We start from the raw sequence: 144,179 nt of genomic DNA, 5'->3' as shown, positions 1-144,179 counted from the left end.
GATTGTGCGGGGTGGAGAGTGTGTTACTAACCTATGGTGGAGGGTCGACGCTCCGAAATCTAGTGTGCTTCCAATTAAACCTGTTGGACTATAACCTGCTGTTGTGTGATTTTTAACTTTGTACACCCCGGTCCAAAACCGGCATCTCCAAATCATAACCTATTCTCGCTATTGTTGGAGTTCTCTAAATCTGTCCATTCATTAATCCCTGAGACTATTTTGAACTTCATTGCAATTTCTGTTATCTGTATTTGCCAATGAAAGAAACTTTTATCTTCAATTTCAATTGCAGTTTCCATTCATCTGAATTACAGACCACTCCCTTACATCTGAGAACAAAACTGTGCACAACCTCGAGATCTCTTTTTGCCCTGAACTGATTTATGTATCTTGTTCTCTCTGTCACGAACGCTGTCCACTACCAGCTCATAATATCCCCAGTCTCCATCTCTGCGTCAGTGCTGTGGCTGAACAAACCATTGTCTGCTCGTTGGTAAAATTCAGACTTTATGTTTCAAGCTCTCTTCTGGCCACTTTTCCAGTTACAAGTATTTTAATCACAAAATTGTTCTTGTCTCGGACGTTCCTTCATGATTAGGACAATGTATCAGAGTAGGAATGTCGCTGGACATAATTCAGGAGCAAAGCTTATTAAACGAAAGACATTGTTTCAAGCGATTTGTTTCAAGTCCTACCACAGCTGATGGCAGAACTTAAATAAAAATGATAAGAATTGGAATAAAAGTGAATTTCACGAAAAACAACTATAAAACCACATTTTGTCTGAGCATTTTCCTGTTTCACTGATGACCTTCGGTAAAGAAATCTAATGTTACTACCCGCTCTGGGTTAAGTGTGACTTCAGACCCATATCAATGTGCTTGACTTTCTATTGGCTAGTGGAATGTCGTCAGAGTCAGGAAATTAGTGATGATTAACAAATGCTGCCCTGGGCAGAGATGCCGACTTCCCATGGAATAACAAATTTGAAGGTTAAACAAATTTGAAAGATGCTGGAGATCTGAAATTGCATAAATAATGCAAGGAAAAGATCAGAAGTGCTGGGAAGCTTTTCTGAACTGAAAGCAGCTGGAAAATAGTGTGAACAATGCTGGTGACAGGGAAGTCTGCTTTGAAGGGCAGGAGGAGTGAGTTGAATCGATAGAGAAAGAGAGAGATAGAAGACAAAGAGCAAACAAAGGGAATGATGATCAGCTGGGATGGAAATAAAATGTGAGAATCACCTCATTTATTTTTAACTTTTCACATCTTGCTGAATATCACGCCCATGCTGCTACACGTATCCCCCACTTTTAAAAAATTCGCTTTTTGCCATTTCCCTTTCCGAAAAACCTCCATTACGTCCTGTTTTCACTAATCAAAAGAAATCCGAAGAGGATTTTCACTTTTAACAAGAAAAGTAAATTTTCCCCACATAAATTAATGATACCACACTTTACACCATATCAGCTTGCGAAAGGTTTTGTAGGAACACTCTACTTTCAGATACCAAGGGAAATCTCTATCTATCTAAGATCATGTTTAAAGCGATTTGATCCCACCTGTCTGTGTTCCCTGAGTATTGTCATGTTCTTATATTTATTAATGGGATATAGGTATCGCTGTCTGTGCCAGCATTAGTTCACTTTTTTTGATTGCCCTTGAGAAGACCTTGAGCCTCACAGGGCACTTAGACAGAGTGAGGCATACAAGGTGACAGCTGCACAGGAGCAGTGCGATTCAAGATCGAATTTAGCAAGATTAATATTATTTGAAAAGTTAGAGATGTCAATTCGCCAGTCTAATTAGGGTGGGGAAGAAGGTGTTCCTGAGCATACTGGTCCATGTTTTCAAGTCTCTGTATCTCCTCCCTTTTGGAAGAGGTTGTAGGAGATCATTACCAGTTTGGGAGAGATATTTGATGTTGCTAGACTTTCGCTGACAATGAGAAGTATAAATGGGTGGAAGGTTGTCCTCCATGATAGTCTGGGCTGTGCACAAAACCGTCTGTAGTTTCTTATGGTCCTGGGAAGAGCAGTTACCGTCACACTATTATGCACGTGAATAGAATGCTTTCAGTTGCCAGTATGCAGAGCACTGGGAGAAGGCAGTTCCAAAATATTTAGATGTAACAATTGGTTGTTAAATGGATATCTACATTCTGGTTGCTGTTTTGACAACAATTGAAATTTAACCAATAAATTTAAATTATGTTTAAGATACCAAAACATAATTGAATTTATTGGATTGCCAACATCCAACCAAAGAGCCATCACATACTTCAAAAGAATAGAGAAGCCATCACCATCACAACGAGAGAGAAAGAGATGGACACGTAGAAGGAGAGAGAGAACACAGCAAGGCAAACAGAAGGACAGTCAGTAGAACAGAGAAAGGAAACAAAATAAGAAACAATCATTCACAAGAACAGGGAGAAGGGGAGATAGTAAGTTATGGGAAAGAAACAGAAGACAGATAAAAGGAAAATACAAGGAAACAGACAGTGTGAGAGAAATAGTCAGATATAAAGCACACAGGGAGTGGAGATGGGGTCACAGTGTGCTGGGGGTGGTGAATGGGAGGTTCTGGGGCTGAGGACCAGAGACAACTGGGAGTGAGCACTGTTGTAACTGGGGAAGGGAGGTGAGGATTTACTTTGACCTTTACCAAGAAATGCAGACAAAGCATAGTAAACCATGGTGTACAGAACAATGGCTATAAAATATGTTTGAGAGCCATGCAGGTTACGATGCACAGGGCGTGTGCGAGTCGAGATCAGCAGGAACAAGATCAGCATTATCTGAGATTAGGGAGTCCACTCATCAGTCTAATAACAGTCAGGAAGAAGCTGTTCCTGAACCAGCTGCTCAGTGTTTTCAAGCTTTTGTACCTTTTAGTCTTAGGGAAGAGGTTGGAGGAGACCATTACTGGGGTCTGATGGGTCATTGCTAATCTTATAACAAAGAACATTCCAGTACAGAAACAGGCCATTCGGTGGTCCGAGCCTGCGCCGATCCAAATCCTCTATCTAAACCTGTCGCCTAATTTCTAAGGATCTGTATCGCTTTGTTCCCAGCCCATTCATGTTTCTTTCCAGAAACATCTTAAAATAAACCACTGGTCACAGTTCTCCATTTTGAGAAACTCCCTCCCTTTACTACTCTCTGCCTCCTGTTGCCCAGCCAGTTCTTTATCCACCAGCTCGTGCATCATGTGACTTCACTTTCGACATGCCCCGACCATGGGGAAACATACCAAACGCCTTCCTGAAGTCCACGTACATGACATCTACAGTGCCTCCTTCATCAATCAACTTTGTCACTTCCTCAAAGAAATCTATTGATTTGGTAAGACATGATCTTCTCTGCACAAAACCATGTTGCCTATCACTGATAAGACGATTTTCATTCAAATAAGAATAATTCCAATCTCTGGACCCTGTTTTTGTGGAGTTTTTTACAATCTCCCTGTGTCTGCATTGGGAGAATTAACTCGTTTCTCTCTTCACAGTATGTTTCTATGTTTGTTTCAGGTTTCTGCCATCTGCAGTATATTTACTTGTATTTGATGGAGAATTGCTGCTAATATGACGGGTTTATTGTAAAAGTGGCACTGGTGCTCGGGCTCCCCGAGTACATGGGAATCTTGCCCAGCTACTGATGTGAGTGCATGTCTCTGATTATCTTCTCCGTCTCTCTCGAGCCCTGAGGCCATCCGTTATTACATGCAGCCTTTCACCGAGCCATCCCGGGGTTCCCCACACCCCATCGCCTGGCACTGGATGCCCCCTACGCAAGGAGTGCACAAAGACACTGGGCACTTTCTGACACGCTAGGGATCCGGGGTAAAGCCCCAGCCATTAAAAGGAACAGAATAGCTAAAGTCCAATTGAACAGCAAAGCAGAGTAAACAGGCTGAATGACAGCCATCTGTTGTGACATTTTCAGGACTTTTGGACTAATTTCTGTTTATCCACGTCCATCTACAAATATATACTCCATATGTATACCTTGTCACACAGGTTTGGTGAAGGTGATAGATATCAGATCCTATGGTCATTGCGACTGATTCGTTGGGCTCCACTTTCATAGTTATTGAGATCACACTAAGTTTTTATTGTCAAGTCTATCCATTTCAAAGTAAAGATCGTGCCGGAGTTATGCTGAAAGGATTTTTGAATGTTGAAGAGACTAGATTATGCCACGTGCCAGTGAAGTTAGGAATAGGAAGGCAGTATAGTTAAAAACATGGCCAAAGAGCTGGTAGGGTAGGCAGTATGTGGATCATTGGGATTCCCGGATCGGTAGGATATACACAAGAAGGACTGGATGCATCTGAACTGGCAGCAATCTCCGATATGTGGGTCATTGGGACTCCTGGGTCAGTATGAAATACAGAAGAAGGACGGGATGGACGTGAACTGGCAGCAATCTCCTGGCAGGCAGGTTTGTTATTGTCACTCAGGAGGGTTTAAACTAGAGTGGTGGTGGGGTGGGGGGGGGGGGTAGGGGGGAGCCAGAGCAGTACGTCCACAAGCACATGACTGAAGAGTAGTTGGAGACTAATCCCAGAACAGCGAAGACCAACAACAAACTGGCAGAGGGGAGTGAACACAATGGGACTGGCAGTCGGAAGTGTGCTGATTTTAATGTGAGCAGTATGACAGGCAAGACAGATGAGCTTGGAGTTTGGAGTTTGAATGAGTACATATAACTATGATATAACTATTACAGAGATTTGGTTGAGAGAGGGATCAGAAAACTGTCAATCCAATGGGTCCAGAGAGAGTTGAAGCATGTGCATTGAGAGGCTGGACACTGTTGTTTGAAGCATAATAATTATCCAGCAGTTTATTGGAATTGGACAGTGTGTGATGAAATGTACATATGGAAGGGACAATGGAGGAAACAGAAATTGTCTGTTTGCAATATTTTCTGCTTTACTGACAGTCTTTTCTAATCTCCTATTACCAGAGAATAGACGAGGAGAATTTACATCAGGGAAACTCAAACCAAATATCAGGTCAGGATCTGATGGAGTTGGGCTGAAGTGTATTTATGAACTGACAGCCTGAATCCGTGCATGGGACTATGATGTTGCAGCTTTACAGAGACTTGGTTGAGAGAGGGAAAGGACAGGCCATTTAACATTCCAGGGTTTCATTGTTTTATGCGAGATGGAGAGAAAGGTAAAAGAGGTGGACGAGGTGTTTTAATAATCGGGAGAATGCTACATCTGTACTTGAAGAGGACATACAGGAGGGATTATCCACTGCAGCAATATGGTTAAAGCTCAAAAATAAGATGGCTGCAAGCACTGCGTTACTATAAACCGCCCCCCCAACAGCCACGGAGGGATTGAGGAACAGATATTTACGTCGATTAAGGAAAAGTGTATTAAAAAAAGAGTGGTCATAGTGAGTGACTTTAAGATCTCCAGTAATAACTAGGAGTCCCTTGGAGCAAGAGGCTTAGACGGGGCAGAATTTATTAAATGCAACAGTGTGTGGATTGTCCAACGAGAGGAAGAGCCATACTGGATCTCGTATTGGCTAATGATCCTGGCCAGGTGACTGGCCTTTCAGTGGGACATAATTTTAGAAACAGTGGTCACAGCTCCTTCAGATTTAAGATAGTTACGAACATGGATAAGTCAGGACCTTGTGTGAAGCTACTGAATTGGCGGAAGGCAAATTACGTGAGCATCAGGCAGAGCTAGGCCGTGTCAATTGGGAGGAGCTGCTATCAGGCAAATCCACATTTTGTATGTGGGAACTGCTTGTTGAATCCTGACAGCATAATCATCTGGTGATCGTCCTCCAGCCTGCACGAATTTTAATCTATTTTGTTTGAACAGATATTTCAAGGCCACTGCATAACAGGCAACAGGAAGAGATAAAGGATGATTCTGCACTGTGCCCTTCGCAGGACCAGCTTGTCTCTCCAGGCACCTGATGTCTTTATTGTGCTGAAGTCTTCATAGTGGTTCAGAGAGCTTCACAATTAATAGAGCACTGAACGAAGCCGTTTAGCCAATTGTACAACGATGAGCTCTCCAACATCACAATTTGAAAACAGAGAGAACTGTGTGTATGTGTGTGCGTGAGAGAGAGAAAAATTAACAGAGAAAAAGGAAGTGAAGAGAGATAAAAGGAATGGAGGGAAAATGGAGTGACAGAGTGAGTGAGATCAAGGGGTGTCAGACGAGTGTGAAGTTAGATCAGAAGACAGCATGAGGACAAACATGCAGAAATTTTATTTAGAAATTCCCACAGACTGCAAGCCCTTTGTCTGGTGCCGTACTCTGTGAGCACTATGCTGTCATCCCAGATCATTTATCGCCAATAATTTCACAGAGGCGGGTTGCTGACTGCTGAACAACTTCCAAAAAAGCAATAGATTGGTTCCAGGGAGAAGGTGAATTAATTTAAAAATTCTGGGCCAACAGGAACTTGTAGTCACTCTAGACAATGTGTGAGACAGTGCGAGAGAGTCTCAGTGAGGTGGATCACTGACTGGGGGGAAATCAGTACCTCAGCTGTGGGTCAAATAATGACCAATAAAGCTTGAATACCTCGTCCGTGGTTTTGTAATTCACATTTCAATTCATATAGCTCGACATCGTAAGTGAATTTTAACAGACTTGTCTCTTTGTATTTTTCATGTTTTGGTATGTGCTGAAACGCTTGTTTTTTGTCCCAGTATTTTGTGTTGAATAAACACATTTTATTGTTGTGGTTCTGTTCGCCGAGCTGGGAATTTGTGTTGCAGACGTTTTGTCCCCTGACTAGGTGATATCCTCAGTGCTTGGGAGCCTCCTGTGAAGAGCTTCTGTGATTTTTCCTCCGGCATTTATAGTGGTTTGAATCTGCCGCTTCCGGTTGTCAGTTCCAGCTGTCCGCTGCAGTGGTCGGTATATTGGGTCCAGGTCGATGTGCTTATTGTTTGAATCTGTGGATGAGTGCCATACCTCTAGGAATTCCCTGGCTGTTCTCTGTTTGGCTTGTCCAATAATAGTAGTGTTCTCCCAGTTGAATTCATGATGCTTGTCATCTGCGTGTGTGGCCACGAAGGATAGCTGGTCGTGTCGTTTCGTGGCGAGTTGGTGTTCATGGATGCGGATCGTTAGCTGTCTTCCTGTTTGTCTTATGTAGTGTTTTGTGCAGTCCTTGCATGGGATTTTGTACACTACATTGGTTTTGCTCATGCTGGGTATCGGGTCCTTCGTCCTGGTGAGTTATCTGAGAGTGGCTGTTGGTTTGTGTGCTGTTTTGAGTCCTAGTGGTCGCAGTAGTCTGGCTGTCAGTTCAGAATTTTTTTTTATGTATGGTATTGTGGCTAATCCTTTGGGTTGCGGAATGTCCTCGTTCCGTTGTCTTTCCCTTAGGCATCTGTTGTTGAAATTGCACAGGATCATCAACGCCACACTCACAGGAAACCGATTCACGAGAGAGTAAGAAAAGGACAACCAACTCCCATTCCTCGACGTGACGATACAAAGAACACTGAACGGAGAATTCACCACAAAGGTTTACAGGAAAGCCACACACACAGACCAAATCCTGAACTACGAAAGCAACCACCCCAACACACACAAAAGAAGTTGCATCAAGACACTATTCAAAAGGGCCACAACACACTGCAGTAAACCAGAACTGCAAAAAGAGGAAGATGAACACCTGTACAATGTATTCGCCAAAAACGGATGCCCCCGCAATTTCATCAACAGATGTCTAAGGGAAAGACAATGGAACGAGGACATGCCACGACCCAAAGGACTAGCCACACTACCATACATAAAAAAAAATTTCTGAACTGACAGCCAGACTACTGCGAACACTAGGACTCATAACAGCACACAAACCAACAGCCACTCTCAGACAACAATTCACCAGAATGAAGGACCCGATACCCAGCATGAGCAAAACCAATGTAGTGTTCAAAACCCCATGCAAGGACTGCACAAAACACTACATAGGACAAAGAGGAAGACAGCTAACGATCCGCATCCATGAACACCATCTAGCCATGAAACGACACGACCAGCTATCCTGAGTAGCCACACACGCAGATGACAAGCAACATGAATTCGACTGGGACAACACTACTATTATAGGACAAACCAAACAGAGAGCAGCCAGGGAATTCCAAGAGGCATGGCACTCATCCACAGATTCAAGCAATAAGCACATCGACCTGGACCCAATATACCGACCACTGCAACGGACAGCTGGAACTGACAACTGGAAGCGACAGATTCAAACCACTATAAATGCTGAAGGAAACATCACAGAAGCTCTTCACAGGAGGCTCCCAAGCACTGAGGATGTCACCTAGACAGGGGTCGAAACGTCTGCCACACAAATTCCCAGCTCGGCGAACAGAACCACAACAACGAGCATCCGAGCTACAAGTCTTCTCACAAACTTTAAACACATTTTATTACTGAGGAAGAAATAACTTGTTCTGATTGGACAGTCTTCGTCTGAACCGTGCTGGGACCAGAGTCCAAGTGAATCCTAACCAAGGATGTAGACAGAGCTTTAAACTGATTAGGAGTGTGTGTGTGTGTGCGCGCGGGGTAGGGGTTTCGTTATAGGGTTTAATGAGAAAAGAGGAGGTAAGAGCACAGAGCTCAAGAGAGGTTATTAAAATCTTCAGCATAGACGCAAATAGAACAGAGTGTATGGAAAGTGTAAGCAATCAAACTTCAATCACACTGAACAAACAAATGGCAATAGAAGAGGAAACGTTAACACAAGATTGAAGGGTTAAATCTGAATGCGAGCAGTATAAGGAATAGGGTAAATGAGCTTGTGGCATAGATTGAAATTGGTAGGTATGACGTAATGGGCATCACAGAGAAGTGGCTGAAAGGGGATAAGGATATTCAAGGACATATATCGTATCGAAAAGATCGAGACAGTGGATTTACATTATTAATAAGAAATGAAATTTAATCAACAATAAGAAAGGAAGTAAGGTCAGATGGTGTAGAATCTGCATGGGAGAATTGAGGAACCACAAAGGTAAGACAACCACAGTTGGAGACTTGCACAGGCCTCCAAAGAGTCGTCAGGAGCTGGGGCACAAGATACACCAGGAGATGGAAAAGATCTGGAGGAAAGGCAACGTTACAGTGATCATAGGGGGATTTCAATATGCAAGTGAAATGGGAAACCAGGTTGGTAGTGAATCGCAAGAAAAGGAATTTGAGGAATATCTACGGGATGGCTTTTTGGAGCATCATGTGGTGGAGCCCACTCGGGAACAGATGACACTGGATTTAATGACGCAGGCTAGACAAGGGAGCTTAAGGTGAAGGATAACTTCAGAAGCAGTGATCAGAACATGGTTGAATTTATTCTGAAATTTGAGAGAGAAGATAGAATCAGAGTTAAGAGTATTTCAGCTGAATAAAGACAACTGGAGAGGCATAAGGGAGAAGCTGGGTAGAATTGACCGGGACAGGCGTCTAGCCGGAAAGACAGGGTAACAGCAATGGCTGGAGATTCCATGATAATTTAAAAGACACTGCAGAGATGTGTGCTGAGTAATAGAGGTATGGTACAGGGAGGATGAGGTAACCAGGGCTGACAAGGGAAGTCAGGGATTGCATATAAACAAAAGAGTAAGCAGAGTGAAGGGCAGTGTGGAACTGGAGAATTGAGGCCAACAGAAGGCAAGAAAAAATAAATAAGGAGGGAGAACATTAAGTATGGGGGTAAGCTAACCAGTAATATAAAGGAAACTGTAAGAGATTATTTAGATAGATAAAGTGCAAAAGAGACGTAAATGTGAATATGGACCACTGGGAAATGATGCTGGAAAGACAGTAGTGGGAAGCAAAGAAATGGCTGAGGAATTTTGCATCAGTCTTCACGGTGGCATACACGAGTAATTTCCCAAGAATTGAAAAGAGTGAGAGGGCAGTCCTAAATACAGTGGCCATCACCAAGAAGAACATGTTAGAAAATGGAATGGCCTGAATGTGGATAACTCACCTGGACCAGATGGACTACACCCCAGCCTTGTAAGGGAGATCGCTGAAGAGTTAGTGAAAGCGAAAGTGGTAATCTTTCAGGATTGACTAAAATCAGGAAAGGGCCAAGTGGCTGTATAATTGCAAACATGACACCCGGTTTAATAAGGGAGTTAGGCAGAAGATGGAAAACTGCAGACTGATTCGCAGACTTGGTTGTGGGTAACATCATGGAATTCATCGTGAAGAATGGGATTTCTGAATTCTTGGAGGTCTTTGGTAAAATATGACAGAGTCAGCATGGTTTCATCAAGGGGAAGTCATGCCTGACACACCTGCTAGAATACATTGAGGGAGTAATGTGCAGATTTGATCAAGGAGAACCAATAGATGTTATCCATCTGCACATCAAGAATCCTTTGACAAGGTGCCATGCATGAGACTATTGAGAAAGATATGGGTCCATGGTGATAGAGGCGAGGTGGAAGTTGACGTTTGGCTGTCTGACAGAAAGCAGAGAGTGTGGATTAAAGTGCCTTTCTCAGGATGGCAGCCAGTGACTAGTGGTGTTCCACAAGACTGAGTTTTGGGACCACAACTTTTCACTTTGTGCATTCATTATCGATATGAAGGAACTGAGGACATTCTGGCCAAGCTTTCAAACTGTGCAAAGATAGATAGAGGGACAGGTAGCATTGAAGAGGTGGTTTTGCTGCAGGAGGGTGCTCTGGCACATCTCCTCAACTGCCCAAAACTCCGGCCTTGAGCTTCACCCTTCCAACTACAACAAGTTAGAACCTCTCTGGTGCATGCCTTCCATCCCTCCAACCTCAGGATACAACGCATCATCCTCCGCCATTTCTGCCACCAACAGTAAGACCCCACCACCAGAGATATACTTCCCTCCCTACACCTATCATCATACTGCTGGGACCATTCCCTCACAGCTTCCTCATCAGTTCCACGCAACCCCAACAAGCCACCTTCCACTCCCGGCAATTTCCCTTGCCACTACAACAGGTATGAAACGTGTGCAAACACCTCCCTCCTCACCTCCACCCAAGACCCCAAAGGATTCTTCCACATCAGGTAGATAACATCCTGTGCATCCAAACACCTCTTCTAGTCTGTCCATTGCTCCTGGCCTCCACTACATTGGCGAGACAGGACATCAACTTGCAGAACGGTTCAGGGAACACTCTCGGACACACACACCCAACAACCCCACTGCCCTGTGGCTGAATATTTCAACTCCCCCTCCGACTCCTCCAAGGCTTTGCAGGTTTGTGGCCTCATCCACTGTCAAATTCTAGCCACCTGACGTCTGAAGGAAGAACGCATCTTCTTCTGCCTTTGGACCCTTCAAACACACGGTATCAAGGACAATCTTACCAGTTTCCTCATCTCCCCTCCCTCCACCTTATCCCAGATCAAACTCTCCAACTCAGAACCACCCTATTGAACTGTTCTAGCTGTCCATCTTCCTTCCCATCTATCCAATCCACCTTCCACTCTGACCTATCACTATCACCACCCACCTTCATCTAGCTGTCACCTTCCAAGCTACCTTCCTCCCAGCACCAGCCCCTCTCATTTATCTCTCTGGCACCTTCCGCCCACTCCACATTCCTGATGAAGGCTTTATGCCTGAAACGTCGAATCTCCTGCTCCTCGGATGCTTCCTGCCAGGCTGTACTTTTCTATGACCACACGTTTTGACTCTGATCTCCAGGATCTGCGGTCCTAACTTTCAGTGCTGAAGGATTTTTACAGGTTTGGAAAGTGATCAAAGAAGTGGCAGATGGAGTACAATGTGGAAAAGTGTGGAAAAGCATTTTACCAGGATGAATAGAGGCATAGACTATTTTGTAAATAGCAAGCAAATTCAGAAATCTGAAGTGCAAAAAGACTCGGGCGTTCTAGTCCAGGAGTCTTGAAAGGTAACGTTGCAGGTTGTCAGTAGTTAAGAAGGCAAATGCAATGAGGGCATTTATTTCAAGAAGGCTTAAATATAAAAGCAGGGATGTACTTCTAAGGCTCTACAAGGCTTTGGTCAGGCTACATTTGGATTATTGCGCGCAGCTTTGGGTCTCATATCTCAGGAAGGATGTACTGGTCTTGGACCGTTTTCAGACGAGATTCACGAGAATGGTGCCAGGAATGAAAAACTTGACATATGAAGAATCTTTCAGGTCTCTGGGTCTGTATTTGATAGAGTTCAGAAAGATGCTAGGACGTCTAATTGAAACTTACAGAATGCTACATCTCCTGGGACAGAGTGGATTTTGGGAAGATGTATCCAATGGTAGGAGAGACTAGTACCAGAAGAGATAGAATAAAGAGAAGACCTTTCCAAACAGAGATAAAGAGAAACATCTCCAGCCAGAGAGCGGTGAATCGATGGAATTCACTACCACAGAGGGCTGTCGAGTCTATATCATTGAGTACATTTAAGACTGAGACAGATAGGTTCTTGACTGTAAAGGGGATCAAGGGTTACAGGTAGAAAGTGGGAGAATGCGGTTGAGAAGCTTAACAGCCATCATTGAATGGTGGAGTAGGCTCAATGGGCCTAATGGCCAAATTTCTGCTCCAATGTCTTATGGTCGTATGGTTAATATTGGCTCTCCTCATTCCTCATTGGAGCGTTATCCTGAAATTTGATCTTCAAATGATTTACAAAGAGTAACGTTTCACTACTGATGAGTGGGAAATATCATGTTTCCTCACTCCAGTCTCAGCAGCCATGTCCCCAATATCATTATCACACTGCAATTGAAATCCAATGGTACTTAATCACAGTTGATTGACATCGATAACATTAACAGCATGACCCTCACCTGCCCTCTCTGATTCTCGAATAACCATCTGAATTGTGTGTCACGTCATATTCTCTGTTAACATGTCCATGTCAGTTGTCCGTTATCACTCATGTTATCGTAGGCACATTTTCCTGTCAGATTCTGGACTAGAAAAGTTCTCTGCATATTTTACTGACATTATAATCACTGATCAGTAGATGCAGATTGTATATTTCCATTTATAAATGTAGAAACTTGTTTATCTTCTGACAATCCTTTGTCATTATTCCATATCCAAGGCAGATTGAATGATTGCACGCATTCAATCTACCATCTCCAATATTCTGTCCCTCAGTCACTCCCACATATCTCATGCCAAATGTATAAATTTTAAACGTTCTTTTGAATTTTATTAAAATCAATGTTAAATTGAAAGGGGTTAACTGGAGCTATTTGTTCAGTGACTGTGATTAATGTCAATCTCCGTGGATCCTAATTATCCCAGTGGAGAGTTTCCATCGTTGAATGATAAATGGGCTCTTTTCAGTGTGTTATCCCAAAATATGAATAGTAGCATCACTGACAGCACTAACTGGGATCATCAGCTCGAGAGAGAGGGGGAGCAGACATCAGAATCTGAGAACATTAATCTGGAACGTTACAATAATGGTTCAGAATGTGAGGACCTTCGATTGGAATGTTCTAATAGTGAATCAGAATCTAAAATCAGTAAACTGGAATGGTACAACAATGGATCAGAATCTGAGATCATTAGACTGGAATGGTTCAACAATCTATCAGAATCTGAGAATAATAGACTGGAATATTACAATAACAGATAGGAGTTTATCCTCGGGTCTTTACTATCTTTCTCGGCCTTGGATATCATTAGCATCACGGATCGAGGTTCTCCTTTGGATTATTCAAGGTGGTTACTATCCCATCCTCGCTATAGTTGGTGTTCCTGGTAAGTCATTATATTTCTCTACTAAACTGGGTTGAACTGAATTTCTGCTCATGATATCCAAAATTTGGAAAGTGCAAGACAATGTCTTCAGTTACAAACAAAACCTCCTTTCCTTATATTAATCAGTATCAACTACTATTTCTCAATTACTCACTGATATGCAAGAAGGAACCAGACTGTTCTCAGACTCCATAATCCATTTTGTCCTTCACAGATTTACATCTCCATCTCGTCCCCACTCACCAATCCTGTCCAATACCACCGTCATGATATCCCAGTCTCGTCTCAGTCTCATTGCAACTTCTGAATAAACCATAATTTGTCCCTTTATTTAATCTAGATGCAACAGTTTCAAGTTCCTTCTAACCATATATCCGTTACTAAAAAATTGCTCTTGAGGATGTGTAATTTGTTCTCTGTACAAACGGGACGACAGTTTATGGTGTTCAAGACTCATACTCGAGAGCCACAGAATAATAGTCTGTTGATATCTCATGAGGGAAATTAAAAGCAACTATTTTCATTTGCCATAAAAGCCCATCTGGTTGCCCCAAGTCCTTAAGCGAAGACAATGTGTCATTCTTTCCTAGTCAGGTTTCAGTGTGACTTCTCTGATGAACATGTGGGTGTTCTGCACCTTTAACAGAATTAAAAGCCAGCAATAACTACCTGACAGCACCAAGTCTTCCGAAAAATAGATTTTATGTAATATTTGGTCGATTAGCTTATTTTTCTCAAGACAAAAACAAATTCAGCCAAGCAGTTTAAGTTATAACCCAAAGTGCTCACCTCCAATCAAGTTTGAAGTTAGTATATTGATAATCCTAAAAGCCAATGACACATTCCAATGGTTTGGGGGGTACAAGACCGCGGGAAATTGACAGTTGAGAGGAGAACTGCCAAGTTACCAGCATGCATAGACTGCCTGAAAAATAGTTCTCCTCTCGATTCCTTTATTGATTAGTAACTGGTAAAAGCAGAATCTCAAAGAAGAAAAGAAGACAGGAATATGGAGAAGAACCGAAAGCTTCTTCATTTTGAGATTAGGAGTTTTGTTTTGTAAATCTTAATTAGGAGTCTAATCGGGCTAGTATAGTGGTGGGGGGGGGGTGCGGAGAGATAAAATATAGCTTAGACGAAGAAGCTGTAAATATTCGTTCGTCTATTATTCCCTGTTATTCTTTAAGAAATAAAGTTGTTAATTTTTACTTCAAATAGTTTTGGACTCTAGAATTATCATGGATTACTGCAGTGGATAAATCTTTTCCCTGTTGCTGGTTTTACATTAAGCAGGAGAATGTAACCTGTGTTGTAACACTACAATCCCACAGGAATGTGCTTTTCTCTTTACTGTCCTGTGGAACAGCTGAAATAAACACTCACTTCAAGCTCGGCATAACATGCTGCCCTGACCAGGGCTGCATACATCCTGTGAGAGACGAACAGAAGTAAATATAGCTCCCTTCCTCTGCCTGTTTCCCGTATTCCGAGAGCTCATTTCTATTCAGGTAGGTGATCATCCCCTCTTTAAGGTGTATTCAATCTCATTGAAATTCTCCCCGAGAGTGACGCACATCTCCATACGCATCTCTGGTGTTGGCTTTATTGATGCTGACATACAGATGTAAGGAACTTATACATTCCATGTCAGTCATAGTGCATAGAGAAGGAATGGCTTCTTGTGGCACAGGAAAGAAACGGCGATGTCTATGTGAGCGAAAATGATTATTGCGATCATCCCTGAGAGTGTTGTTGAGGCAGTATTTGGGGTACAGTGGATAGACTTTCTCTCAAGTTTCACCAGACTAATCCCTGGGATGATGGCACCATGAGCAGCGAGTGAAGCTCTGTGAGAGAATAAGAGATGATTGTATTGAACCTTAAGGGAGATGGACAGTCACTCATGATGTTCTAAACAGGGACTGATACGATGATAAATTCCATGGCTTTTATTTACTCGGGTTAAATGATTCTCAATAGGTAAGGAGCCTCTGAGGACGTTCTCCTCATCCCACCCCCACTCCACATGTTGATTGAGAGAGACAGAGGGTCAGCCATTGAATAAACTCTCCCCACATTAATACAGTGCATTTAGTGTGTGATCCTGCATTAAACGTCATGTTATCCACAATCCCGACAATAGCCACAATATCTTCATTATAAAACAGATAACTATTCCCACCAGTTTCTGATGTCCATGGAGAACATGGGTCTGTGTCTCAGAGGCGGAAGATGCCTCTCTGAGACTTCAGACAAAGCATCTGGCTACCTTCCTCACTGCCAGCAAACCACGTCAAAGTGTCAAGTGTCCCACAGGTAATGAAGCCATGAAGAACATCGTGGATCCGTCTCTGAATGTGTTCTATGCTCCATTGATTTGTCAGGTTGGAGCATCAATGGCACCCTCCTGTTCCTGTTTAAGTGTCTTGAGGTGCTGAATGGCCTCCTTCAGGTCCCATGGGTCTGACTTGGCCCTGCCTGCTCCTGTTTAACAGCTTGATTTGGTAACCAGAATCCCCTTCTTCCTGTGGAACAGGCAGGAGGATTGAATGGGCTATCCCTCTCTTTGTTCAGTAGCTTATATGGGCTGAATGGCTTCCACATATCCGTTTCTAATGTGCCTGAGATGCTGAATGAGCTCTTCATTTAACTGTGGAAATTTAGAGTGTCTGGCCTTGCTGTTACATGAATGTTACCGACACTTTAACAGCACAAGCCTGAAAGCTGTCCGGTTCTTATTGCATATGAACACAGACTGTTTCAGGAGCTGAGGTGTGACACATTGCTCTGATCATTGGGTGGTCTTCAGTGACCATCCCCATTTCTGAACTTATGATAAGGAGAGACAGTGATGAAGCAGCTGAAGGTCTTTGTTTTGAGGCAGCTACCCTGAGGATCTCCTGCTGAGATGTCCCAGGACTGAGAGGATTGTCGGTCACCGAACACAAACATCTTCCTTTGGGCTCTGAAAGACCCCAACCAGTGGGTAGGGTACACCTGATTCCCATTCAGCTCAACTAAGTACGTGGTCCTGATGCCATCCACAGTCAAATGCTACCTTGTTAGCGAGGCCATTCACTCTTTCCTGAGCCCCTGTGTTCACCTCTTGTTCATATCAATAGATGATGGTGTATGTGTTAGGAGAGTTTTCCTCTCATAGAGGGTAATCAATGCCTGGAAGTATCTGGGCGAGATAGTGAGGAGGGTTACATCACTGAAAGTATTCAAAGAGGTGGTACATGAATTTTTGGCCTGTTGGAGAGTGAAAGGGTGTGAAGAATTGGACATTAAAGACCAGTTATTGCTAACAGTAGGTCAACCATGATGATATACAATGGGTTAATCGTCCGAGTCACCTAATCTTGCTTCTTATGTTCTCATATTCTGTAATTACAAAGTTAATAATTGTAATTTTCCTGAACGTTCTGTTATTGAATGTTGCAGTCACAGAGAATAAAGTATTTTGTGAGTCATCTCAGGGTGAGGTATGGGGGCTGTATTCACAGTGAATCTGGGTCTCCAACATGACCAACAAATGAAGCACATGTTGCAGAGAGGACACGCTCTGTAAAGACACCAGAGGCTTCTTTCAAAACCAGCCTAGTTTTCCAAATAACATTTTCCAACCCACACCAAACCATGTGTGACAGTCTTGAGGGATTGAATGATATCCTGTGTTACGGTGGACCAGGTATTTGGAGCAGGTGGCCTCCATCTGCTAATATCAGGAGCTGTGAGAAGCTGAATAGAACATAGGGACATAGGACTGAGCAGCAGGAGTGGGCTATTAGACACTTTGTCACCGCTCCACCACTCACAAACTCCATGGGCGATGTGAATGTGGTCTCAGCAGCATTTTTCTGTCTGTATGCCATTTTCCGACATTCACTTGTCTGTCAAATGTCACCAAATATAACTTTGAATAAATGCAAGCATACAGGCACCACAAACTTTTGGGGAAGGGAATTTCCACTTGATCAGCCCTTTGAAAATTTCTCATTTGTGTTTCAACCAATGTTGAAAGGTTACTCCGTCCTTTTCCAGTCCCACTCCTCCACTGGTTACACCAATCTTAAATGCAACCAGTTTTGTGATGTGACCAATGATGTAGGTCTCAGAGTAGGTCATTTTCTAGAAAAGTGTGAGACACAGAAAGTTGAACTCATAACAAATGGTAAAATGATAGAGTGCCCCAAACGTTATTCTGCCTTTGAAGTTATTCTGCTCACACAAGCTACTGGTAGTGGGGTTTCACTCTGGAACAGTTGAATTTGGTTGAATTTCTTTTGTTTCAGGCAGTGGAGAGATTCCAGTGAATTCTCACCAGAAATCCTTCACAAGTGGTAATGATAACACAGGGATTTTATGGTCTAACACTTTGCTCTCGGATGGAACAACTTAAGAGAGAGAGATCAATAGGCTGCTGATTCTCAGGCAGGGGACATTTTTCTCCCTCTCTGTGTTGAAACATACAATAATGAACACCAAACTGGACCATGTGTGCTCTTCTGGAACATTCTCTGGAAAGCCCGATTATAGATTATATGCAAGTGCATTCGTTTCAAATGCAAAAAAGTCCCCACTTTATAATTTGTTGACATGCTTACAGGTGTCTGTGTAAGTTGTAAATATTGGTAGGTGTCTTCATAGTATGTCTGTTAATATCAATGCATCTTTTTCTTAAAATTTATTCTCTAGCTTTAGTCTTCCTGACAAGGGATAATATGCATCCAATTGATACACTTTTCAGAAAGTCATGGATGATTCAATACTATTTCTCAGCTAAAATCGAAACTGATAATCCCCCATAACAAAAGGCCGGCATTCCAGGAATGAGTAAAGGGAAACCTCTTTGAAAATCTTCGAAAAGAATTAAATCCTTTCATTTTAGTTTCGGGGATCAAAACAGCACACAGTGCATCAAATGTGGTCTCAGCCATGCCCTGTTCCGATGCAGTTAAACATTCCTGCCATTAAATCTGATACCTTTTGCCAAAAACAACATCATTCCGCTTACCTTCCAAATCACTTGCTGCATCTGCAGACTGACTTCATATGATTCATGTCCCAAGAGCATGGAAACCGCCTGAATCACAGAGTTCTGCAATCTCTCTGCATTTACATTGTTTACCATTGTTTTATTCTTCATGCTAAAATAGACAACCTACCCTCTGTTATTTCTGCTGAAGGTTTGCTCACTAACCTTCCCTAAACATTGCAGACTCACTACCTTCATTTGATGACACATGAAACAAATATCTTGGTTTACGAGCTAATTGAGCTCCAAGCAATACCCTCCCCTTCTTTCAGATCTTTGATCCAAATTGTTGATCATTGATGACCCCACAGTGATCTCTGAGGCACTCCATCAGTTACAGCTTTGCAGCCTGAAAATAAACATTTGTCTCTCCTCTCGATTTCCTGTTAGCGACTGATCTTTGCTGGACAGGAGAGTCAATGTTCCCTGCTCCTGGGTTGGCGTTCAGGCGTGTTGAATGGCCTCCTGCTGGGCTGTGTAATGTACTCAACGAACTGAATGACTTCATTCTATATTGCTGTGCAATTCCTTAGAGTGACAGAATGGTCTCCTCCTGTCTCATTGTATCGATCCTGTCCCCTACAATGTAATAGCCTCGAGGGTGGATTGAGGGAACAACACACGGGTAGGGGCAACAGTTGGTCATTTGGTGGCACCATTCAGAATGCTCATGGATGATCCGAGTGTGTCTGTCCATCCGTCTCCTGTCTGTTCCCAATAAACAATGACTCTCCTGTCCAACAAAGATTAGTCAAGCGCAGACTTATACACTTAATGGTAAGGTCCTAGGGAGAACAAAGAGACCTTGGAAGTGGAGTTTCATAGCTCTTTGAAAATGGAGGCGCAGGTAGATTGGATAGTGAAGAAGGTGTTTGGTATGCTTTCCTTTATTGGTCAGAGTACTGAGTACAAGAGGTGGGAGGTCCTGTTGCTGCTGTACAGGACATTGTTGAGGCCATTGTTGGAATATGCGTGCAGTTCTGTTCTCGCTCCTATGGGAAAGATGTTGTGAAGCTTGAATGAGTTCAGAAAAGATTTACAAAGATTTTACCAGGGTTAGAGGATTTGAGCTGCAGGGAGAGGCTGAACAGGCTGGGACTGTTTTAAATGGAGCATCAGAGGCTGAGGGGTGACTTTATAGAGGTTTACAAAATTATGAGGGGCATGGATAGTGTAAATAGGCAAAGTCTTTTCCCTGGTGTCTGGGAGCCCAGAGCTAGAGGGCGTAGGTTTAGGATGAGAGGGGAAAGATACAAAAGAGACCTAAGCAGCAACGTTTTTCACCCAGAGGGTGTACTTGTATGGAATGAGGAAGTAGTGGAGGCTGGTACAGTTGCAACATTTAAGAGGCGTTTTGGATGGGGGTACGAATTGGAAGGGTTTGGAAGTATATGGGCCGGTTGCCGGCAGGGGGTCTAGGTTGGGTTGAGATATCTGGTCGGCATGGACGGGTTGGACTGAAAGGTCTGTTTCCATGCTGTGCATCTCTCTGACTCTATAAACGAGTATTCACTGCTCCCTGAGGATGAGGACACCATAGGTAGCACAATGCTAAAGTGAAAGGTACGTCCTTATTTCTTTGTGGGACCTGTTATTTTAAAACTTTGTGAACTGAACATCAAATCACCACCTCTTTACAGATAAAAGGACAGAATAATTAGGAATAAATATAAACCATTCCATAGTCCAAACCTGTCCCAAATTCCTGCTGAACCTTTCCAATTAAATATGTATCAAACCCAGCCTCTGCTGCTGTCTCAGGAAGAGAATACCTGTTAGCATAGCACCACATGAAAAAAGGAGCAGAATGAGGCCATTCGGATCATCGAGTCTGATCTGCCATTCAATAATTTCTTATATGTTCCTCAACCTCATTCTCCTGCCTTCCGCCAAGAATCCTTGATTCCGTTATAAAACAAAAACTTATCAATTTGTATCTGTCTCTACGTGTGCGTATGTTTGTCCATCTGCTTGTCATCTGTGTATTTGTGCATCTCCGATTGTCTTTCTGTGTATCAGCCTGTGTGTTTCTATCTATGTTTGTGTCTATTTGTGTGTGACTCTATATGTCTGCGTGTGTTTCTACGTGTGTGTATGCCTTTTCCCTTGTATGTATTGTGTTTGTTGGTATATTGGTGTGATACCAATAATTGTGTGTATTTCTGTGTCTCCATCTCTGTGCAGTGAGGTAACTGTATTTGATCGGGGGGGTGGAGGGAGTTAAAGGACTGTCGTTCGAAATGCCAGTGTGTTTACAGTGAGAATTGTCTTTCACTGAGCACTGCTCCTTACTCGGTGAGTGGGACATGGATGTTTCAGAAATTTCATGCGAGGCATCCCAGTCCGCTTCACCTTGTACTAGGTTCCTCCCCACATGACGGGTGTAGAGGGGGGGTGAGGGAATAGATATTGGGCACTCCACCACCCGGCGTGGCCATTTCTGTCCTATTCCAGGCTGTTTCTCTTGGAAAAGAAGAAAGGGACGGAAGGAGTGAGGGCAGGAGTGGATGGCCTTGTTGCTAGTGCTGGTGGAGGTTGATCTGGGAGGAATTGTGAGTCGCCCGGAATGAGACAGTCGACAGTTTTGAATCCATATAGCATTATTAATGTGTGGGCGTATTGCGTAGGTGACAGAAAAAGTTTGGGAAGGAAGTTGCTGAATTCAATAGTGAGAGTGGTCGTGCCTGAGCCTTATTTGGAGATAGAGCATGAGGATTTTCTGGGGGTAGGTGCTATAACAGATATACAGAGAGGGTGACGGAGCAGAGAGAATTCGGTGACCATTATCCTAAGACAGCGGGGAGGATATTGATGCTTGTCCTGTATTGATGGAGATATCTTCAGATCATCTCAGCGTCGAGGTGAGCCTCCCCGAATGTCCTGTCCAAGTCTATCACTAATAATGACACAGACCTGTCCCTCAGATTCCACAAAATCAATTTATGTATAACTTACAAAGAGCAGACGCAGCAAATATTGGTGTGTTATATATCGGTTACAGAAAATCTGAGCATCATATGCTCTGGAAATTAGATATGCAAGTATCATGGATACTGCAGTTTTATTGGATGTTCTCAAATTGCATCTAAACTGCATTAACTAAGTGACTGCTTATGCTGTGCAAAATAAATTATGTACGTGTATGTGAGGCGGGTTGAAGAGTATGTTGTGAAGCAAACTATGGAGCAGTTTATTTTCGGTTTGGTGATGTGTGATCAGAAGGAAGAATTCATAACCTTGCTCTGAATCAGCTTTGAATGAATAGGGACTTTAATAAGGTGCAGTTTACACTGTGTCTGCATGAATATAGAATGCTTGAACGTTCTGGTTAAACATCATGGTAGCCTGGAGGCAAAAGGGTGAAGTTCCCTCCAGTGAATTGGGAAAGTACAATATAACATACAGTGGGAGGCAAGTAATGTTTGTTGGAGTCATAGAGTCAGGCAACACAGAGACAGGCCCTTCGGCCCAAACACGTCCATTCTGACCAAAATGTCCATTCACGCTAACTCCATTTCCCTGACATGGCCCGTATCTTTCTCATCCTTTCATGCCCGTGTATTTGTACAAATGCCTTTTAAATGTTGCGAATGTTCCCTCCTCAACCTCTTCCGCTGGCACATCATTCCATATGCGTATCACCCATGTGTGAAAAGCAGTTGGTCCTCAGGTTCCCTTTTATTGTTTCCCCTCTGACCTTAAACTGATGCCCTCTTGTCCGAGATTGCCTAACCCTGGAAAAAGGAACTGAACTGAGTGCATTCACTCTGTCCGTCATTCCCATGATCTTATACACTTCTCTCAGATTCCCCCTCAGCCTCATACATCTCTCCCTATAACTCAGACCATTGAGTGCTTTGCAACATTCTTGGGATTTCTTTTGCACTCTTTCCAGTTTAATGCCATCCTTCCCATAGCAAAGTGAACACAGCTGAACATAACGCTCCCAGTATGGCCTCACCACCATCCTGTATAATTGCAGTAACTCCCGAATTTACATACTCAGTGATATACACTGATGAAAGCCAGTGTGCCACACGCTTTCTTCACTGCCCTGTCTACCTCTGAATCAAATTTCAGAGAACCATGCACCTGAATCCCAAGGTCCCTCTGTTCCACTACACTCCTTAGGACCCATCCATTCACATGATACTCGAACCTTGACTCGACTTTCTAAAATGCAAGAACTTACACTGATCTATATTAAAATCCATTTGCCATTTCTCAGCCACTTCTCCAGGTGATCAAGGTACTGCTGTATTTTCTGAAATTTCTGATAACCTTCCTCACTCTCCATGATGCTGCCTATTTTACTGTTGTAATCAAACTTACAAATCATGTCTGTTCATTCTCATCTAAACCATAGATATATGTAAAATATAGTGGACCCAGCACTAACCCGTGAGGATTTCCATTAATCACAGGCCTCCAGGCTGATAAGCATCCTTCCACTATTACCCTCTGCTTCCCACCATCAAGACAATTTTGTATCTAATTTGGCAGCTCCTCCTCAATTTCATTCGATCTAACCTTCCAGATCAGCGTACCATGTGGAACCTTATTGAAGGCCTTAATGGAACCAACAAAGCATACATACACCATCCTTCCCTCCTCAACGTTGCTCGTCACTTAATCAAAGAATTCGAACAAATGTGTGAGCCATGATCTCCCATGCACAAAGCTGTGCTGAGTTTGATGATGGGCTTTTCCCCAAAACGTTGATTTTCCTGTTCCTCGGATTCTGCTTGACCTACTGTGCTTTTCTAGCACCACTCTAATCTTGCTCCTAATCACACCCTGACTTTCCACATGCATTTATATCTGATCTCTCAGAACCTGTTCAAGTAAATTAACTACAACAAATTTTACGTTTACTGGTCGATTGCTCCCACGTTTTTCTTTGTAGACCTTCTTGAATAAGGACAAAGCATTCGCTGTCCTCCAGTCCTTCGTGACTTCACCCGTTGGCCAGCGATGGTGCAAAAATATCAGTTAGGGCTCAGGAAATTCCTTCTATGTCCTCCTGCAGTGTACCTTAATATATCTGGTCAGGACCACGAAATTTATAGAAATATTGCAAAGTCTTTTTATTTCAGGTACCAACACCAAAGAAAGGGAAAGTGACACAATGATGTTTAACATAACAAATTCGAAAATGTATTAATCATAGGAAGAAGAATTTCAGTCATTGTAGAAACCCGAGAACTCTCAGAAATTCACGATCCAGAAACTAGGGCCATGAAACTGATAAGGAAATCAAAAATAGGACATGAATGCTAACAAACAGGAACAAAAACACTGCATATTTAGAAATTAATAGGATCAATAGAGAGAATCCACATGTATTTCTGGCAGATGTCTAACTCGATGTGATATTAGTTGGTAGACCCCATCTACCACCCCCTGAGAAAATGAACAGAAAGTGACTTCGCCACAGGAAATGGCATCAACAATCCAAAGAAACCCTTTAAAAGAAAGCAGGAATGTGCAGCATCGCTTTGCAAGAGGTCCACTGAAGATGTTACCGAGTAAGGTAAGGAAACGTCCGGAAATGAACCTGCCAGCTCAGCAAGCAAACCTGCATCCATTGTGTACAGTGTTGGTGACCCAATCTGAGAAAGAATATACTGACCACAATAAAATTGCAATGGACGTTCTCCAGATTAATCCCACAGATGGCGAGATTGTCTGATGAGGAAACCCGGCCTATGTTCTCGAGTGTTTCAAAGAATGAGAGGTGGGTCACAGTGAAATTTTAAAAATTCAAAAAACATATGACAAATTAGAAATTAACAGGACGCTTCTCTGGCTGCCTAATCCAAATTCAAGGCAAATAATGGCAAGATAAGGGATTGGCCACTTAAGACCGTAATTTTGAGGAAATGCATCACTCGGTGAGAACTGCCTATAACAGGGTCATAGAAACCTGCTAGCAGGGTATGATTAAGGAAAATCTCCAGATATTCTGCAAGTGTGTCAAGCAGAAATGAATAACAAGGGAACAGGTACGAGTCATTAATGCCTTGTCAAGTTGCATCCAAATCAACTTAGTGTGAGCAGACAGAGGGTAGTTATTGAAGGCTGTTAGTGTGACTCGAGACCGATGGCCAATGGTGTATCACAGGGATCAGTGCTGTGATTCGGTGGTGCTGGTGTTGGACTGGTGTGAACAAACCTAAAAATCACATAACACCAAATTATAGTCCAGCAGGATTATTCAGAGGCACGAGCTTTCAAAGCGCACAACCACCTAATGAAGAAGCAGCGCTTCGAAGTTAGTGCATCCGAATAAACCGGTTGGACTTTAACCTGGTATTGTGTGATCGTTAACCTTATTATTTGTGGTATTCATAAATGATGCAGCTGTGACTATAGGCGAGGATGGTGGGAGTGAGCCAACTAAGTTTGTGTTTGATACAAAGATTGGCCGGGTGGTTGGCAGTGAGGAGGAAGGTCTAATGTTATAGGAAGATACAGATGGAATGGTCAGATGAGCAGAGCAATGGCAGATGTAATGTAACATTGATAAACATGATGTGATACACTCTGGATGAAGGAACTGGACAGGGAGTACTCAATGAATGGCAGCACACGAGGAAGCTCAGAGGGTGTTTCTCCACACTTCCCTGAATGTGACTAAATACGTTAATGCACAATTGTGAGAAAGCATAAGGGACCATAAGCATAATCTTCATTCATCAAGGCATAAATTATAAGAGCTATGCGGAACTTTGGTTTGGCCAAGATGGAATACTCTGTGTAGTTCTGTGAACCATACTACGGGAAGGATCTGATTGTAGTGGAGGGGGCTCAGAGGAGATTCACCAGGATGATCCCAGGAATGGAGCATATCAGCTATGGAGAGAAGCCGAATAAGGTCGGATTGGTTAGTTTGGAGCAGAGAAGGCTGAGGGAGATGTGATTCAGAAGGATAGGATTCCGAGGGGCATGGACAGGGTGGATAGGCAGCAGCTGTTCCTTTTAGTCAAAGGGCCAAGAACAATGCAGCACATTTTAAAGTGAAGGGTTTGAGATTTGGAGGGAATTGAGGTTTATTATTTCACCCAGAGGGTGTTGTGATCAGGAATGCCCTTCTTGAGAGAGGAGTTGTCATGATAATTTCACAACCATTAGAAAATACACGTCTGTGCACTTGAAATGCCATAGGATTCACGGCTACGGGTCTTGTGTCGGAAAATGGGACGAATGTAGACCGTGCTGTATTGCTGATGGGACAAAGTCTGAGCTTTTGTGTTTGGATGGCTGTGGAAAGTCAATCATTGACTAGCTTAAGACAGGAATTGATGAGTTTTGAAGAGTATATTAACAAAGGTTTTAAGATTGAACTTGTAATATCTTCTGAAAATATGTCAATGGCAAAATTAAGTGGAAAAAGGTGCAGCTTTCTTACAGTCTGATACCAGAGAATTGAGGACAGGCAAAAGGCAGAACTATGGAGCAAATACTTTAGTTATGTCTTCACAGAAGAAAACAAACCAAAAAAGAAAACTTCCCAATAATACTAGTGAACATTTGTCTGTTGAGAAAAAGGGAATAGAATGAAATTAGTAACCAGACAGTTTTAGAGGAAGTATTGGAACTGAAAGTAATGAGCACAGACAAAGTCAACAGAGATTGATCAGATGGGAATCATGTTTGAGAAAGTGACGTTTATCATAATTATGGAGAAGCGATCAATGCAATATGATTGCATTTTCAGAAAGACTTTTGATAAAGCCCAAGACTATTATGCAAATTCAAATCCTCTGGGACTGGGACTAATGTGGTTTTAGAATGGGACAGCTGGCTGGAAGCAGTGAGTAGAAATAAAATAATATGTTTTTTTGAAAGTAAGGCTTGGAGGATATAGCAAGGATCGGGGTTTGGGCTCCAGCTATTCCGAATGCACATCATATATTTTGTTGAGTGGATCAAATTCAATAATTCCAAGTTTGCTGATGGCACTAAACAATATCGGATTGTGAGTGGGTGAGCAGGATGTCAAAAAACTGCAAAGTGATTGCGACAAGTCCAGTGTCTGGGTAAATACACGGCAGATGGCCAGCAATGGGGGGGGGAGTGGAGGGTATGGTCTATGGGGGATATGTGATATTGTGACCTTTGATGGTAAAAACAGAACGGGAGCCTATCATTTGAAAAGGGATTGTTTGAAAAATGTTGATCTATACAGGGACTTCAGCTGCATTTTTGTTTCCTTCTGTGCAGCCCTCCGAGGTCAGTGAAGGGCAATGAGATCTGAATCCAGAAGTCAACACTGGGAATGGCATTGGGACGCTGACAAGTGTACACAGACCCAACAAGTGGGGAGCTGTAACATTGAAAAGGATCCGGATCTCCCTGTGCACCGGTCACTGAAAGCAATTTTGCAGGAGCAGAAAACATATTGGCACATAAATCGTGTATTCACCTTCATATCAGGGGGATTTGAATCCAGGGGTAAGGGTGTTTTACTGCAGCTGAGCAGGGCCTTGGTGAGACCTCATCTCGAACATTGTGCAGTATTGTGTGCAGCTTTGGTCTCCTTACCTAATAAAGGAGAAACCTGACATTGAGGGAGAGCAGTAAAGGATAACCAGACTGATCTCTGGGATGACAGGCTTGTTGTGGGAGCAGAGTTTGGGGCGACTGGGCCTGTATTCCATGGGCTTTAGGAAAATGAGTGGAGATCTCAGTGAAATATATAAAACTCTGTCAGGACGAGACAGATTAGAAACAGGGGTGAAAATTCCCCTGGCTGGGACATCAAAACAAGGGGCCACAGCATTAGGTACAGACAGGCCACTCTGCATTGAGATGAGAATAAATGTTTGCACTCAGGGATTGGTGAATCTGGGGTACTATCTCCCAGATCAAGCTGTGGAAACCAAGGCACTGAATATAAATATTGATTTCTGAAAAACTAAAGGGATAGGGAGACAGCAGGGTATCGAATGAAGATAGAGGATCAGATACGATTACAGGTTGTTCTCCAATAACGTGGTAGCTGTGTTCCTGTGCATCACTGTGTTTCAGAAAATCATGCAATATTAATGATGTGGTCTATGGGGAAAAGAGGATAATGGGCGAACTGCAAAATATCAGTAAAAAACAAAAATTAAAGTTCGTCTAACACACACGAGCACAGTCTAATTAAACCGATAAATCATATATTGTAATGAAATAGTGCTAATAATGACAATGCAGTCACTGGCTGCATCCCTATGCCTTTCACCAAACTCTTCACCAGAAAGCGTGCAGGACTGACTGACCATGTGATGCCAACGTGGAATTCCAGTTCTCCTGAAGGTTCTCCCCCGGTTTGAAATAAAGCTCCTTCTAACTGGAGAGAGCAATTCCCTATTTCAAGCTCAGGTTCAAAGCTTGCAGAGCGGATTACATTCCTGTTTTAGCTGAACACTCACAGGGTGCATTTGGCTGACAGAGGATCCTGACGCTGGGTTTTGTTGTTCAGCTGGTGCCTGGCAAGGAGTCGCGTCACAGTGAACGGGAGCTCACTTTATAGAAAAAAGGTGTGCAATTCACGAGTCGCATTGCAGTCAAATCAGTTTAATAAACCCGCGTTATCAGAGAACTGCTTGTATATTGAATCGAGGAGCAAGGTTGATGGATTGAAGGCACTAGAACAGTTCTTATTTTATATTTCACAATGTTTAAACGTCTTAATAGATATGAACACTGTGTCGGGAAAACTGCATTGAGGAGATTTTCTCGATGAACTGGAATGTGGAAGACTCAATGTGTTGTATGACCTTTCCCGATGTTTCTGTGCAGTCTGTGGGAAAGCACTGTAAATGTTGTCAAAAGCTCTCAGATGTTAGGAAGGAGGTCTCTGCATGATCAGCAGGGCTGTGATTCCCGTTCTCTTTTCTGATATCGAGGCTGGTGCCGGGTATTCTGTCTGTTTTTTTTCATTTAGACCTCGGAGCAGTGTGATACAATAGAGTGTCTTGCTTGGCCGTTTCAGGGACCATTGAAGACTTTATCACATGTCTGTGTGTCTGGAGTCACTTTTAGACCATAAAAGGAAAGCACGGGAGATTCACTTCCTGAAAGTACGTTGGGGAAGGAGATCGAAGTTTACAATCAACATTGGATACAAGGTCACTGTTACAATCACCAGATTCTAGATCTTGATATTTTATTAATTGTTTTTAACTTCCACCAGCTGCCAGAGCATTATCCTGTATTGGATTAGTAATCCAGTGACATTTCCACATAGGAACCTATCGGAAACCACACTGAGCGGGTTATTTCTGGACTGCTTGACAGCTGTGTCAAATAGAACTCCAAACAATTTGATTACCGTAAAGGGACTGAGGGGGTGTTAAATGGTCAGATTGTAATTATTCTCCTCTTCGGGGGCTGGACATAGCTGAGTAATTTTCCACATTGCCAGGGAGTTGTCAGAGTTGGAGCTGGAATGAAACAGCTTCCCCAGGGACACGGCTTGTTGTGCAGCACAAGTCTTCAGTCCTATTGCAGGAATGGTGTCAGGGCTCATTGCCTTTGTCGTATCTACTGTGTTCAGCGGTTTCTTCATGTCACCTTCAGCGAATCGTATTGATTGAACATTGCCATCTGTGATTCTGTGGATATCATGGCGAGGATGAGGTGCATCATCCATTCAACACCTCTGGCTGAGGATGGTGCAGATACTACATCCTTGTCATTTTCACTGATGTACAAGGCTGTTCCATTATTTAGGATGGGGATATTTCTGGAGTCCTCTCCTCCAGTAAGTAGTTTAATAGTACACCGACGTTTATGTCTGGATGTGGCAGGACTGCAGAGCGTAGATCTGATCTGTTGGTCTTGGGATCATTTCGTCCTCTCTATCAGATGTTAGTTCTGCTGTTTGGAATAAAACCACTCAAATGGCGTAGCTGTAATGGTTTGTCATCAGCTTTAGGTACACGTGGTCCTGACCTTGGCATGTTCACCCACACTCGTCACTGAACCATCACTCGGTTTGATGGTAATGGTAGATTGATGGAATATCCTGGGAAAATGTTACAGATTATGTTTGAATACAATCCTGCTTCTGTTGCTGCTGTTGTCGACAGCATCACGTGATAGCCCAGTTTGACCTGCAATATCTGCAATTCAATTCTACTGACTGTGCCCCAGGTAACATCGAGACCCATTCACCCATCAGTGTACTCAGCGACCTCACCTGGTTTCTGATGCAGTAATACTTCCATTTTCATATTCTCATTCTGCTTATTGTTCTCCTTGGTGTCATGCTTCCAATTTGTTACATTACTCAAATCCTTTAACATATTCTTCTGAACCTTTTCCTTTCACGTAATGCCATCTTCGGCGTTTGAATTGAATGTGTTTCCCTCTGGTTTTCTCCCTGACCATGATCAAGAGCTCTGTGGTGTCAGTGATGCCAGCCTTATGCCGTGTCTGAGCGAATGAATGTGTGCACTTTGCGTTATCGTTCAGTTCCCAGTCTAGGGCGCTCCATGTTGGACAGGGCGTTTGAGCAGCTTTCACAAACGTCATTGGAACTTGTTCAAAAACAGAAATTGCTGAAGAAACCAGGTCTGGCGGCATCTTCTGTAGTGAATGCAGAGTTAATCTTTCGGGTCCAGTGACACTCTACAAAGCTCGCAGTTTCTCCAGCAATTTTTGTATTTATTTCCAGTATTCATAGTTATTTATTTAATTGAAAATTTTTGCGGTGCCTATTCGTTTCTGGAGAAACTCAGCAGGACTGGCAGAATCTGTAGAGACAGAGAAACAGAGTTGGCGTAAAAAGCCCAGTGTGACTTGTTCAGAACTGAAAAAGTTTGGAAACTGGGCTTTTTAATCCCTTACCGGAGATGGGGGATGGGTGACTTGAAAAAGAGAGCGTGGCAAAAGATAAACAGGCTATTAGCAGTGGTGAACGAGAAGATAATGCAAAATGGGTTTCAATTAAGGTGTGAATGGGGGAAAGGGGTTCTCTCTAACTGAGTGTAAGATAAAGAAGACACAACCACACAAGGCCATAAGGAGAACAGGAGAGAGAATGTTGACCATGTGGTATTAAATAGATCTGGATCTATACGTTTTGATAGTATACATCATCACTGCCTTCACACTATGGAATTCAGGTGCTTGACCTCTTATTAGCACGAGTAAGAGTTTCATGCTGCCTTAGTTTTGTAACATAGAACAAAACTAACAGTATGAAGTTTGGGTTGTTTTCTTTACCTGTCATTTTTAATATTCTTCCCAATTTGCAGTGCTTATCGTTAAACGTTTGATCTTGAAGTTAGTATCAGACGGAGTGTACGAGTTTGACGGGTGGCATTCTAGACGTTTATAATATCATGAGAGGCATGGATAGAGAGAATAGCGAAGGTCTTTTCTGCAGGTTCGGGGAGTTCAAACACAAATGCATAGCATTAAGGTGGAAGGGGGAAACCTGACAGGGACAAAGTGACAACATTTTTTACACAGAGGGCGATGTATGTATGTTATGAGCTGCCAGAGAAACAGTGGTAGATGCTTGTACAGCTGGAATATTTCAAAGACATTTGGACCAACATATGAATGGGAAACGTTTTAAGGCATATAGGCCAAGTGCAAGCAGATGGGATTAGTTCAGTTAAGAAAACCTGGTCAGCATGAACAAGTTTGAGCAAATGGTCTTTTGTGCACGATATGACTGTATGAATCTAGAAAGTGAGGAAAATGTACGAAAATATATGATGTAATAAATTAGAAAGAAATATAAAAACATGCATCATGAGCTTTCGCATCTACATAAAAAAGCTTGAAGATGTGTGTGTGAGCTGAAGCAGAAGTGAAGTGAGGAAAGTACATTGAGTCCAATAGGAGGGTGTGACTGGAGAACTGGCCACAGGGAACAGGCAGATAATTAACACTAGTATTTTTAATCACTCCTCATGGGGAAAGTACTGTAAGCATGTCAATGGTAACAGGAGCGAAGTTCTTGAACTGTCTCTAACAAAAGGAACAAGGTTTTTAACTCACAGATAAGAATAAGGGTAGGCAGGTCAGCAGTAATTCATAGTTAATTTTAAAAGAGGTTGTCACAGAGTGACAAGCGGCATTGTGTAAAATATTCCATAACTCTTTGGATTACAGGAGTGTTCCAGTGAAACTGGAGAACCTCCAATGTGGCGCCTGTCTTCAAGAAAGTAATGAGACAGAAAAGGCAGGAACAATTTATCCTAACCATTATTGCTGGGAATATGCATGAGCCTGTTATTAAGGAAGGAATTGCAGTGCACTTAGAAAAGCTTAATGCAGAGTTGGCATGGTTTTATGAAGTGGAAACTATTTTTGTCCTGTGAAATCATACAAATTATGTTTTAGAGATCCCTGAGAATGTCAAGATTAGAGTCATGCTGGAAAAGCATAGCATGTCAGGCAACATTCAAGGAGCAGGAAAATAAATGTTTCGGGCAGGAGCCCTTCATCAGGAACCCCTGAGAAAGTGACTGGCAGATTTAATAAAGAGAACTGGTCAACATGAGGCTTTCCAGAGATTTTTCATAAGGTATCACAAAATAAACGCTCTGTCACAAGACAGAGGCTCGTAGTATGATGAATAATATATTAGCATGGGATGACAGTTGCTTAATACATAGAAATTGGAGAGTCAGGATTAATGGATCTTTATGATAAAAACATATCTACTGGATCACCACATAATATCAGTCCGATGGCATCAGTTATTTACAATCTATACTGATAGCCTGAAGGTGGAAGCTGAGTGCAATATACATCCGGGTTTGTAGATGACGCTGAGAACCAAAATGCAGGCTGTTATTTAATGAAGAGGACGCCCAAAAAGTAGCAGTGCAAAGTGATTGGTGTTTCCTGTGTTTGAATCATAACATCAGCATGCTGATGCAGCAAGTAACTAGGTTGGTTCATGAGACAGCTTCCTGGGATGAAAGGGTTGAATTATTGAACAAATCTAAAATGGTGAAATGAATTGCGGTTGAAATGAATGAGGGTGATATTACTGAAATGTACAAGATACAGAGGGAGCTTGACTAGGTAGATGCTGAGATGGTGTTTCCCCGAGTCTCGATCTCGAGGTCGTAGATACCGAATAAGGAACATCGATTTCAATCTGAGGTAAAAAATGATGTCCTCTCTCATAAGGTAGTGAATGTCTGGAATTCCCTAACACAGGGAGTTGTGGAGGGATTCAGGGAATTGGGTAGGAAAGTGGATTTGAGTCCGGAAGTACATCAACCATTTTCTTATTGAATGAGAGTTCAGGCTTCAGGGGCCGAATAGCCGACTCATGTTCCTACTTCTTAAATTCTTATGTAATGATTTTGGAAAGTAATTAGTTTAATCCTGGAAGTCGTGTTGTACAATGTTGCATTCGTGAAATGAGAAAATTTGTCTGAGTTAACCCTGGATGGGATATGGGGGCAATCTTCAGAGCAATTCCAGAGCAGAAGCTACAGAGTGGGGAAGCCTGGAAAAAGGGATTGCGGCTGGGGGTCACTTCCTGACGAAGCCTGGAATTTCCAAGTGCATTTCCAAAACTAAACGTAACCATCGGTGTGGCCTCGATCTGCCCCTGAGCAGCAGATCCGAAGGGCTGAGTGGAACATCAGAACATAGGGCTGAGGGACACGAATGGGCCATTCGGCCCTTTGACACTACTCCACTAGTAAATAAGGTCATGGCTCCTCTCATTGTGTTCCCGTCTGCACTTTTCTCTCCATGCACCATTATCCCTGATTCATCTGTCTACAGAAAATCAGACAAATCCATAAAAAGTTAATATAATATTAGATAATATTAATATAAAGTTTCAGCCATCCCAAACTTCTGGGAATGTGAATTCCCACTCGAATGAAATCCCACTGTGTGAATTTCTCCTCACTCCGGTTCTGACTATGGTTGCAGGTTGTCACTGTTTCCTTTTCTAGTACCGTCCTCCACTGCTCACAACAAATTTTAAATGTAACCAGGTTGGTGATATGACCGATGATAAAGGTCTCAGACTGGGTCAGGTTCAGTGATAGGAACAAGTCAGGCAGATTTCTTTCGTCAGCCGCAGGTAACAAATAGGGCTAATGGAGCAGCATGGTAGATTTTTGGTTAGTACTGCTGCCTCATATCAACAAGGAGCTGAACTCAATTCCAACCTCGTCCAACCATCTATGTGAAGTTTGAACATTCTTCCCATTTCTTCCCAGTTCTCCAATTTCCTCCCACAGTTCAAAGATATACAGCTTAGTTTGATTGGCCATGCTAAATTACCCAGTGTGACGAGGGATGTGTAGGTTAAGTGGGTTAGTCATGGGAAATGCAGGGTTACATGGATAGAGTAGGGGGACAGGTCTGGATAGGATAATGTCTGGTTGGTTGGTGTGGACTCCATGGGTCGAATGTCCTGATGCCACACTGTAGGGGTTCAATGACAACGGCATCAACATTGGGATATACAACCTCCCAGTCGGAATATACCTGATGCACTCGCCTCAAGGCTTTGCGTATTTCAATAAGATCAGCTCTCATTCCAAAGGTAGCCTGTTAAAGTCGCCATAATGTCAGCCCTTCATGCATGGAATAAATGAAGTAAAACATCAGTGAACTGCTTCCAGTGTTATTATATCCTTGCTCAGATAAGAATGCAAAAATAAAGCTAATCTCACACACCGATGAGTCTGTTTATTTTTGTTTTCTCATAGTGCAGTGAGTCTAATGACACTCTTCCCCACAGAACATGGGAGGCAGAGATACTGGGTACTTTTGAGTCAAGGTTCACGAATCACGAAGGAGTCAAGGATTATCGAACAGCAATGTACAGTGTTGGGGAAACTGTAGACAGTGGTTCCGAATGACACGGCTCCAGGAAATCCAGGAATTAAACAAAATGGATAAGATCGATAAAGTTTTAAAGGGGAAACAAGATTGCAGCGATCTGAAAGGTCTGCTTTGCTGAGCTCTGCATCACAGTAATGCTCTATCCCACCACACCACAGTCATTTACTTAAAGGTCAACACTAAAAGAGCTACAGAATACTGAATAATGCCAATTTGTCAAGTGGAATGACAAAACATGGGAAAGGATCGACTAAGTCCCAAGACGCAGCGCACCCGTCCGAAGCTGTCTGCATGCCTGTGGCCGCACCTGCAACCCCCTCTGCTCGTTCGATGGACCCAGTTACTCACCAGGCCTTGGTCACCGATTGAAGGCATGATTGAAGAAAAGTTCAGCAGGAGGCTAGAACCACTCTCAGCCATGCTCCAAAAAATATGAGCAGCAAATTGAAAGTCTTGGAAACAGAACGAATGAGGTAGAGCGTCAAACTACAGGGGCAGAGTCAGTGATCGATTCCTCTAAGGAGCGGATCCTCACCCTTGGAAAACAGCTCCGTACCTTAACTGAAGAAGGTGACGACCTCGAAAACAGGGGCAGAATGAAGAATGTTCATATCATCGGTCTGCTGGAGACATAAGGTGATCAGCCAGTGAGTTTTTTTTTCGAGAACTGCCTGCTGTGTTCCTTCACTTCGAAGCTGAAGAGGGACGGGTGAAGAGTGAGGCAGTTCATCGGGTTATGGAGCGCAGGTCAGACTCAGACCAGCGCCCTCACCCTGTCCTTTTGCGATTACATAGTTGCAGGGACAAACAAAGACTTATGGAAGCTTCCAGAACACAGGGAAAAGATCCGAAGAGGGCTCCAGGATTATGTTCTTCCAGGTCTTTTCAGCGGTAGTGATTCATGAAAGAAAATCGTTTGATGATATCAAGAGAAGATTAAGGGAACTTGAGATTCAGTATTCCTTCATGAACGCAGCGGTGCTCCATATGCTTTCAATAGATCGATGCACTGATGGATCTTTCAATAGATCCATTGACGCTCCAGAGGACGCGAAAACTTTGTGGACACTATAAAGCAGGCTGGATGCTTTAATAGATGTCGATAATCATGTTTCTCTCGTTTTAAAGAACGTTTGTTGAATCTTTCTGGTATTACGTAATGTTAAATTACAGACAGGGATGGGTAGAGTACACACTTTTAACTTGATTAATATTACTATTCGTTTTTCTCGTGCTTAGTTTGTGTGTCGGGTTCTGCTCAAGCTGGAGGCAGTTATGAAGCTGATCATGAAGACTGAATGCCTACCTAAGGACAATTCAATCCCGATTTTTGTGATTAATTGCCCGGGTTGTAGCATTGATAATGCTGCAGAAGATAAAGATTTGTGACGTGCAAATGCACCCCGTGGGGATGGGTGTAAATGCCTCTCCTGAGTGCCATTGGCACTTCGTAGCCTGTTTTTGTTTGTTTTTATACGTATTTAGTTGTAGAACGTTTTGAAAGCTTGTTAGTTGTAGTAGTTTTAGTTAGTATGTTTTTTTAGGTTCGATGAGTCTTTTTACATTGATGCTCAGCGATTTGTAAATCGAGTTCTTCCTCTCTGGATTTCAAATGTTGTTCCAGTGTGTTATGGTTAATGTCATGATTAAATAGTGCATCTGGAGCATTAAGGGGAGGCAGTTAATAGGAAAAATGTACTTTCTAGCCTTAACAAGGAGAGGGTGGATCTTGTCCTATTGGAGGAGATGCACCTTGATGACAAGGAACATTTGACATTACAGCAAGGTGGGTTTGATCGGGTTTATTTCTTGTCTTTTAATACTAGGAGTAGGGGAGAAGCCATACTGGAGAGGAAGAATCTTTCATTTAAATTACGAGATTGTCTTAGGCACCCACGGGAGGATCATAATCCTCAAACATATATGGGGAAGAAATGGTATTTTGAATGCTTATTGCCCCCTGGTGCACAGCCTTAAATCCCTGAGAGATGCATTTTCCAAATTAAGTCATCTTTCTTCGCAGCACAATTTTGTAGGAGGAGACTTTAATTGTATTTTGCACCCACGGTGGACAGAATGCCCAAAATCCCCAGGGCCATCTTTCCAATCTAAGCAGTTAGTGGATTTTTGTGTGGAACTGGGGCTGGTGGATGTATGGAGGCAGATCCACCTCATAAATAGGGATGTTACTTTTATCTTCAACACGCAGAAATGCCACACTAGGGTTGATGTCTTCCACACCTTGCAGCAATCTTCAATTCGGTGGTGTTCTGTGCAATTGGGAATATTACCATTTCTGACCATGCAACAGTATACTTATTGGTTAAGATTAAGGGCAATATAGTAGGTTCGAGACACTGGTGAATGGATCCCTTCATTCTTAAGGATACAAAGTACATTGAGTATTTCTGTAATGAATTCAGATCTTTCTGAGCCATTAATTCAGATTCAACCACTAACCCATCCATTCTATGGGAAATTGCTAAGGTTTATGCCAAAGGAATAATTATTCCTTAAGATATGGCAGAAGCTGGAGCAGGAACGTTTGCTCCAGGCACGTTTGAAGGCAGCCGAGAGGACATACTGTGATCGACCCTCGGTGGCTGGGCTGCAGAAGATCGCAACGCTTCGGTCTGCAGAGAATTCCACGCTCACACAAACAGCCAAGAAGGAACTTACTTTTGCAAAACAAAGGCTGTTTGAGTATCGTGATAAGCTGAGCAAGTATTTAGCCTATCTTGTGAGGAAAGAGAGAGCCCCAAAGCCATTACCTCAATTAGGGAAGGCACTGAGACCCTTACCTGCGATCCCATAAAGATTAAAGCAGCATTTCGGAGATTTTACTCCGAATTATATCAGACTGAGCATTATGAGGATAGGCGGACTACGATGGAGTCTTTCTTCAAGAACTTGGATCTTCCAGGGGTAACCCCCAAATAAGTGTCTTGCCTTAATGGATCATTGTCAGTGCTGGAGGGTGTAGAGCAGCTTCAGGGCGGAAAGGCGCCCGGTCCTGGCGGATTTCTAAGTGAATTTTATGTGAACTTTATAAACCTATTGTAGGGGCCGATGCTTACCATGTTAGTCACTCACACAGTCACGACTGCCTCCCACCATCCTTAAGAGAGGTTCATGTCTCTCTTATTCTTAACAAAACGAAGAAACCGGAAGATTTTGCTTCTTATAGGCCCATCTCACTTTTAAATATTGATTTCAAAATCCTGTCTGAGATCCTTACATTACGACTGGAAAATGTGTATCCTTCCATTGTCAAACTGGACCACACCAGCTTATAAAGGGCTGCAGATACACTAACAATATTTGGAGATTACTCAATATGGTCCCAGCGTGTCCAAAACAAATTACAGGTATCAGTGATCCCTTTAGACGCAGAGGAGGAATTTCATTGGGTTGAGTGGCTGTATCTCTTCTATATGTTAGAATGATTTGCTCGAGGCAAAGTTTTTATCAAGTGGGTGAGGGTCCTTGAAAGTGATCCTCTGGCTACGTTTCTCACCAATGTTGTGCGATCCTATAACATTAATATTGCTAGAGGCAGTCCAAGGCCGACCCCTTTCGCCAGTGTTGTTAATGTTGGTGATTGAGACATTGGTGAAGGCCATCTGCAGGGACCCCAACATCTCTGCCCCAGAAGTGGGAGAGAAGTCATGTAAGATTTCATTGTCTGCAGATAATGGTTTAATATTTTTGTTAAAACCCACAATTTTGGTACCTCACCTCATGTAATGCATCAGTTCGAATGGTGACTTTTCTGGCTATACCAGTTATTTAACAAAGTGGCAGGTCATGTCTATGGGCGATCTTGGGGAAATACCTGATGTTGATGAAGAATCCTGGTTTTCTTTTCAATGGTCCTGGGGTATGGGGATATTCCCTATTTAGTTATATTCATTAATCCTATCTTTGAACTTATATTCAACTTGGAATTCATCAATTTGTTTGACAAAATTAAACAAAACCTTCGAAGATAGGAGGCACTTCCAGTGTCCTGGCTAGGTCGGATAGCTCTTATTAAAATGAATTCCCTCCCATGTTTGCTATACCCCGTGTGAATTTTTTTTTCATGTTTCCCAGGCAGACATTTAGGAGACTTAATGGATGATTTACCTTTTTGATTTGTCACCATAAGCTACCCAATATCATGTTAACCAAATTACAACGTCCACACAGTTTTTAGGGAGGGGTTCTCCCGGATATTAAAAGTTATTAATTAAGCTCTTCTTTACCCAATGTTAGTGAGGCCTCGACATCAATATGATTACATATTGAAGCTTCTCAGGCAAAGTGCTCCCTTATTAATCTGCTATTCATAGACAAAATGAGGACATGTACGAATTAGTGCCATTTCCCAATGAGTATCAATAATTTTCAAGTCGGGAGGGCAATGTGTCCAATCGAGGCCAATATAGCTAAACCTAATGTCTTATCCCGAAATGTGGTGTACCGTGTTTCCGACGGGGAATACTGGATTCCATGTTTAAACTATGCGCAACTCGGGGGTGTATCTTGCTATGATGATTTACCTGAGGGAGAAACAAGGATCAAATAAGTCGTAACTATATACTACCGAGTCGAGATCTCTTCATTTTTCTTTTCATCAGATCAGAGATGTTATTCAAAAAAGAACCACGCTTTTAACAGACCTATACAGATCCGATACAGAGAAGAGGGAACTTAGTGCTAAGAACACACTATCTGTCAGTACCCTTTTTCATTTGTTGGAGAGTGGCCTCTCAGACGAGACTTTGTGCCTTTCCGAGGTCTGCAAAGAGATTTGGACGTCCAGAGCTCTTCGAACACAGGGGAGGATATTTGTGAAAATGCAAGAAGGATTTCGATCTGTAAGAAGACTCTTGCCATGTAGTTGAAGCTTCTTCATAGAGTCTATCTGGCCCTAGATCCTCTCTCAAAATTCAAGATGGGAGTATGTCTTAAATGCAGAATGACTATGGACATTCTTACCCGTTGCTTGTTGACCTTCCACCGGCGCAACAGGAGCAGGGTGTTCGATGGGATGGAGAGGATCTTGGAGACCGAATTGGAGATGGATCAGGTTTCCCTTTTCCTGGGCCTGCCGAGTCTACCTTACTCAGATGTGCAGATGAAAAGAATACTTCGATAGCATCACTCTCTGTGTTCAGAAAAAAAAATTCTGTTGTGTTGGGTGTCTGAGAACCCCCTCAGTCTATTGGGTTGTCGTAACCTCGTCATGAAGCATAGCCCTTTGGACTTTTGTAAAGGTATGCTGCACCATAAAATAGAGGATTTTTATAAGACATGGCAGCCCTTTTTGAATTACCAAGATACAGGCTGATCTGCCACTCTAATAAGGAATTTATATAGCTATGACGAACCTAACTACTGAATCTAATGTCCACAGAGGAAGAATTACGAACAAATGAATGTGTATTAGTTAATGCTCTTGAAGGTTGAGAGCTATAGTTTTGTTACACTGAGTTCTACTATTTGTTTTTTTTAATTTTTAAACTTTTTTTGGTCGTTGATTTACCTTGTTCTCTTTTATGTACATGCACATGGGTGTAACTGTGTTCAAATTGCATTGTTTTTTGAGTTGGGTACTTATTGGTTCATTGAAGCATTAAAAACATTTTCTCTGAATAAAAAATATTTTTGGAAAAATGAAAATGTTAACATGGATAGAATTGAGTCCCAAAGGAACACTTTCTCATGAGTGAGACCACAAATTATGATTTATCTTAAGGGTCATCACACCTCAGGTGACAGGATGATGTTGAGATGGTGTGCCCTTCGTGGCAACCTCTGTCTGTGTGGGGAATTGAACCTGCGCTGTTAGCTTTCCTCTGCATCACAAGCCAGCCATCCAGCCAACAGATTGCGAGACTGTGTAACTGCTATAGATAGCAATAGCCAAAGTCAAAGTAAAATATAAACTTTGATAAGAAGGAAAAAAAGGTACAATTCGGATAACAGTCAAGATAACGGCTGAGGAAAAAAAAAATCTCCGCTGGAATTTGTACTTTATAACGAGACAGTTGATTGGATGCTATCTTTGGTTGAATAAGTTGACCCAAGCGAAATAACCAGAATTACTAATTGTAAGTAAATGTCGATAACTATAAAATATGAGTACATTTTTGATTGGTCTGTGTGAAGCATACTAACCATTGTATGAAAGTAAAAAGCTGATGGAACATATTTTTTGGAGGGTTGGTCCCCATGGGAAATGCCTCCCAAACACATGCTTGAAGAAACCCAGGGTAGAAAGTGCGTGAGTGTTGTCTGGTTTGTGACAGGAAACCAGGGGGCTGAATGATTGAAAATTCCTGCAACGTGAAGCTCAGGAGACAGTCAGATCACCCCCGATCTTACTAAATGGTACAGCACATTTGAATGGCTAAATTGCCTCATTATGGATCTTAATTGCATATGATGTTTTAAAAAAATACTCTGTTCCTTCACCTAATGTTTTACACAGGGGGCACTGCCATTTTCCTGAAACTGGGAATTATTTGGAATATTATCTGGGACATTCCATAATCAACATTCTCCGGAGCATTCTACAATCTGTGGAGATATTACAAGGAGGGTGGGGGGGGGGGTGGTTGCTGCATGCAAGAGCAAGTGGTGGAGCACGAGCCTTGTTCGGGTATCGGTGCTGGAACAGACATACATTGAGTGTGAGTGACCAGACAGCATACGATGACCCTCATCCTCACAGAGTTGGGAATGTTATCAATGTGTGTCCTGTATTGCTGTACATTGCTACTGATTGCAGATACTGCACTGAGCTGGGTGGTGAGCTCTGATCATGCTCGGTGGGTCTGGTGGTGTGGCCCACACTGGGAAGAGATGTACTAACCCATCTGCCAAGATATCTGTGACCCTGTTGACAAACCGTGGTGTAATTGATCCTTATCTGCTATGCTCTGTGTAAACTGTACATGGCAGCTCGACACTGAGGATAGCTCAATCGAGTGCCTATTGTCCTTTTAAACATGGCACCAGTGCCAGGGATAATGGAATATCCAGCGGCATCTGGGCGATGGTGGGTACCTCCAGCCAAAGTGGGTGGGAGTATCGGGTTAACATTGAATGAGAGTGACACCATGGGTTAGGGTGGGTAGTTAATGAGGTGAGTTCGATAAGATAGCACCAGGAAACTAGCTCGGCCTCGTGCAGAGAATCCCCCTGTCACACTCAATGAAAATTACTCCAAGATAGATTATTGTTAGATTCACACGGATGAGTTGAAGACTCTGTTGACCCCATTCACTGTTACAGAGCTGCAGAACAAATCCTCATCCACAACTCTCCATCATCTGAACTCACACCTATATTCTGTTCACCATCATTCCTGGTAATACTGGCATATTTTGCCTGATGCTATCGACATGTCTGTATCTCAGCATTCTGAAACCTGTGAGCACATCCTTCCATGATATTGTTGCTCAATCTCACCCACTCTGTCTATACCCCAAACCACTTTCATTTGCTGTCATGCACGGAAACAGGCCCTTCAGTCAAAACTGGTCCATACTAACCAAAATGTCCATCCACATTAACCCCAATTCCCTGCACTTGGCCCGTATCCTTCTCTGTCTTTCCAATTAATATTTTGTTTGAACAAAGTGCAGCGAGGTTTTGTGACATCAAGGAAGACCTCAGGAAAGATCTCACTGAATCTACCATTCATCTCATCCTAGCAATCAGATTACACAGAAACAATTTGACTGGAGGTTATAAACAAGAAGTACAAGCAATCACTGGTGGGAGATGTGTATGGCAGTCAATACTGCAGGGAAAAAATGTGTACCTTCTAAACAGGAAATTAGATATAAAAGCGTTTGCAGGCAAAACCCGACGGGTCTGGTACCATTTGAAGGAAGAAAGTCGAAAGTTTGGCCCTCGAATAGCACAGCAGGTTAGAGCACATCCAAGGAGCAGGAAAGTTTATGTTTCGGTCATAAGCCCTTCATCAGGAATTCATTTCAGAATTCACTTTTTCCTAATCCTCTGTAGGAAGAGAGCGAGTCAAAAATTTTTAATTTCGGAATTCTTCATCAGAACAGCTTTTGTTTTTGATCTCTAGTATATGCAGATCTTTGTTTTATTTTAGATCAGCAACTATCTTGCATGCTGCAGTATTAATGGGAAACTTGATCTGGGAAGAGGGGGAGGAGTGAGGGCAAAGAGCAGGCAATGTGTCAGTCACAGCTTAAGGCCCTGTGGAGGTAAAGGAAGGCTAGTTGGAAGCACTGCACTGGAATTCGGCATCATTTGAACAGATGTGACAGATCCAGAGAAAGTGGGTGGATGCAGTTTCTCTCGCAGTGATCATTGAGTGTCACAGTGGCGAGCAATACTGCCTTACAGCATCAATTACCTGGGTTCGATTCCACCCTTTGGTGACATTCTGTGCGGCGTTGGCACGCTCTCCTCATGTGTGCGTGAGTTTCCTCTGGGTGTTTGATTTTCCTCTCAAGCCAAAAATGTCCAGGTTAGGTTCAGTGACCTCACTAAATTGTTTCGCAGTATCCAGGGATGTGCAGGTTCATTGGATTGTCTATGGGAAATTTAGAGTTACCAGGTTCACGTTTGGGTTTGTTGGTCGGGATGTTACCTGGAGGGTCAGTGTGGACTCGGTGGGCCAAATGACCTGGTTCCAAACTGCAGTGCTTCTATAATTTCTATGTAGCTGTCTGTGTTTGAAAATACTTCCCAGGATCCTACCTATAAGTGCTAACACAATTTGCTTCAACAAAATGTTACACTCTCCGTTTGTCTAACATGAATTCCATCAGCCACTCCTCGGCCCTTTAGCCTATCTGATCAGCGTCCCGTTTTACTCTGAGTTAACTATGTTCACTGTCCACTACCTCACCAATTTTGGTGTTATCTGGAAACTCACTAACAATTCCGATTGTATTCACATCCAAATCATTTATATAACATGACAAAATCCATTCGATTCTTGTGGTGCACTGCTGGTCATAGGCCTCCAGTCCAAAAGAAACATAACAGCTCACAAACATTTACTTTGTCTATTACATTCGAGCCAATTACCTCCAACTCTCCCTGTATTCCATGTGATCTCACCATGCTAACCAGTTTACCATGCAGAACCTTTCTGAATGCTTTTCTTAAGTCTATATTCTATTTCACAGTTCTATTTCTGTGCCTTCGTCAATCTTATTCGTCACTTCTTCAAAATGCTAAATCAAATTAGTGGGACACGATTTCCCACACACAAAGTCATGTTGACTATCGCTAATCGGAATTTGCATTTCTAAACAAAAGTAAATGTTGTCCCTCAGAATCCCCTCCAACAAACTACCCACAAATAACATCAGTCCCACTTGTCTACAGTTTCCTGCCTTTTCCATACCAACTGTCCTTAAACAATGACACAACCTTACCTGTGACTGTCCATGATAAAAATATCTCAGCCAGAGACCGAACAATTACTTCTCTAGCTTCCCAACAGATCTGGGGTACACCTGATTAGTTCATGGATCATAGAACAGTGCAGCACAGTACGGGACCTTGAGCTGTTGATGTTGTGCCGGCAGTTTGTCCTACTCTAAGGTCAGACTAACCTTCATGCCCTTCATTGTACTAAAATCCATGTGCCTAAACAAGAGTGACTTAAAAGGTCGGAGCAGGTTATCCAACTTGATGCATTTAAAAATATCCACCTCCTCATCATCTGTAACATGGACACTTTTCAAGATATCACTATTCATTTCCCCAAGTTCTCCACCTTCCATATCCTACTCCACAGTAAATACTGATGCAAAATATTTATTTAGTATCTCACCGATCTGGTGTAGTTCCACCCATTGGTCACTTTTCTGATCTTTAAGGGGTCCCGTTCTCTCCCTATTTATTCTTTTGTACTTAATGCATTTGTAGAATCACTTTGGAATGTCCCTTACCCTATTTTCGAAAGATATCTTATGTCCCAATTTTGCCCTCCTGATTTCCCTCTTGAGTATTAGCCTACATCCCTGGTACTCCACAGTGGATTCACTTGATCCCTACTGTCTGTACCTATCATATGCTTCCGCCATTTCTTGAACAGAGCCACAATTCTGCTCGCCATTCAGCATTCCCTACACCGACCAGCCTTTCCCTGCTCATGGACAGTAACATGCTGTCGCTAGTCTCTGTAAATCATTTGTGAAGGCCTCCCAAGTTCCCGCCAATAGCTTCTCCAAAGCGGCTTTTCAAAGTGCCAACATAAAACGTTCAAAGTTGGCCAGACTCAACTTAAAACTTTATAATTTATATTAGAAGTATTCTTCTCCGTAAGTATTTTACAACTGATAGTTCCTGCATAACAGGGTCAAGAAGCAGAATGACCTCCTCCTGTCCCTCTGTAACAATTTTGAGAGGCTGTATGGCCTCCCCGGTCCCTTTGTAACACGTGCGTGTGGAGAGAATTACTTCCTCCTGTCCCTGCGCAGCAGTCTCGATGCTCTGAATGATGTCCCAAGGTTATGGAAGAATTTGACAACAGTGCACATAAAACCAGGAGCAACATTACACAAAGTAAATGGACAATACATATATACACTGATTTATTGGATCTGGAAAGTACCCCACCAGTCACCTTATTCAACGGGTCTGTTAATTTTTCACTGTCACCCTTTATAAACAGTATGTAATATACACAGTCCTGCATCGTTCTGGCTCTACTCCCACATACAAAAGAAGCAATAAGAATATTGACAGATTTATGGTCCATCCCTAAGCAATGCCCATCCATTCCACCCACACCGAGTAAATGTTCCCTTTTATTGGGATAAGAAAAGTGATGTCAGGAAGGGGTTAACTGGATCTGTTTGTTCAGTGACTGTGATTAATGTTAGTCGCCATGGGTTGCAACTACCCCAGTGGACGGTTTCCATCTTTTGATGATAAGTTGGCTCCGTTCAATGTGTTATCCCACAGTATGGTGGGAGCATCACCAACAGTATTAACAGGAATCAGCATCTCCAGAGAGACAGGGGGGAGAGATCAGAGTCTGAGAACAAGAGACTGGAATGTTTCAACAATGAATCAGAATCTGAGAACATTAGACTGGAATGTTACAGCAATGGATCACAATCTGAGAACATTAGACTGGAACGTCACATGAATGAGCAGGAGATTAAACTGGGATGTTTGGTTTCTTTCTACATATTATGATCGAAGTTCATTATCGTGGCGGATCAAATATGCACTTTACATTATACAATATTTGTATTATCCAATCCTCGCTTTTTTTAACGTATTTGGTTTTTCTCACTGTTCAGTCATTAATTATTTAAATCATGTTTGACAGTATGCTGTCCTTTCATTCACTCCACCCTCCTTGCCACTGTTATTGTTCCTGTTAAGATTCTAAATCCACATATTCACTTGACAAACCACTACTAAATTATTAAATCACTCTCTCCCTCCTTGCTTTTGGCAGTGTTACTCATGGGTTGGTATGTTGACTTGCTCAGTTTCAGCTGTGAACCATGATTCCTTGTATCACTGCACTTGCTATCTAAATATTGAAAGCATTGAGGTCACTATCTTCTGTTCTGGTTACAAACTGCATTTTCTATCTCTGACTCCATCTCATCCCCGGCCAATATCTGAAGCTGAAAAAGACAAATTACAACAGTGGTGATCCTTTGTACATGAACCAATTCCTGACACTATACCCTGACCATTCCTAATTATAACTACTGATAAATCCAGTATATACTTCACTGGCTCATCCCATCTGCTATTGGAACCATGAACTGTGAAATACAGTCTTAAAGATGGTATTCGTCTGTTGCTGACACTCACAGCTGCAAACCTGCAGAAACAACTCAGAGTCAATACTCCACAGCTCATATCTGTTATCACACAGAACTCCCCATCCATCCACCATTCCTGTGCGCACTGATCTATAATGCCATTGGGTCCGGCAATGCCTTTGTTTAATACTCTCAAGAACGTCATTAACAGCTGCCCATGAACTATCTCTCTCTGTCCATTATACCAAGTCCTAACATTTTGTTCACATTTAAACTGATTTCCTCCAGGTGTGCTCTCTCTTCGACAATGATTTTCACATCTAACACTGCCCCAGAACCACACACACATGCACACATAAAACTCCTTGTCTTGAACTGATGCATGAAGATACAGAGACATTAAATTGTGGGAGCTCATTTACTGTCATTCGCAGTATGGGCGGCAAATTGTCCCGTGTTAGTCAGTTACGCAGAGCAAATGTAGCAGCAATATACAGGCAAAGCTTTGCAATACTGCCATGCTGGGCAGCTGGTCCAGCTTACTGAGCAATACACTAGCATAGTCTGTACAGTTTCCCATGCTGGGCAGATATTCCACCGAACCGAACAATACACGAGTACAGTCTGCACAGCTCTCCATGCTGGGCAGATAGACCAGTTTACTGAGCAATACACTGGCACAGTCTGCATAGCTCTCCACGCTGGGTTGTCTACTTGTCCCAGTGTATAGTTTCTGCGTTTGTTCTGTGAGGCAAATTCAGAATGTAGTAGAACAAATTTGGTCAGCCGATCTGACAATGCCTTTATTCAATGTTTTCATTCTTGTGACCTGACCCGCCAAGGTCTCACTGCTCCAGATAGACTCACTCCCTTGTTTTTTTTTATCACTGTTTTTGTCTTAATTGTCCGTTTCTATCTTTAATGTGAATGTCTCTGTCCATCTGTATCTTTCTCTGGCCTTGGTTTTTGGTTGTGTATTGTATCGAATGCTGGCATCATGAAGTTCAGAGATAATATAATGGTGTGTGTCAGGCTATTATTCACTTCCCGCTGTTTCCCATGCGTTACTCCATGGAGAGGGGAGTGTGTGCTGGGCTGTTGTTCATTTCCTGGTGTGTCCCTCGAGGTGCTTCATGAAGAGGTGTGTGTGTGTGCAGGGCAGCCGTTCACTTCCCGGTGTGTCCCACGTCGTCCTCCATGTTGGACAGCGGTGTGTGCTGGGCTGTTGTTCACTTGCTGGTGTATCCCATGTGGTGCTTCATGGACAGGGGGTTGTGTTTCGGGTTATTGCTCACTTCCCGGTGTGTCCCAAGTTGTGCTTCATGTTGGAGAGGGAGTCTCAGCATCTTTGACTCATGTATTTAAAACTAGGTCTGTGCCTGTCCACTGAAAGCCTGTGTTTGTCCCTCTCAACTGATCACGTGGACAGAAACACTAGTTGGATCCTGAAGTATAATTACAAAGGAGTAGATATCCCACTTTCAGTGGAGGGAAGTCTGATTGTCTCCTGTTATTGAAAAGTTAGTGGAGGGATTGGGGATCGTTTGCTGGAGGTTGTGCTGTGTGCTACCGCAGACATTCAGGGAGACCAGACCATTTGGTGACCGAACTCTGCATGGAGCATGGGGACTGTAGTTCAGCATCAGTGTCTGTAACATGAACAACAAATGGAGCAGAGGCTGCAGAGCATGGACGCTCTGAAACCACGGACTGGGTGTGTGTGGGGAAAGGGATCTGCCAAATCTGTCTGTGTCTTAACGTGGGCACAGGCTTTCACTCTCATCCATAAACATACACGCACACACACACACCCTCTTTTGCTAACACACATGGAAACAAACATACACATCATCTCTCTCTCACTCGTACGCCTCCCCCACCGCCCCACCCCCCGCCCGCTCCCCCCCGCCCCCCCCCCCCACACACACACACATACACTGAGCATCTTTCGCACAGACACACCAATAAATCTGGGGGGGGGGGTGTAATTTGCGTTTGCAGATTTATATTTGTGGATAGATTGTATTTTGTTCAAAACACATTCAATCTGTACGCACCCAATCATTTTATAAAGTCCTGCTTTGGAAATAAAACCAGTATGACTCCAGGGTAAAACACGTCGGACTCCACACAAGACCTTCCATGGTTTATGCAGGGAAGGTCACATCTTAGCAAATGTAATAGAATTCTCTGAGGAATGACAAAGTTGATAGTGTGGAAAGGGATGTAGATGTCATATACATGGACTTCTTAAAGGCGTTTGATGAGATAGACTGATGGCGAAGGTGAAGTCGCAGGTGTCCATGGTGTACTAGCTAGATGGATTAGAGAACTGGCTGGGCAATAGGAGACAGAGAGTAGTCATGGAAGGGAGTTTCTCAAAATGCAGAACTCATCTGTGTGGTGTTTCACAGGGATCCGTGCTGGGGCCACTGTTTGTTGAGATATATTTACATGATCTGAAGGCAGGTACAGGTGGTCTGATTAGCAAGTTTGCAGATGACACTAAGATTGGTAGAGTAACAGAAAGTTGAGGGGACTGTCAGAGAACACAGCTGAATGTAGATAGATTGGAGAGTTGGGTGGAGAAAGGGCAGATGTGAGGTGATGCATTTTGGAAGATCCAATTCCAGAACGAATTATACAGTCACCGGAAAAAGCCCTGGGGAAAATTGATGCACAGAGATATCTGGGTGTTCAGGTCCATTGTTCGCTGAAAGTGACAGGTCCATAGAATGATCAAGAAGGCATACAGCATAGTTCCTTCCTGCATTCTAACAATTTTAGAAGTGGAGAATCACAGTGGTTAACTCGTCACCAGCAGGAGGGGATCTGTCAGAATCTATTGCGTACAAGAGTAGGCAGGCCGTATTACAGTTGTATAGGACTTTGGTTCAGTCACATTCGGAATACTGCGGACAGTTCTGGTTACCACATTACTGAAAGGTTCTGAATGCTTTGGAAAGATGGCAGAGGATTTTCACCAGAATGTTGCCCAGTATGGAGATAACGACATATAAAGATAGGTTTGGTAGATTAGGATTATTTTAATTAGAAAGATGGAGGTTGAGGGTGGACTTGATTGAAGTTTACAAAATCTTGAGAGATGTAAACAGGGTGGATAGCAAAAATCTTATTCCCAGAGTGGGGGACTCAGTTGCTGCGGGTCAAGAATTCAAGATGAAAGGGGAAAACATTATTGGAGATATGCTCAAAATGTTCTTTGTGCAGAGGGTGGTGGGTGGCTGGAATGCGTTGCCAGCTGAGGTAGTTGAGGCGGGGAACGATAGTGTCATTTAATATGAGGAAGCAGAGGTATACAGATCCTTAGAAAATAAGCAACAGATTTAGATAGAGGATCTGGATCGACACAGGCTTGGAGGGCTGAAGGGCCTGTTCCTGCGCTGTGATTTTCTTTGTTAATTGTAAATACTGGCGAAAAGCGTCTGTTGATACTTGAAAGGAAAATGAAATCAAGATCAAATGTGGCACAGCGAATGTGTGGATACGATAATTTATTGTAGAGAACAGAAAAATGACAAGGAGACGAAACAGTTACATTGCACCTGTCTTCAAAGAGGAAGATCTACAAAATCTCCCAGAAATACCAAGTCACCACGGGACCTTTGTAACTAAAGACTAAAATAATTCACCTACAGTTACGAGGTAGTATTTGGAAACAGAACTGGGATGAGGATTGATCAGTCTGACAGACCGGATATAATTCAAAGTGAAATTTCAGAGAAAACAGCAATACACATGTTGATTGCAAAATGGACCACTGTAGTTCTCTGTATTCACTTCGGAAGGTTATAAATACATTCAAATGTTTTACGATGGGAAGAAATGGGAAGTTACAATTTACAAAATTTTTCTTGAAGATATCTCTTGCATTTGTAAATAATGTAGAAACAGTGAATAGTACAGTCAGATATTCAGGAGGAGTTTTGATCAGCACACACTGTAAGTTAGCAGAAAACATTAAAGCAAAGTGTATTGGGAGGAACATATGCAAACAGGGGAAGGTAAGCACTGGAGAAACTATTGGAGAACATAGGTGGTGGTAGAAGGCTGTTTGTGTGACTGCAGACCGGTGTATGCTGGTTTGCCACAGGTTTCAGTGCTGTGTCCGTTTAAAGGGAATCCGAATACAGATGAAGAATCAACTAGACTCAAAGTGTTAGCTTGCTCTCTCTTTACCGTTGCTGTCTGACTCACTGTGATCTCTAGCACGTGTTTGTTTCAGTACAGATTCTGCTTCTGCAGTGATTTGCTCCTATTAGAAGTAAAGACATTCTGCAGAGTAACACAGAGAGTTGGGGAGACTGTACCTGTACAATTTTTATGTCGAGATCTAAGTAAAATATACTGATCACATATACTGAATGGGCTTTATCCAGATTAATCCCTCAGATGGCACGATGGTCTGCTGAGGAGACTTGGTCGAGGATCAAGGCAGAAATTTGTGCATGAAACTGGAGACGCGGATTTATTGTTATATGAAAACTTCACGTCTGTTTTACTTGGGAAAAGGAGGAGGCAGGTACAGAATTCAAGAAGATGGACTCAGAAGCTCTTGAACAGATTGATGTAAGATGTGGGCATGGATTGATATATTGGATGTTAGAAAATTGGACCAATGCCCATGTCCAGATCAGTTACATCACAATTGCTGTTGGAGACAAGGGATGAAAGGCACTGATGCAAATGTTTAAATAGAATCTGATGGAATGCAACTCTGATAACTGAGGTGATGCGCTTTGAAAGAAGGAATTAAATGGGGAATACGCAATGAATTGTAGCACACAAGAAAGCTCATAGGGAGCTTTTCCACATATTCTTGAATGTGACGCACAAGGATAAAAGGTTACGTAAGAAGTCAATGGAAGCAGTAGGCATAACCTTCACTCATCGAGGCATAGATTACAAGCTCTATGTAGCACTTTGGTGAGGCCAATATGGAATACTGTGTGGAGGTCTGGGAGCCACATTACAGGAAGGATGTGATTATTCTGGAGGGAGTGCAGAGATTCACCTGGATGTTTCCAATCATGGAGAATATCAGCTATGGAGAGAGGCTGGATCAGCTCGGATTGTTTAGTTTGAATGAGAGATGGCTGAGGGGGACATGATTCAGAAGTATAAGATTACGAGGGACATGGACAGGGTAGATAGACAGCAGCTGTTCCTTTTAGTCAAATGGCCAAGAACAAAGGAGAACACTTTTAAAGGGAAGGATTTGAGGTTTAGAGATGATTCAGGGATTGTTTTTCAACCTTTTATCCTCCTGCGTCACATTCAAGAATATGTGGAAAAGCTCCCTATGAGCTTTCTTGTGTGCTGCAATTCATGGGATCTGGATTGCACTTCCTAAGGGGAGCAGTTATCACGGGTAATCTCACAACCATTAAAAATTATTTGGACGAGCACTTGAAGTGTCATACCATTCATGGCTACGGGACTGATGTAGAAATTTGGAATAATATAGATCGTGCTATATTTTTGATGGTACAGAGTCTATATTTCTCTGATTGTATGGCTGTGGAAGGACAATCATTGAACAGCTTAAGACAGGAGTGCAATGGGTTTTGGAAGAGTACATTAACAAGCATGAAATGTAAAATGTTCTCAACGGACAAAATACCAAGGTGAAATGTTGGAGAAGATAATTGTAGCTTCCTTACAATCCAAAACCAACGAATGGAGAACAGGAAAATGACAGACTATGAAGCATCGACTTCAGTTCTGCCTTCATGAAAGGGTTTAAAAAAAGGTGCTTCCAAACAATTCTAGGTCTACTGAGAAAGAAAGGAAATACAATCAAATCAGCAAATAAACAGTTTTGGAGAAATTATTTGTATTGAAATCTGATAAATCCCCATGGAATGATAATCTATATCTCTGAATCCTAAAGGAGGTGGCCATGGGAATAATGGATACTTTACTTGCCGTCTTCCAAATTCCAGGTGATTGAATTGACAGATTTGAGAGCAGCAAATGTAACCCCAATATTTCTAAAGGAGGCAGGGAGAAAGCAGGGAATTACAATCTGCTTAGCACCAAAGAAGCAGTCAGGACAATACAAGAGTCTATTAGAAAGAATGCTTTGCCAGAGAACTTTGAGAATTAAGTAAATTTGAAAGTAACGTACATGGATCAAGTCAACATCAAATTATTAATGACGAATCATATTTAAGAATCCGACTGCGAAATAAATTATGGAGAAGCAATATATGCAGTGAATTTGGATTTTCAGAAACATTTTTGATGACGTCCCAAGTTTAGTGTTGTGACAATGCTACACCTTTAACAAGGTCATGCTGTCCTTGTTTTTCTTTCATAGCAGTCTGAAAAGCAGCGATACCGAAAAGTCTGGGTTTGGCAACTTGGGAATGCTTTCAAGTCTAAAATTAAAACACGTACAAGGAGGAGCGAGCTATGCTAGATCCGGTCCTGTGTAATGAGACAGGAATAATTAATGACCCCATAGTTAGGAATCAACTTGGCAGAAATGATCACAGTATTGTTGAATTTAAAACACAGATGGAGAGTGTGAATATAAAATCCAATACCAGTATCCTGTGCTTAAACGAGGCAGACGACAACAGAAGGAGGGAGAACTTGGCAAAAGTCACTGGAAACAAATACTTTATGGTGAGAGTTGACAAGCAGTGGAGGATTTTCAAGAGATCTTATCAAACTCCGAAGCAGAAGTATATTCAGAGAAAAGGAAAGACTCGAAGAAAAGGGGAAATCTGCCGTGGGTGTCTAAGCAAATAAGCAAGGCTATCAAATTGAAAGAGATGGAATGCAAAGTGGCCAAGAACAGCAGGAACCTAGAAGATTGGGAAAAGATTAAATGTCAATAGAAAGCCAGGAAAAGAGTTGTAAAGAAAAGTAGGATAGAACACGAGAAAAAAAAAACTAAAACCGTATATGAAGACAGATAGCAGATGATTCCCTAAATATATAAAATGAAAATGAGTAGCTAACTTAAATGTCGGTCCTTGAGAGGATAAGAAGGAGCATTTAGTTACAGGATATGATGAAATGGCTGAGGCATTGAACAGGTATTTGTATCAGTCTTCAAAGTGAACGACACTAATAACATGCCTGTGATCGACGAAGAGATGAAGATTCTAGATTAGAGTGGTGTTGGTAAGGCACAGCAGTTCAGGCAGCATCTGAGGAGCAGAAAAATCGACGTTTTGAGCAAAGGCTTTTCATCAGGAATGCTCTGAACTGCTGTGCTTTATCAGCACCACTCTAACCTAGAATCTGGTTTCCAGCATCTGCAGTCCTTGTTTTTACCAAAGAGATGAGGGTAGGTGAGGACTTGTGAACAATCATTATTACAGAGGAGGTTGTGTTGGGCAAGCTAATGGAGCTAAGGTTAGACGAATTCCCTGGCCCTAATGGAATGTATCCCAGAGTACAAAAAAGTAGCGGGAGAAATAACAAGTGCACTTGTGGCAATTTTCTAAAATTTGCTGAACTCTGGGGCTGTCTCAGCAGATTGAAAAACAGCAAATGGCACGCCACTGTTTAAAAAGGCAGATAGACAAAAGTTGGGGAATTATAAAACAGTTAGCTTAATCTGAGTAGTGGAGAAGATGCTTTGAATGTATTATCAAGGAAGAAATAGCAAGGCATTTTGATACATATCGGCCCATTGCACAGATGCAGCAAGGATGCATGAAGCGCAGATCATGCTTAACTAGTCTTTTGGAAATCTACGAAGACATCACAAGCAAGATAGACAACGAGGCCGCAGTGGATGTGGTGTGTCTAGGTTTCAAAAAGGCTTTGACAGGGTGCCACACAATAGGCTGCTGCATAAGATAAAGTTGGATGGCGTTACGGCTGAAGTATTAGCATGGATAAAAGATTGGTTGACTAACGGGAAGCAAAGAGTGGGTATAAACGAGTACTATCCTGGCTGGCGATCAGTGCTGAGTGGTGTGCCTCAGGGATCAGTGTTGGGGTTGCAATTATTCACAATTTATATCGATGATGTGGAATTGGGAGCATGCGTAGTAGGTCAAAATTTGCAGATGGCACGAAGATGAGCGGCAGAGCAAAGTGTGCAGAGTACTGTGAAACTTTGCAGAGGAAAATAGTTACATTGCATGAATAGGTAAAGGTCTGGCAGATGGAATACCATGTTAATAAATATGAAGTAATCCATTTTGTTAGGAGTACCAGTAAAAAAGGATTATTACTTGAATTGTAAAAAGATGCAGCATGCTGCTGTGCAGAGGGACCTGGGTGTCCTTGTTCATGAACCACGGAAGGTTGATGTGCAGCTACATCAAGTAATTAGGAAGGTAAATGGTATTTCGTTCTTCATTGCAAAAGGGGTTGAATTTAAAAGCAGGAAGGTTATGTTACAGCAATACAGGGTGCTGGTGAAGTCATACCTGGGGTATTGTGAGCAGTTTTGGCCTCCTTCCTTGCAATGCGATGTACTGGCAGTGGAGGTGGTGCAGGGGAGATTCACTCTGGTGAATCTGGAGTTGAGGGGGTTGTCTTATGAGCAGAGACAGAGTAGATCAGCATTATATTCATTGGAATTTAGAAGAATGAGTGGAGGATCTTATAGAAACATAAAAAATATTATGAAGGGAACAGGTAAGAAAAAAGTAGAGAGGATGGTTCCACTGGCAGGTGAAGCTAGGACAAGATGGAATAACCTCAGTATTAGAGGGAGCAGATTTAGGATTGAATTGAGAAAGAACCTCTTCACCAGAGGCTTGTAATTCTATGGAACTCCCTGCCCAGTGACGTAGTTGACGCTACTTCAGTAAATGTTTTTCCAGCTGAGATAGATATGTTTTGAACAATGAAGTAAATTACGGATACAGTGAGAGTGCGGGTACGTGGATTTGGGTCCACGAGTCGTTCAGCTTTGATGTTACAGAATGGCTGAGCAGGTTAGAAGGACCAGGTGACCTACTCCTGCTCCTAGTCCTTCTGTTGTCATGAAAGGGAAGTGGCCAGTTCTCCCAGCGCAGACCCTCTGCTTTGATTTGTTTGGACTGATCTTTCACAGACTGGCTGTATACTGAAAGCAGGCAGCCAGTTGTGAAGCTATCAGGCCAAAGAAGAAGGTCCATGCTGATCCCCAGCCCCCACCCCTCTCTGATATCTCTCCTGGAAGAACCTGGGTTTGATGTTTCCTTTCGAATTTTCCATGGGGTGTTTATGGGGATTGTTTCAAGTACTTCGAACAACACCTTAGATTAATTAGATACAGATTACTTACAGTGTGGAAATATGCCCATTGGCTCAACAAGTCCACACCAACCCCCCAAAGAACAACAGATCCAGATCCATTTGCCTACATTTACCCCTTCACCGAACACTACGCGCAATTTAGCATGGCCAATTCAGCTAACCGGCGCATTTTTGGACTGTGTAAGGAAACTGGAGCGCCCGGAGTAAACCCGCACAGACACGGGGAGAATGTGCAAACTCCACACAGACAGTTGCTTGAGGCGGGAATTGAACCCGGGTTCCTGGCGCTGTGAGGCAGCAGTGCTAACCACTGTGCCACGGTACCACCCAAGGGCTTTCAACCATTTTCAGATTCTCAGTTGAGAAGTGGAGTGCTACTGACGACCAGAAAGCTTCACCTGGAAGATTAGTTGAGTAGCCAACTTTTAATATTTTTTAAATATTTATTTACAAAACTTTAAAATGACAAAAGCTGGGAATAGTCACTTTAGTTCTGCTTACTGTGGAACTCGTAACATGGATATGGCTTCTAATTGGCTGCTTCTTCGTATTGTCATCCTAATCACGTTACACAGTAATGCCCTACATTTTTGTCGGCTGGATTGAAAGTCAGTTCTTGGTCTTCCCATGTACCCACTCCTTATGAATTTAATTTGCTAACATCATTAAGTTAGGATAATGTGTTGGGTTTTCGGATAGGTTGTTATTCTGCATGCTATTCTCTTCTGTTTGTGTTTCATTCCGTTACCTTGAAAATAATTTCTGTTTTATTTAAAACTAAGTGGCTTGACCAGCTGCGTCACTCCTGGAATATCTGCCTTTCAACTGCTTAAGGCAACAAGCAAAGTTTGAGTCTGTACTACTTCCTTGAAATGACTCGAGGTGCTCTGTCCTGGCCCATAACAGTGTGCAACAGTGAGATCTAATATACTAGCATGGGTTGAGAATGGGAGAGAGTTGAAAGAAAAAGTGAGTCAGAATAAACAGCTCCTTTTTTGGGATGCAAAGCAATTACGAACAGGATGATCCCGGAATTGATGTTTGGCACCCATCTATTCAGGAAGCAGATTAAACATCTGCGCGAGTGTACTAAATGTAATCTTTCAAAATCTGCTGATGGCACCAAACTGAGAATTGATTGGTTGAGGCGGATGTAAAGAAGTTCAAGGTAATTGAGACACGTGGATGGAATGGGCAAATACGTGGCAGATGAACAGCAATGTGGATGGACGTAACATTGAACATTTTGGTTGGAAAAATATGATATCAGGCCAGTATTTCAAAAGGAATTGAAGTGAAAATGTTGATCTGTGAAGATACTAACGTGCATAATTTTGTTGACTTCTACACCGAACTCTGAGTCCATTCACAGCAGTGAACTCTGAAGCCAGATGTCAATACTGGGATTGGAATTGGCACGCTGCCCCGTGTACATAGACCCACCAAGTGAGTATATGTAAAATTGAAAAGGATCTGGATCTCCCTGTACACCAGTCACTCAAAGCATTATTGGAGCAACTGAAAGCCGTTAGGAAGGTAAATGATGTGTTGACCTTCATTTCCGGGGAATTTGAGTCCAGGCATAAGGGTATCTTATTACAGCTCTACTTGACCTTGGTGAGACCCCATCTCGAACATTGTGCAGTATTGTGTGCAGTTTTTGTCTCCTTACCTAATAAAGGACAAACCTGACATTGAGGGAGAGCAGCAAAGAATGACCAGACTGATCTCTAGGATGACAAACTTGTTGTGGGAGCAGAGTTTGGGGCGACTGAGTCTGTATTCCATGTGGTTTAGGAAAATGAGTGGAGATCTCAGTGAGATATATAATACTCTGACAGGGCGAGATAGATTGGAAAAAGGGATGATAATTCACCTGGCTGGGACGTCTAAAACAGCCGGCACAGTATTAGGAACAGTCAGGGCATACTGCATTGAGATGAGAATAAATGTCTGAACTCACAGACTGGTGAATCTGGGAATTCTATGCTACACAAGCCTGTGGAAGGCAAGGCACTGAATTTCGTTAAGTATTTCTTGACACTAAAGGGACGAGGTTGCAGCAGAGGTTTGGTGTGGGGAGAAAGGAGCAACCATCGTTATATTGAATGGGAAAGCAAAATTGATGGACTGAAGTTCCTAATTCATATTGTTCCAATAATTAGTCACTTCAAAGGATATACAGTATGCAGTGTTTGTGAAAAAAAATTGAAGATATGTTAGACCAAAAACTAGAATGGGGGAGGCTCAATGTGTTGAATGACCTACTCCTTTCCTACTGTTTCTGTGCAGTCTGTGGGAAAACCGCTGTATTTGTGTCACAAGCTCTCAGCTGTTAGGAAGGAGGCATCTGCTGGATTAACAGGACTGTGTTTCCCATTCCCTTTTCTGATACCGAGACTGGTGCTGGGTGTTCTGTCCAATTTTATTTATTAAGGGCTCGGAACAGTTTGATACAATAGAATATCTTGCTTGGCATTTAGAGACCTTTGAAGAGTTTGCTACATGTCTGTTGTCTGGAGGCACTTTTCGGCCAAAACAGGAAAGCAGGGGAGATTCACTCCCTGAAAGTACATTGGGAAGGCAATTGGTGTTTGTAATCGACATTGGCTTCAAGGTCACTGTTACTGACAGCAGATTTTAGATTTCGATATCTTATTAGTTGATGTTAACTTCCACCAGCTGCCAGAGCATTAGCCTGATCGGGATTGGTAATCTAGTGACATTTCCACAACAGCACCATCTCCACATGGGGACCAATTGGAAACCACACTGAGCAGATAATTTCTGTGCTGCTTGACAGCTCTGTCAAAAATAACTCACACCATTTTGTCTATCGTGATGGGACTGAGGGGATGGTAAATGGTCAGATTGTAATTATTCTTCACTTAAGGGACTGGACATAGTTGAGGAATTTTCCACGTTGTCAGGGAGATGTCAGAATTGGAGCTAGAATGAAACAGTTTCCCCAGGGACACGGCTTGTTATGCAGCACGAGTCTTCAGTCCTATTGCAGAAATGGTGTCAGGGCCCATTGCCTTTTTCTTACCTACTGTGTTTCTTCATGTGAGGTGCAGCGAATCGAATTGGTTGGAGACTGGCATCTGTGATTCTGTGGGCATCATCTAAGGAACACTTCTGGCTGAGGATGGTGCAGACATTGCATACTGTCTTTTACACTGATGTGCAGCAAAGTTCCATTCTTTCGGGGAATGGCAAAGTAATGACCTAGTGGTATTGAGCTGTTAGTCTAGCGACTCAGGCAATGCTCATGTGACCTGAGTTCAAATACTGCCACAGCAAAATGGTGGAATTCAAATCCAATAAATATTTGGAATTAAGAGTCAAATGATGATCATGAAACAGTTGCTGATTGTGTAGGAAACCCATCTTGTTCGCAGATGCCCTTTCGGGAAAGAAACTGCCATTCATTCCTGCTCTGGCCTACTTGTACCTCCAGACCCACAGCAATGTGTTTGACTCTTAACTACCCTCCGGGCAATAAATGATGACCTACCCAGCGACACAATCCGCTTCTTTCGTCAGTTGTTTCATAGTTCAACTCCATTTCTAACTGGCTGTGGCAGGACTGCAGAGCTTCGATCTGATCTGTTTGCTTTGTAATCATTTCGTCCTCTCTATCAGATGTTAGTCCTGCTGTTACAAATTTATGTGAGTATTCAAGTGTGGTAGCTTTAAATGGGTTGTCATCAGTTTTAGGTCCACACGGCTCTGACCCTGGTATGTTCACCTACACTCGTGACTGAAACATCATTCAGCTTAATGGAAATAATGGACCGAGAGATTATATTGGGCAAAAAGTTACAGATTGTAACTCAGTACAATTCTTCTTCTGTCCAACTGTGATCTACACTATTACATGAATTCCCGGGTTTGAGCTGCAACTTCTGCAATGCAATTCTGCTGTCTGTTGCCCAATTGATACCGAGACCCATTGACCTGTACCCAGTGAGCTACTCTGGTTTCTGATCTGGTAGCACTTCCATTTTCATATTCTCATTCCTCTGAGAGTTTGTTTATTGTGTCACACCTCTTACTTGTCATGTTTTTCAAAACTCCAAACATATTCCGTGAGGTATCACCATGGCTCAGTGTTTAGTGCTGCTGCCTCACAGCGCCAGGGACCCAGGTTCGATTCCATCGTCTAGCGACTGTCTTTATGGAGCTGGCACATTCTCCCTGTGGGATTCTTCTGAGTGCTTTGGTTCCCTCCCACAAACCAAAAATTTCCAGGTTAGGTTCATTAGTCAGGGGTAAATATAGGATAAGAAAATGGGTGTGCTTGGTTTACTCTTCAGAGGATCAGTGTGGACTTATTTGGCTGAAGGACCTGTTCCACAGTGTAGCGATTCTAATTCTAACATTCACCTGAATGTTTTCCCTTGCAGTTATGCCACTTTCGGTGTTTAACTTGAATGTGCTTCACTCTGCTTCTCTCCATGACTTTCATTAAGAACTCTGTCGTGTCAATGATTCCAGTCGTTTGTAGTTTCAGAACCAAGATATTTGTGCATCTTTTGTTATTTTACACTTCCCAGTGTACGGCTATCCAAGTGGGTCAGGACATTTGAGCAGCTTTGACATGTACCGTTGAACATGTTCAAAACCAGAAATTTCAGGAGAGACTCAGCAGGTCTGGCAGCATCTGTCCAGACAGAGAAACAGAGATAGCATTTCAAGTCCAGCGTGGCCCATGTTCAGAACTTATAAGGGCTGCTTAATGCCTTGGCAAAAGTGGATGAGGGATGATAGGAAACAGAGCTTGTGGAGACGCAATCGCACAGAGGAATGGGCTTTTAATTGTGCTGAAAAAGAAACAGATATAAAATTGGCGTAAATTAAAGTGTAGATGGCAGACATGGGTTGTCTCTCTTGAGTGCAGGATAAACAAGACACAGATGGGATCATTGGGAGGCCAGGAAGTAGAATATATGAAAAATGGAGGACGACCATAATGGAGACAGGCTGTAAATTTGGAATTGTGTATTAACTCCTGCAGGCTGTAATACATCAAAGTGTATAGTGAGGTGTTACTCGAGCTTGGGTGGTGTTTCATTGGAACATTGCAGCAGCTCAGGACCGAAATCTTCGGATGAGCGCAAGGTCAGTTATTGAAATGGGAAGCAATGAGAGGCTCAGGGTCATTCCTACAGAGTGAAAATGGTCCTCGAACAAGTCTCTGTTTGGTCTCCCCAATGTAAAGGAGACAGCATTGTGAGCAGCAATGACAGGAGACCGGATTGAAAGAGTAAAAGTGAAATGCTACTTCACCTGGAAGGTGTGTTTGGGGTCTTGGACAGTGGGGATGGAAGAGGTGAATGGGCATGTGTTGCAGCTTCTGTAAATGCATGGGAAGGTGTCATGGGGAGTTGGGAAGTGTTCGGGATGATGGAGGGTGTTACAGAAGAAATGGTCTCTGTGAAATGCTGTCAGTGGTCGCGAGAGGAAGATGTGTTTGATAGTGCTGTCCCATTGGAGATGGTGGAATAGTGAAAGATGATTCTGTGAATGTGGATTCTAGTACAGTAGAAGTGAGGACGAGGGGAGATGTATCATTGTTCTGGGAAGGAGGGGACGGAGTGAGGACAGAAGCGTGGGAGATGGGATAGTCACAGCTGAAGGCCCTGTTCAACGGAATTAGTGGATTTCTGATTTGATGAAAAAGGAGGTCACATCACAGGCAGTTCACTGGAATGTGGTGTCATCAAACGGAATCAACAGATACGGAGAAACTGGGAGAATGGAGTCAGCCTCCGCTGATCAGGTTTACAACTACATGCAGAAGTCCCCCCTGAATGATTGAAAAGAACCAGACATCTAAATTGATGCTTTCTGTCTCACATCTGATCTGAAGCGGGATGTGGATGTAGACCCAGAGGAAGGTCAGTGGGTATACCTGGGCAGACATTCAAGCAGATATCTAATAACGCTCAGAAATTGTTGTTTCTGTTCAAAAAGAAGGAATCGATTAGAAGATGTCCCATCCATGGTGGACAAGGATACTATGGTGAGTATTAGTGTCGGGCCAGATTTAGGATGTTTATTTCAGGGATCATAAGCAGATGCTGGGCATGACTTTCAACTGTGCTTCCTGAATGCCCCCTCAGAAACCCCTGTCATTGCTGTTCCATCCTTTTCCCTGCTCCTCTCCCCTTCCTGATTCCAGGCTCTCAATCTCAAATTACAGAGCACTGGCATCAATCTGCGTTTTGTGCTGCCACCTTGCCTCTGGTCTAAGTGTGGCCTGGCCTCTTCATTCATGCTGTCTTAGACCTCCCACTCACATCTCACTCTGGAAAGTTTCATTCTTGGAGTAAACCGTATTGAAAACACTATTCTCCCTTTGCACTGAATTCACATTGTGATTGCAAATCCACAAAGTACACCCAGCCTTCATCTCCCTCTGCTAAAGGTGCATGCTGACTGTATGGGATAAGAATTCTTTTTTTTTAACATAGAACTGGCCAAAGATACGTTTTCCCTTTAGAGATCATCACCCCCTTTAAACAAAGGAATTTGTTTGCTTGACGTCTTATTAGCACTAGTAAGAGTTGCAAGCTGCCTTAGTATTGTAACATGGAGAAAAACAAATCACATTATGAAGTTTGGGCTGAGTGTTGTTTTCCTGTCATTTTTAATACTCTTACAAATTTGCAGTGCTTATCTTTAAATGCTTGCTCTTGAAGCTAGAATCAGATGGAGTGTTGAGGTGTGACATTCTAGAAGTTTTAATATCATGGGAGGCATGGATAGGGTGAATAGCCAAGGTCTTTTTGAGAGGATAGGAGAGTCCAAACATAGATGACGTCGCTTTATGGTTAAAAGGAGGAAATTTAAAAGGGACAAATGGACAACATTTTCACACAGAGGGTAATTTGCTTATGGAATGAGCTGCCAGATGAAGATACAAGAACAGCTACAACATTCAAAATACACTTGGATAAACATATAAATGGAAAATGTTCAGAAGCATATGGGCCAAATGCAAGCAGATGAGACTAGTTTAGTTTGGAAAGCTTGGTCAGCATGGATGAGTTGGACCAAAGGGTTTGGTTGTGCGCGATATGACTTTATGAATCTAGAAAGCAAGGAAAAAGGGGAAGAAAGGATATGATGTAAGAAAACTGGCAAGAAATATAAAATCAAGCAGCGCAAGCTTTTCTGTGTATAGAAAGAAAGTTCAAGATGAATGTATGCCCTTTGGTAGAAATGAAGTCAGGAGGACGTTTGGAGTGTACGCCTAGACGGAACAGACAGATAATTAACACCAGAATTTTATATCATTCCTCACATTAGAAGGCACTGTAAGTATTTCAATGATATAATCAAAATAGCAATAGGAGGGAAGTTCTTGAACTGCCTCTAACAAAAGGAACAAGGCTTTTTAATAAACAGATTAGAGTAAGGGTACGCAGGTCAGCAGTAATTTACGGTTGGTTTTAAAAGCGGTGGTTACAGAGTGACTGGTGTTCCTGTGAGAAATATTTCATAACTCCTTGGATTGCAGGAATGTTCCAGTGAAACTGGAGACCCTACAATGTGACTCCTCTTTTCAAGAAAACAGCGAGACTGAAAGCAGTAACCATTTAGCCTCAACATTATTGTTGGGAATCTGCTCGAGTCTATTATTAAGGAAGGAATTGCAGGGCATTTAGGAAGCCTCACGCACAGTCAACATGGTTTTGTGAAAGGCGATCAATATTTTGCCTGTTAAATCATGCAAAGTTTTTTTTCTGGAGACCCCTGAGAATGTAACAAGCGGACATGATAAAGGGAATCTCGTAAATACGAGGCTTTCTCGAGATTTTTCATAAGGTTTCACGAAATAAAACTTGCTACACAAGACAGAAGCTCATAATTTGACAGCTAATATATTAACATGGGACTAGGTTGGTTCATTAGGCGGGTTCCTGGAATGAAAGGGTTGAATTATTGAGTACATCTAAAATGGTGAGGCGTTTATTCATTGTAGTTGAAATGAATGTGGATGATATTACTGAAACAGACAAGATGCAGAGGGGGCTTGACAAGTTAGCTTTCGAGAATGTGGATCAATTCCAGGGCAGAGAGTCGAACTTAGGGTTGTAGATACAGAATAAGGGTTATCCATTTCAAACTGAGATGCAAAGAAACGTCTTCTTTCAGAAGGTAGTGAATGCCTGGAATTCCCTAACCCAGAGATTGTGGAGACTGCGTCACTGAATGTATTTACAGATTGGCTGGATTGGGTTTTGACATATCAGCGAGTTGAGGGATACAAGGGGTTAGCAGGAAAGTGGAGTTGAGCCCTGAAGTAGATCAGCCATGTTCTTATTAAATGACAGTGCAGGCTTGAGGGGCCGAATAGTCTCCTCCTGTTTCTATTTCTTACATTCTTATGTTATTCTTCTGGAAAGTGACTGGTTATTTTCCTGAAAATGGTGATGGAAAATGTTGCATTCTGGGAGAGAAGAGATTTATTTGAGTTAACGCTGGATGCGGGTACAGGGCTGTATTCACAGTGAATCTGGGTCTGTAACATGACCCACATCTGGAGCAGAAGATACAGAGACGGGAAACCTGAAAAGAGAGATTGGGGTGCGGGTCAAAACCTGGCTCAGCCTGGATTTTCCAATTGCATTTCCCAAACTACATCGAACCATTGGAGTGGCCTCAATCTGCCTCTGTGTAGCAGGTCCGAAGGTCTGAATGGAACATCAGAACATAGGGCCGAGGGACACGAGTGGGACATTCGGCCCTTTGACACTATTCCACCAGTTAATAAGGTCGTGGCTCATCTCATTGTGGCCCCAGCTGCACTTTTCTCTCCATGCACCATTATCCCTGATTCACCTGTCTATGGAAAATCAGATGAAGCCAGCCTTGATATAATATAAAGCTTCAGCGATCCCATACTTCTGGGAAGGAGAATTCCTACGTGAATAAATTTCCACTTTGTGAATTTCTCCTCACTCCGGTTCTGATGAGGTTGGAGGGTGTCACTGTTTCCTTTTCTAGTCCCACTCCTTCACGACCCACATCACATTTTAAATGTGACCAGATTGGTGATATGGCCGATGATAAAAGTCTTAGACTAGGTCTGGTTCAGTGATAAGAACAAGTCAAGCAGATTTCTTTACTCCGACACAAGTAATGTGTATAACTAATGGAGGAGCATGGTTGATCTGTGTTTCACACTGCTGACACACATCTCCAAGGAGCTGGGTTCAATTCCAACCTCGAGCGTCCTGTATGTGGAGTTTGAACATTATCACTGTGTCTGTGTGGGTTTCCTCCCAGTGTGCCAGTTTCCTTCCACAGTCCAAAAATGTGCAGATAGAGTGGATTGTCCATGCTTATTTGTCCATAGTGCCCAGGGATGTGTATGTTTGGTAAGTTAGTCTTGCGAAATGCAGGGTTACATGGATAGGATGGGGGGCAGGTCTAGGTGGGATGCTGTTCGGTGGGTCAGTGTGGATTTTATGGGTAGAATGCCCACGGTTGAGGTCCTAGAACAATGGCAAGAAGTTTGGACTATACAAATACACAGTCGATATCTACCTGATACACTCTGCTGAAGGTTTTGTATGTTTCAGTAAGATCACCTCTCTTTCTATGAGTAACCATAATATAAGGCCTTCATCCTGGAATACATGAAGTGAAACATCGCTGAACTGCTTCAAATATAATTATATCCAACCTCAGGGAAATAGACAAAAATTAACCTCACACCCCAGGTGAGGCATTTTTTTTTTTGTTTTCTGTGCTATGAGTTTTTGGAACTCTCTTCCCCGCAGACCATTCGAGGCAGAGATATTGAATATCGTTGAGGCACAGACGGAAGATACATAAGTAACAACAGAGTCAAGGATTTTCAGGGAATGGGCTGGAATATGCAGCATGGGGAAATATTGACAATCGTACAAAATGACACTGTTTCACAACATCCGGCAAAACGAGATGGTAATCCAGAAAACATTTTAAAATGCTAACAGTGATAGAACAGAGTTCCAAGGGACCATAAGACTGCTCTGTCATTAGAGAGAGACCACTTGTGGTCGTTTAAGCTGAGGGTCACCACGCCTCGGGTGATGGGTTGAGGGTGAGACAGCGTCCGCATCATGGTAACCTCTGTCAGTGTAGTGAATTGAACCGGCGCTGTTGGCCTCCATCTTCATCGCAAACCAGCCGTCCAGCTAACTGAGTGGGAGACAGTGTAACTTTTACAGACAGAAACAGTCACAGACAAAGGACAAGAGAAACTTTCATAACAAGGAAAAAGGTACAATTCAGATAACACTCAAAATAACAACTGAGGGTAAAAATGTCATCTGCTAGAAATTGTATTTTATAATGAGACAAGTATTTCAAATCTGTCTTTGGCTGAATACGGTAAGGTGAGAAACTGAAATAACCAGAATTCTGAAGTGTGATTGGATATCGATAACCATAAAATGAGTGTATATTTTTGATCGCTCTGTGTGAAATGTGTTTACCATTACATTGATGGAGAAAGCTGATGGAATATATTGTTGGGAGAGTGCGTCCCCTGGGGAAATGTCCTCGAGCAGGCGCTTGAAGAAAACCGGGGTAAAAGTGCCTGAGTGTTGTCTGCTCAGTGAGAGGAACCCAGGGGGTTGAATGACTGGAAGTTCAAGTAACATGGAACTGAGAAAAGCATCAGATCAGCCACAATCTTCTTAAATGCTAGAATGCGTCTGAAGGGCTGAATGGCCTCATTGTTGATTTGAATTGCATGTGATTTGAAAACTGTACAACTTTGTTCCTTCCCCTTCTGTGTTACATGCTGGGGCATGGTCGTTTTCCTGAAAATGGGAATTATTTGGAACACTAACTTGAACATTGCAAAATCAGCATTCTTCAGAATATTCTATCAACATGTGGGAATATTGATAAGGCGAGAGAGAGAGAGAGAGAGAGTGTGTGTGTGTAAGAGAGAAGGCTTTGCATGCAATAGTGAGAGTAGTGGACCATGAATCGTGTTCGGCTGTCGGTGCTATAACAAATATACAGTGAGTGTGAGGAAGCAGGGAGAATACAGTGACTCTTATCCTGACAGAGTGGGGAAGGTTATTGAAGCTTGTCCTGTATTGCTGAACATTTCTTCAGACCGCAGATACTGCACTGAGCTGGTTGGTGAGCTCAGACCATGCTTGGTGGGTCTGGTGGTGTGGCCCATCTGGGAAGAGAATGGTCCCCCTCTGTACTAGCCCATCCACCAGGAGTTCCGTGTCCCTGTCGACAAACCGTGGTGTAATTGCCCCATATCTGCCATGCTCGGGGTAAACTGTGCACGGCAGCTTCAAACTGAGAGAGCTCAATCGTGTGTCCATTAGCTTTTAAAGATGGCACCAGTGCCAGGGATCATGGAATATCGGGGGATCCGGGCGATCGTGAGTAACTCCAGCCATGATGGGTGGGATCGGGCTGGCATTGAATGACAGGGACTCCATGGGGTGGCTGGGTAGTTAATGAGGTGAGTTCGACACGATAGTACCAGGAAACTAGCTCAGCCTCGTGCAGACAAACCATCTGTCACACTCATTGAAAATCACACAAAGATAAATTATTGTTATATTCAGCCCAATGAGTCATAGACTCTGCTGTGCCCACTTTCAGCTACAGAGCTGTAGAACAAATGCTCATTCAAAACTGTCCATCATCTGAACTCACACCAATATCCGGTTCACCCATCAATCCTGGGAATACTGGCTCATGTTGCAGGGTACTGTCAAAATAACTTCATATCAGCATGCTGAAACGTGCGATCCTCAATGAAATATTCTCAATCTCCCTCTCTCTTTTTTTCCAAAATTCTTTTGTTTGTTGTTATTTAAACTGATTTCCCCACCGTCTCTCTCTCTGTCAGTGATTTTCATACCCACAGCACCCGTTGTCATGGCACAATGGAGATATGGAGCTGCACATCCTTTCACTTCTATTATGGGCTGCAAATTTCCCCACGCTGGTCAGTGATCTGACACAGTATTACTGAACAATGCCCTGGGGTGGTGTGCACTGCTCTACATGATGGGAGGGTAACTGCTCCCGGTTTACAGACCAATTCACTGCTTGTCACTGTACAGCTACCCATACTGAACAGAACCCTGTTTATAAAGCAAGACACTGGTGTGGGCTGCATATCACCCCATGCTGGACAGACCGTTTCATCTGAGTTACTGAATCCATGTACCTGTGTGGTCCGTGCTGGTCCCCATGTTGGACAGATAGCCAGTGACCTAGTGAGACTTATGCAGTTTTCTATCCTGGAGAGATTGCTGGGTTGTACTAGGCCTCGTCTGCACAGTGCTCCATCCTAGACAAATTGCTGTGTGGTCCTGAGCCGGGTCTGTACAATGCTCTACCCTGGACAGATTGCTGTGTTGTTCTGAGCCTGGTCTGCACGATGCTCTGTGCTGAGCAGGTATCTTATCTAGGTTTATACGTGTCTGGGCTGGATCTGTGAAGTGGATTGAGTATCCGGTATAATTCTTTATCGAGCTATCACTCCTTCAGCTCGGTGCAGTCCGCTGTTAAACCCCGTATTTCTGCAACATGTTGTCCATTAAGTAATTATCAAATTAAAACATGAATATCTGTCCTTCTTGCGATGCACATGAGCTGACATACCTAAAAATATATGAGGAAGGTTGTCTCAACCCGAACGTTTTCTTATTTTAAAGGTAAGTATGAGATGCTCTGTTTCAGATGCAAATCGCTTGGTCAACATATTCGACATTCATCAAAATACAATATATTCAAACACCCTCGATAAAATACAACAAAAGCAGGAGCAACTTGTAATAACTTTATTCTATTGGAAAACATAACAGAATAATACATTATTTAACTACTATAAAGTAACTACTCCAAAATGGCAGCATCCAATAAACACCCACTTTTCACAAAACTAATTCAGGAAACAGATTGTCTCACATGCGGTTCTCCAATCCAGGAGGAACGAACATCAAAAGACAATTCTAAGAGAAATCTCAGAGCGAGAGTGCAGCAATCGGGCGAGATTTCCTGCCTTCCAACCCTACTGAGACCCCAGAAATAACTGGCAAAATGTAAAACTATAAATCCTGCTTCTATGAGAGCTTGGCCATCACTCCACAGGACCAGGCTGCAGCTTCAAGGACCACAAGGAATGGAGTGTATCTATGCCATCTATGGCACTGCAGGAGCCTCTCAAAAATGCCTAATCCCACCGAAGCCCTTAAATGATCGTAAGATAAATGTCAAAGTTAAACATGAATAAATAAAACGAAAGCTTGCAGCAGGCCTGGTGATCAGTCATAGACGGTCTGGGGAACCCAGCAATTCCTACCCTGCCAAAACACAGTAGATTCATCGACATTGTGAAGAGAAAGCATCATCTACTCCGTCACCTCGAACTTTACAATTGGAGATGTGCCTTTCACCAATAGTCAGCGATCTCAATACACCACCCAGACTAAGTATTATTGGATCTATAAGGGATGCAGTCAAATGGGTTAACTGGAGCTGTTTGTTCAGTGACTATGATTGATGTCAGTCTCCATGGACCCTAACTGTGTCACTGGAGAGTTTCCCTCTTCCATAATTAAGAGGCTTCTTTGAACCTGTTGTCCCGTAGTATCAGGGGCAGCGTGATCCTCAACATGATAGGGATCAGCAGCTCCAGACAGAGGGAGAGGAAGTGAATCAGAACAATAGACTGAAATGTTCCAGCAATGGATCAGAATCTGAGAATATTACATTGGAATATCACTACAATGAACAGGAGTGTATCTTTGGGTCTTTCCTGGCTTTCTCAGGATTGGCCATCGTTAGAGTTGCGGATCGAAGCTGTACTGAGGATTATTCAAGCTGGTTACTACCCCATACTCGCTATTCTTGGTGTTCCTGGTAAGTCTATCCCTGTCAATTGTATAAACTATGGTGAAAATCATTGCTAATTCTGTTATTTATATTTCGCAAAGACGTAGAGTATTTTATTCAGTTTCAGTCACAAACTCCACTTCCTTTAACTTAATTTCAGACTCTTCACTCATAAACATCTCAGAAGGAACATCACTGTTCACAACCTCAACCTGACTTTTGCCCTGAACTGTTTTAGGTCTCGGTATTCCCTCTGTCATTGAATCTGCCCACACCCAACTCGATAATATCCCTAGTCTCGATCTCTGCCTCAATGCTGGTGCTGAATTAAACATCATCTAGCCCTTTGTTAACTTCAGAATTTATGGTTCCCGTTGTATTCTGACCCCGCTACCCATGACAAATATTTTGACCACAAACTTGTTGCCGTCACTGTAGGTTCTTCACAACAGGTACTCTGTATGAGATTCATAATGTCACTGCACGTGTAATTCAGATGCAAAGGTGATGACTCTAAAGGCATTGTTTGAAATCCTACCATAGCAGATGATTGAACTTAAAGTCGAATGACAAAACTTGGAATGAAATTTCACTGATGGAAAAAATAAACAATCAGGATCTCTTTTAATATTTCACTGATAGCCTTTGGTAAAGAAACTTAACATTATTGCCCTTTCTGGACTAAGGGCGACTTCAGTTCCACAATAAAATAGTTGGCTCCATGTTGTCTTGACAAATGACCTCACAGTCAAGGGCAATTAGGATGGACAACACAATGCTGCCCTTGCCAGTGGTGCTGACATACCATGAAACAACAACATTAAAGGTGAAATAAACCAAGGAATTGTGGATAATGGAGATCTGAAATAAAATTCTCTAGTGTCCAGAGAGGGAGAGACAAAGGAAAAGAAAACAAAAGGATTGCTGATGATGGACTTGAAGGAAAATAGAATGGGAAGCTATTTTAACATTCCTGACTTTCCCATATTCCCAAATATCACGTCCATTTAAGTATGTACCTGATTAAAGTGAGTTATGTTCCCTCTGTCTCTCTTCTCTGAGTGTGATGATCTATTCCATTGGCAATACTGGTGCTGTATTGACAGTTGCTGAAATACAGAAAAAGGTAATGTTAAAGTGTCAAATGCTTCTTTGGAGAGAGGAACTGTTACTGTGGGGCTTTACAGAGATGCAACAGCCTTCTCAGCCAGGAAGAGAAACTAAGGAGAGGGAGCCATTTTCAACACTGAATGGGTGCACCATGTGTGTGGGGCATTGACTTGGTGCTGTCATTAGAAAATCAGTGGGGTTTCTGTGGATGGTGTTCTCAGGTTTGTTTTGTCAGCTGCTGAGTTCATTCAGGGAGACCCGAGGGTCTGGTGAACGCACTCTGGACACTGCATTTACAGAGTGTCTGTGTCCATGGTAAACAAATGGAGCGAAGACTACACAGAAGGGAAGTTCTGGAAACAAGGAGGAGCAAAGCACTGCACTTTCCTTCCTGGGATTTCCAGGAACATTTGTCTAAGCTGGACCCATTGAGGCGTAAAGTGTGAAAACAGTTTGTTTCAAAAATGAGGTGTTGACTGAGATGTGTCCCTCCTTCAGTATAACCTATAGCCTCACACCAGGGACAGGACTGTGCTGACTCTCACTATGAATTTACCTGTTTTAATTCTGGAACTTTCCAGGCAGGAGTGGGTAATGTATCCACCATCTCTGACGTGTAGTCCTCCGATATATAACGAGCTGACAGAAGCCACCTGCCTGCTGAGAGGAATGCATTGGTTCCATCTCCACAGGGGAAGGTACAGAAACCAACTTCCAGATATACTGGAGAGAAGGGGGACTGGTGAAAATGAGGAAATGCAGGAAATTAGAATTAATGCAGGGTATGCTTTTGGAAATCTAATTGAACTGAAGTTTCATAAGTTGCTGCATCTGATGAGTTACATCCCAGAGTATTGAGGAGATGAAAACAGAGCTAGTGAAAAAATTACTGATTATTCTTCAAGTCTAGTTAGATTCTGGAAAGGATCCTGCAGACTGGAAAACAACTATTGGAAACATAAATATTTAAAACAGGACAGAGAGGGAAAACATAAAACGAAATAGCTTGATGTTAGCTGTGAGAAAATAAAAAATCATTGGAACCTTTTATAAGGAACGTGACAACTAGACACTTGGAAAATAATGATATGATTTGGTAGAATCGGCCTAGATTCAGGAAAGGGAAATGGTCGTCGATAAACCTTTTTATGGAGATTGTGCATTGTGCCATCGACAATTGACAACCAATGGGAGTGGACTATTTGAGTTTTTAGAAGACGCTTGACCTGATTGAATACAGGTGAGTGGGGAATGTGAGAGTCCATGGGTATGTCGGGGAGGAATATATACCATATGGATTAAACATTGGTAATGGAAATATGAGAAGAATACTGTTTTTCTCTGGACTGAAGGATTGATGGGTGGCAGCAGGATCAGTGTTTGGGCAATAGCTGTTTACAAGGTATAAAAATGATTCAGATGTGAACAACAAATATCATCATGTACATTTATATTTATTAAATGGTGAGAGATTGGGAAGTGCTATTGTTGAAAAGGGCCTGGACGTCCTTGGTCACAATTCGCAAACAGAATTCTTATGGGGCAGGAAGTAAGTGATATGTGGCTGTTCATGCAAAATAATTGAAACACCAGAGTTAGAACATCTTTCCCATTGGTCGTGTTTTGTTGAGAGAGTATTTGTTTAGTCTGCTATATAGATAATGATCTCCTTGTCACCGAGACAGCACCAAGGAGTTTTACCAGCTTAAACCCTGGCATGATGAGTGAGTGACCACGCAGAGTGAGTGCAGTCACTATGTGCTTAATGTGAAGGGCTCTGAGAAAATAAAAAGCTGAAACTTGATGATTATGGACGGACATTCATTCTGTCCCAAACAGCTGAATAGTGTGAAAATTCCATCCTTTTCATTGGATGATTGATTCCCGATAGTTTACATGCATCTGCAGGGCCCCATGTCGATTGACAGAGAGCTACAGGCTCTGAATGAACTCGGGACACTTGAATGTACAGTTAGTGTTTGACACTGCATTGAATGTCACTTTGTGCACAATCCTGTCAGCAGCTACTATAACTTCATTTTGAAAGAGTTAGTTATTCCCCACCAGCTTCTGACCCCCATGGAGACATGGGTCTGCCTTCTTGGAGATTGAAAGCAATTATTTGGAAAATACTTTTAAAAGGTTGGCTTCATTTCGAATGCCAGAAAACCATGTTGAAGTAACACTTATGTACTATGAGTAATTAAGTCATGTGGATCAATTTGGAGCAGTCTATCTGTGCAGCCCCTGCCACATTTGTTTGCAGCGTTAAAACATCTCTGACCCTTTCCTGTTCCTGTGTTAGTGGCTTGAGAAGCTGAATGACCTCTTCCTGTTATTTTTTAATGACACTGGGAGTAAAATGGTCTCTTTCTGGTCCTTTGTAAGTGGGTGTGGGAGTGAGCAGATTCCTTCTTTTCCTGTTTTATAGGCAGGAGGGACTGAATGGGCTATCCCTCTTTTTGCTCAGTAGTTTTGATGGGCTGAATGGCTTTCTCATATTCTTGTGAAACCAGATTGAAGTGCTCAATGTGCTCCTCGTTTTACTGTAGAAATGTAAAGAGCTGTAACATGAATGTTACCCAGATTTTAATAGCACAACCTTGAATGTTGTCCAGGTCTACTTGCACATGGACACAGACTGCTTCAAGAGCTGAAGAGGGACAACGTGTTCTAAACATTATGTAAACTTCAGTGAATATCCCCACTTCTGCTCAGTTTTGACTCAATGGGCTGAACGGCCTCCTTCCGAACTGCAGGATTCCCCGCTGACAAACAGAAGATGCCTGGGCTGAGGGAGCGATCTTGTGGATCTCCTGCAGAGATGCACCATGGCTGAGATGATTGATGCCCACCAATGGTAATCATCTTCCCTTGTGCCGTGAATGACTCCAAACAGTGGCGAGGTCACAATCAATTCTCATTAAGTGTGATTTTCCTCAGGTTCCTTGATCTCATCCTCAGTCAAATACTGCCTTGAGTTCAGGGCCAGTCTCTCTTACCTGACCCCCTGTGTTCCCTCTAATGCTCATATCAATAGGTCATGATGTAGAAGCAGAGAATGTTTTCTTCAAACAGAGGGTTTTGAATGTCAGGAATCCTCTTACACAGAGAGTTTGGGGAGCTAGATCACTGAAAGGGACCGGTGGTGTTCCGCAGGGAGCGGCTCTCGGACCCCTACTCTTTATTATTTCTATAAATGACTTGGATGGGGGTGTGGAATAGTGGGTTAGCAAGTTTGCCAATGACACAAAGGTTGTTAGAGTGGTACAGAATGTGGAGGGCTTTTGTCGGTTGCAACGGGACATTGATAGGATGCAGAGCTGGGCTGAGAAGTGGCAGATGGAATTCAAACTGGAAAAGTGTGAAGGGAATCCCACTGCAAGCACGAATGTGAATACATGGTTAAAGACAGAATTCTTTGCAGTGTGGAGAAACAGCGCGACCTTGAGGTCCGTGTCCACAGATACCTTAAATATGCTCCCCAAGTTGATGGTGTGGTTAAGAAGGCATATGGTGTGTTGGCTTTCTTTAGCAGGGGGTTTGAGATTAAGAGCCGTGAGGTTATGCTGAATCTCTATAGAACCCTGGATAGACCACACTTGGAATATTGTGTTCAGTTATGCTCACCCCATTATAGGATGGATGGGGAAGCTTTAGCCCAGAAATTTACCAAGATGCTGCCTGGACTGGAGGGCAAGTTTTATGAAGAAAGCTTGAGGGAGCAAGGGCTTTTCTCATTGGAGGAAAGAAAGATGACAGGTGACTTGATAGAGGTGTGCAAGATGATGAGAGGCATAGACAGAGTGAACAGCTAGCGACTAGGGCAGAAATATCTATCATAAGGGGTCATAATTATAAGGTAATTGGAGGAAGGTTTATGGGAGATATCAGAGGTAGGTTCTTTAGACAGAGAGTGGTGGGTGTGTGGAATGCACTGCCAACAGTGGAAGTAGAGTCAATTACGTAAGGGAAACTTAAGAGAATCTTGGATAGGCATATGGAAGAACGTGAACGGAAGCATGTAGGAGAGTCTGATCATAGAGTAGGATAAACGGGTGGTACAACATCGAGAGTCAAATGTTCTGTACTATACTCTAATGTTCTTTGTTCTGTGTTCGATGGAAATGCTCATAGAGGTTGGAGACGGATTTTGATGTATCAGAGAGGTGAGGGCTATGAAGCCATGCTCTTAGTGAAAGGCAAGGCAGGCTTGGGAGGTGAACGACCTGCCATTGTTTCTGATATTCTCACAGTCTGTTATTGGAAAATTTGATTAGATTAGATTAGATTAGATTAGATTAGAATAGATTAGATTAGATTAGATTAGATTAGATAAAATGAGATTACTTACAGGAAGCTAACTTGAAGGTCTGTTATGGGATGTTGCAGTCAAGGAGCCCAGAGAACTTTGTGAGCCATCTCTGGGTGAGGAATGGGGGCTGTATTCACAGTGAATCTGGGTCTACAAACAATTGGAGCACAAGTCGCAGAGAGGGGAAGCTCTGTAAAGAGAAATGACGGACCGCTTTCATATCCAGCCTGGGATTTCCATTTCCATTTTCCAAATCTCCCAAACCGTGTGTGACAGTCATGAGGGAGTGAATGTTCTCCTCTGTTTCTGTACACCAGGTGATAGCAGTAAGTGGCCTCCAGCTGCCCCGATACAGCAGGTTTGAGGGTCTGAATGGAACACAGAAACAGGGGACTGAGGAGTAGGAGTGGGTCATGAGATACTTTCAGCCTTCTCCACCAGGCACTAAGATTGTGGCTGATCAGGTTTGGTCTCAGCCCCACTTTTCTGTCTGTATCCCATTAGCCATGACGCAGTCTCTGTGAAATCTTTAACTCACTCAGCTGTGAATACTTGCAATCAGAGAGGCACCACAAACTTTTGGGGAAGAGAATTCCCATTCAAAAGCCCTTTTAGCATTTTCCCTCATCACTGTGATAGAATAGGAGAGTCATACAGCATGGAAACACATCCTTTTCCCAATGCCTGAATTTGGTCTGTATCCCTCTGAACCATTTCTATTTATGTATCTATCCAGATATATATTAAACATGTAATTGTATCCGCTTTCACCACAGCACTTTCCGTGCACCCACCAGACTCTGCATGAAAACGTTTCCCCTCAGGTTCCATCTAAATCTTTCCCCTACCATCTTCAACCTCTGCCGTCTAGTTTCGGAAGTCCCTACATTGAAAAAAAAGATGTTGGCCATTGAGACTATAAATGGCCCTCAGGAGTTTATAAGCCTCTGTCATGTCACTATTCAGACTCCAACACTCCAGGGGGAAAAGCCCCAACCTGTTCATCCTCTCCAGCAGCTCAATTCCTCAGGTTCCAGAATATCCTTGTAAATTTTTTCTGCACCCTCTCAAGCTTAGCAACATCCATCCTTTAGCAGTGCCAACTGAATTGTACGCAGTATTATCAACGTGGCCTCACCAACGTCCTGTAGAAGCGTAATATGCTACTCCATCTCCTATACTCAATGTTCTGACTGAACGTTAAAACTCTGTCTACCTGCTACTCCACTTTCAAGGAACTATGATCCTGCATCCGTAAGTCTCTTTGTTTAGCAACATTCCCCAGGCTACCACCCTGCTTTAACTTTCCAAAATGCAAAACCTCACAAATGTCTGCATTAAATTCTATCTGCCAGTCCTTGGCCCTTTGTTTGTCAAGGGTGCCGTTGTGCCCTGAAAGAATCATCACTGTCCACTGCCCCTTTTTTTTATCTTACCTGTAAACCTACTAACCATACCTCCGATAATCACATACAATTTTTGTATATATATATGATAAAAAGCGCTGAGCTCAGCACTGATTCTTTCAGCACACCCCGGCCCACAGGCCTACAGTCTGGAAAACAATGCATTATCTTCAATCCAATTTTGTATACAATTGGTTAGCCTTTCCTGAATTTCATATGACCTGACCTTAGTATTCTGTCTACGATGAGGAACCTTATTAAATGCCTTGCTGAAGTCTGTGTGAACAATGTATACCACAGTGCCTTCCTCAATCTTCTTCGTCACTTTTTCAAAATACCAATCACATTAATGAGACATGATTTCCATCGTACAAAGCCATGTTGACTATCCCTCAGAATTCCCTCCAACAATCTCCTCCACACTGGCATTAGGCTGACTGAGTCGATAATTTCTTGAGTTTTGAATCGATGTTCCCTTTTCTAGTCCCACTCGTCCACTAGCCACAAAAAAAAAATATAACTAGATTGGTGACATGACCAATGATATAGTTCTCAGAGTGTGTCAGGGTCAGTGTTAGGAACAAGTCAGACAGTTTTCTTTAATCTGTTAAAACAACACGTATATGACCAAAGCAAAGTTGCTCAAACTATGATGGAAAGAAGAATGACGAGTGGATATTGCAAATATGTACATTGGTATTTCCCTTTGAAAAATACTACAGAACACACACACACACACACTGATGGATATCAACCTGAAAAGGAAAAGCTCTGCAAAGTTATCTTGAAAGAACGTTGTCCAAGTATGATTCGAACTCATGACGGAAGGAACAATGAGAGTTTGACCCAAATGCTATTCTACTTGTGGAGTCATCAAATCCTACAGCATGGAGAGAGGCCCTTTGGCCCAAACTGGTCCGTGCTGACACAAATATCCATCCACATTAACCTTTTTTCCGAGCATATGTCACTTGTTGTCCTTTCCTGTCCATGTAATTGTCCAAATACCGTTTAAATAATGTTAATACAAATACTTCAACCACTTCCGCTGGCAGCTCATTCCCTTTGTGTACCACTCTCTGTGTAAAACAGTTTCCATCAGTTTCCCTTTTATTCCTTCCCATCTCATCTTAAACTGGTGCTCTCTAGTCCTCCATTCCCCAACTCTGGGAAAAAAGGTTCAGTCCATTCACCCTATCCATGCCTCTCATAATCTTGTACACTTCTATAAAATCCCCTTCAATCTCCTACGGTCTAAAGAAAAAAAAGTTCTCACTTGTCCAACCTCTTCCTATAATTCATACAATTGAGTCCTGGCAACATCTTTGTAAATTCCGTCTGCACACATTTCAATTTAAAAACATCCTTCTGATCGCAACGTGACCAAAACTGAACACAACACTACAAGTGCAGTCGCACCGACATCCTGTATAACTGCAACATAACTTACCAACTTCTCTCCTCCATGTCCGGACCGTTGACTGCCTGTGAGCCAAAAGCCTTCTTCACTGCCCATGTCTCCCTGGGACTCCCCTTTCAGAGAACGGTGGACCTGAACTTCATGGTCCCTCTGCTCAACGACACTGCTTAAGGCCTTACCATTCACCATGAAACGCCTACATTGATTTAAGTTTGCAAAAAATATTCCTCAGCCCATTTCTCCAGTTGATCAAGATCCTGCTGCAATTTCTGATAAGCTTCCTCACTGTCCACAATACCACCAATTTTAGTGCCACCTTCAATTTTACTAATCATGCCTTGTACATTCTGAAGAATATCATTGAAATAGATAATAAAAAACAATAGGCCCAGCACTGATCACTGAGGCATTTCATGTGTTACAGGCCTCCAGTCGGAGAGCATCCTTCCACTATAACCCTCTGTTTACTACCATCAAGCCAATTGTGCAGACAATTGTGTCAGCTCCCTCTGGATTCCATGTGATTCTAACCTTCCAGACCAACCTATCAAGAGTAATCTTGTCCAAGGCCTTACTGAAAACCATACAGACTATGTCTACTGCGCTACCCTCATCAACATTCCTGGTCGCTTCATCAAAGAACTCAAACAAATTTGTGAGGCATCATCTCCCACTCACAAAGTCATGCAATCGTTCCAGTCTAAAAACAACTATTAATAATAATTATTAAAATAAATAACAACAAGCAATAATAAATAATAGTAAGATGACATTTTCAATGGACAATAAATTATCAATGGTTTGTGGCATTGGAACCTGTATCATTGGTGAAGGGCAGAATAGATTTTGTGGAGAAAGTGAGGACTGCAGATGCTGGAGTTCAGAGCTGAAAACGTGTTGCTGGAAAAGCGCAGCAGGTCAGGCATCATCCAAGGAACAGGCGAATCGACCTTTCGGCATGTGCCCTTCTTCAGGGAGGGCTTCAGGATGATTCCTGAAGAAGGGCTCATGCCCGAAAAGTCGATTCTCCTGCTCCTTGGATGCTGCCTGACCTGCTGCGCTTTTCCAGCAACACAGAATAGATTTTGTACCTGTGTCATTGAACTGCGTTGAAAAAAAGCAAGGGTGGCATGGTGGCTCAGTGGTTAGCACTGCTTCCTCATAGTGTCACGGATCCGGGTTTGATTTCAGCCTCGGGTGACTCTCTTTTGGAGTTTGCCCATTCTCCCTGTGTTTGCATGGCTTTCCTCTGGGAGCTTCATTTTCCTTATACAATCCAAAGATGGAGAAAGTGAGGACTGCAGATGCTGGAGATCAGAGTTGAAAATGTGTTGCTGGAAAAGCACAGCAGGTCAAGCAGCATCCAAGGAACAGGAGAATCGACATTTCGGGCATCAGTCCTTCTGATGTCCGAAACGTCGATTCTCCTGTTCCTTGGATGCTGCCTGACCTGCTGCGCTTTTCCAGCAACACAATCCAAAGATGTACAGGTTAGGTGAATTGGCCACCGCCTTATGTGCATTAGTTCGGGGTAAATACAGATTATGGGCATGGGACTGGGTGGGTTGCTTTTCAGAGGGTCGGTGTGGCCTGGTTGGGCCAAATGGCCTGTTTCTATACTGTAGGAAATTGAAATAAAATAAACTATTTCGAATCAAACCCTGTCTTTCCAAACGTGTGCATATCTTATCCCTCAGAATCTTCTCAAGTAACCTACCTACTACAGATGTTAGGATTCCTGGTCTATATTTCCCAGATTGTTCTTTGCTTCCCTTCCTGAATAATGGCACAACATTTGCTACACTTCAATATTCTGGAACCTAACCTGCGACTAACGATGATACAAAAATATCACGCAGGTCCCCATAGTTTCTTCTGTAGCCTCTTGCAGCATTCTTGGATGCATCTGTTTAGGACCAGGAGATTTATCCACCTTCATACATTCTAATACATCCAACAGGTCCTCTCCTGTGATATTGACTAACCCCAAGATATCACCACGACCTTTGTTAACCTCTCAATTCTTCATGTATTTCTCCACAGTAAAGACAGAGGAGAAATATTCATTGAGAATCTCACACATTTCCTATGGTTCTAGACATGCATGTCCACTTTGGACCTTGAGGGGTCATATTCTCATGTAGTTATTCATTTAACTTTAATATACTTAAAGAACCTCTTTGGATTCACCCTAATCTTCTCAGACAATGCTATCGTGTGCGCCCTTTTCGCCCTTCTGATTTCCTTCTTCAGTAAACTCCTGTATTCCCTGTACACCACCAGGGATTCCCATGATCAAAGCTGTTTGGATCTCATCCACACCTCCTTTTTGCCTGTCAAAGGCTCAATATCTCCTGACATCCAGGGTTCTCTCTTCCTGCTAACCTTGCCTTTTACGCTCACAGGGACATATAGACCTTGAACTCCAGCCATTTCACTTTTCAAGGTCCCTTCGCCTGCAAACAAACTCCTCCAACCAACCCATACAAACTCCTCTCTAATTCCATCAAAATTCGCTTTCCCCCAATTTAGAAATTGAACATGCGGGCCAGTTTTGTCTTTCTCCATAAGTATTTTAAATCTATGGTCACTGGTCCCAGCGTGCTCCCCCACTGTCACCTCAGTCACCTGTCCTGCCCTATTTCTTAGAGTAGGTCAAGTTTTACCCCTTCCTGAATTGCACCCTCTACATCCTGCTTGAGGAAACGTTTCTGAACACACTTAATAGATACACCCTATCTCAGTCCTTAATTCTATGTAATTCTCAGTCAATGTTAGGAAAATTAAAATCTACGACTATGGCAATCCTATTGGCCCTGCAAGTCTCCCCAATCTCTCGACATATTTTAATTATTTTAATTCCCTTTTACTATTAGGGGGCCTATAGTACCACCCAAATAATATCATCAACCCTTTTTTATTTCTTAGCTTCCCCAACAAATCCTCACTGGATGATCCATCAGTTATTTTATCTCTGATTACTGCTGTGGTACTCGCCTGAATCAAAAATGAAACCCCCACACCTCCTTCCTCCAACTCTGTCTCGCATAAAGCACCTGTACCTTGGTACATTAAGCTGCCAGTCCTGTCCCTCCCTTAGCCATGTTTCTGTAATGGCTGTAATATCGCAGTCCCACGTACCTCTCCACGCACTGAGTTCATCGGTCTTACCTGTCAGCCATCTTGCATTGAGATAGATGCAATTTGATCCAACAGGCATTCCTTGCTCCATGTCGTGTTCCTGCCTAACCTTTCTCTGCACTTTACTGTTTGTGATAACGGTATCTCCTTCCAGCCTCGCACTTGCAACCCTGCTGTTGAGGATCCCACGCTGTCCCCCACGCCAGCCAATCTAGTTGAAACCCTCCATTGTAGCTCTTGCAAACCTGCCAGCCAGGATATTAGTACCCTTCCAATTCAGGTACAACCCGTCCTTCCTGAACATGTCACCTCTGCCCCACAAAAGATCCGAATGATCTAAAACTCTGAATCCCTCCTCCTGGACCAATTATTTAGCCACGCATTCCTCTGCCATGTCCGCCTGTTCTTACCCTCACTAGCATGGAACACTGGAAGTAAACCGGATATTACCACTGTCGTGGTTCTGACTTTTACCCTTTTTCCTCGCTCTCTATAATCACTCTGCATGACCTCATCACTACTTCTACCTGTGTCATTTGTACCAATGTGCACAATGACTTCTGTCTGCTCCCCCATCCCGGTGAGAACGTTCTGCAGCCGCTCTGAGACATCCTGGACTCTGGCACGGAGAAGACTATACATCATCTTGGATTCCCATTTGCAGCCATAGAATCTCTTGTCTGATCGCCTCACATATCGAGTCTGAATAATTACTTCTGAAGTTATTCGTCACGCATAACCTTCTGACAATGGGATTTCTTCATGAAACAGTTGGATTTGGCTGAATTACTTTAGGGAGATTCCAATGAATCATCATCAGGAATCTTCCATGAGTGGAAAAGACGACGAGGCTTTTTTTCACTCCCACACATTGCTGTGTTGAGCGGCAGGGAAACAGAAAAGGAGCAATAGGGTGTTCGTTCACAGATAGGCTACATTTTTCTATCTGTAAGTTAAATCAGTAACGTTATCAGGCCCCAAACGGGACCATGTGAGCTCTCCTTGAATATTGTCCGAACTATATGACTCCATCACATTCTCGACTCCAGGTCAGTGCATTATTGCTGTTGTCATACACCGAATCAATTCATTAACAATAAATGGCCCTACTTGTTTTGAAGATGTGTTAATATGTGCCTGCATAATGCAAACATAAGCGTTTGATGACTTCACAATATTTGTGTTAAGATGAATATGTTTTATTCTTAAACAAATACAGAAATTGACGGAAAGGCTCAGCCTGTCTGGCATCAGATATGAAGAGAAATCAGAGTTCAATTTTTCGTTCCAATGACTTTTCCTTTGATCCTGACTTTTTCTTAAATTATTTCCCCAATTTTATTCTCCCACATAAGAAGATATATCCATCCGGTATTCACCAACTACACTCTTCTCAAGATGTTATATGGTCAATAAAACATCTCTGATTCTCATGTTGAACTGTTCCTTCTTCGTAACATAATGCCTTAATCCCAAGAATGAGTAAAGAGAAAAATCTTTGAAAGGTTTCGAAAGCAATTTTGTTTTTATTAGTTAAGGCAATTAAATCAACACATAATACATCAGATGTGATCTCAGCAATGCCCTGTACTGATGCAAAAAACATCGCTAAGATCAAACACAACACCCCTTACATGAAACAGAATAATTCCATTTACTTCCAAATCACCAGCTGAATCTTCAGAGTAATTTGTTGTGATTCATGTACTAAGACACACAGATCCCTCTGTACCACTCTGTTCTGCATTCTCCTTGCATTTAAATAATTTTCTGCTGTTTTGTCTTTTCCCCAAAACAGAAAATTCCCATCACAGAAATGTTGTACTTTTTTTCTGCTGAAGGTTTGCTCAAAACTGTCCTCTGTCTGTGTGCCATTGCTTGATGCTCTGCCCTCCCCTGTCTCTATCCCATTGCAGACGCTCTGCCCTTCCCCTGTCTGTATCCCATTTCAGATGCTCTTCCCTCCCCCCTGTCTCTATCCCCTTGCAGACGCTCTGTCCTCCCCCTGTCTGTATCATATTGTAGACGGTCTGCCCTCCCCCTGTCTGTATCCCATTGCAGACGCTCTGTCCTTCCTCTGTCTGTATCTCATTGGAGACGCTCTGTCTCCATTTGACATCTTATTGATTTACTATCCTGATGTATGAGCAAACTGAGCTCCATCCTCTTCATCCAATTCATTGGTATGGATTGTAATTTGTTGATGACCCCACACAGATCCCTGAAGAGTTCCACTAGTTACAGCTTTCCAAACACAAAATGAATAATGATCTCTACTCTGTATTTCCTGACGCTGCCCAAGGCGCCCCTGCTCCTGCGTAACAGCCTGGGATGGTTATATGGCATCCTCCTGTGCTGTGTAATTTACTGAAATGATTTGAATACTTCATTCTATTCCTGCCTAACCCCGTGGAGGTGCATTATGGCCTGATCCTGCTGTATTATCACGATGCCAACTGGCTGAATGGTATCTTTCTCTCCCTCTGTAACAGCCTTGGGGGTGATTTGACAGAGCAACGGATGAGGTAGGAGCAGCAGTTGGCCATTCGCCCCCTCCAACTTGCTGCTCAGTTTAGAAACATCATGGCTAGTCTGATTGTAACTGAATACCGCTTTCCTGTCAGTTCCCAAAAACATTGACCCTCCTGTCCATCAATAGTCAGTCAAGATCAACCTTGAATATCCTCAATGACCTTCACTGTTCCCGGGGGATGAGAACGCCACAGATCGCATAATCCAAAGGAGAAAGGAGCAACGTTATCTCAAATGGAAATGGGAGAACCCTTTCATTTTAAAATGTGTTAACCTCACCGCAAGTCACCTTTTCAGGAACAAGGGCACAGCAAATAGGAACAAACATATACTATTCAGCCCCTCAAACGTATCCCATAGTCCCATTGACTGTTCAGTCAAGTATTTATCAAACTTAGCTTCTACTGCACCCTTGGAAAATAATCATGACACCTTAAGGCCACAAAGCATAAGAAATTGGATATAGGCATTTGGCCCATCAAGTCTACTTTGCTATTTGATTCTGTCAGGTGTGTTTCTCAACACATCTTTCCCGCCTTCTCACTGTAACTCTCGATCGTTGTTTTAATCTAACCTTTGTCTTAAAGACATAGTTGCGTTGGTGTCTCTGTATGTGTGTGTGATTGCGTGTGTGTTTCTGCGTATATCTGTTTAATGGCAGGAGACAGGCGAGTGGTGGATGATTGGTTTTTGAAATGGAAGCCTGTGAGCAGCGATGATCCAGAGGCAAAATTGTTGGGTCCTCTTTTGTTTGTCATTTACATAAATGATTTAGATGAGAGTTGTAGAAGGCATATTTCAAAAATTTGCGGATGACATCAAGTTTTAGTGTACAGTGGACAGAATTTGTATATTGGCGAACAACTAAAGATTACAAAGAGACCTTCATTAATTAAAGCAATGATTCATAGAGATGTACAATAGGGAAACAGACCCTTCAACTCTTTCATGCCATCCGATTATTCAAAATTAATCCACTCCCATTTGCCAGCATTTGGCCCATATCTCAATAATCATAAAGCCTTTTAAATGTTGTAATTGTTCCAGCCTCCACCAGTTTCTCTGACAGTTTATTCCATAGAAGCACCATCCTCTGCAGGAAAAAAAGTTGTTTTTCATGTCTTTCAAATATTTCTCTTCCCACCTTCAACCTATGCCTTCTAGTTTTCGACTCTCCTACCTTGGGGGGAAGGAACCTTGACCACTCACCCTATCCATGCCCTTCATAATTTTATAAACCTCTAGAAAGTGTAAATGTGACTCCAATCAAGAGGGTTGGCTGCGCTTTCACTCATCCTTGATCTGTAGTTTCAAATTCAGTAGTCGTACCTCTTCCTTCTCCATCAAGGCACGATTCCAAAAAAGTTTAATCAACTTGTTCAGACATATTATGGAACAGCTCTGTGGGATTTGGAACTAGAATTTGCGGTGCAGTGATAGGGACACTGCCATTATTCAGCATTAGCCCCTAAAGCTGCAACATGATGCGACTGTGTGTTTGTTGATCAGCCGGTTGTAACATGCTGTGACACAACTCCACAGGACATGAATGCACTCCACCTTCTCCAGAGATAGGGGCACTATCAGACATTCATGGACTGGAATCGAATCCAGAGCTCCGGCGCAGAAACTTGGGCACCATCCATTAAACAAGGCCTAAATCATGACCAGATTTCGGGTCATATATGAAGTGTATGGATTTATTATATTCTGGTTAACATTACCAAATTATACAGGGGACATTTCGAACTGAAAAAAAGTACAATTTATTAGCCTCAACTAAAGGATGTTGAATGCATTCGCTATGCCATTGAGATAATCAATGAACATCTTCAATTGCCTTGGCTATGATTTCCGGTTTAAATGTCTTTTACCAGTAGTCTGCTGTATTAGGGAAAGGAATCCTGCAGACACACTCTGCACTATGAAGGATCTCGAGTAGATATCAATACTGAACACCAGAGAGGAGAAAGGAGCACAATTCTGGGCCCAAAACACCAGTCACTATTTCAAATCTCTATCATGTGGCTTCCCTCCTTCTAAAATCATTCATTGATACAAGGCAACTGTTTCCTTTCCAGCTTTTGGTTATGGACTCCTCGCTCTGCCTGCACAAGGAAAACCAAGCTCTGGGTCTTTGGGAAACTCAAGGCTGGTGTTTGTAGGCCTTCTGGAGAGGGGATTGTCGTTTTAATCCGAAGGGGGAGTGTGAGGGGGCAGTAATATCATTCACTGGGCTGGGGTGTGGCAGATGGAGTTTACCATGGATGCATGTGAGGCATTGCATTCTGAAAAAACAAACAAGGGGAGGGCTTATACAATTAATGGTGGGCTTTGGCAGTTATATAGATAAGAGGGACCCAGGGGCGCAGGTATAATTCTTTGAAGTTTGTGACGTAGGGTGTTTAAGATTACTTCATTGCTCATATATTTGTGGTTAGAAGTTGGGAAGTCATGCTGAGATTGTGCAGGATATTGATTCAGCCACTTCTGAAGTACTGTGTGCACTTCTGTTATAGGAAGGAGATTATTAACCTGTAGATGGTTGAGAAGAGATAACCAGGATGTTACCAGTAACACCTCATCCTCTGCCTCGGAAGCTACAAACACACGGCATGAACATTGGATTCACTGGTTTACAAATCTCCCCTGGCCAACCCAGATCCCAGATCCAACCCCCGGACTCACATCTGCCCTGTTGAGGAGACTTAATGTCCATCTTCCTTCCCACCATCTGCTCCACACTCCCCACCGATCTATCACTATCACCTCCTACCTTCACTCACCTCTCACTGATCTTTCCCCCAGCATCACCCCATCGCCCATTTTCTCTTAGCCCCTTCTCCCTCCCCAGTCCTGAAGCAAGGTCCTGCCTGAAACGTCGACTCTCTTGCTCCTCGGGTGTTGCCTGGCTTACTGTGCATTTTCCACCGCCATGCTTTACCTGCACTGAATCATCCAATATCTGCAGTCTCAATTATTTCTTAGGTACAATTCTCTTTTAACATAGCCATGTCACAGTCTGCTATAACCGCACGTAGTCTTACGGATATTATCTTCTCAGATCATGGACGATAAAAGTTCTCTCAATGTCTTCCTGATATTGCAGTGCCTGATCAGTAGATAGAGAACGTATGTTTCAATTTATAAACGGAGAAGCATGCTTATATTCTGATAAATCTCTGGCATTGCTCCCATATCCAAGGCAGATTGAATGCTTACACATGATTGATCTACCAGACCCAACATTTGTTCCCTCAGTCACCCCCACATATCCCATCCAGAATATGTAAATTTCAATAATAAGTATTGAATTGAAATGGGTTAACGGGAGGTATTTGTTCAGCGACTGTGATTGATGTCAGTCTCCGTGCATCCTAAATGTGTCACTGGAGGGCTTTCCTCTTCTATTAATGAGGGACTCGGTTCAATGTGTTATCCCATAGTATCAGTGGGAGCATCACCGACAGCACTAACAGGGATCAGCAGACCCAGAGAGAGGGGGAGGAGAGATCAGAATCTGAGAACATTAGACTGGAATGTTCCAAAAATGGATCAGAATCTGAGAACATTAGACTGAAATGTTCCAGCAATGGACATGAGTTTATCCGAGGGTCTTTACCGTCTCTCTCGGCCTTGGATCTCATTTGCTTTGTGGATCTATGATGTACTGATGGTTATTCAAGTTGGTTACTATCCCAACCTCGCTGATTTGGTGTTCCTGGTAATTCATTCTATCTGTTCATTAAGCCAGGTTGTACTGAATTGCTGCACATATTATTTAAAATTTAGAAAGGTGGATGTCAACATTTTCAATTCCAATAAAATATTACATTCCTCACAAATAGTATCGATCAAATTACTCATGACAAATTGCTCACCAAATTGTGAGGAGAAACAGACTATTCTGAAACTCCATAATCCTTCTAGCCCTGCACAGATCTACATTTCTATATCCTCCCACTCACTAATCCTGTCCAATACCACCATCATGATATCCACGACTCCTCCTCTGCCTCAGTGCATCTTCTGAATGAACCATCAATTGTACCTTCGTTAAATCTGGATACAATTTATCAAGTCCCTTGTAACCACATGTCAATTACAGAATAATTGCTCTTGAGTATGTTGAACTTGTTTACTGCACAGATTCTGTCAGACGGGTAGACACTGCATGCTGCTTAAATCATTGACACATAATCGAGAGGCACAGAATAATAATCTGGTGATATCTCATGAACGAAATTGATGTAATTGATCAGAAACTATAATCATTTGTGAGAAAAGGCCCATCTGCTTGCTCCATGTCCTTCAGAGAAGTCAAGTCGTTGTCCATTCCCAGTCATGTCTGGGAAAACCCACAGCAATATGTTTTACTCTTGACTGTCCTGTGGAACAGCTGAACCAGTCACTTAGTTCAAGCTCAGCATAACATGCTGGCCTTGTCAGGACTGCACACATCCCGTGACTGAAGAACAAAAGTAAAGTTAGCTCCCTTCCTCTGCCTGTTTTCCTTATTCCTACACTTCATTTCCATTCAAGTGGGTGTCCATTCCCTATTTCAAGTGCAATCTTTCTGACTGAGTCTCTCCCAAGAGTGATGTTCATTTTCACGGGCAACTCTGGTGCTGGCTTTACTGATGCTGACATGCAGATGTAAGGAACTTTTAAATTCCACAACAGTGGCAGTGCATCGAGAAGGAATGGGTTTTTATGTCATAATAAAGATACGAAGACCAATAAGTGAGGGAAATGAATTATTGTGATCATCACTGAGAGTGTAGTTGAGGCAGTAATTAGGGTATTATGGACAAATTTTTCCCCATTAAAAGGAATTATCTCATTGCAATAGAGGCTGTGTAAAGGAATATGACCAGACTCGTCCCTGGGCTGATGGTAAAAGAGGAGTGAGTGAAGGTTAATCTGTAACACTGCCAGACAATAAGAGGTCATTGCATTGAAACTTGATGGTGATGGACAATCACTCCTTATATTCTACACAGACACTGAGAAGGTGATAATTTCCATGGTTTGTATTTTTTTATTTTACTCGGGATGCATGATTCCGGATATTGAAGTGCCTCTGAGGAGAAAATCTTCAGTCAAATCCTGCCTTGATATCAGGGTCAATCCCTCTTACCTAAGCAGGTCAGTTAAACACTTTTGTTAATGTTAATACATGATGGTATCTGTGTGGAAAGCGTTTTCCTCTCATAGAGGGTAGTGAATGTTAGGAATTCTCAGGTCTAGAAAGTTAGGGGAGCAATAGCAGTCCAAGTATTTAAAAAGGAGGTAGATGGATTTTTGACCTGTCATAGAGCTGAGGGGTGTGACGAATTGCGCATTAAAGAAGAGTTAATGTCAACAGTAGTTCAGCCATGATAGCATACAATGGTGTGAGCATCCAAGTTACTACTCCTGTTTTTATTTTCTCATATTATTTCTTTGGAAAGTTAATGGTTTTAATTTTCCTGGAAATGTTGTTATTGAATGTTGAGGACAATGAGAGAAAAGAATTTTGGGAGCCATCTCTGGGAGAGGTATGGGCTGGATATTCACATGAATCTGGGTCTACAACATGACCAACAAATGAAACACCATTTGCAGAGAGGAGACACTCTTTAAAGAGGTGGGAGACCACTTTCATACACAGCTTGGATTTCCCATCACATTTTCCAACCCACAGCAAACCACACAGTGTTGAGGGACTGAATGATATCCTGTAATACTGCGAACCAGGTATTTGGAACAAGTGGTCTCCATCTGCTCCTATACAAGTTGTTTGAAGGACTGATGCTAACATCGGAACAGAGAACTGAAGAGCAGGAGTGGGTCATTAGGCACTTTGTCATTGCTTGACTAGATAATAAGATCATGGCTGATCTGATTATGGTCTGCGCAGCACTTTTCAGTCTGTCCACAATTTTCCTCCCTTTACATGTCTGTCAAATGTTGCAAAACACAACTTTGAATAAATGCAAGCATCCAGGCACAATACTAGGAAACTGCACAAAGTCAAAGTACACAGGCAGAACAATTCTGAAAGGCAACAGGCATTTATCTATCAGTCTTGTTCCCATCCAATTAATTCTGCAGTTTATCATTTTAGATTTGTTCATGTAATGTGGGTGTTGTTGATCGGCCAACATTTATGGACCATGTCTAATTACGCTAAAAGTGGTGGTGTTGAGCTGCCATCTTGAGCTGAAACATCTGGGGAAGAGAATTCCCATTTGAACAGCCCGTGTGAATTTCTCATTTCTGCTCCGACAAATGTTGGAGGGTCACTGTGTCCTTTTCCAGCCCCACTTCTCCACTGGTTAGAACAGGTTTGACGTGTTGCCTAGCCCAGTCTCTCGAAAAATGTGAATACACAGAGTCACACACGTACAGACACATACACAATCGCACATGTCTGAAGAGGAAAAAGAATAGGAAAAGGTTTCCAGAGTTTCATAGTAGTTGAACTCATTTCAAATGGAAAAGAGATAATGCATCCCAACTGATACTGTGTCTCCGAGTTATTCTACTCAAACAAGCTGCTGGGTATGGGACTGCTTCCTGGAACAGTTGGATTTAGCAGAATTTCCTTTTCTTCAATCAGTGGAGCGATTCCCATGAATCCTCAACAGGAATCTCCAAGTTTGTTGAAGATGACTCACATTGTATATAGGAACAAAATTAGGCCATTCAGCCCATCGAGTCTGATCCACTATTCAATTATGGCTGACAAGTTTCTCAAAATCATTGTCCTGCATTCTCCCTGTAATCCTTGATCCCTTTGATACTCAAGAAGCTAACTACCTCTATCTTAAATATACACAATGACCTGACCTCCACTGCATTCTGTGAAAATGAATTCCATAGATTCTCCACTCTCTGGCTGAAGACATTTCTCCTTACCTCCATTGTTAAAGGATCTCCCGTTACTGTAAGGTTCTATCCTTGGGTCCTAGAGTCTCCTAACAATGGAAGTCTTCTCAACATCCGTACTGTCCAGGCCATTTAGTATTCTGTATGTTTCAATTAGATTCCCCCACATCCCTCTGAACTCCATCAAGAACAGACCCAGAGTCCTCAAACGTTCTCATATGTTAACCTTTCCAATCATGAGACCATTCCCGCGTACCTCCTGTGAAGCCATTCCAAGGTCAGCACATCCTTGTTAAGATATGAGGCTCAGAACAGCGCATACTACTCCAAATATAGTCTGACAAGAGCCTTACAGAGCCTCAGAAGTACGTCCCTGCTTTTATATTCAAATCCTTTCTAAATAAATTCCATCACTGCATTTGCTTTCCTAACTACTGACTCAACCTGCAAGTTTACATTGAGAGAATCCTGGAGTAGAACTCCCAAGTCCCTTTGCACTTCAGACATCTGAATTTTCTCGATAGTCCATGTTTTTATTCTTCCTAACAAAGTGCATGTTGCCACAATTTCCCACTTTGACTCCATCTGCCATTTCTTTGCTCATTATCCTAACCTATCCAAATCCTTCGTGAGCCTCCCTGCCTCTTCGGCGTTACCTGTCCCTATACCTATCTTTGTATCATGTTCAAACGTAGATAGAAAGCCTTCAGATCCTTCATCTGGATCGTTAATGTATAAAGTGAAAAGTTGTGGACCCAACACTGAGCCTTATGGAACACCACTTGTCACCGACTGTCAACCTGAGAGGGACATGTTTATCGACACTGTTTGCTTCCTGCCAGACAGCCAAACTTCTCTCTCTGCTAGCACCTTGCCTCTAACGCCATGGACCCATGCCTTATTCAGTAGCCTCCTGTCGGCACATTGTCAAAGATCTTCTGGAAGTCCTGGTGGATGACATCCATTGGCTCTCCTTGTTCTAAGCTGATTGTTACATCCTCAAGGTTTTCTAGCAGATTTTTCAGGCATGACCTCCCCTTGATGAAACCATGGTAACTTTGTCCTACTTTACCATCCACATCCAAGTATTCAGAAATCTCATCCTTCACAATGGATTCCAGGATCTTACGTACAGCCAAGTTTAGATTAGTCAGTCTGTAATTTTCAGTTTTTTGCTTTAATTTTAAACAGGGGTATCACGTTAGCAATTTTTCAGTCCTCTGGGAATCTCCCTGATTCGAGAGATTCCTGAAAGATCACCACCAACGCCTCCACTGTCTCATCAGCTATCTGCCTTAGAAATCTGGAGTGGAGTCCATCTGGTCCAGGTGATTTACTTACCTTCAGGCCATTCAGTTTTCCCAACACCTTCTCCTAGGTGATGGCCACCCTACTCAGGTCTGTCCACTAAGTCTTTTCAATGTTTGGGATATTACTTATGTTTTCAACCGTGAAGACTGACACGAAATAATTTTCCAGCTCCTCAGCCATTTCCTTGTTCCACATTACTATCTCTCCTGTGACAATTTCTAGCGATCAGATGCCCATTTTTGCCTCTCGTTTGCCCTTTATTTATCGAAAGAAGCTCTTACAGTCTTTCTGTACATGACTGGCTTATTTACCTCATATTTAACTTTCTCACTCATTTTTTAGGTAGTGGAGTCAAGGGGTATGGGGATAAGGCTGGAACAGGATACTGATTAGGAATGATCAGCCATGATCATATTGAATGGCGGTGCAGGCTCGAAGGGCAGAATGGCCTACTCCTGCATCTATTGTCTATTGTCTATTGTCTATTGTCAAAGTAGAGAGCAGGTTATTTCGGGTGTGGTGTTGTGTGGTCAGAAGGACTAATTACTTACCGTGCTTTGAGGCAGCTATTGGGCAATCATGACATTAATATGTTGTATTTTACATGGCGCCTGCAAGCAATATAGAATATTTGAACGTTACAATCAAATATCATGGAACCCCGAAGGGTAGAGGGTCAAGTGAATTGGAAAAATACAATATGACATTTAGTGTGAGACAAACATTGGCTGTTAGTGATAGAAATACTGTAAAGTCTGAAAAATACGTACATATCACTAAGTTACAAACACCAGCGAATGGGAAGGTGACTCATTAATGGTTTACGTAGGAAATTAATGATTGCATTAAATCTAAGGAAGCAGCTTCAGAAGAATTACAGATATTGTGGAAACCTGAACATTCTGAGAGATTTACTTTTCTGAAAATAAGGAAGGAGAAAGTGTTAAGGAAATCAAAAAGAACATGAATACAAACAAACAGGCAACACAAAGTCTGCTTACATCTACGATTCATGTACTAAAGGTTATGGATTGGTGTATAATCCAAAGTAAGGCCAAATGTGGAAATTTTTAAGGTATAGGAGAATTTAGTGTGGGGAACAAGGAAATGGCAGAGAAAAAACCAGCTACTTTGCATCTGTCTTCATGGAGAAAGCGCCAGGAAACCTCTGTGTAAAGCAAGTGATCACATGGGACTTGTGGAACTCAAGACATAAAGTCCATTCATATCAGCAACAGGGTAGTACTTGAAAATTGAGCTAGATTGATCATTGCTAAGTCTGATGGGCCAGATGTACTTCATATCAAATTGTCAGAAATAAAATAGCATACTAATTGAACTGTCGGTGACTGTATTTTATTTTCTTGCAAATCATGCAAAGGCCATAGCCATTGTAGATAGCTGAAAGGTAGTAAACATGATCCATCTATGTACACAGGGAAGAAGAGATAATGTGGAGGACTGCAGACCAATTGATTTGACATATGTATGGAAAGAGTTGGAATCCATTATATAAGAATTGATATTGGGTACTTAGAAATGAACAGCAAAATTTCAGAGAATAACAATGCATTTCTGTCAGAGAAATCGTGCCTGAGAAAATTCGGAATGATTTGAAGTTGTTTCTTGCAGCATAGAACACGGACAACAAGTGAAAGTAGTGTATTTGGATTTTCAGAAGTCTGGGCGGGAAAAATTTCTGGTTGTAACAGCTGCTCCTTTTTTGAGGTATTTTAGGTGTTGGAGGTGATTTCCTCGAATTCCAGGAGCAGCAATTACTGTTTTGTATGCTCTTGCATTGTTTTGGAACTTTGGGAAAAAAGGTCAAACAAACAGCAGTTTTAAGAGGGAACAGAACGGACAAAGGAAGCACATGGTGAGGGGAAGAAACTGACAGGACAGCGTACCTGCACAGTTACTGCCTTTGCTGTTTGAATTCATGTATCGCTGGATATCGGAGTGTGTCTAGGAAAATTAGCAAATTGTGAAATTTACAACTAGTTTGGAGGAACTGTTTGAGCAAAGTTCCCAGCCAGATAGTGAATTGTTTTATCTGAGTCCTACAGAAAGTCTGCAGAAGTGAGTAGAGTGGGCTATTCCTTAATTATATGTTTTTGAGATATGTCTCTTGATTAATCTTAAAATATAAGCCATAAATATTAATATAGCCTTGGGCAGTGTTTTGTAGAGGAATGAGACAGTTTTCTTCTTCTGGGTCTGTAGATTGTGAAGGAGCACAAATGGCCTTAGTAGAATCATATGTGCTTGTTGTCAGATGTGGGAGTTTAAGGAGGATTTAAGGGTTACTGCGGATAATATCTGCAATAAATGCTTCTGCTTGTGAATCCTATCAGATCGAATGGATCGGATGGAGAGACAGTTTAAGACAATGAAGAATTGGTAACAGCAACAGTATGTGATGGATGGCAGTTATAGGAAGGAGGGATACAGTTTCAGATACAGTTACATAGATGGGTTAACTCCAAGAAAGACAAGAGAGTTAAGTAGCTAGTGCAGGAGTCATCTGTGGCTGTCCCCATTACAAACAAATATGCTGTTTTGGAAAATGTAGCAGGTGATGGATTCACACGGAACGTAGCACAGACAAGTTTGTGGTATGGAGACTGGCTATAATGCAACAAGGGATACGTCGGATTCCACGAGGTCAATTGTGTTAGGGGACTTGCTAGTCTGAGGTACAGACTGACGGTTCTGTGGCCAGCAGAGAAATCAGCAGATTGGTGTGCTGTTTCCCTGGTACGAGGATCAAGGTTGTCTCAGAAAGGGTGCAGAATGTTCTCACGGGTGAGAGGGGCCAGCAAGAGGTCATTGTCCAAATTGGAACCAACAACATAGGAAGGGAAAAGTTTGAGATTATGGACGGAGATTGCATGGTGATAGGCAGAAATTTTAAAAAGAGGTTCTCAAGAGTAATAATATCTTGATTACTCCTGGCGCTACGAGCTCGTAAGGGCACGAATAGAGGGATAGAGCAGATGAATTTATGGCTGTGGAGCTGGTGTATGGGAGAAGGATTCACATTTTTGGATCACTGGAATCACTTTTGGGGTAGAAGGAACCTGTACCAGAAGAACGGATTGTATCTAAATTGGAAGGGGACGAATATACTGGCAGGGAGATTTGCTAGAGCTGCTCGGGAGGATTTAAACTAGGAAAGGGGGGGGGGAGTCTGGGGACAGGGAGTTAGTGAGGAAATAAATCAATCTGAGATTGGTACAACTGAGAACAGAAATGAGTCAAACAGTCAGGGCGGGCAGGGACAAGGTAGGACTAATAAATTAAACTGCATTTATTTCAATGCAAAGTGGCCGAACAGGGAAGGCAGATGAACTCAGGCATGGTTAGGAACATGGGATTGGGATATCATAGCAGTTACAGAAACATGGCTCAGGGATGGGCAGGACCGGCAGCTAAATGTTCCAGGATACAAATGCTTCAGGAAAGATAGAAAGGAAGGGAGGACAGGAGAGGGAATGACGTTTATGATTAGGGATAGCATTACAGCTGTACTGAGGGAGGATATTCCTGGAAATACATCCAGGGAAGTTATTTGGGTAGAACTGAGAAATAAGAACGGGATGATCGTCTTATTGGGATTGTATTATGGAAACCCGAATAGTCAGAGGGAAATTGAGAAACAAATTTGTAAGGAGAGTTCAACTATCTGTAAGAAAGTAGGGTGATTATGTTAGGATATTTTAACTTTCCAAACATAGACTGGGACTGCCGTAGTGTTAAGAATCTAGATGGAGAGGAATTTATTCAGTGTGTACAAGAAAATTTTCTGATTCAGTATGTGGATGAACCTACTCGAGAAGGTCCAAAACCTGACCCACTCTGGGGAAATAAGGCAGGGCAGGTGACTGAGGTGTCAGTGGAGGTGCACTTAGGGGCCAGCGACCATAATACTATTAGATTTAAGATAATTATGGAAAAGGATAGACCAGATCTTAAAGTTGAAGTTCTATGTTGGAGAAATGCCAATTTTGACAGTATTTGGCAAGAACTTTCAAAATCTGATTGGGGGCAGATGTTCACAGGTAAACGGACGGCTGGAAAATGGGAAGCCTTCAGAAATGAGATAACAAGTATCCAGAGAAAGTATATTCCTGTTAGGATGAAAAGAAATGCTGGTAGTATCGGGATTGCTGACTAACTAAAGGGCTTGATTAATACAAAGAAGGAAGCATATGTCAGGTATAGACAGGATAGATCGAGTGAATCCTTCGAAGAGTGTAAAGGCAGTCGGAGTGTACTTAAGAGGGAATTCAGGAGGGCAAAATGGGGACATGAGATAGCTTTAGCAAGTAGAATTATGGAGACTGCAAAGGGTTTTTACAAATACATTAAGGACAAAATCATAACTCGGGAGAGAATAGAACCCCTCAAAGATCAGCAAGGCAGCCCTTGTGTGGAGCTGCAGGAAATGGGGGAGATACTAAACGAGTATTTTGCATCAGTATTAACTGTGGAAACGGATATGGAAGATATAGAATGTCAGGAAATAGCTGGTTGCACGTTGAAAAATGTCCATATTACAGAGGAGGAAGTACTGGATGTCTTGAAACGTGTAAAAGTGGATAAATCCCCAGGACCCGAACAGGTGTACCATAGAACTCTGTGGGAAGCCAGAGGAGTGATTGCTGGGCTTCTTGCTGAGACATTTGTACCATTGATAGTCACAGGAGAGGTGCCAGAAAACTGGAGCTTGGCAAACGCGTTGCCACTGTTTAAGAAGTGTGGTACAGACAAACCATGGAACTATAGGCCAGTGATCCTGACGTCGGTGGTGAGCAAGTTGTTGAAGGGAATCCTGAAGGACAGGATGTACATGGAGTTGGAAAGACAAGGACTGATTAGGGATAGTCAACATGGCTTTGTGCGTGGGAAATCATGTATCACGATCTTGATTGAGTTTTTTTAAGAAGTCTCGAAGAGGGCAGAGCAATAGATGTGTTCTATATGGACTTCAGTAACGCGTTCGACAAGATTCTCCATGGAAGACTGGTTAGCAAGTTTACTTCTCACGGAACACAGGGACAACTAGCCACTTGGATACAGAACTGGCTCAAAGGTTGAAGACAGAGGGTGGAGGTGGAGGGTTATTTTTCAGACTGGAGGCCTGTGACCAGTGGAGTACCACAAGGATCAGTGCTGGTTCCTCAATTTTTTATCATTTACGTAAATGATTTGGATGTGAGCGTAAGAGGTCTTGTTAGTAAGTTTGGAGATGACAACAAAATTGGAGGTGTAGTGGACAGCGAAGAGGGTTACCTCAGAGTACAACAGGATCTTTATCAGATGGGCCAATGGGCTGAGAAGTGGCAGATGGAGTTTAATTGAAATAAATGCGAGGTGCTGCATTTTGGGAAAGCAAATTTTAGCATGACTTATACACTTAATGCCAATGTCCTGGGTGTGTTGCTGAACAAAGAGACCTTGGAGTGCACGTTCATGGCTCCTTGAAAGTGGAGTCGCAGGTAGGTAGGATAGTTAAGGTGGTGTTTGGTATGCTTTCCTTTATTGGTTAGAGTATTAAGTATTGGAGTTGGGAGGTCATGTTGTGGTTGTACAGGACACTGGTTAGGCCACTGGTGGAATATTGCATGGAAGTCTGGTCTCCTTCCTATTGGAAATATGTTGTGAAAATTGAAAGGGTTCAGGAAAGATTTACAAGGATGTTGACAGGGTTGGAGAATTTGCGTTGTAAGGAGAGGCTGTACAGGCCGGGGCTGTTTTCCCTTGAGCGTTGGAGGCTGAGGGGTGACCTACTAGAGATGGACAAAATTGTGAAGGGCATGGAGAGGATAAATGGAGAAAGTCTTTTCCCTGGCGTCGGGGAGTCCAGAACTAAAGGGCATAGGTTTAGGCTAAGAAGTGAAGGATGTTGGGTGGCACAGTGGTTAGCAATGCTACCTCCCAACGCCACAAGACTCGGGTTCAATTCCCGCCTCAGGCTGTGTGGACATTGCACATTCCCCCTGTGTCTGCATGGGTTTCCTCCCACAATCCAAAAATGTGTAGGCTAGGTGAATGGGCTATGCTAAATTCCCTGCACTGTTAGGTTAAGGGGTAAATGTAGGGGGATGGATCTGGGTGGGTTGCGCTTTGGCGGGTCGGTGTGGACTTGTTTCCACACTTTAAAAAATCTAAACGTGAAAGAGACCTAAGGGGCAACTTTTTCACACATACGGTGGCACGTGTATGTAATGAGCTGCCAGAGGATGTGGTGGAGGCTGGTACAATTGCAGCATTTAAAAGATATTTGGATGGTTATATGAATAGGAAGGGTTTAGAAGGATATGGGTCGGGTGCGGGCAGGTGGGACTAGATTGGGTTGGGATATCTGCTAGACATGGACGAATTGGAATGAAGGGTCTGTTTCCATACTGTACATCACTATGCCTCGATAACTCACAGAGTGAGTTCATAAATGCAATTAGTGTGAATGGTATTTGGAGCAATACATGTAATTGGAAAGTTAAAGTTAGGTTGGAGTTTGTTTAAAGGGATTGGAATATAGAGGTAAAGACATCATGAAGCAGTTGCATAGAGTGTTGGTGAGAGTGTACCTGAGGTATTGAGTGCATTGTCAGTGACCTTATCGAAGAAAGAGTACACTGATCACAGAGGACATGCAATGGACATTCTCCAGATTAATTCCTGAGATGACAAGATTTTCTGATGGGGAGATTTGTCATGCGACCTCTCCAGTTTCAAAGCATGAGAGGTGATCGCAGTGAAATTTCAAAAATCTATGATACATGTGATGTGGTGGAAATAAATAGGATGTTTCTCGAGCTGTCTACTCTACATTTAAGGCAAATAATGACAGGATAAGGGATATGCCATTTAAGACCATAATAAGGAGGAAAGTCTTCCCTCGGAGGGGACTGACTAACACAGGGGCATGGAAGCCTGTTGGCAGGGCATGATTAAGGAGAATCCCCAGATATTCTTCACGTATATTAAGTGGAACAGAACAACCAGGGAACATGTAGGGCCTGTTAGTGACTTGGCAAGTTGTATCCCAACTCAATTTCATGGTAGAAGGCTGTTTGTGTGACAGGAGCCCAATTTCCCCGGTGTACCGCAGAGATCAATGTTGTGTCCCTTATTATTTGTGGTATTCATAAGTGATGTGAATGTGAAGCGGGTGGGGACTGTGATAAGTAAGTTTGTGTTTGACACAAAGATTTGCCGGTGGTTGGCAGTGAGGGGGAAGGTCTTATGTTACAGGAAGATACAGATGGAATGTTCAGATGGTCAGATCAATGGCAGATGGACTGTAACCCTGATAAATATGAGGTGATACAGTTTGGAATAAGGAACCAGACAGGGAAGTACTCAAAGAATGGCATCACACTAGGAAGCTCAGAGCGTGCTTCTCCACACATCCCTGAATGTGACTGGATATGATAATTGATGAGTTCAGCATGACTGTAGATAAAGCTTTTATTCATTGACCCAAAGATTATACAAGTTTTATATAGCACTTTGGTAAGGCCAAATGAAATATTGCGTGCAGTTCTTGGAGCCACATTACAAGAAGGATGTGATTGTACTGGATGAGGTGCAGAAGAGATTTACCAGGATGTTCCCTGGGATGGACCACATGAGCTGTGGAGAGAGGCTGGGTAAGCTCGAGTAATTTATTTTGAAGCAGAGGAAGTTGGGTGGGTAAGTAATTCAAGTTTAAGATTACAAGAGGCATGGACAGGGTGAATAGACAACAGCTGTTCTTTTTAGTCAAAGTTTCAGCTTCCTTACAGAGTGAAACCAGGGAATGGAGAATGGAGAACAGAGAAACATGACACAGCTACTTCACTTCTGGCTTCACAGAAAAAGACATAAACAAAGCCTTCCCAGCAATAGGAGAAAACCTGAGTCTGAGGAGAAAATGATGTAGAATTAAATTAGTAAATAAACTAATTTTGAGTAATTATTGGAGCTGAAAATAATGGGCATAGCAAAAAGTTAACGCACATTGATAAAATGGGAAAAATATTTGATAAACTGACTGGTAGATTAATTACAGTAAAAAACAGTAGAGGCACTGAACTTGGATTTTCAGCAAGAATTTTAATACAGTCCCAAGCCTAGTTTGCAAATTAAAAGCACATGGGATAGGGGGTAATATATGGACATGGTGTGAAAATGGGAGTGTTGACAGGAAACAATGAGTAGGAAAAAATCGATGGTTTTCAGTGTGGAAAGCTCATGGGGCATCGCAATGATTGGTGATGGGGCGCCAGATATTCACAATACATCTCAAACATCTCGTTGAGGGAATCAAGTGCAAAGTTTCCAAGTCTGCTGACAGAACTAGGATTTTGAAAAGTGAGGAGGATGTGAAAAAAACTTAAAGGTACTTGAAACAAACGGAGTGAATGAGTAAACATGTGGCAGATGAAGAGCAGTGTGGATAGGTATGATGTTGTCTACTTTGTTGGGAAACACTTAAATTCCAGCCAACCATTGGAAAAGGGAGTGGATGAGAAATGTCGATCTATGAAGGGAACTGCACTTTTCTTCTGTTATTGTTTGGACAGACATCTGAGTTCCATGCAATGCAGTGAGTTCTAAAGACAGAGGCCAATACAGGGAATACATTGGCACACAGATCAGTTTACGCAGACCCACCAAGTGGGGAGCTGTAACATCAAAAAGGATCTGGGATTCCCCTGTACACCAGTCACTGAAAGCAAAATTGCAGGACCAGAAAGCAGTCAGGAAGATAAATGGGGTGTTGACCTTCATTTCAGGGGGACTTTTGTCCAGGAGTACGGGTGTCTCAGTGCAGCTGTACAGGCCCTTGGTGAGACCTCAACTCGAACATTGTGCAATGTTCTGTGCAGTTTTGGTCTCCGACCCTAATAAAGGACAAACCTGACATTGAGGGAGAGCAGTGAAGGATGACCAGACTGATCTCTGGGATGACAGACTTTTTGTGGAGCAGAGTTTGGGGCGACTGGACCTGTATTCCTTGGGGTTTAGGAAAATGAGTGGCGATCTCAGTGAGATATATAAAACACTGACAGGGTTAGATAGATTGGAAGCAGTGATGATAATTCCCCTGGCTGGGACGTCTAAAACAAGGGGCCACGCTATTAGGTACAGACAGGTCACATTGCATTTAGATACGAATAAATGTCTGCACTCAGAGACTGGTGAACCTGGGAATTCTCTCTCACATAAGGCTGTGGAAGACATGGCACTGAAGACTAATAAGGATATCTCGATACTGAAAGGATGGGGGAGAGAGCAGGAGTATGGTGTAGAAATAAAGGGTCAGCCATCATTATATTGAATTGGATAGCAAACTCGACAGACCAAAGGGACGACCGCAGTTCCTATTTTATAGCTTCACAAGGTTAATCACATTAAGGGATGTGTACAGTGTGTGGGGAAAGTGAATTGAGGAGATGTTCAGACATTAACTAGAATGGGGCAGGCTCAATGTGCTGTATGGCCGATTACATTCCCGATGTTTCTGTGCGGTTTGTGGGAAAGCTCTGTAAATGTTGTCACAAGTTCACAGATGTTAGGAAGGAGGTCTCCGCAGGGTCAACAGGACTGTGTTTCCCGTTCCCTTTTCCATACTGAGGCTGGGGCTGGGTGTTCTGTCAGGTTTTATCCTTTAAGACGTTGGAGCAGTTTGATCCAATAGAGTGTCTTGCTTGGCCTTTTCAGAGACCATTGAAGAGTTTATCACATGTCTGTGTGTCTGGAGTCAGATTTAGGCCAAACCAGGAAAGCACGGGAGATTCACTTCCTGAAAGTTCATTGGAAAAACAAATTGGTGTTTACAATCAACGTTGACTTCAAGGCCGCTGTTACTGACACCAGATTTGAGATCTCGATATTTTATTAATTGTTTTTAACTTCCACCAGCTGCCAGAGCATTAGCCTGGTCTGGATTATTCATCAAGTGAGTTTTCCAAAACAGCACCATCTCCACATGGGGACCTATCAGAAACCACACTGAGCAAGTTTATGTCTGTGCTGCTTGACAGCTCTATCAAAACGAACTCCCAATTTGACTATCGTAATGAGACTGAGAGGGTTGTAATTGGTCAGATTGTAATTATTCCCAGACACTGAGTAATTTTCCATAATGCCACGGAGATGTCAGAGTGGAGCTGGAAGGAAACCGCTTCCCCAGGGACACGGCTTGTTGTACAGCACAGGTCTTCAGTCGTATTACAGGAATGGGGTCAGGGCTCATTGCCTTTGCTGTCTCTACTGTGTTCAGCTGTTTCTTCATGTCACGTGCAGCGAATCGAATTGGTTGAAGACTGATCTGTGATTCTGTGGGCATGATGATGATGGTGAGTTGAATCATCGACTCAACACCCCCGACTAGGATGGTACAGATACTATTTCCTTGTTTTTTACACTGATGTGCAGAGCTGATCCATTGATAGAATGGGAATAATTGTGGAGCCCTCTCCATCAGTCAGTTGTTTAACCGTCTATCACGATTTTTGGCCGGATGTGGCAGACTGCAGAGTTCGATCTGGGTGTATTGACCTTGTGACAATTTCTCTCTCTCTATCATTAGATTTGGTTTCATTTGATTTGATAGGAGTCATTGCCGTATGTATCTAAGTGGAGTGAAACTCTTTGTTTATACACGGTTCTGGCAGATAATAGTGAGAATTGGAGCTGCCTTTTTTTTAGAGACATGGAGTGGCCAAAATATAAAAGTCTACTTCAACTGTCTGTTTTTGAAGAGCCACAAAATAGCCAGAAATTAAAATAGATTGCTTCAGCATTAGTGAAAAAAGGGCCTTTGAAAAGGGAATTATTCCAAAGCAAAATAAATGATAATCTGATTCGTAAGATTCTGAAACATGCCAACAGAGTGATAAAGAAAGTTCTTTTTAAAAGAATCGATGATTTTTAACAGAACACAGAAGAAATAATGAAATTGTAGCACAAAAACTTTGAAGAATCATGACAAAAGGTAACTTATTCTGATCTCAGTAAGGATTCTTTTCATCCACAAAAACAGCAACTCAAGTTATCTTTCAGAAGCTCGCTGTGCCTTTGAAACTATTTACAATTGTAATAAGTCCGAGTTAAATATTTGGTAAATCATCATGGACACAGATTTCAACGGAATTCTAAAAGCTTAAAGAGATGCCTGGCATGTCTTGTCTAATTCACTAAGAAAAAGTTTAACAGTAGAAATAATAATAACAATATGAATTTTGTAACTTAATCAACTTTTTAATGTAAAACGTGATCTCGGAATTTGATAAGAGATAGCCTGCCCATTGGAGAATAGAATTTATGCAATCCTTCAAGATAAACAATGAGGGATATGATTAAAAAGAGCACAGCCACGAACTTTGGAATGCATTATAGAAAGATCCCAAGGACTAGAGATAACAACAATTGTTAAACTTCCGAAACAAATAAGAACCTCGGTCTGTCCCTGGGAGTGTCCATCATTGATCAGTTTCTTTGCAAGATTGGTTCTGCAGAAGGGGAGTGGAGTGTACACTAACAAAATTGTGTTCGATCATTGCAACACAAACGTATAAAAATACTGTCATTTTACTGTAAACTCGAAGTGTGTCATTGATTTGCCTTCTGATCTGAGCTAAAGATTAAGGAAAGGATTGTCTTCTCGTGTCAAAACCAGATTCGAGGAGGATCCTTTGGTATTCTCCCAGCATTAACCAGGTTTTGCTTGAATTAAAGTCCACTCCGTGCCTGTGCCCTGTCTGCCTCCAGAGTCTTTGTCCCTGGCTGGGGAATCTCGCTCCTACAATAAGCAAGGACATACAGAGCATAGGGTAAAGGAAAAACTTAGACTGAGGCATACAGGCTACACCAGAAAGGACATGCAATAAGGCAACATCAATGTGAGCAAGATCAGCATTATTTGAAGTTAGAGAGTCCATTCATTAGTTGAATAATGGCTGGGAAGAGGCTGTCCAGGAGCTGCTGGTTTGTGTGTTCAAGCTTCTGTATTGTCTGCATGATGTAAGAGATTGCAGGAGATCCAGGGTGCGATGGGTCTTTGATAATGTTATCAGCCTTTCCACGGCAGTGAGCTGTGTAAATGGAGACAATGGGTAGGACGTTGGTTTCCGTGATGGCATGGGCTGTGCACACAACCTTCTGTCATTTCACGTACTGTCCTGGGCAGGGCTGTGGCCACACCAGGTCATTATGCACACAGATAGTTTGCTGTCAGTGGTGCACTTGTAGACATTGGTGAGGGTCCTTGTGGACATGTCAAATGTCCTGAGCTGCCAGAGAAAGAAGACGCGTTGTTGTGCCATCTCGGCAGTCATATCTACATGGGAGGTCGGTTATCGTCACTCCAAGCAACTTAATGCTTTCCACTCTTACAACTTCAGTTCCATTGATGCAGATGGGGGCATGTTCTCCTCCTTTCTTTCTGAAGTCATTGATCACTTGGTTAGTTCTGCCGACGTTGAAAGAGAGGATGGTCTCAGTGCAGCACATCACCAAGTCCTCTATTTCCGTTCTGTATTTTGACTTGCCATCATTACATACCTGTCCTACTATGATGATGTCATCATTGAACACGTAGATGGCATTTGTTCAAAATTTGGCAATACAGTCGTGGGTGAAAAGGGAGTATACTAGGGGGCTGAGGACACATCCTTTGGGATTTCAGTATAGAATGTTATCATGGAAGATACACACTTACTTATTTTCACTCACTGTGTACTGTAGGTCAGAAAGCTGAGGATCCAAATTCAGAGGGCGGAGCCAAGACTAAGGTCAGGGAGTTTGGTGATCAGTCTGAAGGGAATAATGGTGTTGAAGGTGTACCTATAGTCAATGAGCAGGAATCTGACGTGGGTGTCCTTGTTGTCCAGATGTTCCAGGGATATGGCACCGCTATGGACCCATTCCACTGGTAGGAAAATTGTAGGGGATCGAGGCAGGCTGGGAGACTGGAACTGATGTGGATCATGACGAGCTTCTCGAAGCACTTCACTCCCCTCAGTCTCCTGCGCTCTAAAGAGATATGTCCCAGCTTATCCATCCTTTCCCTATGACTCAGACCCTTGAGTCCTGGCAACATCCTTGTAAAGTTTCAGTTTAATACCATCCTTCCTATAGCAAGGTGACCAAAACTGAACACAATGCTGAACTGGGAAATATTTGTAACTATATGTTTCACTCTGCTGCCAATTATTATGCCGCTGTGATATTGCTTTATTTTTTGTGTTATTCTGAAACCTTATTATTCATTGAATCCTCTGATGGTAATCCCCTCGGGTGAACGTCCTCCTGACTGCTTGAATGTGAATCAATCTATTTTGTTTGGACTGATATTTTGAGGCCGCTGTATATCAGAGAACAGGAAGAGATGATGGATGATTGTGCAGTGTGTGTCCTTTATTGGACCAGCTTGTCTCTCCAGGCACCTAAAGCTTTTATTGTGGGCCAGAGTACCTCAGAATCGTTACATCACAGAAGAAAGCTACTTAGCCCATTGTAGGTCCATGCACACAGAACATTACTGCTCAGTACCTACAACATCCTTCAGCACTGCCGACAGATCCACCGACCTTACTGTCAACCGTAAATTTACGAACTCATCCTTCTATTCCCTCATTAAGGTCATTTTCAAAAGGACAAACAACAGTCACTCTAAAGCAGATCCTTGCAGTATACCACTAGCAACTAAACTCCAGGATAAACATTCCCCATCAACTACCATCTTCTGTCTGCTTTCAGCTAGCCGATTTGTGATCCAAATGCTAAATCACCCACAATTCCACGTCTCCATATTTTCTGGGAGAAAGTAAAGACTGCAGATATTTGAGATCAGAGCCGAGAGTGTGGTGCTGGAAAAGCACAGCGGGTCAGGCAATATCGGAGGAGCGAGGAGAAAATGAAGACTGCAGATGCTGCAGACCAGAAAACTGATTCCTGATGAAAGGCTTACAAGAGAAACATCAACGTGCATGCATCTTGGACGCTGCCTCATCTGTTCGGCTTTTCCAACACCACGCTCTCCATATTTTCTTCAATAGCTTACCATGAGGGACCTTATCAAACGCTTCACTGAAATCCACATACCTCACTTTACCCTCACCCACCTGTTTGGTCACCTTCTCAATGAACTCGGTGAGATTTCTGAGGCATGACATACCTTTCACAAAACCTTGTTGACTATTCCTAATCAAATGATTCCTTTCTCGACGATAGTAAATCCTATCTCTTATAATCCTTTCCAACACCTTACCCACAACCAAAGTAAGCCTGGTATCTAATTTACAAGGTTGTCCCTTCTCCATTTCTTGAGCAAGGGGACAACGTTTGCTGTCCTCCAGTCTTCTGGCACTATTCCTGTAGACAATGGCGATGTAAAAATCCGAACAGATGTTTGTATAAACTCCTCCCTAGCTTCTCAGAGAATCCTAGGATAAATCCCATCTGGCCCAGGGGACTTAACTATTTTCACACTCTCCAGAACTGCTAACATCTCCACGTTACAAACTTCAATCCCGTCTACTCTAATACCCTGTATCTCAGTATTGGCCTCGAGAGCATTTTCTTTTTCCATTGTGAATACTGATTCAAATATTAATTTACAGCCTGTCCTATCTCCTCAGACTCCACACACAACTTAACACTACTGTCCTTGATTGCCATTAATCTTCATTTGTTCATTCTATTATTCATGACGTACTGATAGAAAGCTTGAGGGTTTTCCGCGATCCTACTTGCCAAAGACTTCTCATGCTCTCTCCTGGCTATTCTTAGCTCTTTCTTTAAGACCTTCCAGACTAACTTGTAACTCTCAAGCATCTGAACTGAGCCTTCACGTTTCATCTTAAAATAAGCCTCCTTCTTCCTCTTGACAAGCGATTCAACTGCTTCAGTAAACCACAGCAGCCTCACTCTACCACTTCCTCCTTTCCTGACAGGAATAAACTTATCAAGGACACACAGTAGCTGTTATTTGAAAAAGCTCCACTCTTAAATTGTACCCATCCTCTGCAGATTCCTTCCCCATCCTATGTATCCTAAAACCTTTCCTAATCGCATCATAATTGCCTTTTCCCCAGCTATAACACTTGCCCTGCGGTATACACCTGTCCCTTTCCATCGCTAAGGTAAACATAACGGAATTGTGGTCACTATCAGCAAAGTGTTCACCTACCTCCAAATCTAACACCTGGTCTGGTTCATTACTCAGTACCAAATCCAATTTGGCCTCGGCCCTTGTTGGCCTATCTACATACTGTGTCAGGAAACCATTCTGCGCACATTGGACAAAAACTGACCCATATAAAGTAATTGAGCTGCAGCATTTCGAATCAATATTTGGAAAGTTAAACTCTTACACAACAACTACTCTGTTACTTTTGCTCCTATCCAGTATCATCTTTGTAATCCTTTCCTCTCCATCGCTGGAACTTTTCAGACGGCAATAGAGAACTTTCAGCAGAGACCTCTCCGTGTTTGTATCTAACCTCTTCCCATACGACCTCACGAGACAAGTCCTTATCAAGCATCCTTTCTACCAACGTAATGCTGTCTTTGATTTTCAATGACACCTAACCCTCCCCCACCCCAACCCCACTCCCGCCCCACTGTTAGTACCTTCCTTGTTCTTATTAAAGCATTTAAACCGCGGACCCTACAAAAATCAGTCCTGTCCCTGCTCTATCCATTTCCCCAAAATGGCCAAAACATCAAGTTGTACAACTGCACAATTTGGAAACAGGGAGTGATTGGAGGGATGTTAAAAGAGGGTGAGTTGGATAGATCAGAAGACAGCATGAGGGGTGATAGACAGGAACAGACAGAAAATGGAAGTTTTATTTAGAAATTCTCACGGATGGCAAGGTCTTTATCTATTGCCATACCGTTTGAGCACTGTGCGGATACTGGCTGTGGTCCCAGAGCATTTATCACCAATAATATCACAGAGCTGAGTTGCTGACAGTTAAACAGAGTCTAAAAGCCCGAGTGATTTTTTTTCTCTACAGTGAGAAGGTGGTTTAATTTAAATAGACTGGATGAACAGCAGGAGGAACTGTGAATCGTGCTCGATACTGAGATACTGCACCAGAGAATCTCAATGAGGTGGATCACTGACAGAGGGGAAATCAGCATCTCAGCTGTGGGCCAAATAATGATTGACAAAGATTACACACCACTTCCGTGGCTTTGTAATACACATTTCAATTTATGAAACTCAATATCATGAGTATATCTTATTTCTTTGTACTTCCCATAGTTTAGTACGGACAGAAAATTATTTTGTCACCGTATTCTGTGTTCAATAAACAAATTTTACTCCTCATTCCTCACTTTAGATGTATCCTTGAATCTGTTCTTCATATGAGTTATAAAGAGTAACATTCCAATACTGATGACTGAGGAATATTATTGTCCCTCCCTCCAGTCTGAACTGCCATGTCCCACAATTATCTGTTTTCTGTCTCCTCCACAATACCATAATCACACTGTAATTGAAGTCCAGTAAATAACATTTCATCACAGTTCACTAACATCGATAACATCAATCGCACAGGCCTCATCTGCATCTCCCTAAACCTGGAATAACAATCTGAATTGTATTTGCCACGTTCAATTCTCTGTTAACATATCCATGCCATTTGTCTGTTCCAACCCCACGTTTCTCAGACACGCATTCGCCTCAGATCATGAATTATAAAAATTGTTTCAATGTTTATTGAAATTATGATGCTTGATCAATAGTTCCAGGATGTATGTTTCCATTTATAATCAGAGAAGCAGGTTTACGTTCTGATAAACTTATGGCATTACTCCTGCATCCAAGGCAGATTGAATGGTTACACTCAATTGATCTACCGGCCTCAAGATTTGTTCCATCAGTCACCCTCACATAGCCCATCCAGAAAATGACAGTTTGAATCATTGTTTTGAATTTGAATAAAACAATATTGAATTGAAAGGTGTTGGCTGGAGCTATTTGTTCAGTGACTGTGATTGATGTCAATCTCCGTGGATCCGATATGTGTCACTGGAGGGTTTGCCTCTTCTATTTATTAAGGACTTGGTTCAATGTGTTATCGCAGTATGGGCGGGAGCATCAATGACTGGACTAACAGGGATCAGCAGCTTGAGAGACAGGGGGAGGAGAGATCAGAATCTGAAACATTAGACTGGGATGTTCCATTAATGGATCAGAATCTGAGAAAATTAGACTGGAATATTACAACAGACAGGAGTTTATCCGAGGGCCTTTTCTACCTTTCTCAGCCTTGGATATCATTAGCATCACGGATCGAAGATATCCTTTGGATTATTCAAGGTGGTTACTATCCCATCCTCGCTATAGTTGGTGTTCCTGGTAAGTCATTCCATCAGACCATTAAGCTGAGTTGAACTGAATTGCTGTTCATTTTCAAATTTTAAAATTTGGAAGTCATCATTTTCAGATCCAGTCAAAAATTTTATTCCTTACTGATTATAACTAGCAAATTACTATTCACAACTTACTCAACGATACGCAAGGAGAAACCAGACTGTTCCTAATCTCCATGATCATTTTTCTTCATTCATATTTACATTTCTACATATTCTCCCCACTCACTAATCCTGCCCAAGACCACTATCAGGATATTTCAGTCACCTTCTCATCCTCAATGCAACTGCTGAATAATCCATCGTTTGTGCCTTTGGTAGATCCAGATATACCCGTTTCAAGTCCCTTCTAACTATGCTTACGTCACAAAATATTTGCACTTGAGATGGTTAATTTGTCCTTTCCACAGAATCTGTCAGATGGACAGACAGTGCATGGTGGTCAAGTCATTGACTCATAATCAAATGGCACAGAATAATAATCATTTGGTATCTCCTGAAGGAAGTTGATGGAATGCAACTGAAATCATCACCACTAGTTTTCCACAGAAGTACATCTGTTTGCCTCATGTCCTTTAGAGAAGACAATGGGTTATCCTTTCATGTTCAGGTCTCTGTGTGACTGCAAACCCACAGCAATGTGGTTTACACTTTATTATCCTGTGCAACAGCTGAATCAGCCACTCAGTTCAAGATCAGCATAACATGCTGGCCTGACCAGGGTTGCACACATCCCGTGAGAACAGAACAAAAGGAAAGATAACTCCATTTCTCTGCCTGATTTCCATTCTCCTGTAAGGCATTTCCATTCAGGTAGGTGACCATTCCCTGTTTCAAATGAATTCTTTCTGGTTGACACTCCCTCTGAACGTGATATGCATCTCCATCGATACCTCTGGTGATTACTGACGCACTGATGTAAGAAACTTCAAAATTCCACATCATTCGCAGTGCAGAGAGAAGGAATGGCTTTTTATACCACAGGAAAGAAGCTGAGACAGTTAAGTGACGGAACAGAATTATTGTGATCAACCCTGAGAGTGTTGTTGAGATAGTATTTGGGGTATTGTGCACAGATTTTCTCTCCTTTATAAGGAACAATCCTCTTGGCAGAAAGAGTATAAAGGAGTTTCGCCTGACTAATTGTTGGGATGATTGTACCATCGGGAGTGCATGAGGATTAATCTGTTGCGCTTTGAAGAATAAGAGGTGATTGCATTGAACTCAAGGTGATGGACAGTCACTCATTATATTCCAAACAGAACTAAAACGGTGATAAATTCCATGTTTTTTTTTAACTTGGTTTACATGATTCTCGATGGCTTAAAAGACTCTGAGAACGTTCCTCTCACTCCACACCGCTCCCCATTTCGATTGAGAGAGAGAGCCAGTCTTTAATTGAATTCTTCCAACATTAATACAGTGCATTTGGTGTGTGATCATACATATAACTTCACGTTATCCACCATCGCAACAGGAGCCACAATACCTTCATTCTGTAACAATTTAACAATCCCCACCAGCTTCTGACCCCCACGGAGAACATGGATCTGTCTTCTTGGAGATGGAAGATGCCTCCTTGAGGCTTGCCACAAAACATTTGGCTTCCTCCCTCACTGCCCGCAAAATACGTTAAAGTATCATTTGTTCCACAGGCAATGGAGCCACGAGGAACATTGTGAGCAGTCTATGAGTGCAGTCTCTGCTCCATTCGTTTTCCAGGTTGGAGCATCAATGACACCGTCCTATTCCTGTGTAAGTGTCTCGAGAGCTGAATGGTCTCCTCCTGGTTCCATAGAACAGGTTAAGGGGTCTTACTGGACTCTGCCTGTTCCTGTGTAACAGCTCAATGTACTGATCAGACACCTCCTCTTCTGTGGAACACGCAGGAGGATTGAATGTGCTGTCCCTCTTCTTGTTCAGTCATTTCGATGGGCTGAATAGTTTCTACATATCCGGGTGTAACCAGCTTGAGGTGCTGAATGAGCTCCTCTTTTAACTGTGGAAATATGCAGTGCCTGGCCGTTCTGTTACATGAATGTTACCGACACTTTAACAGCACAAACGTGAATGTTGTTTGGGTCTTGCTGAATATGGACACAGACCCGTTCAGGAGCTGAGTGCGGACAAAATGTTCTGAATATTGTGTGATCTTCAGTGATCACTCCACTTCTGATCTTGGGATAGATGGGGGGCGACGGGAATGGGGACACATAGACGTTGACGAAGGAGCTGAAGATGTTTGTGCTGAGGAAGTTAATCTGAGGATCTCGTGAAGCGATGTCCCGGGACTGAGAGGATTGTCGGCTACCAACCACAAACATCTTCCTTTGTGCTCTGACAGACCCCAACCAGTGAGGAGGTTAGACCTGATTCTGATTAAGCTCAAATAAGTAGGTGGTCTCGATAACATCCGCAGTCATCTACTGCCTTGATCTCAAGGCCATTCACTCTTTCCTGAGCCCCTGTGTTCACCTCTTGTTCATATCAATAGGTGACAGTGTACGTGTAGAGAGTGTTTTCCTCTCACAGAGGGTAATCAATGTCTGGAATTACCTGAACTAGAGAGTTAGGGGAGCTACATCACTAAAAGTATTTAAAGAGGTGGTACATGAATCTTTGACCTGCCAGAGAGCTGAGGAGTGTGAAGAACTGGGCATTAAGGAGGAGTTAATGCTAACAGTAGATCAGCCATGATCAAATAAAATGGCTTGACCGTCCGAATTACATATTCCTGTTCCTTATGTTTTCATTTTCTGTAATTTCAAAGTAAACGGCTGTAATTTTCCTGGATGTACTGTTAATGTATGCTGTAATCAGAGAGAACAAAGCATTTTTGCATCATCTCTGAGTGAGGTATGGAGCTTTATTCATAACGAATCCTGGTCTAGACCAAGACCAACAAATGAAGCACAAGTTGCAGAGAGAGGACACTCTGTAAACAGACCAGTGGCATCTTTCAAAACCAGCCTGGATTTCCAAATAATATTTTCCAATCCATACCAATCTGAGTGTGACAGTTGTGAGTGATTAAATGAATTCCTGTGTTACTGTGGACCAGGTATTTGGAGCAAGTGGCCTCCATCTGCACCTTGCAGGAGCTGTATGAGGCGGAATGCACCATAGTAACACGGGACTGTGGAGCAAGAGTGGGTCATCAGACACTTTGTCACTGCTCTTCCATGAACTATGATCTGATTAAGGTCTCAGCAGCACTTTTCTGTCAGTACCATTTCCCTACATTCATTTTTCTTTCAAATGTCGTACATAGACAACTTTGAACAAATGGAAATATCCAAACATCACAATCGTCTGTGGAAGGGAATTCACACCTTAAAAACCCTTTGAGAATCTCTTGTTTGTGTTCTGACCAATGTTGGAGGGTCACTCATGTCTTTTCAACACTCCTCTATTGGTGAAAGCAAATTTTAAATGTAACCAGTTGAGTGCTGTGCCCAATGATATAGGTATCGGACTGGGTAATTTTCTGGAAAAATCTGAGACACAGAAAGTTGAAGTGTGAAAAAATGGTAAAATCATAGAGTGTCCCAAATATGTTTCTGACTTTGAACTTATTCTGCTCACACAAATGTCTGGGAATGCGGATTTCTTCCTGGAACAGTTGGATTTGTCTGAATTCCCTTTGTTTCGAGCTGTGCAGAGATTCCTATGAATCCTCATCTGGAATCCTCAACGACTGGTAAAGATGACTCAGGATTTTTCTGTTCTTACACCTTGTTTTCAGGCAGAACAAAGTAACGTAGAGAGACCAATTGGCTGCTGCTTCTGAAGCAAGTAATATTTTTTCTCCGTCTCTGTGTGGAGAAATACAAGAATGTCAACTGAACACCAAACTGGACCATGTGCACTCTCCATGTGCATTCTCTGGAATGGATGATAATAGACTGTATGCTGTATGCAGCATCATTGCTGTTGTTGTGTACAGTGCATTTCATTAGAAAAAGAAAATAATGTGCCCGTTTTATGATTTGATGAGGTCTTTATATGCATCAGCGTAATTTTTAAAAATGGGTTGATATCTTCATAATATTTGTGTTAATACCAAATCTCATTCAAAAAATTATTATCTAGCTTTAGTCTTCTTACAAGAGAAAATATGTATCCAGCTGAAAGACTTCTCTGAAAATCATGGTTCAGTAAGATTTCTCATCTCAGATCTAAACAGATAATCCCCGATAACAAAAGGCCTTCATTTCAGGAATGAGTAAAGGGAAGCATCTTTGAACATCTTTGAAAGGAATTGTATCCTTTTTTTTAGTTTAGAGGATCAGAACTGCACCCAGTGTATCTGATGTGGTCTCAGCAATCCTTGCACAGATACAGTGAAATATTCCTAATTAAACCCAATACCCGTTGCCACAAACATTATCATTCCACTTACTTTCCGAATCACTTGCTGCATCTGCAGACAGACTTCATATGATTCATGTACCAAGAATATGAAAAACATCCGCATCACAGAGTTCTGCAATCTCTCTCCATTTAAATTGTTCCTGACTGCAATAGACAACTCACAATATATTATTTCTGCTGAGGGTACGCTCACTAACCTTCCCTGTCTACATCATAATGCAGATTCGCTACCTCCATTTGAAGATCAATTGAATGATCATTTTGGTGTCCGAGGTAGTTCAGCTTTGATCCATTCTGTCCCTTCATCCAGATATTTTACATAGATTATTGATCAGTGATGACCCTACAGTGATCTCTGAGTCAAAACTAGTTACAGTTTTGTTTTAAAAAGTCATATATCACTACTGTCTATTTCCTGTTAGCGACAGCTTCCCTGTTCCTGTGCAGCAGTTCAGGCGGGTTGAATGACCTCATCCTGGGCTGTGTAATGTACTCAACGAGCTGAATTACTTCATCCTATATTTCTGTGTAATTCTTTGGAGGGGCAGAATGGTCTCCTCCCGTCTCATTGTAACGATCCAGTCAGGCTGAATGGGATAGTCCTCTACCCTGTAATCGCACTCAGTGGTGGATTGAGGGATCAACACATGGGGTAGGGACAGCAGTATATCTCTGTAACGGCCGGGAGCGTGGATTGAGGGAACAACAGATTGGAAAGTGGCAGCAGTTGGCCATTTAGCGGCACCATTCAGAATGCTCATGGCTGATCCGAGTGTGTCTGACCATCCGTCTCCCGTCTGTTCCCAATAAACATTGGCTCTCCTGTCCGGCAAAGATCAGTCAAACTCAAACTAAAATACCTAAATTAACCGAGTCTTCACTGCTCCCTGAGGATGAGGACACCACAGATAGCATAACATTAAAGGGAAAGGGACATCCTTCTTTCATTGTGGGACACAGTTTTTTAAAAACTGTGTTGACCTCATATCAAATCACTGCCCTTTTTCGGATATAGTGGTACAATAACTAGGAATAGACATTAACCATTCTGCCCTCCAATCTTTTCCCACATTACCACTGACTGTTTCCAATCAAATATGTTGCTGCTGCTGTCTCAGGAAGAGAATACCTGATAGCATAACACCACACAAACATTAAAAAAAGGACCAGAATTAGACCATTTGGCCCATCGAGTCTGATATACTTTAAAGTCATTTCTATAATGTTCCTCAACATCATTCTCTTACCTTCTCCCAGAATCCTTGATCTCCTTATAAATCATAAACTTATTTATTTGTGTCCTAATGGCACTCACGTCTGTGACTTAATATGTACTTAAGTGTGTGTTTGTCCGTGTACTTGTTACTTTTGTATTTGTGTGACTATGTCTGTCTGTCTTTGTATCAGCCTGTGTGTTTCTATCTGTGTTTGTGTCTATTTGTGTGTGACTGTTTATGTCTTTGTGTGCTTCTCCGTGTGTGCATGCTTATCTCCTTGTATACATTGTGCATGTTAGTATATTCGGGTGTTTACCAATACATCTGTGTATTTCAATGCCTGCATCTCTGTGCAATGGGGTATCTGTTCATCTGCGAGTGAGAGAGATGAGGTTGGAACTGACAGTAGGTTTGAATTGAGAATTGCTCTTTACTAAACACTGCTCCTTATTCGGTTGGTGGGACGTGGATGTTTCCGAATCTCCACACAAGGCCTCCTGGTCCTCTCCGGCTCTCTCCAGGATCCTCCCCACATATCAGGGTAGGGTTATGAGGGAACGGATATCGGGCACTCCATCACCCGGCGTGGCCTTTTCTGTCCCATTCCAGGCTGTTTCTCCTGGAATGGGAGAAAGGGAAGTAATGAGTGTGGGTGGAAGTGGATGGTCCTGCTGTTAGTGCTGGACTAGGTGAGGTGTGATGTGGTGAGGTGGCCGGAGGGAGTCTGTTCATAGTGTTGTATCCATGTCGTGCTATTAGTGTGTGGGACGATTGCATCAGGGGCAGAAAATGTGAGGGAGGGAAGGTGCTGAATTCAACAGTGAGAGTGGTCGTGCTTGAACCTTATTGGAGTTAGAGTGTGAGCCTTGGTCGAGGGTAGGTGCTATAAGAGACATACAGTGAGTGTGAGGGAGCAGTGAGAATATACGGTGATACTTATCCCGACAGAGCGGAATGGATATGGATGCTTGTCCTATATTGCTGGACATGTCTTCAGAGCATCTCAGCATCGAGGTGAGCCTCCCCGAATGTCTTATCCAAGTCTATCATTAATAACGACACAGGCTCTGTCCCTCAGATTCCATAGAATGAGTTTGGGTGGGTCTTACAAATAGCAAGGAGAACCAAACTTGTTGTGTTATATATCTGAACCAAAACTGTCGCGCAAATATTTTGCATCATATGCTCTGGAAATTATATATGCAACAATACTCAAAGGGAAGCAATGACATAGTGATATTATCGCTGGGCTCTAAACCCAGAGACCCAGGTAATGTTCTGGGGGCATGGTTTCAAATCCTGCCATGGCAGATTGTGTAATTTGAATTCAATATGCATCCGGAATCAAGGATTTATGATGATCAGCAATCCATTCCTGATTGTTGGAAAAACTCATCTGGTTCACTAATGTCCTTTAGGGAAGGAAACGGCTGTTCTTATCTGATGTGGCCTGCATGTCACTCCAGATCCAAGGCAACGCTGTTGACTCTTAACTGCCGTCTGGAATGGCCAGTAAATGCTGGTTATCCAGCTAATCCCCCCATCCTGTGAATGAGTAACAAATACTCGTGGGTTCTGCAGTAATAATGAATGGTGTCAAGTTGCATCGAAACTGAGTTAACTAAGTGCAAAGAAGATAGACCACCTATCCATTCCACCCTCACCTCCTTGACCTATCACCTTCATTCCCTCCCCCACTCACCCATTGTACTCTATGCTACTTTTTCCCCACCCCCACCCTCCTCTAGCTTATCTCTCCATGCTTCAGGCTAACTGCCTTTATTCCTGATGAAGGGCGTTTGCCCGAAACGTCGATTTCGAAGCTCCTTGGATGCTGCCTGAACTGCTGTGCTCTTCCAGCAACACTAATCCAGAATCTGGTTTCCTGCATCTGCACTCATAGTTTTTACCTCATGGAAACCTGCTGCCAGGGCAAGATTAGGGAGAATTCCCAGATATTCCACAAGTGTGTCCAGCGGAACAGAATGACCAGGGAACAGGTAGGACTCATTAGTGACTTGCCAAATTGCATCCAAATGAAGTTTAGTGGTAGGAGACACAAGGTGGTGGTTGACTCCTTGTGTGACCGGAGGCTAGTGTCCAATGGTATAGCACAGGTATCAGTGCTGTGTCCCTTATTATTTGTGATTCGGAGGTGTTGGTGTTGGATTGGGTGGACAATGCTAAAAAGCACATAACACCAGATTATAGTCCAACAGGTTTATTCGGCGGCATTACCTTTCAAAGTGCTGCTTCTTCATCAAAGCGCACAATCACCTGACGAAGAAGGAGCGCTTCAAAAGTTAGTGCCTCCGAACAAACTTGTTGAACTGTAACCTGATATTGTGTGATTTTCCACTTGAATATTTGTGGTAATCATAAATGATGTCGCTGTGAATATGGACGAGGGGTGAGGAGTGTGATAAGTAAGTTTGTGTTTGATACGCAGATTCGCCGGCTGGTTGGCAGTGAGGAGGAAGGCCTTAAATTACGGAAGATACAGATGGAATGGTCAGCTGGGAAGATCAATGCCAGATGGAATGTAACCCTGATAAATATGAGGTGATGCACTTTGGAAGAAGGAACCAGACAGGGGAGGACGCAATGAATGGCAGCACACGGGGAAGGTCAGATGGTGCTTCTCCACACATCTCTGAATGTGATGGACAGGTTACTACACAGTTTGGGAAAGCATAGGGGACTGTAAACATAACCTTGACTCATTGAGGCACAGATGATAAGAGCTATGTGGAACTTTGGTGATGCGAAGATGGAATATTGTGTGTAGTTCTGGGAATCACAATACAGGAAGGATGTGACTGCACTGGAGGTGCAAAGGAGATTCACCAGGATGTTCCCTGGGATGGAGCACATCAGCTCTGGAGAGAGGCTGGATAAGCTTGGGTTGTTTAGTTTGGAGGAGAGGAGGCTGAGGGGTACGTGATTCTGAAGGATAGCACTACGAGGAGCATGGACAGTGTGGATGGACAGCAGCTGTTCCTTTTAGTCAAAGGGCCACACTTTTAAAGTGAAGGGTTTGCGGTTTAGTGAGGATTTGAGGATTGCTTTTCACCCAGAGTGTGTTGGGGTCTGAAATGTTTTTCTTGAGAGGCGAGTTGTCATGGTAACCTCAAAACCATGAGAAAATACACGGTAGTGCCCTTGAAATGCCTTAAGATTCACGGCTACGGGTATTGTGTCGCGAACTGGGTCTAATGTAGACCGTGCTGTATTTCTGATAGTACAGAGTCTTTGCTTCAGTTATTGTATGGCTGTAGAAGGCCAATCATTGAGTACCTTAAAATAGGAATTGGTAGGATTCTGAAGAATATCGTAACAAAGTTTTTACGCAAAACTTATAATATTTTCTGAAAGTATGTCAATGGCAAAATTAGGGGAAATATGTGCAGCTTTCCGACAGTTTGATACCAGATAATTGAGGACCGGGAAATAGCAGAACTATGGAGCAAATACTTCAGTCATGCATTCACAGAAGAAAGCAGAACAAAAAAGAAAACTTCCTAGCAATATGAGGGAACTTTAGTCTGGTGAGAAAAAGGGAATAGAATTAAATTATCAACTAAACAGTTTAGAGAAAGCATCAGACTGAAATTAATGGGCATAGACAAGGTCAACAGAGATTCATCAAATAGGAATCATATTTGAGAAAGTGGCTTTTAGCAAAATTATATAGAAGCTATCAATGCAATACGAATGGAATCTCAGAAAGAGTTTTGATAAAGCCCCAAGCCTATTGTGCAAATTCGAATCCTGTGGGACTGGGGCTAATACATGGACATGGTTCTCGATAAACAGAGCTGGCAGGAAACAGTGAGTAGGAATAAAACAACGTTTTTATTAATGGAAGGTTAGGAGTATACAGCAAGGATCGTGGCTTCGGCGCCAGCTATTGCCAATACACATCATATATTTGGTTGAGTGTCTCAAATGCAATATTCCCAAGTTCGCTGACAGCACAAAACAATGTCAGCTTGTGAGTGGGTGAGGAGGATGTAAAAAAGCTCCAAGGTGACTGAGATAAGTGAAATGACTGGGCAAATATGTGGCGGATGGAGAGCAATGGGAGAGATGAGATGTTGTGTACTTTGATGGGAACAATAGAATAGCAGCCTATCATTTGGAAAGGGAGTGGTTGAAAAATATTGCACGAAATAAAAAAACTTAAGGTGTATTTTTATTTATTTCTGTGCAGCCCTCAGAGTCCATGTCAGGCAGTGAGTTCTGAATCCAGGAGTCAATATTGGGAATAGCATTGGCACGCTTACCAGTGTACATAGACCCAGCAAGTGGGGAGCTGTAACATTGAAAGGAATCTGGATCTCCCTGTACACCAGTCACTGAAAGGAATACTTCAGGAGCAGCAAGTAGGGAAGAAGATAAATGCTGTATTCACCTTCATTTCAGGGGGATTTGAGTACAGGAGTAAGAGTATCTTACTGCAGCTGTACAGGGACTTGGTGAGACACCATCTCGAACATTGTGTGCATTGTGTGCAGTTTTGGTCTCTGTTCCTAATAGAGGACATACCTGACATTGAGAGAGAGCAGTAAAGGATGACCAGAATGATCTCTGGGATGACAGACTTGTTATGGGATCTGAGTTTGGGGGGACTGGACTTGTGTTCCATGCGGTTTAGGAAAATGAGTGGAAATCTCAGTAAAATATATAACACTCTGATTGGGTGAGACAGATTGGAAGCAGGGTTGGTAATTCCCATGGCTCGGATGTCTAAAGCAAGGGGCCACAGTATCAGGTACAGACAGGCCGCTTTGCATTGAGGTGAGCATAAATGTCTGCACTCTGAGACTGGCGAACCAGGGGTACTCTCTCCAAGATCAGGCTGTGGAAGTCATGGCGCTGAATATAAATAAGGATTTCTGGAAACTAAAGGGATAGGGATAGAGCAGGAGTACAGTGTGAAGATAGATCAGATATCAGTCCAGGTTGTTCTCCAATAACACGGTAACTGTGTTTCCGAGCAACACTGCGCTGTCGAAAATCGTTCAATATTAATAATGGGGTCTATGGAAAAAAAGAGGGTAAGGGGCGAACCCCAAAAAATATCAGTAAAAACCAAAACTTAAGTTCTGTCTAACACACACTAGTTCAGTCTAAATAAATCTTTAAATCACATGTTGTGATGGAAGAGTGCCGTAAATGTAACACTTTCACACTACAGTCACTCACTGGAGCACTGTACCTTTCACCAGAAAGCATGTGGGGGCTGAGTAACCATGTGATACCGATGGGGAATTCCAGGTCTCCTCAAAATTCTCTCCACAGTTTGAAATAAAGTTCTTTCTAAGTGTAGTCTACAATTTCCAGTTTCAGCCTCAGTTTCAAGGCTTCCTGAGCGCATTGCATTCCTGTTTTAGCTGACCACATTGTTTGTACATTTTGCAGAGACAGGATCCTGAGGCAGCGTTTTACTGTTCAGCTGGTTCCGACAAAGAATCGCGTCACAGTCACTTTATAGAAAAAAGATTCACGAATCACATTGCAGTCAAATTATATTTAATCAACACGTATTATCGGAGAACTGCCTGTATATTGAATGGGCTGAAGGCACTACAGCAGTTCTCATTTTATATTTCACAATGTTTTAAACATATTAAGGGATATGATTATTGTTTGGGGAAAACTGCACTGTGGAGATGTTCGGCCATTAACTAGCACAGGGAAAGCTCAATGTGTTGTATGACCTGCTCCTGTCACAATGTTTCTGTGCAGTGTGTGGGAAAGCTCTGTAAATATTGTCACACGCTCTCAACCGTCAGGAAAGAGGTCTCTGCAGAGTCAACAGGATTGTGTTTCCCATTCCCTTTTCTACTAACGAGGCTGGGGCCTGGTGTTCGGTACGGGTTTATCATTTAAGACCTTAGTGAAGTTTGATATAATTAAGTGTCTTGTATGGCCGATTCAGAGATCATTGAAGAGTTGATCACATGTCTCTGTGTCTGGAGTCACTTTTAGGCCCGACCAGGAAAGCACGGGAGATTCACTTCCTGAAAGTCCATTGGGGAAGGAAATTGAAGTTTACAACTGATATTGAACACAAGATCACTATTACTGACACCAGATTTTAGATCTTGATATTATTTTTTTAATTGTTTTTAATTTGCACCAGCTGCCAGAACATTAGACTGGTCTAGGTTAGTAATCCAGTGACATTTCCAGAACAGCACCATCTCCACATGGGGACCTATCGGAAACCACACTAAGCAGATTATTAATGTGTTGCTTGGCATCTCTGTCATATAGAATTCCCACCAATTTATCTGTCGTGATGGGACTGAAGGACTAGTAAAGAGTCAGATTGCAGTAATCCTCCTCTTAGCGGATTGGATGTAGTTGAGTAATTTTCCACCTTGCCAGGGAGATGGCAGAGTTGGAGCTGGAATGAAACAGCTTCCCGAGGGGCACGGCTTGTTCTGCAGCACAAGTCTTCAGTCCTATTGCAGGAATGGGGTCAGGGCCCACTGTCTTATCTGCAGTGTCCAGCAGTTTTTTCATGTCACGTGCAGAGAATTGAATTGGTTGAAGACTGCCATCTGTGATTCTGTGGGGATCATGGTGAAGGTGAGGTGGATAATCGACTCAACACTTCTGGCTAAGGATGGTGCGGATACTGCCTCTTTTACACTGACGTACAGGGCTGTTCCATTATTTAGGATGCGGATATTTGTGGAGTCCTCTCTTCCAGTAAGCTGTTTAATGGTCCATCGACCTTTATGCATGGATTTGACAGGCCAACAGAGCTGAAATCTGATTTGTTAGTCTTGGGATCATTTCTCCCTCTGTATCAGATGTTAGTCCTGCTGTTTCGTGTGTAACCAGTCAAGTGTGGCCGCATTAATGGGTTATCATCAGGCTTAGGTACACGTGATTCCGACCTGACCATGTTCACCAACACTCATCACTGATCCATGGATCGGCTCGATGGTAACGGTAGACTGATGAAGTATCGTCAGGAAAATGTTACAGATTGTCATTGAAAACAATTCTGCTTCTTCTGTTGCTGTAATCTACAGCATCAGATGATAACCCAGTTTTGGCCGCAATATTTACAATTCAATTCTACTGACTGTTCCCCATTTCACACAGAGACCCATTCACCCATAAGCCCTGTACTCAGTGACCTACTCTGGTTTCTGATGCGGAAATACTTCCATTTTCATATTCTCATTCTGCTGGAGTCTTTCCTTGGTACCTCGCCTCCAAATTGTTTCATAAACTCAATCCATTTAAGGTACAAAACTGAATCTTCTCCTTTCCATAATGCCATCTTCTGTATTTGAAGTGAACGTGTTTCCCTGTTTTTCTCCCAGACCATGATTCAGAGCTCTGTAGTGTCAGTGATGCCAACCTTATGCAATTTCAGAGTCAACGAACTTCTGCACCATGCATTATTGTTCAGTTCCCAGTGTACGGCGCTCCATGTTGGACAAGATGTTTGAGCATCTTTGACATACGTCATTGGAAATTGTTCAAAAACAGAAATTGCTGAAGAAATTGCTGAAGATGTTGCAGCATTTTCTGGAGTGAATGCAGAGTTAAACTTTCAGGTCCAGTGAATCTTCTATAAAGCTCCCAATATCTCCAGTGTTTTTCGTACTCTCGTTTCCAGTATCCCTAGTTAATTGTTTAATTGAAATTTCTTTCTGTGCCTATTCATTTCTGGTGAAACTCAGCAGGTCTGTCAGCATCTGCAGAGACAGAGAAACAGTGTTAGCGTTTCCAGTGTGACACTTCTTCAAAACTGAATACAATTGCAAAATTGTCTTTTCATCCCTTGCCAGAAGTGGGGGATGGGTAGCAGGGATAGGAGGGTGTGGCAAAACATCAACGGTCTTTTAGCAGTGGTGAATGAGAAGATTCTGTAAAAGGGGTTTGAATTAAGGTGTAAATGGGGGAAAGGGGTTCTCTCTACTGATTGCAAGATAAAGATGACACAACCACACACAGTCACAGGGAGGCCAGGAGGGAGAATGTTGACCATATGGTATTATATAGATATGGCCACAGATACGTTTTCACTGTAGTGATCATCATCCCCTATAGACAAAGGAATTCAGATGCTTAACTTCTTATTGGCACTAGTAAGCGTTTCATGTTGCCTTAGTTTTGTAACATGGAGTAAAACAAATAACAGTATGAAGATTGGGCTGAGTATTGGTTACCTGTGATGTTTAATATCGCTTAAAATTTGCAGTGCTTATCTTTAAATACTTGTTCTTGAAGTTAGTAGCAGATGGAGTGTCGAAGGTTGTGGGGCTGACATTGTAGAAGCTTATAAAATCATGAGAGGAATGGATAGGGTTAATAGCCAAGATTTTTCCACGGGCTGGGGGAGTTCAAGCATAGAGAGGTGTTAGAGGGAATATTTAAAAGGGACGAAGGGACAACGTTTCTACGCAGTGTGTGGTGTGGGTATGGAATGGGCTGCCAGATGAAGAGTGGTAGATTGCGTGTACAGCTGCAACATTTAACATCATTTGCACAAATATATGACTGGGAAACACTTAGAGGCATATGGGTCAAAGAAATGCAGATGGGACTAGTATAGCTTGGAAAACTTGCCCAGCGTGGACATTTAGAAAAGCTTCACGTAGAGCCAGTGTGGGTCTGTAAAAGGGAAATTATATTTTACCCTGTAAAATCATGCAAAGTACTTCTGGAGATGCCTGAAAATGTAACAAGCGGACTTGATAAATGGGATCTGGTAGACACCAAACTTTCCAGAGATTTTCCACAAGGTATTACAAAATGAAAGTTCTTACAGAAAACAGAAACTCTAGGATGTCGGATACTGTATTAACATGGGATGATAATTGGTTAACACAGAAATCGGAGAGTCAGGATTAATGGATCTTTATGGTAAAGGTTTATCTGCTGGAGTACCACAAATATCAGTCTGATGGCATCAGTTATTTACAATCTATACTGATAGCCTTAAGGAGGGATCTGAGTGCAATATGCATCCGAGTTTGAGGATAACACTGAGAATCAAAAGGTAGGCTGTTATTTATTGCAGAGGACTTCCAGAAAAGGAACAGTACAAATGGATTGGAGTGTTCCTGTGTATGAAACATAAAGTCAGCATGCTGATGCAGCAAGTAACTATGTTGGTACATTTGGAATTTTCCTGCGATGAAAGGGTTTAGTTATAGAGAATCTCTAAAAAGGTGACGCGATCATTCATTTGGTTTAAATGAATGATGAGTGATACTGCAGAAACACACAAGACACGGCAGGAGCTTGAGAAATTAGATGTTGAGAAGTTGTTTTCCATTCTTGGGCAAAGTGTCGAACTCGAGGATATAGATTTCGAATAAGGAACATCGATTTCAATCTGACATGCAAACGGATGTCTTCTCTCCGAAGGTAGTGAATGTCTGAAATTCCCTAACTCGGAGAGGTGTGGAGGGATACAAGGAGTCAGCAAGAAAGTGGAGTTGAGCCCTGGAGTAGATCAGCCATGTTCTTATTAAATGACAGGGTTAGCTTGAGGGGCCGATTGACCTACTCCTGTTCCTAGTTATTCATTTCACATGCTATGCTTTTGGAAAGTAACGGGTTATTTTCCTGGAAATCGTGTAGTAAAATGTTGCATTTAGGGAGGGCAGAGGATTTGTTGCTTTAAAACTGCGTGGGGGGTATGGGGTTGTATTCCCAGCATATCTGCGGCTGCAATATGTTCCTCATCTGGAGCAGAATTTACAGAGAGGGGAAGCCTGGAAGCAGTGATTGTAGTGGAGGGGTGGGGGGGGGGGTGTGAGTGGCGGAAGCACTTTCTGGCCCAGCCTGCATTTTCCAAGTATATTTCAGCAACTGCACCTTACCATCGGGGTGGCCTCGATCTGCCCTGGGTTGCAGAACCGAAGGTCTAAATGGAACATCGGAACACAGGGCTGAAAAACACGAGGGGGCCATTCGGCCCTTTGACACCAATTCACCAGTAAATAAGTTCGTGGCTTGTCTTATTGTGGTCCCAGTTGCACTTTCCTCTCCATGCACCATTATCTCTGATTCACCTGTCTATAGACAAAGCCAGCCTCGGTTTAATATAAATATCTGGCCATCCCAAATTCTGGGAAAGAGAATTCCCACTGGAATGAAATACCACTTTGTGATTTTTTTCTCACTCCAGTTGTGACTGAGGATGGAGGGTGTCACTCTTTCCTTTTCTAGTCCCACTCTTCCACTGCTCACAACAAATTTTAAATGTAACCAGGTTGGTAATATTGCCGACGATAAAGGTCTCAGACTGGGTGAGGTTCGGTGACAGGAACAAGTCAGGCATATTTCTTAAGTCAGCCACAATTAACTAATAGAACTAACGGATGCACATAGTGGATCTGTGGTTAGTACTGCTACCTCCCATCGCCAAGGAGCTGTGTTCAATTCCAACCTCTGGCAACCCTTTCTTTGAATTTTGAACATTCTCCCCATGTCTGTGTGGGTTTCCTACCAGTGTTTCAGTTTCCTCCCTCAGTCCAAAGATATGCATCTTAAAGTGGATTAGCCATGCTAAATTGCCCATAGTGCCCAGGGATGTGTAGGTTAGATAGGTCAGTGATGGGAAATGCAGGGTTACATGGATAGAGTAGGGGGGCAGGTCCGGCGGGGGATACTATTCCGAGGGTCAATGTGGGCAATAATGGATGGATTGTCCTGCTTCCACACAGGATGGATTCTATAAAAATGACAAGAAGTTTGGACTATACAAACACCCAGTGGGTATCTATCTGATCCACTCTCCTTTAGGATTTGTATGTTTCAATAAAATCACCTCTCATTCCAAGAGTTACCTGTTAAAGCCTTCATAATATAAGACCTTCATTACTGTAATACATGAAATGAAATATCTCCGAACTGCTTTCAAATTAATTATATCCTTTCTCAAGTAAGGAGACAAAAATGATCTCACACACAGTTGAGCTTAACTTTTGTTTTCTCAGTGGTGAGAGTATTTGGAACACTCTTCCCCTCAGAGCTTTGGAGGAAGAGATATTGAATATTTTTGAGTCACAGACAGAGGTTCATAAGTAACAACAGAGTCAAGGATTATCGAGGAATGGGCAGCAATTTGCAGTGTAGGGGAAAATGTAGACAGTGATACAAAATCACTCTGCTCCAGAACATCCAGGAATATAATGCAAACCAAAATGATGATATCGATAAAATGTAAAGGGGGAATCCAAGATGGCGGCGATCCGAAAGGATTGCTTTGTTGGGCTCTGCATCACACCAAGGGCAAAGTGGTTCCCTAACCCACTCCATCCCAGCAACTTACTTAAAATTCAACCCTAAAAGAGTGATAGAATCTGTACTGATCGCGGTTTGTCAAGTGGTAATGACAAAACATGGGAAAGGATTGAGTAAGTCCCAACACACGGTGCACCCGTCAGAAGCATCGAGTATGCCTGAGGCTGTAGCTGCAACACACTCTGCCCGTTCTATGGACTCAGTTACTCACCAGGCCTTGGTCACTGAGTTCACCAAGTTATGTGAAATGATTGAAGCCATGATGAACGAAAAGTTCAGCCGTGGCTAGAACCACTACTACTCTCAGACGCGCTCCAAAAACATGAGCAGCAACTTGACAGCCTTGGAAACAAAATGTACGATGTCAAGCGCCGAACTGAATGACAGAGTCTGCGATAAATTCCTCACAAGAGAGGATCGTCACCGTTGAGAAACAAGTCCGTATCTTAATTGAACATGATGACGACCTTGAGAACAGGGGCAGGATGAAGAATGTTCACATCGTTGGTCTGCTGGCCCAGACAGCACGTGGTCAGCCAGTGAGTATTTTTTGAGAACTAGCTGCAGTGATTCCTTCACTTCGAAACTGAAGAGGGTCGGGTGAAGACTAAGACAGTTCATTGGGTTACGGTGCACAGGTCAGGCTCAGACCAGCGCTCTCGCCTTGTCCGCGTGCGGTTACATAGTTATGGGGATAAACAAAGACTAATGGAAGCTTACAGAACTCAGGGGAAATATCCAATGGCTTTAAATCACGGGCTCCATGATTATGTCCTTTCGGAACGTTTCGGCGGCGGTGATTCAGAAAAAAATACTTTGATGATATAGAACATAGAACATTACAGCGCAGTACAGGCCCTTCAGCCCTCGAAGTTGCGCCGACCTGTCATACCAATCTGAAACCCACCTAACCTACACTATTCCATGTACATCCATATGCTTGTCCAAAGACGACTTAAATGTACTTAAAGTTGGCGAATCTACTACCGTTGCAGGCAAAGCATTCCATACCTTTACTACTCTCTGAGTAAAGAAACTACCTCTGACATCTGTCCCATACCTATTACCCCTCAATTTAAAGCTATTCCCCTCATCTTCACCGTCACCATTCTTGGGTAAAGGCTCACCCTATCAAACCCTCTGATTATCTTATATGTCTCTATAAAGTCACCTCCCAAGCTTCTGCTCTCTAATGAAAACAGCCTCAAGTCCTTCAGCCTTTCCTCGAAAAACCTTCCCACCATACCAGGCAACATCCTAGTAAATCTCCTCGGCACCCTTTCCAAAGCTTCCACGTCCTTCTTATAATGCGGTGACCAGAACTGTACACAATACTCCAAGTGCAGCCACGCTTGAGGTTTGTACAGCTATAGCATAGCTTCATGGTTCCTGAACTTGATCCCTCTATTAATAAAAGCTAAAACACTGTATGCCTACTTAACAACCCTGTCAACCTGAGTGGCAACTTTCAAGCATCTGTGTGCCTGGACATTGAGATCTCTCTGCTCATCTACACTACCAAGAATCTTGCCATTAGGCCAGTACTTTGCATTACGGTTACTCTGACCAAAGTGAATCACCACACACTTGTCCGCATTAAACTCCATTTGCTACCTCTCAGCCCAGCTCTGCAGCTTATCTATGTCTCTCTGTAACCTATAACATCCTTCCTCACTATCCACAACTCCACCGACTTTCGTGCCATCTGCAAATTTACTAACCCACCCTTCTACACACATCCAGGTCGTTTATGAAAATGATGAACAGCAGTGGACCCAACACCGACCCACTTCTAACTTGACTCCAGGATGAACATTTCTCATCAACCACGACCCTCTGTCTTCACTCAGCAAGCCAATTACTGATCCGAACTGCTATATCTCCCATAATCCCATTACTTCGCATTTTGTACAATAGACTACTATGGGGATCCTTAACGAACGAATCGCTGAAACCACATTAACCGGATTACACTCATCTACCTTGTTTGGTCACCTTCTCAAAGAACTCAGTAAGGTTCGTGAGGCACGACCTACTCTTCACAAAACCGTGCTGACTATCCCTAATCAAATTGTTCTTTCCTAGATAATTATAAATCCTATATCTTATAATCTTTTCCAACACTTTACCAACAACTAAAGTAAGGCTCACTGGTCTACAATTACCAGGGTTGTCTCTACTCCCCTTCTTGAACAGGGGAACCACATTTGCTATCCTCCAGTCTTTTGGCACTAGTCCAGTAGACAATGACGATTTGAAGATCAATGCCAAAGGCACAGCAGTCTCCTCCCTGGCTTCCCAGAGGCTGCTAGGATAAATCCCATCCGGCCAGGGGACTTACGGACTTTCACACTCTGCAGGATTTCTAATACCTCCTCCTTGTGAACCTCAATCCCAACTAGTCGAATAGCCTGTATGTCAGTAATCTCCTTGACAACATTGTCATTTTCTAGAGTGAATATTGTTGGAAAATATTCATTTAGTGCTTCCCTATCCCCTCTGACTCCACACACAACTTCCCACTACTATTCTTGATTGGCCCTAATCTTACTCTGGTCATTCTTTTATTCATTAAATACCTATCGAAAGCCTTAGGGTTTATCCTGATTCTATCCGCCAACAACTTCTCATGTCTTCTCCTGGCTCTTCTAAGCTCTCCCTTTGGGTCTTTCCTGGCTACCTTGTAACCCTCAAGCGCCCTAACTGAGCCTTCACATCTCATCCTCAAATAAGCCTTCTTCTTCCTCTTGACCAAAGATTCAATTTCCTTCATAAACTATGGCTCCCGCGCTCTACAGCTTCCTCCCTGCCTGACAGGTACATACCTATCTTGGACACACGGTAGCTTTTCCTTGATTAAGCTTCACATTTCTTATGTGCCTATCCCCTTCAGTTTCCTTCTCCCTCCTATGCTTCCTAAATCGTGCCTAATCGCATCGTAATTGCCTTTCCCCCAGCTGTAATCTTGCCCAGTGGAATACACCTATCCCTTGATATCACTAAAGTAAACATAACAGAATTGTGATCGCTATCACCAAAGTGCTCACCTGCTTCCAAGTCTAACACCTATCAAGAGAAGAGTAAGGGAACTCGGGAATCAGTATTCCCTCTGGTACCCAACGATTCTCCGTGTTGCATTTAATGGATCCATGAATTCGTCTGACTCTGCAGAGAAAGCGAAAACTTTGTGGAAATTTTAAATTCCCCTATCGATTTTTTTAGTTTTTTGGGTTTTTTTTATATGATTAGTTTTGGAAAGTTTTGAGAGCTTGTCAGTTGTAATAGTTTTAGATTGTGTAGTTTTTCAGCTCTATGAGACTTTGTTTATTAATGATCAGTCATTCGTGTTCTCCCTCTCTCGAGTTCAAATGTTGCTACAGTGTGTTCTGGAAAATGATATGCTTAGCAGTGGTTAGCACTGCTGCCTCATAGCGCCTGAGACCCGGGTTCAATTCCCGCCTCAGGCGACTGACTGTGTGGAGTTTGCACGTTCTCCCCGTGTCTGCGTGGGTTTCCTCCGGGTGCTCTGGTTTCCTCCCACACTCCAAAGATGTGCAGGCCAGGTGAATTGGCCACGCTAAATTGCCCGTAGTGTTAGGTAAGGGGTAGATGTAGATGTAGGGGTAAGGGTGTGTTACGCTTCGGCGGGGCGGTGTGGACTTGTTGGGCCGAAGGGCCTGTTTCCACACTGTAAGTAATCTAATCTAATCTAATCTAATCTAAATGATGCACCTGGAACATTAAGGGGAGCCATTGCCCAGTCAAGAGGAAAACTTACTTTTTAGTCTTAAAAAAGTGAGGGTGGATTTTGTCCTATTGCAGAAGATGCACCTCGATGACAAGGAACATTTGACGTTATAGCAGGGCGGGTTTGAACGGGTTTTTATTTTCGTTTTTAAATACTAGGAGTAGGGGAGAAGCAGTACTAGATAAGAAGAATCTTGCATTTAAATTTCGAGATTTTATTTGATACTTATGGAAGGATCATAATCCCCCAAGCCTTAAAGTTTGGTAAATAATCCAATATTTTGAATAGTAATTGCGACCCTCCACCCCCACCCCGGCGCACCTTCTTAAAATCCTGGGAGATGCATCTTCCAAATTCAGTTATCTTGCATCATGGCACATTATCGTAGAAGGAGATTTCAACTCTCTTATGGAACCCACGGTGGACAGAATGTCCGAAGGTCCCTCAATACCCTCGTTATAATGTAAGCAATTGGTGGATTTGTGTGCAGAGCTAGAGCTGGTGGATGTCTGGAGGCATATCTACCTCACAAATAGGGCTTTTAATATCTTCTTTAACCCGCAGAAATGCCACACCAGGTTTGATTTCTTCCCCATCCCTGGAACAATCTTAGATTCGGAGGCATCTGCACAATGACCATTTCTGAACATACTTATTGAGAAAGATTCAGGGAAATATAACAGATTCGAGACACTGGCGAATGTATCCCTTTATTGTTAATTCTAGTTCGTTCATTGAGTATTTCTGTAATGAATTCAGATCTTTCTTAGCAATTAATTCAGATTCAACCAGTAACCCATCCATTCTATGGGAAATTGCTAAGGCTTATGCTAAGGGAATAATTATCCCTTAGGATGCAGCAGAAGGGGGCGCAGGAACGCTGGTTTGAGGAACAGCTGAAGGCAGCCGAGAGGGCATACTGTGATTGTCCCTCAGTGGCTAAGCTGCAGAGGATCACAATGCTTCGGTCTACAGTGAATTCCACGTTCACACAGACAGCCAAGAAGGAACTTACTTTTGTAAAACAAAGGCTGTTTGAACATGGTGATAAGCCAGGCAGGTATTTATTCTATCTTGCCAGGAAAACGATCGCCCCTCTTAAGCCATTACCTCAATTAGGGAAGGTACTGGACTCCTTACCTTCAATTTCAAAAAGATTAATGCCTCCTGTCCGAGATTTTTCTCCGAATTATTTCAGACTGAGCATTATGTGCATAGATGGATTAAGATGGAGTCATTTTTCATTTCACAGGAGTAACCCCTGAATAAGTGTTGTGCCTTAACGCACAATTGTCAGCGCAGGAGGGTGTGAAGCAGCTTCAGAATGTAAAGGTGCACGTAACAGACAGATTTCCTCGTGACTTTTCTAAATAATTTATAAACCTATTGTCACGGCTGATGTTTAACATGTTCTGTCACTCAGACAGTCAGTAACCCCTCCCTCCATCCTTAAGAGAGGCTCATATCTCTCTAATGCTGCAGAAAGGAAGACCCTGGAGGATTGTGCTTCTTACACGCCAATCTCACTTATAAATGTTGGTTTCAAAATCTTGTCTGAGACCCGTGCATTTAGGCTGGAAACTTTGCTGCCTACCGTTGCCAAAGAGGACCAAACAGGCTTTATAAAGGGCCGCAGATCGTCCTACAATGTGAAGAGTTTACTCAATATGATCCAAAGTGTCAACAACAATCTGACCAGGGATTATTGATCTCTTTAGATGAGAGACGGCATTTGATTGGGTTGAGTGGCCGGATCTCTTCTGATCAATAGAAAGGTGTGGTATACGCAAAATTTTTATCAAGTGGGTGAGGGTCATTTACCGCGATTCTCTGGCTGCGGTTCTCACCAATGGTGTGGCCAATCAGTAATATTAATATATCTCTAGGCAGCCGACAAGGTTGATACCTTTCACCATTGTTGTTTCAGTTGGAGGCCATCCATACGGATGACAACATATCTGACGCAGCAGTGGGATAGAAGTCTCGTAAGATTACATTGTATGCAGATTAGGGTCTTATAATTTTTGTCAAATCCCGCAATTTCGGTAGTTCATGTGATGCAATGCATTAATTCGCTTGTTGCCTTTCTGAGTGATAAGATTAATTTTACGAAGTTGGAGGCCATGCCTCTGGGAGGTCTTAGGGAAATACCTGATACTGAGGGCAAATCCTGGTTTCCTTTTAAATGGTCACTGGGGTGGTTCCCTGTTTTTGTATATTCACTACATCTGTCTTTGATCATTTATTTAACGTGAACTGCGTCCATTTGTTTGACAAAATTAAACAAGACCTTCAAAGATGGGAGGCATTTCAAATATCCTGGCTAGATCGGATAGCTGTTATTAAAATGAATGTACTTCCTTATTTCCTAGACACCATGCGAATGCTTCCTTTGATATTTCCCAGACAGATATTTCGGAAACATAATGGCTGGTTTAGCTCTTTTATTTGGCACCATAAGTGATTCTTTATCAAGCTAACAAAATTGCAACTGCCCCACAGATTGTGGGGGGTAAATCTCCCAGATTAAAAGCAATCAATTAAGCTCTTTTATCATCCTATGTTCGTGCCTGGGCCGCTGAGGACTCGGCATCAATACGGCTAGACATTGAGCCCTCTCAGACAAAGTGAACCCTTCTTAGTCTGTTGTTCTTAGATAAAATGACAACTTTTATGGAGTATTGTCAAACACTAATGATTATCCAAACTGTTAAAACTTGAAGAACTTGCCCTAAGATCGAGGGCAATACAGCCAAAACCATGTTTCTTACCCCTTTAATTGCTATACCACGTTGTCAACCGGGGATAATGGATTCCAGGTTTAAACAATAGGCATCCGGGGCGGGGGTGGGGGGGGTTACCTTGCTTGGGTGATTTAGAATTAGTAGAATCCCTAAAGTGTGGATACAAGCCCTTGGGCCCAGCATGTCCACTTCGAATCTCTGAAGAGTAACCCACCCAGACCCATTCCCTACCATTCTATATTTATCCTGACTAATGTCTGAACTTCCAGATCCTGGAACACTTTGAGTTATTTTGAATTGGCCAATTCATCTAACCTGCACATCTTTGTGACCGTAGGAGGAAACCTACGCTGTCACAGTTGAGAACATACTAACTCCACATAGCCAATCATCGAAGACTGGAACCAAACCCGTGACCCTGGTGCGCTGAGTCAGCAGTGTAAACGACTGACCAGCACATGTTACTTGAGGGAGAAACAATGATATCATTTGATCAAATAACTCGTAAGTATGGACTATCTAGTAGAGACCACTTCTGTTTTTGTTCCAGATTAGAGATTTGATTAAAAAAGACATTTTTCACAGACATTTATAGATCCGATACAGAGAAGCAGGTGATTATTGTAAAGAATACACTCTCGGTCAGTTCCCTGCATCATTTGTTGGTCAGTGTCCCCTCAGAGAAGACTGTGCAGCTTTGTGATGTCTGTGCGAGAGAGTTGGGGGGTTTAGATCTCTTTGGAGACATGGGAGGATATTTGTGAAAATGCTCGAAGGATTTTGATCTGTAATAGGACCCATTCCATGTAGTTGCAAATTCTTCATAGGTTCTATCTGACATGAGATGTTCTCTCAAAATTCAGTTTGGGATTATCTTCAGCATGTCCTAAATGCAGAATGACGACAGGCACTCTGACTCATTGCATGTGGTCCTGCTGCAGGCTTTGTACATATTGGAGCACTGTGTTAGGTGTGGTAGAGTTGGTCTTGGGGACCGAATTGGAGATGGACATGGTTTCTCTTTTTCTGCGCCTGCGCAGAGTATCTTACGCAGATGCATATGGGAAAAAATATATCCTTACTTTCTGTGCTAGGAAATAATATTCTGTGGTATTGGATGTCTGAAACTCCCAGGATGTGTTGGGTAAGCTGATCATGGAGAATATCACTTCGGACTTTCTCACCAGCATGGTGCACCAATAAACAGAGATCAATATAAGTCATAGAATCATAGAGATGTACAGCATGGAAACAGACCCTTCGGCCCAACCCATCCATGCCTGAACTCATATCTTAATACAATCTAGTCCCACCTGCCAGCACCTGGCCCATAACCCTCCAAACCCTTCCTATTCAATATACTCATCGAAATGCCTCTTAAATGTTGCACTTGTTCCAGCCTCCCCCACTTCACCTGGCAGCTCATTACATACACGTACCACCTTCTGTGTGAGATAGTTGCCGTGTAGGCCTCTTTTATATCTTACCCCTCTCACCTTAAAATTATGCCCTCCATTCTGGACTCCCTGAACCCAGGGAAAAGACTTTCCCTATCTACCCTATCCATGTCCCTTATACTTTTGAAAACCTCTATAATGTCATACCTTAGCATCCGAAGCTCCAGTGAAAACAGCACCAGCCTATTCAGCCTCTCTCTATAGGTCAAATCCTCCAATCCTTATAAATCTTTTCTGAACCCTTTCAGTTTTCTCAACATTTTTCAGACAGGAAGGAGAGCAGAATTGCACGCAATATTCCAACAGTGGTCTAACCAATATCCTGTACAGCTGCAACATGACCTCCCAACTCCTGTACTCAATACTCTGACCAAGAAAGGGAAGCATACCAAACGCCTTCTTCACTATCCTATCTACTTGCGACTCCACTTTCAAGGAGCTATGAATCTGCATTCCAAGTTCTCTTTGTTCAGCATAACTCCCTGGGACCTTACCATTAAGTGTACACGTCCTGCTATGATTTGCTTTCCCAAAATGCAGCACCTCGCATTTATCTGAATTAAACTCCAGCCATCTTGTCAAGATCCTGTTGTAATCTGAGGTGACATCTTCGCTGTTGACTGTACATCCAATTTTGTTGTCATCTACAAACCTACTTACTGTACCTCTTATGCTCACATCCAAGTCATTTATGTCAATGACAAAAAGTAGTGAATCCAGCACCGATCCTTGTGGCATTCCACTGGTCAGAGGCCTCCAGTCTAAAAAACAACCGCCCACCACCACCCTCTGTCTTCTTCCTTTGATCCAGTTCTGTATCCAAGTGGCTAGTTCTCCCTGTATTCCATGAGATCTAACCTTGCTAATCACTCTCCCATGGGGAACTTTGTTGAACGCCTTACTGAAGTCCATATGGATCACATCTATCCCTCTGCCCTCATCAATCCTCTTTGATACTTCCTCAAGAAACTTAATCAAGTTTGTGAGACATGATTTCCCACACACAAAGCCATGTTGACTATCCCTAATCAGTCCTTGCCTTTCCAAATACATGCACATCCTATCCCTCAGGATTCCCTCCAACAACTTGACCACCACCAACGTCAGGCTCATTCGTCTATAGTTCCCTTGCTTGTCCTTACCACCCTTCTTAAGCAGGGGCACCACGTTAGCCACCTCCTGTCTTCCGGCACCTCACCAGTGACTATCCATATTACAACTATCTCAGCAAGAAGCCCAGCAAACACTTCTCTAGCTTCCCACAGAGTTCTAGGGTACACCTAATCAGGTCCTGGGTATTTATCCAAGTTTACCCGATTTAAGACACCCAGCACTTCCTCTTCTGTAATATGGAGATTTTGCAAGGTGTCATCATTTATTTCCCTACATGTTATATCTTCCATATAATTTTTCACAGTAAATACTGATGCAAAATACTCGTTTAGTATCTCGCCCACACTTCTTTTTTTAGGAAAAATATTCTGTTGCGTTGGATGTCTGAAGCACCAAACCCCCCAACCCCCCCCCCCCCCTCCCCCCCCGCCCCCCCGGGTCTGTTGGCTCATCGTAAGCTCATCATGGAGAATATCCCTTTGTACGTTTTCACCTGTATGATGCGCCAGAAAGCAGAGATTTATGTAAGATATAGCAACCTTTTTTGGATTATCACGATTAGGCTTATCTGCCATTCTAAAAAGGGCTTTTATATAGCAATGGCGATATTTTCGACTGAATCTAGTATGAAGAATTGTGAACGTATGAATGTGTATCAGTTAATGCTCTTGAAAAACAAGAGCTATCGTTTTGTTATTCTGAGCCTTTTTTTATTATTTATTGTTTATTTTTGTTTTTCTTCTTTCCGTTTATAGACTTGAACTTGTTTTGTATGTACATGCACATGGGTTAAATATTATTCAGTGATTTGAGTTGTTTTGTTATTGGTTGAATATAATAATAAAAATCCATTTTTCAGTTTAAAAAAATAGTTAAAAAAAATAAAATGCTAACATTGATAGAATAGAGTCCCAAAGAGCTCTCATTAGATAGACCACTCATGGTGGTTTATCCTGAGGGTCACCACACCTCGGGTGATGGGGTGAGGTTGAGAGAGCATCCCCTTCATGGTAACCTCAGTCAGTGTGGGGAATTGAACCTGCGCTGGTGGCCTCCCTCTGCATCACAAACCAACCATCCAGCCAACTGAGTGGGAGACTGTGTAACTGTTACACACAGAATCCGTCACAGACAAAGGGCAAGAGAAACATTCATGACAAGATAAAATGTATATTTGAGATAATCGTCATAATAACGGCTGAGGATAAAAACGTTCTCTGCTTGAAATTGTATTTTACATTGAGACAAGTGTTTGGAAGTTTTCTTTGGCTGAATACAATAAGGTGAGACAAGTGAAATAACCAGAATTACTAATTGTGATTGGATGTCAATAACCATAAAATAAGTGCATGTTTTTGATTGGTCTGTGGAAAGCATGCTGACTATTGTATGATTGTATAAAGCAGATGAAATATATTGTTAGGAGAGTCTGTCCCCATGGGAAGTGCCTTCGGAACACAAGCTAGAAGAAACACGGTGTAAAAAGTTTCTGAGAATCGTCTGCTCGGTAACAGGAAGCTGGGGGTTGAATGACTGAAAGTTCCTGTAACATGGAGCTGAGAAAACCATCAGATCACCCCCAAACGTATTGAATTTTGGAGCATATGTGAAGTACTGAATGGCCTCATGATGGATTTTAATTGTGTGTGATTTGAAAAACGTACATGTCTACTCCATCCTCTTACATGTCACACACTGGGGCACTGCCGCTTTACTGAAACTGGGAATAAGTTGGAACATGATCTGGAAAATCCCATAATTGGCGTTCTCCAGAATATTCTATAACTGTGTCGGGGTGGTGGGGGGGGGGGGGGGGGGCATTAGAGATGCAAGAGAGAAAGAGAGGGAAGGTGCTGTATGCAGTCGTGAGAGTGGTAGAGCATGAGACTTGTTCGGGAACCGGTGCTATAACAGACATACAGTGAGTGTGAGGGAGCAGAGAGAATATGGTGACCCTTATCCTAACAGAGTGGGGAAGTTTATTGAAGCTTGTCCTGTTTTGCTGGACATTTCTTCAGACTGCAGATACTACACTGAGGTGGGTGGTGAGCTCAGACCATGCTCGGTGTGTCTGGTGGAGTGATCCCTCTGGGAAGAGAATGGTTCCCCTCTGTACTAGCTCATCCATCAGGACCTCCGTGCCCCTGTCGACAAACCGTGATGTAATCTCCACTTATATGCCATGCTCCAGGTAAACTGTGCGGGGCAGCTCCAAACTGAGAAAGCTTAACCGTGTGCCCCTTGGCCTTTTAAAGGTGGCCCCAGTATCAGGGGTCATGGAATATCCAGGGGCATCTGGGCGATTATGAGTACCTCCAGTCATGATGGGTGGGAGAATCAGGCTAGCATTGTATGAGAGGGACACCATGGAGTGGGGTGGGTAGTTAATGAGATGAGTTTGGTTAGATAGCACCAGGAAACTAGCTCGGCCTCGTGCAGACAACCCCTCTGTCACACTTAAAGAAAATGTCACTGAGACAGATCTTTGTTAGATTCAGCCCAGTGAGGCGAAGACTCTGCTGTCCTCACTCCTAGTTACAAAGCTGCAGAACAAATGCTCATCCAAAACTCTCCATCGCCTGAACTCACAACAATATCCCATTCACTCATAATTCTTCATAATACTGATCCATGTTGCATGATACTATCGAAATGTCTTCATATCAGCATTCTGAAACCTGTGAACATATCCTTCCATGACATCTTATTTTAGTCTCCCCCACTCTGCCTCCACTCATTTACAGTCATACTGCACGAGACTGCCAGTATGACTGGCCATTTGGCCTAGCTGGTCCATACCAACCAAAATGTCCATCCACACTCACCCCATTTCCCTGCCCTTGCTCTGTATCCCTCTAATCCTTTCCTATCTGTGTATGTGTCCTAATGCCTTTTCAATGTTGTTATTGTACCCACCTCAATCACTTCCACTGGCAGCTCAGTCTCTATGCATACCACACTTTGTGGAAAGATGTTGCCCCTCAGGTTCCTTTTAATATACTTTTTTCCTTTCCAAACATTAATGGATGTCCTCTAGTCCTCGATTCCCCAACCTTAGGGAAAAAAATTGAAGTATTCACCCCATGCACACCTCTCATGATTTTAAAAGAGCTACACTTCTATAAGAACCCTCTCAGTTTCCTACGCTGTAAAGAAATAATTTCGAACCTTTCCAACCTCTGCCTATAACTTAGAGCCTTTAGCCCAGGAAACATCGTTGTAAATTTGTTCTACACTCTTTCTCGTTCAATAATATCCTTTCTAAAGCAATATGAACAAAACTTAAAACAATACTCCAACTGCAGCTTTACCAACATCCTGTGCAACTGCAACATAACGTCCCAATGTCTATACTCAATGTGCTGATGGAGGCCAATGTGCCAACAGCCTTCTTCACTGTCCTATGTATCTGTGACTCAAATTTCAGACAACCGTGCACCTGATCTCCAACGTCCTTTTGTTCCACTACACTCCTTAAGGCCCTCTCACTCATCATTTAACTCCTACCTGGATTTAACTTTCCAAAATGCAAGACGTCATACTTATCTGTATTAAACTTAAATTGCTATTTCTGAGCCCACTTCCTCAGCTGACCAAGGTACTGCTGCAATTTCTGATAATGTTTCTCACTGTAAATGATGCCTCCTAATTTAGAGTCATGTGCAAACTTACTAACCTTGCGTTGTGCATTCTGGTCTAAATCATTGGTCTAAGATAACGAACAGCAATGGGCCCAGGACCGACCACTGAGGCACTCCACTAGTCACAGGCCTCCAGTCCGACAGGCTAAACTCAACCATAGCCATTTGCTTCATAACGTCAGGACAATTGTGTCACCAATTTGCCAGTTTACATTGGAGTCCATGTAATCTAACCTTCCAGATCGACCTACCATGTGGAACCTTATCAAAGGCCTTACTTAAATCCATATAGACTATGTCCACCACCCTGCCCTTGTCAACCTTTCTGGTCACTTCCTCAAAAACTCTAACAAAAATTCTAAGGCACGATCTGTTACGCACAAAGCTATGCTGACTGCTCCAAGTCAAACTCTGTTTTTCCAAATACATGCATCTCTTATATCTCAGAACCTTTCCAAACGGTTTAGCGAAAACAGATGTGAAGTTTACTGGTCTATATTTCCCAGGCTTTTCTTTACAACCCTTCTTGAATAAGGGCACATTTGTTACCGCACAGTCTTCCGGGTCCTTGTCCCCTGAACTGTCTTCTCTCGCCACCTGCAGTGCTCTTGGAAATATCTGGTCAGGACCAAGAGATTTATCTGACTTTATGCATTCTAATATGTCCATCAGCACCTCTACTGTGATATGGACTGTACCAAGATATCACAACTAACCTCCCAAAGGTCACAGGTCTTCATGTCTTTCTTCATGATAAACACAGACGGGGAAGTGAGGAATTCACCCATCTCTTGAGGTTTTACACGTGCATACCCATTTTGGATTTGAAGACGTACTATTCTCTCTCTGGTTGTTCTTTTTCTTTACTATTCTGAATTTGGATTCACACTAATCTGCTCAGCCAAAACTATCACATACTCCCTTTTCGTCCTGCTGATTTCCTTCTTCAGTAAACTCCTGTATCCCCTGTGTACCTCTAGGGATTCCCTTGATACGAACTGCCTGTACCTGAGCCATGCCTCATTTGTTTCTGGTCAGTGCCTCAATATTTCTTGTTATCCAGGGTACTCTCTTCCAGCCTCTCTTTCCCATCATCCTCACAGGAACATATGGAACTTGAACTCGAACTATCTCACTTTTGAAGCCCTCCCACTTGCCCGGGATCATTTTACCTCGAAACAAACTGCTCCAATCATCCCCTGCAATCCTCTGTCAATTCCAACAAATTAGGCCTTGCCCCAATTTAGAACTTGTATCTGTGGACCAATTTTGTCCCTACCATAACTATTTTAAAACTAACACAGCTCTAGTCACTATTCCCAAAATGCTCGCCCACTTTACCTCCGTCACCTATCCAACCTTATTTTTCAACAGTAGGTCGAGTTTGTCCCTTTCCCAATAGGAACCTCTCTATATTGCTTGTGGAAGCTTTCCTGAACACACTTAGCAAATTACGTTCCATCTAAGTTCTGAACCATCTGGAAGTCCTAGTCTATGTTAGAAAAAATTAAAATCACCTATTATGACAACCCTATTGCTCCTGCAAGTCTCGCCAGTCTCTCTGAATATTTGTTCCTCTAATTCCCATTGATTATTTGGAGGCTTATAGTGCAACCACTATAACATCACCACCCCCCTCTTAATTCTTTGCACTGTTCACAAAACCTTATTGGATATTATCTCAGTTATTTCAACTTTAAATACTAGAGAGATATGCACCTTAATCAGAACGATTGGTATTTAAATTGTTTCCATTTATATGTCTTCCTCACATTGATTTTCACATTCGCAGCACCCCTTGTCAAGGTACAGTGCAGATATGGAGCTGTAAATGGATGGGAACTGCACATTCTGTCACTTCCACCATTGGTTACATTTTTCACCACACTGGGCAGTGATCTAACACAGTGTTACCGAACAATGCAACAGCCTGGGTTTATATATGAATGATCCAGTGCGGACTGCACATCTCCCCACACTGAACATTTAGTCCAGGTTTATAGATCCAGCATTGATGTGGGCTGCACAGAGTTTAACTCTGCACATAGCTGGGTTGCATACAGCTGTACACTAGCCGGATCTACACAGTGCTCCATCCTGAATATGTAATGGTTGGGCTGGTTATGTGAGTTGGATTGTGAATGTGAGAGTACGAAACATCTGACAATACCTTTATTTTGTGTTTTCATTCTTGTCATTGGACCCCTCAAATCCTGACTCATCCTGTTAGACCCATCCTTCTGGATGAGTCATGGTGAGTGTTGTTGCAGCATCTGAGTCTGCAACATGACCAAGAAACGGAGCAGAGGCTGCAGAGGGGGAGTCTCCATAAAATGAAATGAGGGAATCACCATTAGATCAGACGTGGTCTTAATGAATGTTGGGGCAGGATTGAATGGACCACTAATACAACATATTCATATATTTCTGTTTGTTCCAAGCAAACTCCCCTTCTCTCCCAGTGTCCCATACTGGTGGGGAGTGAGTCACCTCTTGCTGTCCTTGCATAACAGGATGCTGGGGCCTCACAACCTCCAGGTTTCCCAGTGCCCCAGTTCCGAGCTCTGAGTGACTCCCTCCTGTCCCTGTGTCACAGTCTCAAGCAGTTGAATGACTGCGTCCTGTTCCTGTGTCCCAATCTTGTGCAGCTGTGTGACTGCCTCCTGATCCAAGGTTTGTGAAAGTAGATGTCTCCCTCCTGCTACTGACTGACAGGTTCCAATAGCTCTGTGCTCACCTGCTGCTCCTGTGGAATGGAGTTGAGGGACTGAATGGCCTCTTCGCATTCCTTACAGCTTCTCTTGACTAAAAGCCTTTCCCCTGTTTCTGTAAAACACCATCAAACACTGAATGATGTATTTTTGTATTTTACTCTCAGTAATTGAACAAACAAGCCGACTGACAGAATTCAGAAGCTGAATTGCCTCTTCCTGTTCCTGTGTCATACATTCAAGAGGGAATAGGGTTTCAGAAATGTTCAGCATGGAAAAATACCTTTCGGTCTGATCGTCCATACCGACCAAACATCCTAAATAAATCTCGTCCCCCTTTGCCAGCACTTGGCCCATCTCCCTCTAAACACTTTCCATGCATGTATCCATCCAAATGCTTTTGAAATGGTGTAACTGTACCTGCCTCCACCGCCTCTTTTGGCTGTTCAATCCATAAACACAGCAGTCTCTGTGTGAAAATGTTGTCCCTCATGTCCCTTTTTAAATCTTTCTCCTCTCACCTGAAACCTTTGTCTTCTAATTTTGGACTCGCCTGTCCTGGGTAAAAGACGTTGACTGTTTACCTTATCTATGCCCCTCATGATTTTATGAACTCCTTTAAGGTCACCCCTCAGCCTCAACACTTGAAAATAGTCCCAGCCTGTTCAAACTCTCCCTGTGACTCTAACCATCCAACATCTGCAACATTATTTTAAGTCTCTTCTACACCCTTTCAAGTTTGACAATGTCTTTCCGACAGCAGGGAGAACAGAATTAAAGGCAATATTACAAAAGTGGCCAAACCAATGTCCTGGACAGATGCATCATGTCATGAAAATGTTTAGACTTAAAGCACGGACCAATAAAGGGGAGATCACCAAGTGCCTTCTTCACTGCGCTGTCTACCTGTGATGGCATTTTCAAGGAACAGAGAACCTGCACCACCAGGTGACACAGTAGCTCAGTGACGAGAATTGCTGCTTCAGAGTGCAGCGATCTGGGTTTAACTCCATCCTTGAATGACGGCCTGTGTGGAGTTTGCACATTCTCCCTGTGTCTGCATGAGTTTCCTCCGGATGTTATGTTTTCCTCCGACAGTGTAAAGATATACAGATAAGGGTAGATTGGCCATGCTCAATTGCATAAAGTACCCAAGGATGTATAGGCGAGGTGGATTAGCCATGGGAAATGCAGACTCGGGGGATAGGGTCGGGGTTTGTCCAATGGGATACTGTTTAGAGGTTCGGTGTGGCCTCGATGGGCCGAAAAGCCTGTTTCCTAACTGTAGGAATTCGATAATTTCGATGGATTCTCCTTGATTGGCAGCTTTCGACAGAACCCTACCTGTATGTCTTGCCTTAATTTGTCTTGCCAAAATGCAATAGTTCACATTTATCTAAAATAAATCCATATGCCACTCCTCGGTTCACCTAAGCAAAATCCCATTATAGTCTGAGAGATCATTCTTCACTGTCAATAGACAATAGACAATAGACAATAGATGCAGGAGTAGGCCATTCTGCCCTTCGAGCCTGCACCGCCATTCAATATGATCATGGCTGATCATTCCTAATTAGTATCCTGTTCCAGCCTTATCTCCATACCCCTTGACTCCACTATCTTTAAGAGCTCTATCCAATTCTTTCTTAAAAGAATCCAGAGACTGGGCCTCCACTGCCCTCTGGGGCAGAGCATTCCACACAGCCACCACTCTCTGGGTGAAGTAGTTTCTCCTCATCTCTGTCCTAAATGGTCTACCCCGTATTTTTAAGTTGTGTCCTCTGGTTCGGCACTCCCCCATCAACGGAAATATGTTCCCTCCTGCCAGAGTGTCCAGTCCTTTCATAAGCCTATACGTTTCAATCAGATCCCCTCTCAGTCTTTTAAACTCAAGGGTATACAAGCCCAGTCGCTTCAGTCTTTCCGTGTAAGGCAATCCTGCCATTCCAGGAATTGACCTTGTGAACCTACGCTGCACTCCCTCAATAGCCAGAATGTCTTTCCTCAAATTTGGAGACCAGAACTGTACACAGTATTCCAGGTGTGGTCTCACCAGGGCCCTGTACAGCTGCAGAAGCACCTCTTTGCTTCTATACTCAATCCCTCTTGTTATGAAGGCCAGCATGCTATTAGCCTTCTTCACGACCTGCTGTACCTGCATGCTTGCCTTCATTGACTGGTGGACAAGAACACCCAGATCTCTCTGAACAGCCCCTTTACCTAATTTGATACCATTGAGGTAGTAATCTGCCTTCCTGTTCTTGCCACCAAAGTGGATAACCAGACATTTATCCACATTAAGCTGCATCTGCCATGCATCTGCCCACTCACCTAACTTGTCCAGGTCACTCTGTAATCCCCTAACATCCTCATCACATTTCACCCTAACATCCTCATCACATTTCACCCTACCACCTAGCTTTGTGTCATCAGCAAATTTGCTAATGTTATTGCTGATACCATCTTCTATATCATTTACATATATTGTAAAAAGCTGCGGTCCCAGCATGGATCCCTGCGGTACCCCACTGGTCACTGCCTGCCATTTTGATAAGGAGCCGTTAATCACTACCCTTTGTTTCCTATTAGCCAACCAATTCTCTATCCAATCCAGTACTTTGCCCCCAATCCCGTGCGCCCTAATTTTACTCACTAACCTCTTGTGTGGGACTTTATCAAAAGCTTTCTGAAAGTCCAGGTACAGTACATCCACTGGATCTCCCTCGTCCATCTTCCGAGTTACATCCTCAAAAAATTCAAGAAGATTAGTCAAGCATGATTTCCCCTTCATAAATCCATGCTGACTCTGTCCTATCCTGTTACTATTATCCAGATGTGCCGTAATTTCATCCTTTATAATAGATTCC

This window comes from Chiloscyllium punctatum, chromosome 14 (genome assembly GCF_047496795.1).
Source record: "Chiloscyllium punctatum isolate Juve2018m chromosome 14, sChiPun1.3, whole genome shotgun sequence".
In the NCBI taxonomy this organism is placed as follows: domain Eukaryota; kingdom Metazoa; phylum Chordata; class Chondrichthyes; order Orectolobiformes; family Hemiscylliidae; genus Chiloscyllium; species Chiloscyllium punctatum.
Note: the sequence above shows the minus strand (reverse complement) of the source record.